The 101,604-nt window shown below is 39.7% G+C and overlaps 7 protein-coding genes across 17 annotated transcripts; 2 read left to right on the top strand and 5 right to left on the bottom strand.

Annotated features, from left to right (window-relative positions):
• The first annotated feature begins 628 nt into the window (after positions 1-628).
• Positions 629-9,760, top strand: LOC119474910 (cytosolic 5'-nucleotidase 1A-like). The gene is made up of 6 exons (XM_037747261.1): positions 629-1,125; positions 3,601-3,768; positions 3,976-4,105; positions 7,138-7,260; positions 7,372-7,556; positions 8,910-9,760. Exons 1-6 carry the CDS (start codon positions 1,009-1,011, stop codon positions 9,279-9,281), a joined length of 1,095 nt encoding a protein of 364 aa, XP_037603189.1. The 5' UTR covers positions 629-1,008; the 3' UTR covers positions 9,282-9,760.
• A 3,669-nt stretch (positions 9,761-13,429) lies between these two features.
• On the bottom strand, positions 13,430-14,469 carry LOC119474914 (interferon alpha-inducible protein 27-like protein 2A). The gene is made up of 4 exons (XM_037747270.1): positions 14,382-14,469; positions 14,179-14,208; positions 13,841-14,002; positions 13,430-13,574 (listed from the first exon to the last, which is right to left on the bottom strand). Exons 1-4 carry the CDS (start codon positions 14,389-14,391, stop codon positions 13,441-13,443), a joined length of 336 nt encoding a protein of 111 aa, XP_037603198.1. The 5' UTR covers positions 14,392-14,469; the 3' UTR covers positions 13,430-13,440.
• A 3,485-nt stretch (positions 14,470-17,954) lies between these two features.
• LOC119474916 (interferon alpha-inducible protein 27-like protein 2A) lies at positions 17,955-30,365 on the bottom strand. Of its 2 annotated transcripts, none has more exons than XM_037747272.1 (6): positions 30,266-30,365; positions 27,701-27,822; positions 27,513-27,542; positions 27,186-27,347; positions 26,183-26,286; positions 17,955-18,104 (listed from the first exon to the last, which is right to left on the bottom strand). In XM_037747272.1, exons 2-5 carry the CDS (start codon positions 27,711-27,713, stop codon positions 26,201-26,203), a joined length of 291 nt encoding a protein of 96 aa, XP_037603200.1. In that variant the 5' UTR covers positions 27,714-27,822; positions 30,266-30,365; the 3' UTR covers positions 17,955-18,104; positions 26,183-26,200. The 2 variants fall into 2 exon arrangements, with proteins under 2 accessions (XP_037603200.1, XP_037603201.1); XM_037747273.1 differs by lacking the exon at positions 30,266-30,365 and adding an exon at positions 29,417-29,527.
• On the bottom strand, positions 17,959-22,788 carry LOC119474915 (interferon alpha-inducible protein 27-like protein 2A). Its single transcript, XM_037747271.1, has 5 exons — positions 22,770-22,788; positions 19,012-19,059; positions 18,805-18,834; positions 18,468-18,629; positions 17,959-18,204 (listed from the first exon to the last, which is right to left on the bottom strand). Exons 1-5 carry the CDS (start codon positions 22,771-22,773, stop codon positions 18,116-18,118), a joined length of 333 nt encoding a protein of 110 aa, XP_037603199.1. The 5' UTR covers positions 22,774-22,788; the 3' UTR covers positions 17,959-18,115.
• A 1,696-nt stretch (positions 30,366-32,061) lies between the features above and the next one.
• On the bottom strand, positions 32,062-37,836 carry LOC119474913 (interferon alpha-inducible protein 27-like protein 2A). Of its 4 annotated transcripts, XM_037747265.1 has the most exons (8): positions 37,786-37,836; positions 35,614-35,692; positions 34,753-34,756; positions 34,050-34,099; positions 33,886-33,927; positions 33,768-33,778; positions 33,234-33,395; positions 32,062-32,619 (listed from the first exon to the last, which is right to left on the bottom strand). In XM_037747265.1, exons 2-8 carry the CDS (start codon positions 35,622-35,624, stop codon positions 32,513-32,515), a joined length of 387 nt encoding a protein of 128 aa, XP_037603193.1. In that variant the 5' UTR covers positions 35,625-35,692; positions 37,786-37,836; the 3' UTR covers positions 32,062-32,512. The 4 variants fall into 4 exon arrangements, with proteins under 4 accessions (XP_037603193.1, XP_037603195.1, XP_037603196.1 ...); XM_037747267.1 differs by lacking the exon at positions 37,786-37,836 and having other exon boundaries at positions 35,614-35,702; XM_037747268.1 differs by lacking the exons at positions 33,768-33,778; positions 37,786-37,836.
• LOC119474912 (galectin-8-like) lies at positions 35,575-46,347 on the top strand. Of its 3 annotated transcripts, none has more exons than XM_037747263.1 (8): positions 35,575-35,727; positions 36,263-36,351; positions 40,714-40,924; positions 41,028-41,147; positions 41,273-41,299; positions 43,889-43,977; positions 44,842-45,007; positions 45,108-46,347. In XM_037747263.1, the coding sequence occupies exons 1-8, from the start codon at positions 35,689-35,691 to the stop codon at positions 45,237-45,239; spliced, it is 873 nt and encodes a 290-aa protein (XP_037603191.1). In that variant the 5' UTR covers positions 35,575-35,688; the 3' UTR covers positions 45,240-46,347. The 3 variants fall into 3 exon arrangements, with proteins under 3 accessions (XP_037603191.1, XP_037603190.1, XP_037603192.1); XM_037747262.1 differs by having other exon boundaries at positions 45,090-46,347; XM_037747264.1 differs by lacking the exons at positions 35,575-35,727; positions 36,263-36,351 and adding an exon at positions 37,985-38,230 and having other exon boundaries at positions 45,090-46,347.
• A 1,008-nt stretch (positions 46,348-47,355) lies between these two features.
• On the bottom strand, positions 47,356-100,897 carry LOC119474909 (palmitoyltransferase ZDHHC14-like). 5 transcript variants are annotated; one of them, XM_037747260.1, is made up of 11 exons: positions 100,281-100,889; positions 99,335-99,636; positions 81,748-81,908; positions 66,518-66,670; positions 61,825-61,962; positions 60,235-60,283; positions 57,630-57,732; positions 56,620-56,729; positions 53,759-53,867; positions 49,186-49,208; positions 48,270-48,465 (listed from the first exon to the last, which is right to left on the bottom strand). In XM_037747260.1, the coding sequence occupies exons 2-11, from the start codon at positions 99,574-99,576 to the stop codon at positions 48,417-48,419; spliced, it is 1,137 nt and encodes a 378-aa protein (XP_037603188.1). In that variant the 5' UTR covers positions 99,577-99,636; positions 100,281-100,889; the 3' UTR covers positions 48,270-48,416. The 5 variants fall into 5 exon arrangements, with proteins under 5 accessions (XP_037603184.1, XP_037603186.1, XP_037603185.1 ...); XM_037747256.1 differs by lacking the exon at positions 49,186-49,208 and having other exon boundaries at positions 47,356-48,513; positions 100,281-100,894; XM_037747258.1 differs by lacking the exon at positions 49,186-49,208 and having other exon boundaries at positions 47,356-48,465; positions 100,281-100,891.
• Between the last annotated feature and the right edge of the window lie 707 nt (positions 100,898-101,604).

Genomic DNA, 101,604 nt, shown 5'->3' with positions numbered 1-101,604 from the left:
TCTGCATCACCAGCCTGTTTCTGATTGATGCCATATTTGGAGGGCTATATATACAGCCTGGTGTCCCCGCAGCCAATCAGATCTGGTCCCAGCCAGTCTGACTCCCTGGCCGTTGCCTGGCAACTGGGACTGCTGCTCTGTAACTCAATCCATGGAAAGATCCTGCAGGGGTTTGTATGGGAAGGGGCGAGGAGAAATGATCATTTGATGCGCAAGAGGAAGCAAATGACCCAGGAAGGACTCCATTACCCACACTGCTGAGCAGGAATATGAAACAGTAGCTAGCGTACAATTGGGAGTTTAGAGCACATGGGATAATGCAACATAATACAATAACAACCATCATCACTTTAAATGATCTATTAATGCATTGTATGAGAAAACAGTTCCATGTTGAAAGACACCCTTCTCCATCTCTCTATGAGGAGAACTGAAGCATGAATGCATTACAAGCATCATGACACAGCGACGTTCTGACACACCAGCTTGTTTTGTCCAATAGCATCAACCAGTTGTCACATACATTAAATCACATGCTCTGCTGCTATTCCAGGGAATTAAAAATTGAAAGGGTTAAAAAGGGGGAGGATGCAAAATGGCTTGAAGTCAGCAGTTTGCATGTCTAAGAGAGAGAGAGAGGTGCACACAAGAAAAGACAAGCACAGAGGAGCTGAACAAGGAACACAATGCGTATGATACTAGAGATCAGAAGAAATATCATAAATAACAGCTTTTTCTGAATCCCTGGCCATCTCTCTCTTAATCTGCTGCATCTTCACTTTCTTCCTCCTTTTAGTGCAGTGCCTCTGCAGCTGCAGAGTGATCTCATCCTCCGAGTGCACCAGGACGGAATTCAAATTTAGCATATAAGAGTGAGTAAGGACTTTGTTGCGAACTCCTGCCAAAGAGAGAGAGAGAGAGAGACAAGAGAAGAGAGAGATCAGGACACACACTGGGACTCAGTGTGGACCTGAGGGAGTTGGGACAGTTGTGAGCCGAAGAGGTAACATGAGTATAAACAACGGCCACACTCTGACCGCCAGTGGACAGGACTTGACCAGCAGTACCTGGGAAGATGCTGGGACGGTGTTGAAGCCCTCTACCCCCACCAGGAAACCTAAACCAGTGAGTATCCCTACAGCCTTCCTTATGCAGCATCCATTTACTGCTGCAGTCTCTATGAGTTCCCATGCCTTTGTATAGTGTCAGAGTTGTTGACAGCAAAGAGGAGGCTCATTGACTGTTATCAGTTGAATGCATTTCGTTGTACTTGTACTTGTACTATGTGCAATGATAATAAAGTTGAATCTAATCAGGCCATTAAATTGCCTCAGTGTTATCAGTCGCTATAAGCACCATAGAAGTGTGTCAATAGTGGCCTACTACGCCTACTACGGTGTAAAAGTGAAAGTGAAAAAAAAGCAACACATTCTAACATGTTGTAAAACTGTATGAAATGTTATGCTTTGAACACAAACAAAGTGGCTTCTTTAGGTTTAGGCAACAAAACTACAAGTTCTTTAGGTTTAGGCAACACAACCACTTAGTTTAGTTTAATAACTACAAACAACTACATGTAACCCAACTGGAGATTCATGCTGTCTTTACTACAGCGCCAGACTTCCACTTCTACTACGGTTACTAGAGGACGCTGTCGTCTTCTTTTATACCTTCTTTTGGTGATCTACCACGTAAATTGATGATAAAACATACTAGTGGGTGTAGTAGGCCCATATTGACCCACATCTATGGGGCTTATAGTGACTGATAACGCCTATTTAATAGCCTGACAACAGTCTAATTGGCTGGAATTATGAAGTTTAATTGAATCTTGTTGTCATCACTTTGGAGCTGAATTAAGTTGCTCTTACTTGCCTAACAAGACACACTTGTGTTCACTACTTGGCTGCTTATTTCACAGTGGCCAAGACTGATCTGGCCTCTCACCTTTATCAAAGTCCAGCCCTGGTACCAGCAGGAGGGTTAATACCAGGTTTACTATAGCAAGTGCAGCATTTGAAGCCGGAGTGAAAGTAAGAGAAAGTAAAGTTGAGATCGTTGGGTGAAACAGGATACAGCGGCTCAGCAAGGCTTTATTGTCTCAGTTGGAAACTGAGCAAAGCACAGAGGGCTCTTGTTTCAGATCAGGTACACGGTTCTCCATAACAGCTATCCGCTCATTTAGATTTCTTACCTGCAGAGGATGCACCAAACATACAAAAACAGACGCAACAACTACAACTTCAGGCCCTTACAGGTTGCAGGGAGTTGTCTTGGTTGGAAGTTTGGGGCATGAACTCTTTTTTTAATACTTTTCAAAAGACCACTGTGTAACATTTAGGGGGATCGATTGGCAAAAATGGAATAGAATATTAATAAGTATTTCTTATATATATATATTAGTAGTTTTCTTTAGTGTATAATCACCTGAAAATAAGAGTCATGTTTATGTTACCTAAGAAATAACTGTATATATCTCCATAGGGAACGGAGTCTGCCATGTTGCACCGTCATGTTTCTACAGTAGCCCAGAACAGACAAACCAAACACTGTTAACTTTTCCTGCTTGGGCCGGAGTCGATAACGTTACTCGCTGCGGTCACCGACACTCTCTCTCTCTTACTTCACCACTCACTTCCCTCGTACACACACACACACACTCTAAGCACTAGCTCTGCTCCAAATGACCTACGCTACTCTTACAACAACTGGCTTTAAATAAGGCCATTCGCGTTTTTTGCCACCGTAGTTGTCCTACCCGCTTGGCACACGGGAGAGGTTTCAGTTTGTTGCAACCTGCAACCTCACCGCTAGATACCTCCAGATCCTACACACTGCTCCTTTAAAGTAACATAAGATTCACCCAGCCTGAATGCCCCACATCATACAGAATCACGTAATCACACTAACTTGGAGGAAGCAAAACAATGTTGTGTGTAACCCTTTGTTCAGACTGTTGGAGTCAGGAATATCTACAATGTCCTCATCTTACCTTGACCTTCAGACACCCAGAGTCTCCTCACATAAGGCATGCCAAGTGTGAAGGACTCTGAGGCCTTTGAAAATACCAAACAGATGACAACGAACATATAATACATTTGTGATGACATTCAAATGTCTTCATGTCTAACAATTTTATGACAATGACCAAACAGTTCAAGCATCATTATATACACAGTGTGCTATATTTTCTGTTGTTGTCAGAAAGCCTCCAAAGAGTTAACAGCTGTCAGCCAGCCTGGTATGTAGGCCTGCACTATCAGAGTCTTGCAGAGTAAAGTATTTCATAACTCACTGTCACTTCTATTCTGTCACATCAGCCCACTCAGTTTACCCACCGTTGCTAACAAAGCCTTTCTACTGGGAACTGTTAGAAAAAATGGGTCTGCTGCTCAGACTATGAATAATGTACTGTGCTCCTGCAGGCAGAAAAGTTACAACTCTCAACCTAATTGGATAACAAAACTCATTCAAATAAGGCAACTGTGTTTGTGAAGATGGAGTGGATGTAAATTAATGTAAATTAAAATCAGGAATATCTACAATGTCCTCAGTGGATGTAAATTAAACGTTTCTTTTTTTTTAAATCTTATCCTCCAGCCAAATCCGGAGAATGCCATCACCATCGGCGTGTCAGCACGAGTCATCTTCAACATGGAGAAGGAGCAGCAGATCTACGAGCAGCAGGGCCTGGAAGAGTACATCAAGTATCAGGTGGAGCATGAAACGCAGCCTTTCAGCCCCGGACCTGCCTTCTCCTTTGTCAAGGTGAGAGAAACAAACATGTATACACTATATCAAACCCAATGCAGAGTGATTCCTTGGTGTTAGTGTTAGGTCGTGTCTCTGGAGGCGGTGAATGAGGAATAATAAGCATAAAAACACCAACCCACTCATACTGACACACATTTCCATCCCCACTGCAGTGATATAGCATCGTCTTTAACTCAAATCTGTGTTTGGTTGTGTTGCCAGGCTCTGGAGGCTGTGAACATTCAACTGAGGGAGCTTTACCCCGCGAGCGAGGAGCTCTTTGACGTTGTGCTCATGACCAACAACCACGCATACGTCGGCCTAAGACTCATCAATACCATCAATCATCACCGTGAGTTACTAATACACGTAGAACCTCCTATCCTTTGTCTAGTGTATATCCTCATCCAGCATCACTGGCTTGATCCTTTTAGCTTTCTCTTTAGAGCCACAATGTGTAGAAATTTGATATCATAACATGGTAAACTGCAGCCCAACAGGCAACAACAGCTGTCAGTGTGTTAGTGTGTTGACTTGACTATGACTTGCCCCAAACTGCATGTGATTATCATAAAGTGGGCGTGTCTGTAAAGGAGAGACTTTTCATTCACACATCTTGAGGTCAGAGGTCAAAAGACCCCTTTGAAAATGGACATGACAGTTATTCCTCACCTCAAATTTAGAGTAGGTTTGGAGTGTTAGACATGGTTGGTACCAAAGGATTCATTAGGTTTTCTAGTTTCATATGATGCCAGTATCTTCATACTATCTTTAAAACTGAGCCCCTTACGACCTACGTAATATTATGAGAATTAAGTCAAGGGTTTACGAGAAAAAAAGTATTATTATGAGAATAAAGTCATAGGTTTACGAGAAAAAATATATATAATATTATAAAGTTATTTCTTTTTTTTCTCGCAAAGTTATGACTTTATTCTTGTAATATTACAACTTTTTTTCTTGTAAAGTAATGACTTTATTCTTGCAATTAACATTTTTTTTTCTTGTAAAATAATGACTTTATTCTCGCAATATTCCGACTTTTTTTCTCGCAAAGTTATGACTTTATTCTCGCAATATTAAGACTTTTTTTCTTGTAAAGTTAGGACTTTATTCTCGTAATATTATGACTTTATTCTCGTAATATTGCAACTTTTTTTCTCGTAAAGTTATGACTTTATTCTCGCAATATTCTGACTTTTTTTCTTGTAAAGTAATGACTTTATTCTCGGAATATTATAACTTTTTTTATCGCAAAGTTATGACTTTATTCTGGCAATATTATGACTTTTTTTCTTGTAAAGTTATGACTTTATTCTCATAATATTACAAATTTTTTTCTCGCAACGTTACGACTTTTTTTCCCGCAAAGTTATGACTTTATTCTCGTAATATCACAACTTTTTTTCTCACAAAGTTATGACTTTATTCTCGCAATGTTATGACTTTTTTTTCTCGCAAAGTTATGACTTTATTCTCGCGATATTATGACTTTTTTTCTCATAAAGTAATGACTTTTTTCTCGTAATATTACGACTTTATTCTGGAAATCTCAGATTTTTTTCCCTCAGTGTGGCCCTAATACTCCGTAGTACATTTTAACTTGGGCCCTCACTGCATTAGACTTATATACTATATACTTAGACTATAAACTTTGTTACCTTCATCACAGTGCTCAAATGTTTTGCTGCTCCAGACAGATTTTTTTTTTTTTCTTTGCCTAAAATGGCTCTTCTGATAGTAAAGGTTGCTGACCCCTGCTATGGAGGAATGTATGTGTGTTTTTTTTTAGTATCCCTTGAACCTCTCAGGTGGAGGAGTTAATTTGTTATTAGCCAATCAGAGATGAGTATGGTGACCTACCTGGTTGGGTTCAGAGCGTTCAGAGCGAGCAACAGACCAGAGAGGAGAAGTGGGTGAAGGCTAGGAGTTAAATTATCAGCGTGTAACCCGTTAATATCGGGAGAGTGAGCCGTGTGTTGGAGCTGTTTTCATCCAGTAATTACTACTAATCCGCCATAGCCAGGTGTGGACCTCACTAAACTGTGAGGAGAGAGACTGCAGACAGAAACCCTTTTACCACCGAGTTTCTGAGTGAGTATGGACACGGAGGAATGTAATGATATGGACATTTATAGATAATAGATAGAAGGTCATTTGTGTTTGTGCTGCTGCAGTAACATACATGTGCTTAGGACCATAGATATTGATAGGGTGCTCCTAAAACCACACACCATTGGCAATCAGTATTTTATGTTGACAGTGATCAGCTGCGAATGGAAAAACAGGTAGTTATTAGGGCTGGGACGATACACTTATCTCCCAATTCGATACTATCACGATACTTGGGTGCCGATTCGATATGTATTGTGATTTTTAAGTATTGCGATTTGATATTATGATTTATTGTGATTTTTGTTAACTTTTTTTCAACACTAGACTATGGGGAAAAGTTGAATCATACACTTCTAGGGACTTTTAATTTGAAAGATATCTAAATTAATACATTAAAATGTTTGATTTTCAGTATGTACAGTATGTAGTCAGAGATGTCCTGAAGTCAAATATATCAGTCATTGTCAGGAATTATTAATAAAAAAATTTCTAGCAATCCAAAAAATGAAAGAATAGACATTTCCCTCACAAATTAGTGACATTTTCTTTTTAATTTATAAGGGACATGTAATGTTTTATACTCCTGGTGAATACAATCCAATCAATGTTATTTCCATTCATGTATTACACGTGTATACTTTCGCTAACTTCACCAATTCAGTCGCTGGCTCGCCCATCAGCTCTGTTCTCTTTATACATCCATGGTCAGATCCATTTGAATGCATTTAACATAAATGTCAGTATATGGGTGCTCTACAGTTGTAGCGTCGGCCGATTTGACCACAGAGATGAGAGTGACGGCTGGCTTGACGGCACGTTACCGCAATACGATAACGTTTCCTGTCCATGACAGCTTTAGCCATGATATCTAGCTCTGCTTTTCCTGCCAATGTTTGAAACCCAAAGTGTTTCCATACTTTACTGTATGTGTGTTTACCACGTTGGATTTAATATGTGAGGGTTCAAGTCGTATCCACGTGGGCCCTCCGCTGTTTTGTACTTCCTCGTTGAGTCAGCTGCGGTTTGTTTTAGTTGACGGATACAGAACGGCTATGATGTCACGTTACTCAGACTACAACAATAAAAGTGGTAACTTCCTTCTACCTCCGTATGGAATAATTGCGATACATAGATGAATCTTTTTTTTTTTCACCCCTAGAAGTTTTGCCCCCGCTTCTTTTCACAACATTGTGATCAGTTGATTCTTGCATAACTTCAATTTTCTGTACATCAGCTGTTCACTGATCTTTTGATTCCTCATCTCTGCAGAGTTGTTCATCGAGCGCTTCTGTATGACAGGGGGAAACAGTCCCATAGGCTACTTGAAGGCATACCACACTAACCTTTACCTGTCTGCTGATCCAGTCAAGGTTCGGGAAGCTCTGGCAGAAGGTATATTACTGAGGAACTGTAATACTACGCTAAAAAGGCACAAGTTAATGTCTCTGCTACATGCTATGTAAAGAGTATTTATGCACACCTGTTTCTCAACATTACATTCAGGTATAGCAGCAGCCACCATGTTCACCCCAGAGAAGATGACGGAAGTGTCGGAGACTCAGCTGCGTGTCGCTTTTGACGGTGATGCCGTCCTCTTCTCTGATGAGTCTGAGCGCATTTACAAGGCCCATGGACTGGACAAGTTCTTTGAGCATGAGAAGGCACACGAGAACAAGCCTCTGGACCATGTACAGTATACACATAGTGACACACTGCTATTGGAAATGTAGTGCATGTAGTACATCTAATGAAAGGATAGTTCTGGTTTGCTACAACTTAGGTTTTATTTTTGTACTTTTGACAATAATTTCTATCACTTATGATAAAATTGTACTGACAAGTCATTTCTGAGATTGGGAAACATGGATGACATCTCTTTCTTTTTTTTGGTATATAATCATTTTTATTTTTTAGACAGTGCAAGAGACACCAAACAGTGCAATACAGTACATTACCTCCCCTGGAGTGTTCTCTCTGACAGAGGTGGGGCTAGGTCACTGAGAGGACTGCACCCTCTTCCAGACCTAACCCCAAGGAGTGAGAATCTTTACTATGTGTACGCTCATGACATAAGCAGAGGATATGCAGAGGCTCCGTTACATTTACTCAAGTAACTTTTTTTGAGTAAATTGTACTTGTCAGAGTAGTTGTAATGCAGAGTACAGTTTACTCTGACTTGAGTAGATTTTCAGAGAAAATCAATACTTTTACTCTGTTACGTTTGGATGCATTCATCACGCTACTTTTATTTATTATTTTATGCATTCATGATCCGTTAAGAGGCAAGTGGTCAGCAGGTCCCAGGTCTGTTGGCGGCGTGCTGTTATCCTACCGCAGCCACGCCTACATGACGCCGATCAAAACAGCATGGCTGAAGCTACAGCTACAGGAGCAACGTTAACATTGTGGCTTTCAAACACAAACTGGTTAAACACTTGAATAGCCCTAAAAGTTATAAAATGCACTAATAGCCGGATCCGAAGTTATTTCCCTTCCTCTATTGATGTGAATGAGCCGCAGACCGAGCGCTGGGATGCGGGGTAAAGGAAAAACGCTAGTGCGCCTGCTCTATGGGCCCAATGGATGCAGAAGATCGCCGGAAGATCCGGCCATTTTATCACTCGGCAGTTGAGCCATTTTGTCTTCATGCGCCACTGAGCAACTCTCATGCTCGAACAGAGCAAGAAACAAGTGGTGGTCAGGCTGTTGAGATTATCAAAAGGACTTCATTTGAATGTAAAACTGATGTCGTTACCGCTTATTTCTTCCCCCCTCTGACTTCTGTTTGTGATGTCACCACATTTCCAGATCTCAGGAACTAACTTGGTAATTACAATGTTATTATACCAATAGGAAGGACAGTCAATCCTGTGAAAGTAGGACCAAAGTCATTATAAAGCAGCTGGTATATAGAGCACACTTTATGAACTTTGGGTTTTGGCCCAGATTCTAAGTAGATCTGAAAACGTAACGAGCCACACAAATGTAGAAACTACCAAATGGAGATTGTGGTCTTACTCTATTCCTTCTTCTTTCTGCAGGGACCGTTGAAATGTTTCCTGGAGGCTTTAGGAAAGCTGCAGAAGAAATTTTATGGCAAAGGCCAGCGCATGAACTGCCCCATCCGGACCTACTTGGTGACAGCTCGCAGCGCAGCCAGCTCTGGTACCAGAGCCCTAAAAACTCTGCGCTCATGGGGTCTGGAGATCGATGAGGCTCTCTTTATGGCAGGGGCACCCAAGGGCCCCATGCTTGAGAAGATAAGGCCACACATTTTCTTTGATGACCAGATGTTTCATGTGGAGGGGGCAGCGGAAATGGGGACAGTAGCGTGCCACGTGCCCTATGGGATAGGTCAGAGAGTTACCAAAACAGAAATTAATGACAAAAAGACTTTTTCAGAACCCGAGTAACCTGAATATCACTGTGTAGTTGCACAGGAGACTAAAAGACAATTATTTTGGGCTTTAAAACTATGAAAAAATGTCCTTGAAATGGGTTGAGAATGTAACAACACCAAGTTGATGCAATCTGTTTTGTATGTTATGTAATAGTGTGATTATAAAGCAATGTGATGTCATGATAACATTAATTTAAACAATTCTTTGATTTTCACTTGATGACATTTCAGCTCCGGGGTTTATTTTATCCATTGGTTGTTACATTAGTAGTTAATAGAGGTACAACAAGGGTTCTAATGAACCCTTTATAAACAGTGTATAAATTGTAACTGATGGCTTAATGAGAACAATGTTTGAGTTGCCAGCTTGTGAAAAATGTATTCACTGATCGGCACCAACGTGCTTCTGGAAAACCGTCCGGCACCTCAGCAGGGGGAAACGGGGAACCATCCAAGCTGTGTACAGTAAGGATGGGACACTGTTGACCTCAACTGAGGAGGTAGAAGGAGCACTTTGAGGAACTCCTGAATCTGACTAATACGCCCTCTATTGTAGAGGCAGAGCTCTGGAGGTTGATGGGGGATCATCATCAATTTCCCTGGTGGAAGTCAAACAACTCCACATTGGCAAAGCCCCGGGGATTGATGAGAGCCGTCCAGAAATTTTCCAGAAGGATTTGGGTGGAGAGGGGCTGTCTTGGATGACACGTCTCTTCAACATTGCGTGGAAGTCGGTGACAGTGCCTAAGGAGTGGCAGACCAGGGTGGTGGTTCCCCTGTTCAAGAAGGGGGACAAGAGAGTGTGTGCCAATTACAGGGGTATCACACTACTCAGCCTCCCTGGTAAAGTCTACTCCAAGGTGCTGGAAAGGAGGGTTCAGCCGATAGTGGATCCTCGGATCGAAGAGGAACAATGCGGATTCCGTCCTGGCCGTAGTACAACGGACCAACTCTTCACTGTCGCAAGGATCCTGGAGGGGGCCTGGGAGAAATGCCTATCCAGTCTGTGTTTTGTGGACTTGGAGAAGGCGTATGACAGGGTCCCCCGGGAGATACTGTAGGGGGTGCTGCGGGAGTATGGGGTGAGGGGGACACTTCTCAGGGCCATCCAATCTCTGTACGCCCAAAGCAAGAGCTGTGTTCGGGTTTTCGTCAGTAAGTCGGACTTGTTTCCGGTGGGGGTTGGCCTCCGCCAGGGCTGTGCTTTGCCACCAATCCTGTTCATGATATTCAAGGACAGGATATCGAGGCGTAGTCGGGGGGGATGGTTTGCAGTTCAGTGTGCTGAGGATCTCATCGCTGCTATTTGCAGATGATGTGGTCCTGTTGGCATCATCGGTCTGTGACCTCCAGCACTCACTCGCAGCCGAGTTTGAAGCGGCTGGGATGGGGATCAGCACCTCTATATCTGAGGCCATGGTTCTCAGCAGGAAACTGAGTACTTACCCCAAGTGAAGGAGTTCAAATACCTCGGGGTCTTGTTCACAAGTGAGGGGACTATGGAACGTGAGATTGACCGGAGAATCGGAGCAACGGGGGCGGTATTGCATTCACTTTACCGCCCTGTTTTGACGAAAAGAGAGCTAAGCCGGAAGGCAAAGCTCTCGATCTACTGGTCAATCTTCGTTCCTTCTCTCACCTATCGTCATGAGGGCTGGGTCATGACAGACAGAACTAGATCGCGGTTACAAGCGGACAAAATGTTTTTTCTCAGGAGGGTGGCTGGCGTCTCCCTTAGAGATAGGGTGAGAAGCTCAGTCATCCGTAAGGGACTCGGAGTAGAGCAGAACCAGCTGGGAGGAGACCACGGGGAAGACCCAGGACTAGGTGGAGTGATTATATCTCCACACTGGCCTGGGAACACCTCGGAATCCCCCAGTCAGAGCTGGTTAATGTGGCCCGGGAAAGGGAAGTTTGGGGTCCCCTGCTGGAGCTGCCCGACCCAGGATAAGCGGTTGAAGATGAGTGCGATGAGTGAGTGAGTGATTGGGCTATATGACCATGTACCTTGTGTGAAAGGGCTGCAGAGGATCTAGACAAAAATCCATTTATTAACCACTTATTATTGATTTACTAACATGTATAACTGCATTATTACTAAATAGAGAGGATAAACTCATAAATCTGTTCATATTGATGGCTTAGCTTATAACTGTTACATAAAGCATTAGTAAATTATTATCTAACCATTAATGAAGCGATTAGTTACAACTTATAAACCATTTATAAAGATCAACTTATTAGAAAGTGGCATTCAATGCTGTTTGTTTAAAATTTTCATTTAAAATTTTTGAAATTTACCTCACATACCAGCAACCTCCTGTATTTTCTGTATTTCTATATTTTTACCCACACACGTAAAGATCGTATAACCCTTTAGAAAGACAAAAAAGCCAATCAAAATAAATAAACATTTACAAATACTAAACAAAATTTCTTTAGATGCCAGGTTACTTAGGAAACATTAAGTGACTTAAGACTATTTTTGATCAGTCACTTTATGCAGAATCTCCATTTAGATTTATATAATTGTATCACTTTACTGCTTGTTTGTGTTTAAGAGTTTTTTTAAACGGGTGCCTTTTTCCTTACCATTGTTGTTTTTTTTCTCCCGTCAATTTTGCATGTTAGTATATGTATGTTGTACTTGTAGTTGTTTGATCAATGTATATGAATGTATTTCAAGGTTGCAAATTGGTAAAAATTTGAACATTTTACTTTATATTTACTTAATATTTTTTCTTGTTCAAGACAATAATGATACGTTTTAACATATTCAGCATTTATTGACATGCCTTGTGTGCAATTTGTATTTCTGCTACTTGTCCCTAAAGTGCCGACGGTTCGTTGTCTCCATTGTTGTTGCTGCCTGTCTGTCTTATTTAGTCATTTAGGTGTTTTGTTATTGATACTGTTGGAACTGTAAGACCAAAGTTGCTCAGATGTGGAATCTGGGTAAATCTGGGCACTCTTATGCAATCAAGTTTTTCTGTTTGAACGCTTCAAGTAAAAATGACTGAATTCAAAAAGCACTCTTTTCTGTCTTTTTTCACCCTTAAAAAGTGATTATTATTTATTGGGTTGCAGAGGTGAAAAGAGTTTCAATCTCTTACTCTTGGGCAAGAATTAGAATAAAAAGCGAGAGCTCAGACGAGTTGATGGTGGCTAAAATGATTCTTTTCTGTTCCCAGCAGGGGGAGGCAGACACCAAACAGCTGATTACCACCTCTTCAACATCATATGAAGACCAGTTAGTCATTTAACTTACTTGTGCAAATGTAATATTCTATATTGATGTCTAATGAATGCAGTATTCCTCACACAATAATTTCTGTGAATACCCCATACTATGACTTTTTTACTCTTTTTTTCAACATACTATTCTATGACTCTTTTTTTCGACATACTATACTATGAGTTTTTGTTCAACATATTATACTGAATTTTTTCGACGTACTGTACTATGAACTTTTTTCTGACATGCTATACTATGACTTTTTCTCGCCATACTAAACTATGATATTTTTTCGACATACTATGCAATGTTTTTTTTTTATTCTTTTTTTGACATACTATACTATGATTTTTTATGACATACTATAATTTGTTTTTTCGACATACTATACTATGACTCTTTTTTTCGACATACTATACTATGAGTTTTTGTTCAACATATTATACTGAATATTTGTTTTCTTTTTTAAACCAAAATGATCTTTATTCTATTGTATTGATATCAGTTGTGAAACAGAAAATGTTCCCATATATTCAGAACATCCCCCTTGGTGCTCTGTGTCATCTATAACATCTCTCCTAATTCATTGTTTATGGAGCAGTTCCACACTTTATACTTGATGACATCTGAATTTTGATTTTAGCACTGTAGTTTTGGGATTTGGGAGAGGGTTGATCATGCTCACTGATATGTGGACTGTCTTAGACCATAGAAATAATATGTATGAATTTTGAAAATGGGCGTCGTTCCCCTTTAAGCTCAGTGTTTTGTTTTTACAGCCAACAACTTATGTTGCCATAAAAAAAACAATGCTGCTTTAATTTAAAAATGAACCACTAAACACCTTTATTTGTTTACCCACTCAGTGCTTTCTGGTGGAAATTATGAGGAGTGGAAATATTTACAAACGACTCATTGAACCAGTATCTTCAACAGGTTACACCGTTTTATTGACCAAAACATTTAAATTGTCTGAGATGATTGCAGCCACTGCTTCTCCAACGCCAGCTGCAACGCCTGCTCCAACGCTGGCCGCAACTGCATTGGCAGCTGCTGTCAGACCACCTGCACCTACAGCAAGATTACACAGGTTTTATATCAGGATATGGAGCTACAGAGAAGCTGAGAAAACCTAAGAAACCCTCAAGCTAAAATAGTAAGTAAAACAGTAACATTATTTTAGCCTTCACAGTAGTGTCATTATATTCTACCTAAACAGTGCATTGTAAACCCAAAGCAACACATCTCTATTATGGCAATGTGAAATTACCATTAAGATACAACAGTTAAAACTACAAGATTAAAGTTAATTTTAAAAATCAAGTAATGGTGTTTACCTAATGCCTGCAAAACTGCCACTGTACTTCCTGCTGCTACTGCTCCTCCGTTAGCAACTGCAGCACTCGACATCATGCCAGCAGCAATGGAGCTTGCTGCTATTCCAGCTGAGGTGAAACCTATGGCCCCCAGAACAAAAGGAGCCCCGACCACCCCAGCTACTGCACATGGACATGAACACAGCAGAGGAAACTTTGTTGTTAATGATAGTGTGCTAATTTGTCAGGCCACTTTAAAATCATTTTAGCATGTAAATGGCTTTTCTACATCAATGTCTATAAAAAATAAATGGGAAAAATAAACACAGGTGATCCATAAAGGCTGTACAAAGTCTTACCTGCGCCTCCTCCCAAAGTGGCCAACGTCCCTGAAACAGAAGATGAAAACTGAAATCAATATTTAGTTTATCTGCCTTAGTCAAAAACATTTACTATGGTTACTATATTTTATTTTATAAGAAAAGCATATACTGTAAGTAAAAGTATCAGCACTTTCAAAGAGATGTATAGCTAGTATTGTCAAAGGAACAGTGATACTCACAATAATCCATCTCTTGCTGTAGTCTGTACAGATGAGTCTTGACTGTTGCTGTAGTGTGTATCAATGAGTCTTGAACTGGGCTGGGTTTTACATGCTGAGGGTTAGTTAGGTATCATTTCTTGAGCAATGAAACCGTTCAAATCTGAACAGAAGATTCCATCAAAGATTCCATTTAATCCAAATACCATGGCTAGAACACAAGAAGAAAAACAAAAGACAGACAAGCTAAACCAGTTTAGTTGTGACCCATGATGCACTTGTAGGAGGAAACCACGAACTCTACAGAGAGCTTTATTTATCCCCGAAGGGCAATTCAGTTTCTGCAGTCCACCGAGACATATACACACATTCAAACTGCACAATCATCAATGACAGAGGGAACACAGTAGGTGGCATATGGGGAGGTGCAGATCAATAAAAGTACAAGATTAAAAATATTCGCAATAAAAACAATAAATACAAGGATAATAACAAGACGAGATAAAAGAATAAAGGAATAAATAAATAATTAGAATAGAATAAAGTGCCAAGAGTATTTGCACATTGCAAATTACATTCCAAGAATGTACCTAATGCAAACACGGACAGCCATTATGTGGTTAGTGCAAAATAACTGTACATTCAAAGTAAATAAAACATTTTTGTTGTCGTTCATTCAAGATAGCGCCGTCCTGAAGGCAGTAGTGTGAACTCACTGGACAGGATTTGGTTGTGATTAATAATGTTTTTGGCCTTCTGGAGAACACGTTTCTCCCAGAGAGAGTTTAAGTTGCTCTGCTGGGCTCCGATGATTTTGGAGCAGACTTTCACAATGTTATTTAGGATATTCCTGTCCTTCATAGACAAACCGTTAAACCAGCAAATAAATGAAAAGGTTAAAAGGCTCTCAATATATGACAAGTAGACAGTACACAGGATAGATCTACACATGCCAAAGGAGTTGATTTTCCTCAGCAAATGAATTCTCTGTTGGCTTCGTTTAACAATTGACTCAGTGTTTACATGGAACTTGAGATGAGAGTCAAACACTGTGCCCAGGTACTTATAAGAGTCCTCGATGTCAACATCCTCGCCATGAATTCTACTATGAGTGGGATTAATCTTGTTTTTTTCTAAAGTCAATCACAAGTTCCTTAGTTTTTGAGACATTGAGATCAAGGAAATTTTTGTCACACCACTCGACAAAGGCAGGAAGAGTGCAGCCATGATCTGACTCTGCTCCTTCAAATCTGCATTCAGGACAAACTTTCATCTTTAAGTCGCAGAAGACATGAATGTTTTGTCCCTGGAGGTCGTGGTGGCTCTTATCAAGATCAAAGTAATAAGTAAAGTACAATATTAAGTATTTATGCTCAAGAGATCATAATAGTGTTATTCCAGCGTTAAATTATAACATTGAAACATATTTCAGAAGAAGATGTCCTCAGGGTGGAAAATACATTAGAAAAGGATCACTGTTGCCTTCAAACAGACCTCCTCTGATCATGTACAATTAAAAGAACACCAGGTACTTACTGCTGATGCAGATCACGCTGTAGATTAGTTTGTTTATCAGGATAAAATGTCTTCACCATTTATATTCATGTATACCAACAATTTATTGCTATAAAAAAGGGGGAATTTAATGAAATCTGCTCTGTGATGGCGATGGGTTCACCTGAGATGTATTTTGATACAGAGACTATTATTGAGTCTTAAACACACTGTGGGCCTGTACACTGGCAGAGTGAGGAGTGGACTATGTTGGTGAACACTGGTGCATATTGAGCTGGGCTGATCTTGTCCAAGCCAGCAGCCTTCCTCTTTTTCAGTCTCTCTCACCTCATCCTCCTGGATGTGGAGTGGAGGGGGTGGGGGACATGTTAGAGATGAGAGCAGTAAACAGGGCATTGCCTGTCAGGGAGGTCAGTGTCAGTCTATGGGAGATGAGGGCTTCTTGCAATTTCTTATTATTTGGAGTTTATTCCAGATGGTCTGGTGTCATTAGATGCAGTTTGTTGTTCCAGGTTAGTTAGGTTGCTTTCCTGATTGCAGACCTCAGTGTATATTTTGTTCTTATGTGTCATTCTGTCTCCAGTGATGAAAGCAAAGCTATTTTTCTTGTGTGTGAGTTATGTCTATATATTTTTTTCAACATACTATACTATGACTTTTTTTTTACTCTTTTTTCAACATACTTTACTATGACTGTTTTTTGACATGCTATAATATGTTTTTTTTTTTTCGATATTCTATACTATGACGTTTTTTTCAACATACTATACTATGATTTTTTTTGACATACTATACTATGACATTTTTTTATACACTAAACTATGACTTTTTTTTCTCTTTTTTCAACATACTATACTTTGACCTTTTTTGACAAACTGAATTTTTTCGACATACTGTACTATGACTTTTTTTTATTCTTTTTGCGACATACTATACTATGACGTTTTTTCAACATACTATACTATGACGTTTCTTTGGACATACTATACTATGACTTTTTTTTGACATACTATACTATGACTTCTTTTTACTCTTTTTTTCAACATACTTTACTAAGACTGTTTTTTGACATGCTATAATATGTTTTTTTTCGACATACTATACTATAATTTATGTTAAACATTTTTTGACATACCATACTATGATTCTTTTACTTTTTATGACATATTATACAATTATTTTTTTTTTGCCTTTTTTGACATACTATACTATGACCTTTTTTCAACATACTATACTATGACGTTTCTTTCGACATACCATATTATGACCTTTTTTGCCTTTTTGATATACTATAATATGTTCCTTTTTTTACTTTTTTCGACATACTATACAATGATTTTTTATTCGATATACAATACTATGACTTTTTACACTTACTATTCTATGACTTATTTTTTTTTAACTTTTTTTGACATATTATATCAATATTCTGTTACCGTAAAGCCCATATTTCACACATGAATTGTTTTCAGAAACACCTTTAATGTACTGTTTAGCTGTAAAATGAGAAAGTGTGTGACCCAGCAGCCATGTTGAGATCATCTGAGGAAATGGCAATCACAGACCACCAGCCGGAGCACAATATTTCATTTTACAGCTAAACAGTACACTACAAGATGTTTCTGACACCATTTGAGGAGAGAAATAGACATTACAGTAACAGAATATTAATTAATATTTGTTCAGCGCTCCCTAGTTTAATCGTTTGATTTGAGTTTGCGAGTGATTGACAGCTTCTTCCATTGAATGAACAGCCAATAGGAACGCTCTTTGTCTGAAATTACCTGTGATTGGCGAAAGTCAAGTCCCAAAGAGATTTGGGAGAGGGTTGTTCATGTTCACTGATATGTGGACTGTCTTAGACCATAGAAATAACATGTATGAATTTTGAAAATGGGCATAGTTCCCCTTTAAGCTCAGTGTTTTGTTTTTACAGCCGACAACTTATGTTGCCATAAAAAAAAACAATGCTATTTTAATTTAAAAATTAACCACTAAACACCTTTATTCGTTTACTCACTCAGTCCTTTCTGGTGGAAATTATGAGTGGAAATATTTACAAACGACTCACTGAACCAGTATCTTTAACAGGTTACACCGATTTATTGAACAAAACATTTAAGTTGTCTGAGATAACAAAAAGTGATGTTTAGTAAATGTCTGATGTAATTTACAATTGCGTCCTTCATTGGCAAAAGTAAAAAATGAAAAAGAAAATCGTAAATGTATCTTCATGATTTTCAGATGATGATTGCAGCCACTGCTCCTCCAACGCCTGCTCCAGCGCCGGCCACAGCTGCATTGGCAGCTGCTGTCAGACCACCTGCACCTACAGCAAGATTACACAGGTTTTATATCAGGATATGGAGCTACAGAGAAGCTGAGAAAACCTTGTCCTCAAGCTAAAAGAGTAAGTAAAACAGTAACATTATTTTAGCCTTCACAGTAGTGTCATTATATTCTACCTAAACAGTGCATTGTAAACCCAAAGCAACACATCTCTATTATGGCAATGTGAAATTACCATTAAGATACAACAGTTACAACTACAAGATTAAAGTTAATTTTAAAAATCAAGTTTATGGTGTTTACCTAATGCCTGCAAAACTGCCACTGTACTTCCTGCTGCCACTGCTCCTCCATTAGCAACTGCAGCACTCGACATCATGCCAGCAGCAACGGAGCCTGCTGCTATTCCAGCTGAGGTGAAACCTATGGCCCCCAGAACAAAAGGAGCCCCGATCACCCCAGCTACTGCACATGGACATGAACACAGCAGAGGAAACTTTGTTGTTAATGATAGTGTGCTAATTTGTCAGGCCACTTTAAAATAATTTAGCATGTAAATGGCTTTTCTACATCAATGTCTATAAAAAATAAATGGGAAAAATAAAAACAGGTGATCAATAAAGGCTGTACAAAGTCTTACCTGCACCTCCTCCCACAGCGGCCCACGTCACTGAAACAGAAGATGAAAACTGAAATCAACATTTACAGTTTATCTGCCTTAATCAAAAACATTTACTACGGTTACTATATTTTTTGTTTTATAAGAAAAGCATATACTGTAAGTAAAAGTATCAGCACTTTCAAAGAAATGTATAGCTAGTATTGTCAAAGGAACAGTGATACTCACAGAGCCCCATGTCTGGCTGTAGTGTGTACTGATGAGTGTTGAACCGGGCTGGGTTTTATATACTGAGGGTTAGGTATCATTTCTTGAGAAATGAAACTGTTCAAATCTGAACAGAAGAGGGCGACAAAGATTTCATTTAACCCAAATACCACGGCTATATTTGGAACACCAGAAGAAAAACAAAAGACAGACAAGCTAAACCAGTTTAGTTGTGACTGCTCCTTCAAATCTGCATTCAGGACAAACTTTCATCTTTATTGCTATAAAAAAGGGGGAATTTAATGAAATCTGCTCTGTGATGGTGATGGATTCACCTGAGATGGATTTTGGTACAGGGACTATTACTGAGCCTTAAACACACTGTGGGCCTGTACACTGGCAGAGTGAGGAGTGGACTATGTTGGTGAACACTGGTGTATATTGAGCTGGGCTGATCTTGTCCAAGCCAGCAGCCTTCCTCTTTTTCAGTCTCTCTCACCTCATCCTCCTGGATGTGGAGTGGAGGGGGTGGAGGACATGTTAGGGATGAGAGCAGTAAACAGGGCATTGTCTGTCAGGGAGGTCAGTGTCAGTCTATGGGAGATGAGGGCTTCTTGCAATTCTTTATAATTTGGAGTTTATTCCAGATGGTCTGGTGTCATTAGATGCAGCTTGTTGTTCCAGGTTAGTTAGGTTGCTTTCCTGATTGCAGACCTCAGTGTATATTTTGCTCTTCTGTGTCATTCTATGTCTCCAGTGATGAAAGCAAAGTTATTTTTCTTGTGTGTGAGTTATGTCTTTTGTGAACCAGGGTTTGAACCAGGGCTGTTCACACATGCACTAAATATTATCACAGTAATTGGAATCAGCCTCACAGGGTTTTACGCTGGCTCAGGGCTTAACAGTTTTTTTGTTTTATCTCGGAGGAATTTAATTTTAATCTCTTTATGTAAAAGAACATAAAGAGATTAACCAACATTTCTGTAAATGCAGCAGTGTTTTGACTTTTTGTTTTTTAGGGAAATGTCAGCAGAACTATTGGATTTAAAGCCATGACATTTGGCAAAGATATTGCAGTGGCTTTGTTAAACCCTTAACCTTTCCTCTAGTGCATCATCAGGTCATTTAATTTGTCCAATACATTGGTTTATGACCAAACACCTGCAAAACTAATGACATTTCCATTAGCCTCAGCTGTTTGTATTTAGTGCTATATAGCTAATTCTAGCATGCTATCATGCTAAACTGAAATGGTGAATATGGTAAACATTATACTTGGAAATATATATATATATTCCACCTAAACACTGCATTGTAAACCCAAAGCTACAAATCTCTATTATGACCGTGTGAAATTACCATTAAGATACAACAGTTACAACTACAAGATTAAAGTTAATTTTAAAAATCAAGTAATGGTGTTTACCTAATGCCTGCAAAACTGCCACTAGACCTCCTGCTACCACTGCTCCTCTAGCACCTCCAATGCCAGCAGGAAAGGGGCCTGCTGCTATTCCATCTGAGGGGAAACCTATGGCCCCCAGACCAAAAGGAGCCCCGACCACCCCAGCTATTGCACATGGACATGAACACAGCAGAGGAAACGTTGTTGTTAATGATAGTGTGCTAATTTGTCAGGCCACTTTAAAATAATTTAGCATGTAAATGGCTTTTCTACATCAATGTCTATAAAAAATAAAGAAAAACAAAAGACAGACAAGCTAAACCAACTCCTCAGGCATGCCCTGCGTCTTGCTCGTGCCAGGGTCAAAATGTGCACACACACAGGTTTCGAAATACAGTAAACAGAAAGTTAAACAACACATTAAACAAACAGTCTGACTGATTTCTTCATAACCACAATTTAAGTCAATAAAGACTAAATGTGGATGTTTCGCTCACCAGTTGTTGTCCCTGCTCAGCCTGCTGTAGTGTAACATTAGTCTGTTGTTTTATTCAACGATACTGAACAGAATAATACAAACAGGTAGAAAAAAGTAAGATGTGAGAGGAGCACAGGATGCTCTTTACTCTCTTGGTCCTAATTGTGCTTTAATGCACCAGGTTTTGTAGGCCTACTTTCTCTAATTTTTTTCTATTGAGCTAGATTTTAAAAAAACAACAACAAACAAACATGCAAACGGAGCGGATCAAAACGAGGCTTCTTACTGAAATATTGCAGTGACGGCTCATAGTTTCCATAGTTGTCTCTTTGCGCTGTGTGTTCGTGTTTTATTTTAACTATTAGTGAGGTGGCTGTTATATTTGTTGACAGGTTGCTCGTAATAAAGTTTCACTAGTGAACGCTTCGCATAAAATGGCGAGCGTCAGTGCTTCTGCTGAAAGTGTCAGTAATCAAGTTAATATTTTCATTTACATCCAGGACAACTGACCCGGTTCACTCGGCTCATTTTATCTAAACTAATCAGCTCAGCGTCGGCGTTAGGGGCGGGCCATGGGGATCCAGGCCCGTCCAGAAAGGTCACTGTGCCCCCTCAGCTGAATTCTCTCCTGACAAAAAACTAAACTGAAATAACAGCTAAGCTATAAGTAAAATTAAGTCATTCAGTTTGGTAATGGAAGGACTTAACACTGCAATGCAAAATAAAGCACAAGACAGTGATAGTTTTGAATTTAGGAAACAACTAGGACATGTATTTGGGCTTAAGCCAGTTAGGACCCTCCAATAGAAAACAATGTAATCAATTGATTACATTGTTTTCTATTGGAGGGTCCTAACTGGCTGCGAGCAACATGGTGCTGCACTGCAACACGGTGCTGCACAGCGCAGCATGACGTTTTGTCTGAACTTCTATCGGATACACGGTTCCTATTTTTTCCTGTCACTCATATTGAGAGGAACGGCTGATTAGTTTAGATAAAATGAGCCGAGAAAACCGGGTCAGTTGTCCTGGATGTAAATAGAATATTAACTTGATTACTGACACTTTCAGCAGAAGCATTGACGCCTGCAGTTATATGTAATAAAGTTCACTAGTGAAACTTTATTACGAGCTACCTGTCAAAAAATATAACAGCCACCTCACTAATGGTTCAAATAAAACTGAAACACACAGCGCAAAGATGCAACTATGGAAACTCTGGGAAATATGAGCCGTCACTGCAATATTTCAGTAAGAAGCCTCGTTTTGATCCGCTCCGTTTGCATGTTTTTTTTTTTTTTGTTTTTTTTTTAATCTAGCTCAATAGAAAAAAATTAGAGAAAGTAGGCCTACAAATCTGGTGCATTAAAGCACAATTAGGACCAAGAGAGTAAAGAGCATCCTGTCTTCTCTCACATCTTACTTTTTCTACCTGTTTGGATTATTCTGTTCAGTATTGTGGAATAAAACAACAGACTAATGTTACACTACAGCAGCCTGAGCAGGGACAACAACTGGTGAGTGAAACATCCACATTTAGTCTTTATTAACTTAAATTATAGTTATGAAGAAATCAGTCAGACTGTTAGATTAATGTGTTGTTCAACTTTCTGTTTACTGGATCTCGGCACACGTGTGTGTGCACATTTTGACCTTGGCACGAGCAAGACGCAGGGCGTGCCTGAGGAGTTATCTGTAGCCTCCAGTGCCTCCTCATTTCACTATAAATACCATTTAAGGTGGCAGCTGGCTGGAGAAGGTCACTAGATAACAACCTACTTGCTCTTGGCTATATCGTATGTTATTTCCAGTAAATATCAAAAATAAAACGTGTGTTTTCTGATAAAAAAAAAAAAGTACGAACGTAGGAAGATAACAAGTAGGCCTACTACTAACCCATCTTTGAGGTGGTTACGTCTTCAGCTCCAGTCTGATCTGGAGCTCACAGCTGATATGTTCCTGGTTTGTTTACATGATGTAACAGAAGTGCAGATTTAACAGATTCAGTGGACAGAGAGCGTCAGATGCGCAATGCAGCGCGATAGTCGGACGCTCGCATCCAGTTAGGACACGGTGTTAGTTTATAACCTGTTTTTCTGGACATTTAGCATGTGTATGCGTGCGTGCGCGCCTGTGCACATAAGTGGCAGTATGTATACGCCTCTCTGTCAGTTTCTTTCTTTCATGAAACATGATAATGTTAAAGATACACTTAATAAAGGCTATATGAGGTGAAAAAAATCCCCCCACCCTGTCAAAGCTGATTGCCCGTCCGCCCCTAACACTCTGGCGCCGACCCTGAATCAGCCGTTCCTCTCAATGGGAGTGACAAGAAAAAATAGGAACAAGGTGTCCGACAGAAGTTCAGACAAAACGTTGCGCCGTGTTGCTCGCGGCCAGTTAGGACACTCCAATAAAAAAACAATGTAATCAAGCCCAAATACATGTCCTAGTTGTTTCCTAAATGCAAAACTATCACTGTTTTGTGCTTTATTTTGCATTGCAATGTTTAGTCCTTCCATTACCAAACTGTATGACTTAATTTTACTTATAGCCTAGCTGTTATTTCAGTTTAGCTTTTTTGTCAGAAGAGAATTCAGCTGAGGGGGCACAGTGACCTTTTTGGACGGGCCTGGACCCCTAAGGCCCGCCCCTAACGCTGCATGTACATCGCTGTGGTGTTAATGCACAGGCTGAGCGGAGTTATTAAAAAAAAAATCCCGAATCCGGATCATGATCCAGATTGCCACCAAAATCTAATGGATTGTTCATTGTGCCACACCTCACCCCTCCAAAAAATGTCATTCAAATCCATCGCGGACTTTTGGAGTATTCCTCCAAACGGACAAACCAACAAACAAAGGTAAAAGGTAAAGAGGTAACAATTAGAAATGCTTCTCTGACACTATAATAAGTCCCATGCCACACCCATGTGAATGACATGTGCAATCAGAAATGGAATGAAAATGACTCTCCAACATCACGTTGTGTTGACTCCCCTGTAAAGACATGTGAGCCTGTTACCTTAAAGCACCACTAAATACCACAGTCTTAAACTGGGCTGGGTTTTATATACTGAGGGTTAGTTAGGTATCATTTCTTCATAAATGAATCTGTTCGAATCTGAACAGAAGAGGGTGTCACAGATTCCATTTAACCCAAATACCCAAAGTAATTAACATTTCTGAGATGGTAAGTCATGACCATGTTGGGAACACGAGGAAAAACAAAAGACAGAAACATTTAGTTGTGACTGCTCCTTCAGACCTGCATTCAGGACAAACTTTCATCTTTAAGTCACAGAAGACATGAATGTTTTGGCCCTGGAGGTCGTGGTGGCTCTTATCAAGATCAAAGTAATAAGTAAAGATACAATATTAAGTATTTATACTCAAGAGATCATAATAGTGTTATTCCAGCAGGCAGGACCTGCATCTACAGCGGGTAAAATAAGTATTGAACACGTCACCATTTTTCTCAGTAAATATATTTCCAAAGGTGCTACTGACATGAAATTTTCACCAGATGTTGGTAACAACCCAAGTAATCTATACATACAAAAACAAAACAAATAAGTTCAGAAATTAAGTTATGTGTAATAATGTGAAATGACACAGGGAAAAAGTATTGAACACGCTTACTAATATTTATTTAATACTTTGTACAAAAGCCTTTGTTGGTAACGACAGCTTCAAGACGCCTCCTGTATGGAGAAACTAGTCGTATGCATTGCTCCGGTGGGATTTTGGCCCATTCTTCCACACAAACAGTCTTCAAATCTTGAAGGTTCCGTGGGCCTCTTCTATGAACTCTGATCTTCAGTTCTTTCCATAGATTTTCAATTGGATTCAAGTTAGGTGATTGGCTTGGCCATTGTAGCAGCTTCATTTTCTTTCTCTGAAACCAATGGAGAGTTTCCTTGGCTGTGTGTTTGGGATCATTGTCTTGCTGAAATGTCCACCCTCTTTTCATCTTCATCATCCTGGTAGATGGCAGCAGTTTTTTATCAAGAATGTCTCTGTACATTTTTCCATTCATCCTTCCTTCAATTATGTGAAGTTTGCCAGTACCGTATGCTGAAAAGCAGCCCCACACCATGATGTTCCCACCTCCAAACTTCACTGTTGGTATGGTGTTTTTAAGGTGATGTGCAATGCCATTTGTCCTCCAAACATGGTGTATTATGGCATCCACAGAGTTCAATTTTGCTCTCATCTGACCAGACTATATTCTCCCAGTATTTCACAGGCTTGTCCAAATGTTGTGCAGCAAACTTTAAATGAGCTTCAACATGCTTTTTCTTCAGCAACGGAGTCTTGCGTGGTGAGCGTGCATTCAGGCCATGGCGGTTGCATTACTTATTGATTTCTTTGAAACAATTGTACCTGCTAATTACAGGTCTTTCTGAAGCTCTCTACAAGTGGTCCTTGGCTCTTGGACAACTCTTCTGATAATTATTTTCACTCCTCTGTCAGAAATCTTGCGAGGAGCACCTGGTTGTGGCCAGTTTATGGTGAAATGATTTCTTCCAGATTATGGCCCCAACAGTGCTTACTGGAACATTCAGAAGTTTAGAAATAAACTTAACCAATGTCATCAGTATGTTTTGCAACAATAAGGTTGCGAAGGTCTTGAGAGAGCTCTTTCTCTTTTACCCATCATGAGATGTTTCTTGTGTGACACCTTGGTAATGAGACACCTTTTTATAGGCCATCAGTTGGGACTGAACCAGCTGATATTAATTTGCACTGACAAGGGGCTGGATTGCTTTCTAATTACTGGTAGATTTCAGCTGTTGTCTTGGCTTTCCATGCCTTTTTGCACCTCTCTTTCTTCATGTGTTCAATACTTTTTCCCTGTGTCATTTCACATTATTACACATACCTTAATTTCGGAACTTATTTGTTTTGGTTTCTTTGTATGTATAAATTACTTGGGTTGTTACCAACATCTGGTGAAAATTGAATGTATGTCAATAGCACCTTTGGAAATATATTTACTGAGAAAAATGGTGACATGTTTAATACTTATTTTACCCACTGTACTTTGAGGATACGTCTTGACTGTTTATATTCATGTACATCAACAGTTTGTGAAAAAAAGGGAGAATTTAATGAAATCTGCAACTTAAATCAAAGCATTTCCTAATTTTTCCTCAGATGACACATTGAACTTTCACAGGTTACACAGATTTATTGCACAAACATTTTCAGTTGTCTGAAATCACAGAAGTGCTGTTTAGCAAATGAACTGATGTAATTTGCAATTGCCTCCTTAATTTGGCAGAAGTAAGAATATTGTAAATGCATCTTGTTCTTTCAAGATTTTCAGCGGAAGAAGCTAGTCAGCCATCCCACTGTTGCTCCGGTGCCTGCCACAACTCCAGTGGCAATTCCTGACAGACCAGCTGCACCTACAGCAAAATACACAGGTTTTATATCAGAGTATGGAGCTACAGAGAAGCTGAGAAAGTCTTGTTCTCAAGCTAAAGGAGTAAATGAAACAGTGGCACTATTGTCATCACAGTGTAGTAGTATCATTCAACTGTAGCCTACCTGAACACTTTATTTTGTTGAATACTGCACTAATTATCCACATAAACTTATTAATCTATATTATGACAATGCTACATTACTGTTGTTTCAGTTCCAGGTTTGCAATAGTTAGTTAGTTATTTTATTGACACAAAAAGATTTGGGTCCAAACAATATACAAAACAAAGATAAAAGATATAATATACACAATAAACCCATTAGTAGAAATAAAGAAATATTAAAAGGTAATACAATTACCCTCACAAAATCAGTCAGTCAGAAGACACTTGTTGGTGCTCCAATAACACAAGGCAAGCATGTAACATAACTATAATTCTTTTATCAGTGTCCACAAAGAGTGAGCTCAATTCAGTGGATTCATGTCCACGTTGCTCAGGTGGTGTACGACTCCACCTCCCCATTTCTACTCGCAGTCTGTGTGATGACAACCGCAACCATGTTAAGGTTATTCTCAAATGGTCTTCAATATATGATACATTACTGGTGTAAAGTGGATGAACAGATATAATGGGTTGATGGCTCGGTAGGTTTTGTATCTTGTTCCCTCTTTAGATTGTAATTCCTTAATCGTCTCCCTACTGTCACTCTCAATATGATTTTGTTTCTCCATACACTTTTGGGATTTTGTTTTTGCACTTTGAAAAGACATTAAAACCGCACATTATTCCCCTTTTAATATTGTTCTAGCAATCTAGCAGTGTCACCATTAAGATACAACAGTTAAAATCACTATGACATATCTAGTCATGGTGTTTACCTGCTGCCTGCAGAGTAGCCACCAGACCACCAGCTGCCACTCCTCCTCCGTTAGCAACTGCAGTAACCGACATCATCTTAGCACCAAGAGAGCCTGCTGCTATTCCACCTGAGCCGAAACCTGCTGCTCCCAGAGCAGCTGGGGCCAGGACCACAGCACCTACTGCACATGGACAACAACATAGTTATTTATAATGTGTGCTATTTGTTTGGCCACTTTGAGATGGATCATGCATGATATAAGATTAGCATGTAAATGGATTGTCTACATTAATGTCAGTGGGGAAAGTAAACACAGGTGATCAATAAAGGCTGTACAAAGTCTTACCTGCACCTCCTACAATGGCGGCGACGGTCTCTGAAACACAACATGAAAATCAAAATCAACATTTACAGTTCATCTGGCTTAATCAAGAACATTTGCTATGGTTACTATCATTAATACATGTTTATAAGGAAAGCAGAAGTATCAGTTCTTTCGAAGAAATGCATTATCAAAGGAACAGTGGTACTCACTAATAGGAACCATGTCTTTCACTGGTCTGACGAACTGTTCTGACCTTTGGTCTCTTGAGAAACTGGGTTAATAGAATCTGAACAAAGGAGGCGCCAGACAGTCACTTCTTCCTCTACTGAACCTAAAAGGTGTGTAATCGAAAAAAGTAAATGAAACTCAATTAATTAACATGTATTTAAGGATACGCTGTTGTTTTATTATTAATACTGCTCCAAAAACGTGCCGTGAACACACCTTAGGAGCTAAGAACAAAACTAAATAAAATATTACCATTTGTTTTTTTTTACAAGCTCTAGTAGGTTACACAATTAAATTTTTTCTTATATATTGAATTAGAAAAAAAAAAATACATTTAATTGAATTAATAAAAAAACAGGAAGTGAAACTCAATTAGTTAACATGTATTAAGGATACACTGTTGCTTTATTAAAGCGTAATTGTTTCAATTCAATTAAATTTTTTTCTTATATATTTAATTAGAAAAAAAAATTGAATTGAATTAATAAAAAAACAGGAAGTGAAACTCAATTAATTAACATGTATTTAAGGAACGCTGTTGCTTTATTAAAGTGTAATTAATTCAATTCAATTCAATTTTTTTCTTATATATTGAATTAGAAAATAAATAAATTGAATTGAATTAATAAAAAAACAGGATGTGAAACTCAATTAATTAACATGTATTTAAGGAACGATGTCGCTTTATTAAAGCGTAATTGATTCAATTTGTTCTTATATATTGAATTAGAAAAAAACAACAACAATTGAATTGAATTAATAAAAAAAATAGAAAGTCAAACTCAATTAATTAACATGTATCTAAGGATACGCTGTTGCTTTATTCCAGTGTGCCTAGAAGCACAAGGCAAAGCCTTGTGCAAAGCACACTGGTCTATAATCCGACGCGTTTATTTTCTTAATATTCTGACTTCTTCCGCCTAAAACTTCTTCCGCTACTCCTCCCGCAGCATTGCCAGCACATGTACAATAAATACATCAAAACGTGCGGAATGATTGGGAATCGTGTGCTATGACCTGACTAAGAGATTCGCGCAGCGATTTCCAAAAAAATCACGTGATAGCGCGATTATTTGCTCCATAGGAATGTATTGAAAATCGACGTGAAGAGTGCTCAAAAACACTCCTCTTTGGGGCCATACAGAGTCGCCATACTTTAACATAGAAACATTATTAAAAGTTTAAACGGGTCACAAGCCTTGGGACTTTATTTGGCCAAATGGACATTTTTTGATAGCTGCATGGTTTTCATGAAATCGCAGTTTACGTTTTGTGAAATTTTCAGACCGTTTCAGATTTTATAATGGGTGTGTATTGCGTGGGTCGTTAAGGGCTAGAGCACGTGACATCATCGCTAGAGTGCGGAAAAGCTTTGAAATCTTTTGAAAATGTTCCGAACAAATTGCTTTGTAGCCCACAATTGTCACTCTTCATAGATAATTTGTTCATCAAATTGTAGGAAATTTTGTGCCGGTCGCAGTCATGTAGCTATGGAATCAGTCGGACTTTCACATTTGGCGACACATGCCTGAACGTGAGAGCAACTCCAGGATACGCTCCATAGGCGCCCATATTAAATTTCACAGAATTTTTTGGATCAGAGAAAAAAATTACTACTTTTCAAAACTGCCGCCGAGGTCACATTTTTGACACTACAGACCCAAATGTCGCACCATTTGTTCATCAGAGACTCCTAACTGGTCTCATGAACAATCTAAGCGATAGGAGTCACGGTTTCTGTCGTAGAAGCACTTTTATGACATGTACGTCTCTGGTTAACTCCTATTATAAACTGCCCCACTGCAGCAGTGGCCAATCACCACGGCAACTTCAGATTGCTGCTAGACAGCTGATTCACATTAGCCAATCAGAGCAGGCTGACTAACAAACACACACACACTACAGTGATGACCTCACTATGGACCAGACAGTCTGAATCTGCCCCCCCCCCCTCCACACACACACACACCACCCCTAGCCCCACCCATCCCCCCAGCACCAGGCACACTGGTCAAAATTTCTTGCGAAATTTTATATTTAATAATACTGTTACAAAAACGTGCAGTGAACACACCATAGGAGCTAAGAAGAAAACTAAATAAAATATTATTTATTATTAAAATATATATATTTTTTACAAGCTCTGGTAGGTTACTACAGGTACGTGTAATTAACTTAAAATGAAATGATTAGTCACCTTTTTAACTGCAATCAACATAAAAACATCCAAATTTAAGCATGATTTTCCACATATACTGTAGCTATAGAAAACACAGTTCCACAGTGACGTAAAGCATCCCTTCAGATTGATGTTAGATGTAGCAGAGCAGAGGAATAGTAAAATAACTGTTTGTTATTATGACGCAGTTAAATTATTGCGCACTGATGAAAACAACATAGCATCCTTGTTGGCTTAAATTAAACACACACACTAAGCAAAACTACACAAATACATTCAATCACAATAGGAAACGAAAGGTTAACAAACAAACATTGTGACATTTAGTATCAGAGAGGTGGTAAATAAACAAAAAGACGAAACCCACCTTATTTTGGAGGAGACAGATTCCGGGTTCTGGGTGCGTCTTTTTTCTCTTTCCGGCATTGCACTTTCAAAATAAAAGCACTGGCCTTTACAATGTAACTAACAGGACACAAATATTGAATGAATGAAAGACTTTATTTAGAACGTAAAAATAAATAAAAACAGATACAAAATAATAACAAACAAAACAAGAGCAATAGTGTCCGAAAAGGAGTAGGTAGAAGTAAAACGTATATTTCCCTATACCCCTTTCTCACTTCTCCTCTAATAACTCATATATCATAGAATGATAATATAAAATAATATATAAACTATCCCAGATTGATTTACATCCCAAATTAAATATATGAACAGCATCCCAAGTTTATTTACAACCCACATGTCCATCCTGAGTTAAAAAGTAGATATAAACCAACCCTTAACGCAACCCTTATCACAACTCTTCCTCAACCATATACCTCCCAAAAATATATTTTTTGTATAGCTTTTTAAAGTGATTTATATTTGTGCTCCGCTTCAACCCGTCACCTAACCCATACCACAAATCCATCCCACAGACTGAAATACACATACTCTTCTTTGTTGTACGAACACAATGCTTTTTAAAATTTAATTTTCCTCTTAAATTATAACCTCTCTCCCTGTCACAAAACATTTTTTGAGTATTGCCCGGAAGTGAATTATGTCTTGCTATGAACATAATTATTGCGGTTTTAAATTTGACCAAATCCATGAATTTCATTGCATGTGACTTTAAAAACAGTGTGTTCCCTATATCCAACATTATTTACTTATTATATTTAGAAAAAGCCTACGAAATGAACGAGCAAAAAAACAACAGATTATGTAATTATGATGGACAGTACCGGGGGTTATTTATATAAGTCATGACTACTATTTGAACTTTTCTATTACTTTTTATTTTATTTTAACAAAAATATACTGCAGACCTGAAGCTATTTTGAAGATAAAATGTCTTTACAGTTGATTGCAATAAAAGTGGAGAACTGAAAGAAAACTTCAATTTTGACTCAAGATATGAGTCAAGGCATATCTAATGGCCAATTACATCATTCTTTGTGTCTCCATCTTCTCATTTAAATGATGAATGACTCTAAACTCTGTGAAAACACCTTGATGTAATACTAAACCCTTATCAAAGACAGGCAGTATTGTCCTGTTATATGAAAGATATCAGTGTGGCAGCAAAGTATGCTCAGTTTAAAGTCTCTTTATGTTGTATTTGGATGAAAATGAAAGCTCATCTTCTGTTTACAGAAAGTTAGAGACAGTCAGTCAATATCTGAATCATTTTCTGTTCAAGTTGTCAGGTGAACATATCCAATGATGAGCATCATAATAGACATGGCTGCAGTGGCCTATTAATAACTGCATTTATAATAAAGGTCATATTAATAACATTTTTAGGTAGACAAATCATTTAAAACATTTTAGAAAGGTGCCGAATAAAGTATTGCTTTTCCTAATAAAAGAAATATCATGATTGTGAATTAATGATTTAAAAAATTTGGCATGTCCAAAATTAATGTTTTGTTTATCTCTGTGGAAGATATCTGACATTTGGTTCCCACTTCTAACAAAGTGTGACATCTAGTGGCTGAATGAATTCAAAAGCACCTTTAAATCTAACTTCACAAAAACAGAAACAGAGCAGACTGCAATATCTTAACAACTATTGGATGGATTTCCATTAATCGTTGTATGAATATTCATGTTCCCTAGCCTACTGACTTTGGTGATCTCCTGACTTTTCCTAGCGACACAACAAGGACAACATTTCTCTTCATTACACTTTAATGGCCACACGATCAGTCAGTTGAATTTGTTTTCATGCATTCAGTCTGAAGAAAACACTCAGTATACAGTGTCGGCAGCACAACATACACAATAAATAATCACAATAGTACTAGACAGTCAAGAGCTGACTATATTACAATGCAAGGATTAGAAATTAAGAGGTTGTAATTGTTGGTGTATAAGGAGAAGAGCCAGTGTGAGGCACCAGTGCTGAGGGTTAAAGGGCCTCAACCCAATGTCTCCTTTCCCTAGGGAAGCTCCAGATCCAGTGGCATATGCAGGAGCTATGTCCATGTCCATAAATATATTGAAAAGTGTGATATGATTTATGATGTTGGAGGCAGAAAACAAAAACATTTCAGTTGTCAGAGATGACAAAAGCGTTGTTGAGCAAGTGAGCTGATTTGCAAAAGCAAAAAATATCGTGCATTTATCTTTGTTTATCTTTTTTTCCACGGATGACGCTGACCAGCCATCCCACTACCGCTCCAGTGCCTGTTACAACTGCAGTGGCAGCTCCTGACAGACCAGCTGCACCTACAACAAGATTACACAGGTTTTATATCAGAATATGGAGCTACAGAGAAGCTGAGAAAGTCTTCTTCTCAAGCTAAACAGTAAATGAAACAGTGGCCCTATTGTCATCACAGTGCAGTTGTATATCATTAAATTATAGCCTATATAAAGGCAATCCAAACTTGCCTTGAGGCTCCCGGTGTGATGCATGCAGTTAGACGCACTTAGGATTGCAGTAATATAGTAATGGTAAAGGGGAAACACGGGAAAAAAGGGGAGTAACTCTAGGCAAAGCTCCATATTGGATTTGTCATAGTTAAATATAATTATAAACTAATTTACTACTTACTAAAACACAAATAATTTAATAAACTGAATAACTAATTCTGAAATAAAGTATTTGGCTCCTACAGCCTACCTAAACACTTTGTTTTGTTGAATACTGCACTAGTTATCCACATAAGATTATTAACATCTACTGTGCCACACTTGTGGGACTTTATGTTGTTGCACTTTGAAAAGACATTAACACAGCACATGATCCCCCTTTTAATATTGTTCCAGCAGTGATCATGTCACCATTAAGATACCACAAGATTAAAGGATTATTTCAAAAATCAAATAATGTTGTTTACCTGCTGCCTGCAGAGTAGCCACCAGACCTCCAGCTACCACTCCTCCTCCGTTAGCAACTGCAGCAGTCGACATCATGCCAGCAGCATAGGAGCCTGCTGCTATTCCAGCTGAGGTGAAACCTATGGCCCCCAGAACTATAGGAACCCCGACAGCAGCCACTACTGCACATGGATGAATACAACAACAACACCATCAACACCAACACCAACACCATCAACAACAACAACAACAACAACATCATCATCATCAATAACAACAACAACAACAACACCATCATCATCATCAACAACAACAACAACACCAACATCATCATCATCATCAACAACAACACCAACATCATCATCATCAACAATAACAACATCATCAACAACAACACCACCAACAACATCATCATCATCATCATCAACAACAACAACACCACCACCAACATCATCATCATCAATAACAACAACAACACCAACACCACCACCATCATCATCATCATCATCATCAACAACAACAACAACACAGCAGAGGAAACTTTGTATGCTTACTTGTCAGGCCACTTTAAAATGGACAATGCATAATAGCGTTAATCATGTAAATGGCTGTTCTACATTAAAGATTTTATAAAGTAAACATTGGTGCTATAAAGGCTTTCCAAAGTCTTACTTGCTCCTGCGCCTGCTCCTACTCCAATGGCGACAGCTGTCTCTGAAACACAAAATAAAAACCCAAATCAATATTTACAGTTCATCTGGTGTAATCAAAGACATTCACTATGGTTATTATTATTATTTTACATAAGGAAAACGTATAAATCCAGTGATACTCACTCGGATCCATGTTTTTTTTCTTGTTTGACGAGCCTGAAACTGCTGGGTTCCTGAGAAACGAAACTTTGTATGAATTTGAACACCAGATGGCGTCCTTTTATAGTTTCCTCACACTTAATTAACCCTGGATGTATAAAGAGAGATACATCCAGTGGCGGCCGGTCAATAGAGGGCGCTAGACAGCCACACACAAAAAAAAACATTACTACTACTAATAATAATAATAAATTATACAAATTGTAAATATGTGTGTGTTTGAAATATGGAATGCACCCAGTAATATGTGTAAAATATGACAGAAAATCATCCGTGCCAAATATATGGTTTTCCTGCACGTCCCCTGACTCTCCTCTGGTTTTTTTTCCCCTAAAATTTGTCTAACTATAATTATTATTATTTATAATTATTCTAACTATACTTATTATTATTTATAATTATTCTAACTATAATTATCACCTTTAATCTGTGTCATACAGAAATATAAATTAATTACTGATATAATTATCCTTATCCTTAACACCTGTATTTAAACAGAACAGACCATACCATTTTCTGTGCAATATCCTTGATGCAATATACACCTCAAGTGCAACTACCTTTGTTTACATTTATTTATTTATTACATCTACCCTACCTGTTTTACAATTGCAATTACCTCTGTTAACATTACATCTATTTTTATATTTTATTCTTCTAGTGTAACACTTCTGTTTATATTTATTTATTCTACTAGGTATCTACTTTACCTGTTTTTATTTGCTTTATAACTGTGTGTGTGTGTGTGTGTGTGTGTGTGTGTGTTTTACCTGTTGTATGTTTTATCTGCCTCGTTTAGTCTTGTCAAGTATTTCTTTTAAAGCACTGACCAGAAGTGGTAACTGTGAATCTCGATGTATTTAATACAATGACAATAAAGCTTTCTATTCTATTCTATTAAGATAACAGTCATATAGTTTCACCTGTTGTCGCGTGGACAGCATATTTCATATTTGTCTAACTATGATTATTTATAATTATTCTAACGATAATTATTACCTTTAATCTGTGTCATGCAGAAATATAAATGAATTACTGATATAATTATCCTTAACACCTGTATTTATTAAACAGAACAGACCATTATGATAAAAGTCATATAGTTTCACCAGTTGAACAGCATATTTCATATTTTTCTAACTATAATTATTATTATTTATAATTATTCTAACTATAATTATTACCTTTAATCTATGTCATACAGAAATATAAATTAATTACTGATATAATTATCCTTAACACCTGTATTTATTAAACAGAACACACCATTATGATGATAAAAGTCATATAATTTCACCAGTTGAACAGCATATTTCCCCTAAAACAAGATTAAAGAATTCATAATATGTTGCCTTTGCTGCAGATGAAATAAAGGTGTAATAATATTGAACAGTTCATGGGCCTCCGTTGTTGTTCAGCAGACCTGATCACATGGTATGATCTGCGCATGCGTGCTGTGTTAAAGGGTCTTGATGGAGAGAAGATGCCCACTGCCATCCTCTCCGTGTAGTGCAGGAGAGACACTAACCGGTCACACATCTACCGCAGACTCTGTTGTCTCTCAGCGCGGCTGCATGTTGTAGTCTGACACACAACAAGCTCGATGTCTGTGGCAAATGCGAAACACACTGTCCTGAATCCGGTAAGAGGCTTATTATTATTATCCAACATCAGCCCTCTGGTGCCATCATGGAATGATCAATAGACCTATAATATGCTATGTGCAGCAGCAGCAGCAGCAGCTGTCTATAAACCTGCACACTGAGATCTCAGACGGTCAGTGTAGGCCTGTGTTGTAGCTAGAGGCGTTTCACTATTAGCTCCTTGTTTCAGGCAGCATACATGTGTTCAAGTGCAGGTGTGTCCAGTGCTATGATCTGCTCCCTCTACAGTCTTTCAAAGCACAGCTCAAGACCCACCTCTTTTCTTTGGCTTTTTTGAATGTGCTTGAATTGTGATTACTAATTGGCCTTTTTTTTAATGCTCATTATAACAGTCTTTTTTACTCATGGATTTTCTTATCTTGGTCTCTGTCTGTGGATTTGTGAGATTTTGTTGTCTGCTCTGTTGACCTGTTTTTTATTCTGCACTATGTCTGTAAAGCACTTTTGTCAGCTCATGTTTTAAATGTGCTGTAGAAATAAATTTGACTTAACTTGACTAACTCTCCACCTCAGGTGATCCCATACACAGGGCCCATACCTGGAGGCCTGCACCCTGGGGAGATCATCATCATCCAGGGCACAGTGCCCCCAGATGCTGACAGGTAAGAGAGAAATATACAGAAGAAGAGCCACCTTTCTCTCTATTTGGGGGATATCTCTAATATTTGATTGGTAAAGGCAAAGCACGTGATAATTTAATCTGGAAAAAACTTGTAAACTCTGTTGTGTCTTGTTCAATGTTCCCCAAACTTTTTTAAACCATGGCACTCCTTTTTGGTGATTTTCTTTTTTTGTGGCACCCCCGTACCTCCCACAGAACACATACACACAGGCTAATTGTAATCCATGTATTTAATTTAACAAACTCCTAAAACAAATAAAACCGATATAATAATATCAAGATAGATAGATAAATAGATAGATAGATAGTAACTTTATTGATCCCGAGGGAAATTCAAGTTTCCAGCATCACAGTTCCATAGTGCAAAAACATGTTAGTAAAAAGGCCGGAAAAAAGTTAGTAGTACAAAGTACAAAAAAAATATACCAGATATAAAAATACAAGGAGATGAAGAAAACTGTTAAAAGTGAATATAGTGCAGGGTAACAACTGTGATACAGGACTATTAAAAAAGTGAATATAGTGCAGAAGAGACTGTTAAAAATGAATATAGTGCAGGGTAACTCCAGTAGCTTAGTCTATGAAAGTGCACTGTGTGCATTATTATCTGGGGTTATATGAACTGAAAATGTATAAATCTATTTTCAATCATGCCATAAAGAAAGTCAGCTGAACTAGATTATTTTTCCATGCAGTTTTGCAGATAGATATTTCAAATAAAGGACCAGTGTGTAACGATCTACTGGCATAAATGGAGTATAATATTAATAAGTATGTTTTCTTTAGTGTATTCTGAAACTAAGAATCGTTGTTTCGTTAGCCGGCCACCATGTTTCTTACAGTAGCACAGAACAGACAAACCACTGTTAACTTTTTCCTGCTCGGACTGGAGTTGATAACGTTGCTCGCTCCCGAGTTAACCCCCGCCGCTTTACTCAGCCGCCAGGAAACACGGGAAACCTCTGTTGATCTTGAGGAGCTGCAGAATTTAATTTTGCACAAACTGCAACCTCCACTGTTCATTCACTAGATATTCTCACAGCCTAACTAACTCTGTCTTCTGCTCCACTAGCTCACTTGTTCGTTCACACGGATTTACCGCCGCTCTCTCTTGCTTCACCACTCACTTCCCACGTACACCCACACTCTAAACACTGGTGCTATTCTCCAATTGACCAATTTATCCAACCGACCCGCAATGATTTATAAGAGTGTAAGTGTAAGAAGTTACACAAACAGTACCTTTTTAAAGTCAGCCTTTGTTTGATTGTTGTGAGAGAGCTGGAAAGCATCTCCCTCACTCAAGGTGAAAAGAAAACGCTCACATGCAAAGTGTAAAGTTTGACATTGACAACACAATTTAATACAGGAAGTGATTATGCTTATGTTGTGCTTTTATTTTGGTAAATCATACTTATCACTCTCTCTGAGGTCCACTTCCTGGAGGCATGTTTTGTGGGAATCATTTTAGCCACAGGTCTCCAGCTGCCATAAATGACCTCGTTAGGCCAAACCAAGTGGCAGGGAGGAGAGAGGGGTGTGGGTAGTTGGGTTTCTTTGAGTTGGAATTGTTTGATATTCCTTTAGTTTATTATGCTTTGTAGTTAGCCTGTATTGGAGTATAGTCATGTGTATTTTGTATATATTAATATTGTGATCGTTTATTTGTAAATACAATCTATTTGGGGAGTGTACAGGTGCCCTTTATTGTTGGGAGGGTCCATTGGTAGTGAGGCCAGCTGGAAATGGAGTCTAATTGTCAGAGCAAGGTGGGGGTCAGGTTGAATGCTTCTTCAGCCACCAGAGTCTGCTTTACCTGTGAAAACCTGCTTCATTGTCCAGCTGCCTGTTTGCCATGGGTGAGGTTGTGAAATTCTTTTGTCACTCGCTGCAAATCACCAGTAAAAAAAAAACAAAAAACAAAACTGAACGCTGTAAAAATCTGTCTGACTCATCGGCTCATTTCTCAACCACGTCATACACCTGCATCCTGCCTGGTTACCACACTTAAAAACCTTACATTTGTGCTTTACTATTGTCTAATAAAGAATACAGCAATAGAGAAGCTTTACATTTTAGATCTAAAAGGACACTCAAACGGACCTCAGAGTTTGCGGATAAAGCTGGGGAAACATTAAAGGTTTAATATGCAAGAATTTGTGACCAAAGCACTGACAGATTAATTCAGGTTTTGCATCAAGGTAATAATGATTTCTGATTGTATGTTGCAGGTGAAAACTGACTGAATATGGCCACCGGCCACCAGAAAATCAAAGTGCCAGTGGCTCTGCAGCATATTTTGTCAGAAAACCGACAAAGGTCTGCGTCATAAGTCCTAGACGTACGATTCTTCCTCTTCAGCAGAGTCACTGGCACTTTGATTTTCTTTTGCAAGGATGCCATCTTCATAGTGAAGATGCTGCAACACTTTCTGAGGTAGTAGATTGCCAGAATCTAACCCTCAGGAATGTCTTTTGCCAGTTCCAAAACTGGTGCATGATTTCCTATCTGAGCTGCCCTGAGCAGAGTTCGACAGGAGTCAACACTTCATGGTGAAACCAGTTTACCTGTATTATCAGAACAGCATGCAACATGCACTCCACCTGTGGTCGCTTTGGTAGTGGGTTGTTACTTGCTTGCTTCATCAGTTGCCATATTCAGTCAGTTTTCACCTGCAACGTACAATCAGAAATCATCATTACTTTGATGCAAAACCTGAATTAATCTGTCGGTACTTCACATTGACGGCAGCAGAGAGTTACAACCTAAAAGCAAAACTAACATTGATAAAGGGTCAAACTCATCTCAACTGATCTTAACTAAATAAACTAATGATCTTAACATGTACATTAACAATATATTGAGGGTAAAATTAGCACTTTATATCTTTACTGAACAGAAATAAAACAAGTCACTGAAATTGAAGAACAAGCATGAATAAATGCAAGAATATGTATGAAATACATGCCTATGGGGACATACATCAATTTTGTAAACTAAGCATTGTATTAATTAACAGCAGATATGTTGAATGTTATCTTTGTAAATGTATAGTGGAAGTTGCAGTTTGTGCAGAAATAAATGCTGCAGCTCCTCAAGACCAACAGAGGTTTACTGTGTCTTGTTTCCGAGCGACTGAGTGGAGTGACGGCGGGGGTTAACTCAAAAGCTATTAATGTTATCAACTTAACACAGTGGTTTGTCCGTTCTGGGCTACTGTAGAAAAATGGTGGCCGGCTCTGTGAAGAGGACCTGCTCCGTATGTAGATTTATGGCTCATTCTAAGTATCAAATACACAACGATTCGTATTTTCAGGTGGTTTTATACTAGAGTAAACATACTTATTTATATTATATTCCATTTCTGCCATTAGATCCCCCTAAATGTTACACACTGTTCCTTTTAAATTAATCAGCAACTATTTTGTTAATAGATAAATCGGTTTGAGTAATTAAAAAAAGAAATGCAGTCAAAATTCTCTGATTCCAGTTTCCTAAATGTAAATATTTTTTGGTTTCTTTAATGCTTTATGCCAGTACACTGAATATCTTTGAGTTGTGGGCAAGATATTATTGGTGCCTTCAAATGGGGTTGTGTTTACAGTGTTCATGAGAAGAGTCCATATGAACTCCCCCTCTTTTGGTATTCACGACATCATAAGTGGAAAGTTTCTGAAAGCTCAGAGTTCACGACTTGTGACGTGTTTGTTGATGTCAGAAATGGTGGAGGCCTTGGAAGTTAATTTTTCAGCGCATAATAAATTAATATATTGTAATTTTAGTTGTATATTTTTATTTGTAATTTTATAATGTTTGAGGAAAATGTTGATACTCCCGACCTCATCTTTTTCCTCTCATTATGCCTTTGCACTTACTGCATTATGTTACCCCCTTGCTAGCTTGCTAAATTGTTAGCCTCTGTGGCTTCTAGACACCGACGGTAACGTTAATATTGCCGTTGCTTAGCAGCGGTGTTCTCACGACTTATCCACTTGAACGCCAAGTATATTGTGTGAATGACTTCCCATGTTGTAAACACAAATTCACAAGTTTCCTTTGAAGGCACCATGTATCTTGGGCTTTGGGAAACACTGATTGTCATTGTTCGACTATTTTCTGACATTTTATAGATCAAACAACTAATCGATTAATCAAGAAAATAATCTACAGATTAATCGACAATGAAAATAAGCGTTAGTTGCAGCCCTACCTCTATACAAGGACCTGCCTTTGTTGATATGGTACTTAAGAGGTGCAAACTCCCCAACCCTTTGACATGAAGTGAACTCGGAAGCCCGCTTTGCCTTGTTAATAATCCAGCCTCTGTGTGCAACCTCTGCAGGTTTCAGATCGACCTGTCGAGCGGCTGCAGCACCAAGCCGCGCTCTGACGTCGCTCTCCACTTCAGCCCTCGCTTCAAAGGCTCGCCCAGTGTGGTGTGTAACTCCCTGCTACAGGAGAGCTGGGGCAAAGAGGAAACGCTCCATCAGCTGCCCTACAAACGTGGAGCCCCCTTCGAGACCATCATCCTGGTGCACGGAGACGTCTTCAAGGTCAGTGAACCCATGCTGTTAAGGCTGAATCGATGTGTTACCTAAAAAAAGTAATTTGATTAATAGAAAATTAGGATACTCAAATACTTGTCTTCACCCACAGGTGGCAGTAAATGGCACTCACCTGCTGGAATACAAGCACAAAATCCCACTAAACAAGGTCGACACATTTTCTATTTCTGGGAAAGTCAAAGTGCACGCTGTTGGCTACATCCCAAACTCAGTAAGTACATTGTCATCACTCGTTTGCTTTATTTTGTCCTCACAAGTTGGTCAGATGTGTTTCTATTATAGATCTGATTAATCATATCTAAATGTGTTCTAAATCATTTCTTTTCTGTCTTTCAGGCAATATATTCAGAATCAGGTGACTTGGTGAGTTTTTCATTTTGCGTCATCTTACATAAAACCTCTGTGCCTAAATGTGCCCAGTATCTTGTGATGCCGTGAAAACTGATACACATTTCCTAAATGACTCCTTCGTTTGCGCACCGTAGACTCTGTTCAATTCATTATGCAGCCCTCAGACTTTTAAAAGGAAATTCTGGTTTATTAAAATATTTTTTGACATCTGGGAACACCCCGACATCACTACATCAAAGTCCCCCGGGTCCAAGAAATGTGAGCCCTCAGGCAGTCAGACAGGCTGTAAACAAGGCAGTTTAGATTATCTAAATCATTTTATCTGGAGGTAAACCCAAAGCGAAAGCACCCAAAATGTTGGTAATAATCTTGTTTCTTTACTTCTTCTTAACGATGATGCTGCCTTCCCAGATCTTAGCAATTAACTTGATGAGTACAGTGTCATTATTACCGTTAGGAAGGATGGCCAAACTATGAAAATAACACTAAAGTTGTAATAAATTGGAATTATCCTTTAACTAATAATCCACAATTTTCACACCACTAAATACAGTATTTCGCTTTTCCCATATACAAAATATAACACTTAAACCTGTACTCGTGCAAGCTTTTGTATTTTTTACCTTCATGTGGCGGCCTACTCTTTCCCTATTGTAGCATTTTACACTTGCAGAAGCATCAATAAATAGTTTGGAATAAGTAGAAAAGGGTTATAGGTAGCATGTTGAGCAATGCAAAAAATAGCTTCCTGTGGACAGGTGTTGTTAATTTGTGTTTCACTACAAACACAACTGTATGTTACAGTTCTAATGCTACTGTGATGTCCATATCAAATAAAATGAACTAATAGGGCTGTCAAAAGTTAACGCGATAATAATGAGTTAACACAAAATCGTTTTAACGCCACTAATTTCTTTAATGCATTAACGCAATCAATCTTTCCGAGGTTGTAGCGGGCTCAGTTTTAAAGCTAGAGTGAAGATACTGGCATCATATGAAACTAGAAACCTAAGGAATCCATCGGTACCAACCATGTCATACTAGCTTGTCGTAAAGAAGGCTAAATAACACTCCAAACTCACACTAAATCTTGGAGAGGAAAAACTGTCATTGCCATTTTCAAAGGGGTCCCTTGACCTCTGACCTCAAGATATGTGAATGAAAATGGGTTCTGTGGGTACCCACGAGTCTCCCCTTTACAGACATGCCCACTTTATGATAATCACATGCAGTTTGGGGTAAGTCATAGTCAAGTTTATGCTAAATGCAGTACCTGTGAGGGTTTCTGGACAATATTTGTCGTTGTTAATTGATTTCCAATAATAAATATATGCATATGTTTGCATAAATCCAGCACATTTGCCCACTCCCATGTTGATAAGAGTATTAAATTCTTGACAAATCTCCCTTTACGGTACATTTTGAACAGATAAAAAATGTGTGATTAATCGCGATTAAATATTTGTATCTATTGACAGCCCTACTAACTAACTAACTAACTAACTGGCACTGAGCACAAAAACACCAAACCAATAACTACTTAAGATGTGAACACTGAATGACTTTTTTGATTGGATTCACTTCTCACATCCATTTACTAGGGGTGTAACTTGATTAATCGATTAGTTATTTGGTCTATAAAATGTCAAAAAATTGTGAAAAATGTCGTTCAGTGTTTCCTGAAGACCTAGATGACGTCCTCAAATATCTGGTTTTGTCCACAACTCAAAGATATTCAGTTTACTGTCATAGAGGAGTAAAGAAACCAGAAAATATTCACATTTTAAAAGCTGGAATCGGAGAAGTTTCACTTTGTTTTCTTAAAAAATGACTTAATCGATTATCAAAATAGTTGGCGATTAATTTAATAGTTGACAACTAATAGATTAATCATTGCAGCTCTACGAATAAGCTTCAGCTAGATGTCCTATTTACATTATATCTGCTGCATTGCTTCTGTTTGTCTGTGTTGTCCCTGTTATATAAACTAACAAATTAATAAAATAACAAATTAATAAAATAATCAAAAATGTTGCCAAAATAAGAGTGTTGTTGATTATTCAAAATAAAGATTTTCAAGAGGGCTCAGTGTCAGAGAAAATTAACCGCAAACTAATTTTTCAGGAAAAAAATGCCAAATATTTGCTGGTTCCAGCTTCTCAAATGTGATGATTTACTGCTTTATATACTGCTGGTGTATGATGGTCAACTGGATGTCTTTGGAGTTTGGACTTTGATGAAGTAGGGCTTAATATAGCCTACTGCAATTTGCAAATCGCAGAAGGCGCAATATTTGTTAAAGGCAAAATGTGTGTCAAAATATCATTTTAAGTTGCTGCAGAGATGTCCCGGCCTACACATCATATTCTAAAGACTAAAGAAAACATCTTTGTTTGGTACAGAATCACAATTATATATGTTTTTCAAAATTGTGCAGCCCTACAAATAAGGCATTTCAAGATGTCACCTTGGACGGTGGGAAATTATACTGGGCATTTTTCACTATTTTTATAGTGAAAAATGCTGAGAAAATAATGTGCAGATTTATTGATATTAAATCTAATCGTATAAAATGTATCAACAGTCGTTCTCTCATTCCAGAGCCTCCCTTACAAAGGCAGTGTACTCAAAGGACTGAGCCCCGGGCAGCACATCACAATCAAAGGACAGGTCAGCATGTACCCTCACAGGTAAAGTGATAACTGATTAACCCCTTACCATTCTGCCTGCTCTTTTAAAGGGGTAAGGGGGATGTTCAGGTGAAGATAAATAGTCAACTGTAGATGTCACATAGAAGTGATGTATATCATCTGAAAGCTGGGAACCTGATTAATTTGAGATGCAGCTCAGCACTGTGTCAAGTTGTTCTAGTCATTAATAAGAAATAAATATTAATTAATCAATTAAATAAATTATGAAAGTGTATAAGAGCTTAGAACTTTATGATATAAGTCTGTGATGGTCATTCCCATGCTCTATAATGTTTAATAAATTGTTGCAGCAATTTTGGATTTGGTGCTAAATTTAACCGTTTTTGTTTTTTTTACCACAAGAATTGATAAAAAGGATCAATAATCCCTCCAAAAAAACACATTAAGACACAAAGACCTTGACTGCTCAGAAACCCCCTTATTGTCAATATATCTAGGACAGCAATACATCCTCCGAATGATCCAGGTCTTTAGTTTGTAAAGTTTGATGAGGCTGTTATTATCCTAGAGGTCACAACAGGTTATTTTATACTTTCCAAAACTTGTCTCACTACAATGAAATGGCTACTATTGGGATTAACATCATCACACATGAATACAGTTGGGATCTTTGGATCCACAAGAGTCTCAGTTTTACAGTGATACCCAATTTATGTAGTATGCAGAAATAACAAATTTATACTGCATTCAAAAAACTGCATGTCGGAGTTTTAAGGGGCTAAATTTACCTTGACATAACAAATAAAAGCAATCTGATGTGCATGTGTTTGAACTATTAATGTAAATTTCCCTCTGGTAACAGCAACATTTCCAAAGTACCTTTTTAATCCACGTTTCTTCCAGTTTTACAGTGAACCTCCGCAACAGCCGGACAGAGAACATCGCTCTCCATCTGAACCCTCGCATGAAGTCCGGTGCGTTCATCAGGAACTCGTACCTGAGTGAATCCTGGGGTCAGGAGGAGCGGGAGCTGCCCTTCTTTCCCTTCTCGTCAGGGGAGTACTTTGAGGTATGAAGCGCCTGCAACTTCCAAGGTTTATTTCGAAGGGGCTTCTGCTGTCTGCTGCCACTGTATTGTTTTGTTTTGTCAGATTCTCATCCTCTGTCAGCCTCATCAGTTCAAGCTGGCAGTGAACGGCTCCCACTTGTTTGAGTTCAGACATCGGGTGCAGGACCTGAGCAGCATTGACCAGCTGGAGATCATGGGAGACCTGGAGCTCGACGACGTGAAACTGTGGTGAGTCGGGACTCTAGACTCTCACTGAAGCCAGCGTTACAGACACTGTTGTGTTCTGGTTATCGATGCTAAATTAGCTTAGACCCAGGCGATGGATGCTGAAAACGGCAAATCCTGTGCTGACTCCAGGTCAGGTTAGTCCTGCAGCAACCACAGGTCACCGATTTAAGCTAGTCTAGCATTTTGGTGGCCAAGGACCACGGACAGGCCCTACCATGGAGCATCTATGGTCCATGTTTCCAGCCCTGGCTTGACGACTGATGCATGAGAGTTAGCTGTGCTGGAGCATCAGGCTGTGAGCCACCATGACTGTTTACAGCTACAAGTTAGGTTTGCCTTGGTTCATTTCATATACTGTCTGTAGTGCATCTCTGCTGTGATATGCCCTTAGTGCACTGTAAAATCAAAACAGGAAATATGTGTAAATGTTAATAAGCACTTGGCTTTGTTTAAAAGCCAAATACAGCAAATACAGACAATGAATGAAATTGAGAAGCTCTATTCTTTTGGAGCAAGGCCCAATAAAGGCTAATTTATTGTACAGCTAATTTAAAAAGCTTTGAAACATTTTTCATCATTATTAAATAATTAGTATTCTTTTTTTACAAAATAATTTATCGGCTATTTTCTTTTAATTTTAATTAAATAGGACGTGCCTATTGAGGGCATGCCCATTTGTATTTGTTTAATTTTTTATTTCGTCTGCTATGAAGGTTGTAATCCTCAGGATTCTTTAACATGATGGCGTCCCATGCACTTGACAGCTAAATCAACTTAACATGTAATGGTGCAGCAGAACTCAAGCACAGTGCAGTTACAGGGTCAGTTTAAAATATAACTATTTCAATAACCTAACAAATGACATGTTGCAATCTTTATGCAAGCTGTAGAATATAGTAGAGTCCTGCATCTGTGACCATCTCTTGTTTCACTGCTGCAAAGAGCAACGCTCCAAAATGAAAAGGAAAAAAATATTTCTTTTCCAATGTCAATGTTTTTTTGCATTGTCTGTTGTAATTGTTGTAAAATATGTATGAAAAAAAAAATCTTCCCTATGTATCATAAATGATTTAATAACAAATAAACGTGTTACTATTATCATTCCAGTTAAACCTGCATTAATTTATATGATTGGCCACTAGGGGGCAGTGTAACCGGCTGTGAACAAAACACTTTTTCACATTAACCTTGATAGAGTGAACCTGTTAGCAAAAAGTGTCTTATTTACATATTCAGCAGATCCAAAGCAACATTAGCATTCACCTGGAGTCATGTCAGTGTCTACCAAATAAATGTAAGACTAGTCTTCACTCTCCTTTTTAGATCTTTTGGGGGTCTTTAGCTAAATGCTCCACTTTCTGCTCCAGCTAACTTTGCTTCGACAAGCGTCTGGTGCTGGTCAAGTAGTAAAAAATTATTTTGAAAATATTTTGTTTTGACTAAAAACAGCTGCACCTGGAAACAAGATTGATGAGAGCAAACGGGGTTAAATAAAACGGTACAGTTACAGGCTGGAAAAATCCAAAACAGATCAAAACCAACTCAATCTCTTCAACTTCTTCACTAGAACAACCCCTTCACATTACATGTACTCATTTAATCGATTTTATGATAAGAATAGTGGTTACTGCAGCTCAAAGTTGCATTAGTCTGATAGTTTTGTTCGGTAAAATGTAGTCTAATAAAAAATAATAAGAATAATAATTTAACTGCAGTACTTCGGCTCAACCACAAGGTGGCAGAAGATAATTAAATGTTGATGAACTGTCTTTTACAACCTAGTAACCTTCACCAACCACTGGCAGTTCTTTAAGGCACCCACAATAACTTTCAACTGTAAACTGAGCCCTTGTTTTAGTCTGTACATCTCTCTTACCTGGACTTCTGTCGGGATGAATGGGAGACCGAAAACTCTACAGAAAGTCTTAACCTTGTTTGAACATCCATAAATGTTTAGCAACATTCATCTGACATGCTTGTTTTTAAATCTGTCTTATTTACGCCTAACGACCACAGGCATCAGTCACAAGATGAACTTTAAAGGAAATGGCATTACCACATGACTCTCACATTAGCACACATTATTATGCCTTCTAAACTTCAATATTTATGCAAAAGTATCTGATAAAAAGTTGGTGTTTTATTAATATCCACAGGAAATATAATAATTTGTAATAACCATGGTACAGTACAACAGTCTCTTGTTTTTTTTAACATAGAAAAAGCCAGATGATATGCAACATGACATCAACCATTGCACTGCTGAGAATGTCCAAGAAAAAAAAAAGGCAAAGACACTGTCCAATCAGCAACAGGCAAATAGGCTAAAGTTTGTTTTACAAAAAAAAACTGTCAGACCCGTGATCCACTGACAGAAATTCATCATTTTGACCAAAAATGTCATGTGCTGTCAAAACATGTCTTAATTTTTTTGCTTGACATGGCTCACAGACATACGTCACTTTGAAAAAGAAACTCCCCCTGTCCGGTTTCCAGGAGCTGATGGAATATGCTTCCCTTGGAGTCAAAATAAAAAAAGCAAAGCATATGTTGTCATCCAGACCGTCACACTGGAAAACATCTCTCCCTGTTCCAGCAGCGGGGTTTGGCAAGACATTGGCTGAGGACAACTGGTTTCACTTCGGGTTCAGTTAAATTCCAGTTTCTAGCAGCTGAATTTAAACCACAGCCATTTTCCAGTTCTCAAGTCCTTCTGAGGAGAGAAAGGAAAACTTATTCGTGGTGAGAGCGAGCTGGTCCAAACATGGCACAGGAGAGTTTCATGGGTTGGATGCAGGTTTTCAGGAGGAAGGAGGGGGGTATGTATCCCGTCGTCAGACAGAGCTGAGCTTTACCAATCCTCTGACAGAGTCCTCGTGTAGTGAGTCCTGGCTGGCTGGGTTGTAGAAGCCCGCCTGCATAGTGTGGCTGTGACCCAGGGGGCTGCCGCAGGGAAGCATACCTGGCGGCGAGGGCACTTCCTCTGGGGTGAGAAAGTGATGGTGGGCCACCGGCTCCTGGAGGGGGTGGCTGTGGTTGTGTGTGTGGCCGTGTCCGTGGATTGGCAGCATGTCTGTGGCCTCGTGGCAGCTGAGGCTGGGGGTGGACGTCGGAGGGGTGGGCTGGCCGAGGGGGAGCGAGGTGCGGCCGGGGAGGGAGCCCCCGTTTTCAGGGGAGGCCGTCAGGATGACTGGCTCGCTGCTTTGCTGCTGGAGGAGGGGTGTGGCGGCGGCCTGCAAAACGAATTTGGTGCTCTGAATGCACTGGTCTTGGACACACTGAGAGAAAGCAGCAGAAAGCAGGAGAATATGGGAGGGGATGTGAAAGTCAGAGAGATAGATAAGATGCCGGAGGTGAAGGACGGAAATAGAAAAACAGTGAGGCAGTGGTGAAAATTAGATGGATGAGGAAAAAAGAAACCACAACCCGGGATCAAAGAACAGAATATGTGGAAAGACAACATAGGAGGGGGTAGGTGATTGGATAAAGGAGAGAAAAAGACAGAAAATAAGATGTTAGTACCCTTGTTAGAATGCAGAGCCACACCAAGAACCTGCACCAGCTCGTGCATCAGTAAACCAGTAAAAACAGAGCTGGGGTCAGTAGACAGAGTTGAAAACACAGCCTCATGACCTATTGATCTCTACTGCCTCGCTTTAGTGGAAATCACACGTCTAAAACTGGAGCAGAGTAACTGGGTTAGGACACGGCGAGCCATCAATACCACACATTAGCTACAGGGAGATTAGCTTTAACCCGGTGCGCCCTTTATCACCACAGAGCAATCATGTACATTAGAGACCAGTTACAGATGAAAGATCACTAGTTGTGCAGGAGTTTAAAAAGCCACACAAACAAAAAGGATGCCTCCTTCCATTCCACACCACTCCACTCCCAAAGTCTGACTGACAAGAAATTTCAAGCACAAAGATTTGTCCCGGACGTCTCACCTTTCTGTCTCAATCTCACTGACCTAAAAAGAGCAGATTACAGATGTAATATGAACAGAAGTTGAGCTACCTTTGACAGCAGAAGAGATGTGTTTCTAAGTATTATCAATCCTCTTATCAGATGCACATGCTCTCGACTTATCACCTTTATGAGTTGGCCTCTCTCCAGGTGGGTGAGAAGACTAAGGGTTATTGGACTGAAATGACACGGGAACCTCGCTCACGGCCACGTTAGCGCAGAGCTACATCATCGGCGGTGTGTTGGACCGAGGATAAAATGGAGAGGGGGTAAAATAAAGGGATACAGCGCTTTGTCCTTTTCTTTCTACTTCCAGGCCCACTCATGTTTTATAAACAGTCACAGCTAGTCTGACTCAGCACTGTCCATCCCCCACGGCAGACAGACACGCACACGCAGGACTACAAGGGACAATATGTACATAGACTGCTGATGGACTAACCTTGGATAGCAGACAGCAAGTGAAGCAGCACAGGCCATGTTTTGGTTGGCTAACACACGTGGCTAGGATAAGAGGTTTTTTTTATCTTACATTTACATCTTATACCTCATGCTGTACACAGTTCAGTCATAAAATGACTGAACTGTGTACAGCAGTCAACATGACATGGCAAGATTAGATCGCTCTAGTAGAGGAGAGCAATTTTGAAAGAAAAATAATAGGGCTGTCAAAGTTAACGCGATAATGCAAATTCGTTTTAACGCCACTAATTTCTTTAACGCAACTTATTACAATATTTTACTTGAAACCATGCTTGATTAATCCATTCGATACATAGAAAAACAACTATTTTGATAATTAATCAAGACAAAAAATGCCAAACAGCTACTCAATGTTGATGCTTTTTTTGTATCATGTGAATATCTTTAGGTTTGGGAGGGTCGGTTGGACAAAACAAGTAATTTGAAGACACCACATTGGGCTCTGGGAACCTTTTCCACTATTTTCTCACATGTTACAGATTAAATAATGAACTGACAATGAAAATAATGATTAGTTGCAGTCGGACTTTCCCGTAAGTTTGTGCAAGATTGCCCATTTAATTTAGATTTTCCAAGATTGCATACTGGTGAGGGGATGCTTCAATTTACCATGCAGCCACTAGTTTAATTCAATAAGTGTAAGGTCATGAGGAGGAAGAACACGTCCTTGTTCAGATAAAATGAAAAATGTCCCAAAGCTGACATCATTTGTGTTCAATCTCTGAACGCGTCTCGAGATGAAGATGGGAGATTCCGGCCGTCTGTGTTATTCCTGACAACACATCGCTGTCTGCTGTGACGGATAACGAGTTGTCCATATGGCTGACACTTAGGTGGTACATTTGGTTGAACTGGCTTGAACTGTCTGTTCATTATTTCATCTTTAATAAACCGACTACACTGGGTCTGAATGTTGATATCCAGCTGTTATGTGAACCAAGAAACGTTTGGCACCGTCATTCATGCAGCTAACGGAAGTAAGAGGGTGTGGTGAAACTGAAAAACGAAGCTGTGGGCTGTCAGTCCCTCATCAGTCACTGTGTAATTATCAACAAGGAAATGGTGGTTGATCAAGTTGTACTCTGTGCATCGTACAAAAATAGCTCACAAAAGGAAAAAGACCAGCGACAGAGGAAGAAGGAAAGGAAGGAAGATGAGGCCAAAACAGTTCACCCAAATTATAACAAAACATATTTTCTCATGAGCTTACAGTAATATCTACCCATGCAGATATTGCTGGTTGTATTTATAATGGAAATTAAAGCTCACGGCATATTACATTTATGCTATAAAACAGAGGAAAGCTAGGCATTCTGACATTTGAGAAGCTGTAACCAGAGAACATCTACCATTTTTTGTGTTATATTTTCAAATCTGGGTGAACTGACCCTTTAACTGGAGGCGATGATGACTGCTGTCAATCAAATTGCCCCCCCCCCCCCCCCCCCCCCAAGCCAAATCCCAAATGGAGGTTTTACATTATCGAGGTTACACTGTTACCATGGCAACTGCTTGCAAGGCTTCTACATACCAGGCCGTCTTTTTAAGATGCATCACAGACAAAAGTACCTCACAAAGAAACGGGGCTTTCATCGCCCAAATGCAAATGCAACCTCAATTCATTAACCAACACAATACTGCAGAAACACAATCCTAATGTGGGACAGTCAACAATATAATTGGAGGTACAAACGCGTGCTGTGTTTACTCAGTACTTAACGTCTCCACACCAGATTTTCAATCAATTTCTAGTTAAAAAAGGGAAAAGACCACTGTAAAAAAAATCAACTGTATTTCTTCTCTGTCATCTTTAGGCGTAGAAATGTTAATCCATGCCCAACTTATTTAATGTGACATGTCCTGAGTTGACGTCAAGAGATTCTAAGATAAAAATGTCCGACCTACTGTACTGCGTTATCCGCAATCAGTGTAACATTACATTAACTGGCTAAATTAAATGCAACAAATTACTGAATCAAGTACAAAACATTTGTATTTTATAATTTGCTTCGCTGCCGTCTCTTTATATCTCTCACACACACACACACACACACACACACACACACACACACTTCATGTACATTCACACACTTTCTCCAAATAGCACCCACCCACACACCTCTGTAGTAAACAGACAAAAGGGATGGGAGACTTTTACTCATCGTGGTTTGAACGATTTAACTAAACCAAGCCAGCAGCCTCTCGAGTGACATGAGTGGTCCAGCCCTGATGTGTTACCAAGGTAACATGTTAACAAATAGATATTAAGTAAACAGCTGACTCTATCAGTGGGCAGATAAATGGCAAGCAGCCAGCGAAATAGGACAACTCTGACCGCTACATTAAACACATGCCAGTTATTTCTGAATGTGCTAACGTACAGGAATGTTCCTTTGGCTCTCAGCCCCATTACAAGTAGTCCACACATTTAGGACCTGGAGACAGATGACCTTCATGTTCGACGTCTCAATGAGAACTGACAGGATGAGGTCGCGTATGGGTGAGAACAACGAGATGACTGTGGCGCTGAGGGATGGGCACCAGGGAAAGACGTTTAGTAGCTGTGTGTGAATAGGCCTTAAATCTAATGTGTGAGGTTAACGGCTAAACTGAACAACAGAGGACTTGTTGCTTCTATTCAGGCACCAGAGGGAAACTGGTCAGTGAGGTCAGAACAATGTCCTCTTCTCAACACCAGCTATTCTCTCCAAGACTGCGAGGAGATATCTGTTTACTGTCTGTGGTGTACTTTCACTTTGTTAGTTGTACACAATGGTGCATTATGTGTTATCGCTCTCTGATTCCTGCTCATTGTTTTTCTTGGGCCCACTGCAACAATTGGATTATCAGCATGATGTGGAAAGCCTTAATCTTACACACAGTATTCTGACTGATAAACTGTAAGACAGGAGAATGACTAAATCATACAGTGCCATGCTACCTCAGCACAGACACACACACTTCCTTGCTACTGCTGACCTAATTTACAGACGACACGGTGCGACACATGCAAAATTGAAAACATCACTGACTCACTCTTTGCAATCCAGAGAAATTTCATCAGTTTCATCAGTGAGATGAGATAGATTAACTGGGTTTGCTTTCCAAGGTCTGGATAAAGAGACCAGTCCCTAGGCCAGTCCTTAAACCAATAGCAAATGTTTGCCATTACAATCAGAATTAATCGGAGACAAAATAATATGATGCACAGTGCCTGCTGTTTGGATTCCTCAAACTGACATGGGGCTAAATTAATCTGCCTCGATTTGTGACAGTTGATTTTCTGTTTCTGGCAAAGACAACAGCTAGAGATCCACTCTGTCAGACAGGCTGCAGTGAAAGGTGCTTTGTCTCTGTGAGTCATGCTGACCAAGGCCTGGCCCAGTAGGAGTCACAGTATGGCCTGGGTGAGTAGTGCAGCCAAGGAACTAAGGACCGGTGAATTCAAACAACTCTCAAAATGTTCCTTAACGTTATAATCCTTCTGTACTACATGAAATCAAACCCCCTTTTTTTCCAGCAATAGAAATTTCTAAATATTTACCTTCTGTAATTATTTCTCTATATAGTAGTTTTCATTGTTAGTGTTAGTCCACCATTCTCATGCAGGATTCCAATTATTGACTGACTTCTTTATTAAAACAACATGAGTTTGCTTAGCTGCACTTGTAAACAGATACATCTGTTGCTCTTCTGTTGTATTCCTGACAAAGTAGCTGCTCTGGGAGTGTTTCCTCTAGTATTAAACCACACTTGCTGTTACCACCAGGAACCACAGGTGTCGCCAAATCAACCAGGACTGAAATCTTCAGGATTTTAACTAAACTAAGCTTCTGAGAATAGAGGAGAGGAGAGCCAAATCTAAAAGTATCCAGTCCCTTTAATCAATGACTATTCTATTCCTAAAACTTCATCCATCAGGCGACCTTCCCACTTCTGGTCTCTAAGCAGACTGAACAACTATGAGCAACCAGACCACTCGTGACAACTCAAGTCTGCTTTTTTACTTCTGCGAAGTTATCAAGCTGATAGTAGTATCTTGGAGATTAGAGAGTCAGGTCAGTGTCTTACCATGTGGCTCTGCTGGGACTGGGTGGCGCCATACATAGTGATGCCATTGGTTGGTGGTGGCGCCAGCTGCGGCGTGTCTGATTGGACGAAGCCCCGTGTGTCAATGAGGCTAGTCAGAGAGAAACAAAGAAGCAAGAAAAGCATTGTTTGTGAGCATTCATTCACAAATATTAGCAAACCGAATGGCATTACCCAGTTACAGATTTACTACAGTAGAGCAGTGTAACCTATACATTCTTTGGAGAGCTGAAAGCCTTAAAGCACAGATGTAGAAATGAAACGGACAAGACATCTAACTGATTGCAACAGAAGGTTAATATTGTCTAAAGCCAGGTTGACTCAATGTTAGGTGGGAATGATTAGCAAGAGTGCAAATGAGCAGACCGCTTGTGAGAGGTGGTCTCGGACCGTTTCCAAGCAAACCGAAACACAGGCTGCCTGTACCTGGACTTCTGCAGAGGTTTGATGTTTGCTTGACATCTGGGCCGAAGAGAACATGCAGAATATGCTAAATAAAGTCCACAAAAATAGTGACATTTATAAAGTCGTTGGAGGTAAACTGCAGAAGGGATTCGTGCGCACAGTAGATCAGAGTCGAGTCAAAATGAAAAACTTTGACAACAATATATCAAAGGTCGCAATTCCCTGCATAGAAGTGGGAGCTCTCGAGGCGAAAAAGAGAAAATTCACTCCTTTGTACATGTACTCAGCAACTTATTTTTTATTTGGTCCTCTTTAATTAGTGCACTATAAAACCAAACCAGACTAAATAGAAAACAAACCAAAAGTACCAATTTCACTCTGATTCGGGCTAGCCAAAGAGACTGGTTGTCGATGTGTGCTGTATTATTGTGTACAAGCCTCGACTCAAATCGTCCACTCACACACACACACACATTCGCACAAACATATGAAATCCCAACTTGGGAATAAATCACAGAGGTCCTGCAGTGGAACACTGGAGTGAATCATAGTTTCTGTCACATCGTTAATGCGGCAGAACTCTGACACAGCTGCTTAGGCAACGACCAGCTGAACTCTTGGTATGCGTATGCACGTGTGTGGTCATGGGCCAGATGTATGTGATAATGGCTATTTATCAGCCAGATAAAGGTTTATCTGACACAGAGCAGTATCTACCACACACACACACACACACATATATGAAGAGCCAGCTGAGGTGTTAAAGAGTGCGAGCAGGGTAATCATTTAACAGAAAAAGTGTGTTGACAGCGTGTTCCAGTGGGACTGAGCTGGATCCAGGTGGAAATGGTTTGCTAAAATCACACAAAGAGACAAAGTCTGGGAACCTACAGCAGGCGGCTTGCGTTGCTGCTAGTAATGAATACCGGAACGTCTGCAAATGCGGCTGGGAGGAAATGAGCATAAAAACATGTATGCATTAGAAAGTATGAGTCACGGTTTCAGCAGGTAATGAAATGCAAGAGGCTTTTGTCTCTGTGTGCGAGAGGCAGCGTTGCTTGCATAGTCCGAGGCGAAACATTCCTGTCTTACTGGTAGACCCGGCTGTGCGGTGCCAGCCACAAACACACACATGCCCAGATGGTAGCCACCTGTGCACTGAGGATTCTCCTTTGCCACCCACTGGAATCATTACTGGTGACTTATGGTTTGTGATGGCCAGAGCACAGCACAGCCAGACACACTGAATGAACATTGCCAAAAGCCTCCATCGCTGCTCTTCTTAAACTTTGTGTGTCTCTGTGTCTACATACTTGAGTAGTAACTTGAGAAGGTACTAGGGGTGGGGGTGGGGAGGATCAATACAGCATAGTATCGCAATATTTTGAGTAGCAATATTATAATGATACACGGACGTCATGTATCGATCTTTTATTATATAAACAATTAATATTGCAAATACAAATTAAAGTTTTTGGTAACAATTGATTTCAAATAGTCAAAACAAAGATGGAGACATCGGAGAGAGAAATCTAAAATGCGCCGTGTTTACATCAAACATCTGGACTTATTTCGGATTTTTTAACAAGGAAGGGAAGAAAGATATGGATATGACTGGTGATTCCCACCCCTAGAAGTTACTGTATGCATGTGCTTAACTAGAGAGTGTTGTGCTTGTACTCTTTAATGAGTGCAAGTCAAAGGCAAAGGCTGCAAGTTCCAAAGGCTAAGAGATGTTTGTGACGTCTTTGACTGCGTCACTGTGAGAGTTGCTTCTACAAAGTGGGTACGGTGGTCAGTAAAGATAAGAGCAGATAGTAGGTATCTCCGTGTCCAGTGGGTAAGCATGAACACAGTTCAAACCATGACGAAAGAAAAAAAAGAGCAGTTTCAGTCGCAGGAATCGAGAACTGCGGTTTCACGGGTGAGTAATGAGAATTGTTGGTCGAAATGCTTAAGTGAAAGAAGCTGGGAGGGAATGTACAATGTGTACTGACATTTACAGTCACATGGACACGAGAATGTAGCTGTGACAGTTGGCCTGTATTTTTGTTAAATCACATGAACGGCAAAAGTGTGAAATCTAATATATCAGGCCAACTTTGATCTTGGATTTGGTTAAGATGGGCTTGAAATCCTTTCCACTCTTGCAGCATCATAGTAGCTATGTATAGAGAAAAGGCTGCAGGCAGGCTCGTTTCAAAGCAGCTCCTCACATCAAAAGCAGTCTTGACTAACGGTTCTATTTCGGCCTTTGGACAAAACACAAAATTACAATGAGGGAAGTAAATAACAGGTGCTGTGACCTATTGCAGTGAAGGTGACAAATTACTGAATGGGTTTTTTCAGAGCAGTGAATGATAGGGCTTATATGTCATCATATGGACATCTGGGAGTGCATAAATCACCTCGTAAAAATACATTCATACACGTCATACCTGGGTGGCAGGGGTCCACACAGTGCTGCACAGCAGTTGGTGAATATATTGCCATGGCTGTAGGGGTTATAGTTGTCCTTCCCTCTTTTAGAAGACCATGACCCTTTTATCTGGAAGAGACCACACAACATAGATAAATATCTCAAGTTTCACTGGGAGAAAAATCTGTGTAACACAGAGATTATGTTTGTGTATTGTGTCTAGTCTAGGGCTAAAAATGTCTATGGTGCATACGCAGATCCAACCCATGACCTTCGCGTTATTAGCACCACTCTCTAGCTGGCCACAACGACACATGACTCACTCTCTTGTCTGTTTGCCTTTAGTATCTGTCTGGCAAGATTCTTAATGCCAGAGTTGTTAAGTGAAAAATAATATAAACACAAGAAATTACAAAACAATATATACTTGAATTAAAAGCCTTGTGACTACTTAAAACTACAAAAAAAAAGAATATAAAAATATGTTTTTTTCTCTGTTATTATGCAGGAAAAATCTGACATTTGGCTATTTTTTCCTGAATTCCAACAATTAATCAGTTGTGAAAACATTTCATGGTTTCTTTTGCTTTTATCACACAATATGTGTCAGGAAAACGTTATAGTTGCAGCTTTAAAGAACACCACACCTACCAACAACTGTGACTAACAAAGAATTAGGGCTGCCCGTCGATTAGTCGACTAATCGGTCGTTTTGGTCTTAGTCGACTAATATTTCTTTAATCGATTAGTCATTTTTATGCTTTTACTTTGATCGAGTACAGCCCTACAAAGAATACTACTACTACTTCTAATCATCACAGGAAAAGTAATTTATACTAATCTGTAAATAAAGCACATATTTCAAATGACTGACTATGAAAAAAATCCACAGATATAGTGTGTGTAGCAGATATAGAAAAATTACATGACTTATTAGCAATGCTTCATGCTGTACTCATCATTTTTTGTAGTGTATATTTTAAGGAGCAGTATATGTGGCATGATGTGTGATGTCTATTTCTTACTCACGTCTTCATTGGTGGTCTGGTTGGAGCTGATCAGGTAGGTGTGGAAGCCTGAGAGGCCCACTATGGACCAGACCGAGAAGAAACACACCACCACCTCAAGCACAGTGACACAGTCAAGGAATAATTGTTTCACTAACTGTACGAATGGATTAAATAAAAACTGTGGCAGACAGAAAATAATGTGGAAGCCCATACACACAAAGACACACACACACATGATAAATAGAGCCATATGGAGCCAGCATGGACAAAATAGAGGATGAGTTCTAACAGCTAGCATATTGACCTACAGCCTCGGGGCTGTCCTGCTCTTGCCAATAGTTCCTAGTTACCAGTTCATTTGGCTGGGACTGCAGAACGCTGATAATTTTCTCTGCTCCACATAAGGCAGAAAAACACAGACCCTGTCCAAGTTGCCTTTATGAAAAAAGGAAAAAGTGGCCCTTAACTGCATTTTAGGATACAGTCTCTAAAAGAATATCTTATTCATAAAGACCTACAAACAGTGGTTGCGTTAGACTTTCCCAAAATGGTGGACAGGGTTGTACAAATTCCGTCATAATCTATTATTAACCATCATTTTCATTTATTTAATGACAATAATACATAGGCCTATTTTAAAGGCAGAGTCTGTGATTCTAATCCGATACAGTTTTTGTTGAATTCAGCGATTATCTCCTTACGGTGTGCTAACTGTCCGTTCTGTGTGTGTGTGTGTGTCGTAAAAAATCCAGTGTTCCATAGCCCTATCTTTTTTCAATAATTTAGAGTATTGGTCTGAAGACTGACTCACAGCAGCAGTGCTCGCTATGTGCGTCGCTGTGTTTGTGTTTAATAATAAATATATATAATAAGTTTATAGATTATGCATGGAGAGAAAAGATGAACAGAGACACGACACCGACTGTGTTGTCTCTTTGAATGAAGATGAATGGTTTTTTTTCGTAGTCTTTGCCTCGGACGGACGACTTCTCGTGGCCGATTTCATTTTGTTCTGAAGGCTAAACCCGCGCTCTGAGACTGGAATTACCAGATTCTCTGTGTGATTCCCCCGATCCTGCATGAACTCGCTTCACCGGGAGGAAATCCCGCAGCATGCGATCCTTCTGCACCAGCGGCCACCCAAATGGTCACACACACGCTCCAAGGCCTCCTCCAGTTCATCAAAATGACGGACAGCTTTCAGATTGTTAAAAAAATTCAGTCAATGACAGAAAATATTCGGTTAATGCGACCTCTGCCTATAAATACCCAGAAACTAAAAATTAGTATAGATAAGTCCCTGTGGGCATATTGGTAGGACAATATATTATTACATAGTCAAAGACCAGGAGTCAGTCTGTGAAACTGTACTGTAAAAATCAACTAAATACCCTCACTCTCACCCCTTTCTCTCTCTTAACCTCCCTCTTCTTTTTCTCTCTTCCCAATCTCTTCCTCCTTCGCAAGAACAAAACATGTCATTATTCACCTCGAACAAAGCACTGCTGCGATACTATCGACTGCAATTCCCCTTTATTAAAGTCCTGTAGGACACAGGCCGTTATCAGCTTGGCTTGGCACACATTTCTCCGCCAGAGGAACAGTTATCTCACTCAGCCATAGAGAGAAGGGCAGAGAGAGAGAGAGAGAGAGGGACAGTGTCATAGCCCTGAGCTCTCAACTTGATATGTGGCTTAGAAATAGCGTTGGGTATCATTTCGATTTGATCAGTTTAGATTCTCCAAACTTGCTCATTGATTTTGGTTATTATAGGATCCTAGTTCAGACTCTTGTATTATTTAAAGAGAATCAGAGAAGAATCCAAAATAAACTAAAAAGCATCTCCATCTTCAGCAGATTTAGGTTGTCCTTAATAGTCAAAAGGTTAAAAGGTGAAGTACAGTTCCCTCTCTACTCATAAATAATGTGTTGGGGAGGTGACAATAAATTTGAAGTCTGACATTAGGTGACTGCTTCCGACCTTTACTGCCTGGATTTACAGCTAAAAACTAAGGTCAAACAGTGTGAAGCCAAACTTTACTGCGGTGTCAAAATAAAGCGTTTGCCTTGCTTGAACTTACCACAGTCCACATGATTATCACTGATGTTGTGCTGAGACAATAAGCTGACTTACAGGGTATTTTGTAACAGCTGTAGCTTAAGATGTCTCGCACACACTTGGCATCCATCACACAGGCCGACATACCCGCGCTCATATCAAATCCCACTCGCACGACATCTCTGTAGAGGGAGTGGGGGGCAAGTTAGAGCCAGATGAAATCAGAGACGGTCTGAATCAATCGACAGAGACAGATTGAGGAGCTGTCTTGCGTGATGTGTTACCCTGATGGAACAGAACTAATCAGACGCACACCAGTTATGCAAGTACTCCAACTGCAGAAAATGGCAGCACGATTGATGGGAATGCTTTGAAAAGGCATGTTAAGCAAATTAATTCTGACCTACAGAATGACCTGTATAGGCCCTCGCTGGGCTAGTTAGTCTTGTTACTATGGACAGAGAAGTATAGAGAGAAAATCATAGCAGCAAAAATCAGACAATCACACTTAACAGACACTTATTCCACAGTAAATGCCAAAAGGCCAATTTCAGTGAAAGGATATCTGGCAGGACTTTCTTTAAGTGCGTTGAGAAACCCGCTTCGATGGGAGCCTGTGAACAGAGAAAGACGGAGTTCCCATTAGACCACCATACAATTGTGTTCGCCATTAAATACACACCATCTCACACAATATCAGCATTAAACAACATTAAATGTGGGAACTTGTATCAGATATTGGGTACCACTACACACTCTGGAGCCATTAACTTGCTGCAGACCCATTCTTGGTTAAAGTTTAAGTGTCAACAAGATGGACTGAGCTGGGCAGCGTGTGCCCACTTAAATTGGCTTTCCAATTTAACTTCCATGTGTGGTAAGAGGACAGAGCCAGAAGCAAGAGCAAAAAAAATAAGTGAAGGCCAGTTATATGTGGCTGTTAGAGATGCACCAATTGCAATTTTCTTGGTCGATTCCGATTTTCTTTTTTAAAACTATTGTTCACAGCATACACAAACATTTTTGTGACTTTTCTTTAATGGAAAATTCAATTGTATGTTCATTAAGGGTGTTGCGATACACCGGTATTGATGTTTAACGTGATATTTAAAAAATGAAATATTGATTATCATGTTAATAATACACAGATATACACATGATAATATTGTGTAAATAATCCAGCGCCTCTTAAATCATTTCAGTGCCTTTCCATTCTCGCTTTTTGTACAGTTGTGGTTACAGACTCTCTCTCCACTTCCCTATACTCGTATTTTTAGCATTATGTTTTCTTCAAATGTTCTAAAGATATTGCGATAATATTGTGAATTCTTTTGGCCACGATAATCGTGTAGTGAAAATCTGATTGTGACAGCCCTAATGTTCATACATATCAGAGAAGAAGCATCTCTAGTGGCTGTAGGTCGGATATATCTCCGTGGCTCTACTCAGCCAGACTGATCATTTATATTATCTTTTAACTGCATCCATGAAAAATTGGGTTAACAAAAAAACTAGTGGGTTGAGAGATTTTTTACAAAACGAAAGAAATACTGTGATTTTATCACTTAAATTTATCACTGGAGGACTGCAACTACCTTTGATTTAAAGCGTTGACAAGCAGGTTTTCCCCACAGCTGAACTGTACATCTACTGTACGCTTACAAGATGAACAGATTATCAAGTCACTGTGATGTTCTCTAACTTGGTCTGAGCCCCAATGGAAGAAAACCCTACAATACGAAGAATTCAAAGTGCTGTGATGCATTTTTTTTGGCCAAATCTGACAGCACTTTCACTGAACACAGCATGGTTACATTCAGAGAAAAGAGAACAAAAGAATTAGTCAGCAATACAATTTTCTAGCAGCTAATCTTTGCCCATAATTCTTTTCTAGTGCAACATTGATCCACTGACTGTCATTTATGCATACACACACACAAACACACACACTGATGGGGAGCCCAACAGTCCACCGCCTGCTCCCAGCTGGAAAGATGGTATTAAGCCAGAATGCTGCAGCTTTTCACAACGCCCACTTACAACCTGCTGGCTCCAAACACACCAAGAACACAGCCAGGAGGAGTGTGTGTGCGTGTGTGCGTGTGTGTACCATGCCTGAGCACATGTCCTTTTCCCCCTCCCCTCAGCTACTTACGTAAAATGATGTGTGTGATGACGAAGGAGAAGATGAAGATGGTAAGGAAGGAGAGCGAGAGGATGAACATGTAGAAGAAACGGTAGTTCCTCCTTCCCACGCAGTTCCCCACCCAGGGACAGTGGTGGTCGAAACGCTCTGCATGGACAGAGAGGGAGAGTAAGAAAAGTTTATTTTGGATAGAAGAACTCACACAAGTCACAGTGATATTTCTCCTGTCTGAAGTATTTGTCATCTACATCTGCTCTTGTAAAAAACCCTGCCAGAAACCGCATTATGTACACATGGCTTAGAAATGTGGTTTCTCCAGAAGACGTCTATGTTTACTCAGTCAACACTCAATTAGTGACACCAATAACCAGGTTACTTCAGCGCATGTAAACACAAACTATGAGTCTGGAGCTGTGGGAAATTAGGGGAAATGGGAAGTGTCCCTCTGGGTCTTAGAATGAAAATATACACATTTTTCACATAGCGCACTGGTTATTTATATAAACTAGCTAATAAAAGTTACAGGCCAAACATGACTGTGTATGGCTGAAAAAGCTCCCTCTGTCACTGTGGGTCTGTGCAAGGTTGAGACGCTGAAAGAAGCACTTTGCAGGATGCCTCCAGTAAAACCTCAATTTAGGAATATTTGACGACGTTTGAGGAATTGCAAATGAAGACAAAAGAGAGGAAGTAAAGTAAAAGTACATGGAAGGAACCCAGCCGTAAGACAGGAACGACTGGGGTTTAACAATATGTTAATACTGACGCAAGCCCGTCAGCCACCTTGGTTAAAAACTTCTTTCATTTAAATATCTGTGTTGTTTAAGTGAATAAAATGTCTGGGATTCAGAAATACTTGCTGGAATGTACTCAAAACACAGTCTGAACTACTTCAGTAAATGTAATGTAAAATGCTTTCAGATGAAAATTAGTCAGTGGTATCTTAATCAATGAAACTGTGCTCCGGCATACTTATCTTTTCACTGATTGCTCCAAGAGTTGAGGGCTTGTTGATAGCGTGGTTATTCAATCAGTCCTAACTCCACAATCCTATCTTTGAGGGTGGACTCCTGGCTGTGCACGGTGGTAGCTACTTAACTAATTAATCAGAGCCATTATTTGTTTAGTGAAGTGAAATGACCTGCTTTTGTCTTCATTAATCAATGCCTGGTTAAAGTGTGTCTGGGAAACGCAGCCTCTAGTCAGACAGGATGAAAGGGGACGAGCACTGCTAGTCAAATCTCATTATCACAGCCTTTGCACTCTGGTCGTTAATTTTAAGTGACCAACAATGCCAGAAGAGGAGAAGTGAGACTTTTGATGTTCTTCTGCATGTGTTTCTACACTCCTATTCTCCGTGTGTCAATGTAAGGATGTTTTGTGAGAATGTGTGAAGAACGAGCTTCCACTGATATACAATAAACAGAAGAATAAAATCACTCTAAACAATGACAGAAGCATATTTGCTCTTTCAAAGTTTCAGATTATCTTTCAACCAAGATCAGGAGGAGGTAGAGGTAGTAGAAACAACTGCTAATAGATACCAGACGCGGGAGCTGATTGGTAAGTAGCATCACCCTTTCAATGATGGCTTTAAAGTAAAACCAAAAGCTTGCAACAGCAACACTGACAGTTTCATAATGCTCTAATATATTCATTTATGTGCCAATGTATTTTATGGTTTACTTACATTACATAATTTCTCCAAGGGTGTCATTAAATTTTCATCTAATGTCCTTTAATTAAGCAAATCAGGGGGGGGAAAGCAGAAGCAGACAGACCTAAAATCACTCTAAAAATCAATCACAAAATCTCTGCCCACACATGAACAAGCACCAATATTTATAAACACTTAGGGCTGCAAATGGTCGGATAATTTCCAAGGGAAATTAAGCTAGGGAATTTTAGAATGTTTGCACAATTTCAAATATGAAAAAAATCATATCTTTTAATGGTGAGCTTATTTCGGGGAGTTGTTCACTTTAAACCCTAAGTTTGCACACAGCCCACATTGCCTGCTCAAATGTTCAGTACCTTTCCCCATCAGTTAACTTGCTAGCTAGTAACGTTAACTCACCACATGGCGAGTTTCACTGAGAATATATTTGAAAAATTAATTAATTAATTTTGCATATTTATGGATTATCTCTGCTGATGATATAATAAAAGTTTGTTCCTATCTGCATATGACATGGTAAATACAGCCTGAGGAATAACCCCTATATTTCCATTTTATACACCTTAACTATTCCTAGAATTTTGCAACCCTACTGTGTGAACACTACAACTGGATGTAAACACAATTACACCATGTTAGACATCAGTACAGAATATACTGTGAAGGAAAAAAGAGGAGGACAGAGGGCAAAGCGAAGCGGTCTGTGTGTGTATCATAATTCTGCGCTCTTATAAGCTCCTTCTATCACTCCCACGGGGATAACCCTCTTAAAAAAGGAAGTGACTCTACCATATTCCTATCCTGCACTTCCACAAGGGAGGCCCTATCCATTCTGGCTGCTAACTTATTTAAGAGCTTGTTAGCCCCCTGGCGTTTACAGCACCAGAGGTAGACACGCAGAGACAGAGAAGTCGAGAGACAAGGGAAGGACGGGTAACGCTTTTTCACTGCCAGTTTGATCCGCATTTCCAGTTTAAGAGCAAGTGCCAATATAATTTGTTACTAATACCGATCATTACTGACTAAAAACATGCTAGGGTTATTTAAAAAAAAAAAAAAAAATAGATTTCCCTTGCTCTACAGTGTTTGAAAAATGCCAGAAAACACATCTTATATGTGAATGTTGGCCCTTTCTCCTGCATATGACCTAATTCCCTATGCCGTTATTTATACAGTTTATCTCTGAAGCTTCATAATGAACCATGACCTGATTCCAGATTTCATTTTGGGGTTATAAAGCCATGTTGGGTGGCGACCTGGAGCTTTGAGAGCAGAGGGGAAAGTAGTTCTTATGAAAGAGACACCAGTTACAACTGACATTAATCACTCCCACCCCATGGACAGTCCAACTATGTGTCTGTTTCATTCTTCATTTCCCTCCCATCTGTGGCTCACAATTATGATCCAAACATACTCTTTAATCCTTATACTAGGGCTGTGCATTGTCAATAATCTGGCAATACGATACATATCATGATACAGGGGTTACAATTCAATATATTGTGATATATTGGGATAGCAAGGAAGCAAGGCGATATATTGAGATATTTTTAAATCTAATTTTAGGAAAACTGTCATAGTATAAAGAACACACCACCATCAAATCTGAGTAAAAAAAAGTTTACTTTTTTTATGCAATCAGATCTGCATTTGCATTTATCACAGTCCCTGTAACATCCAACATCATAGCACTACTTTGAGGGGGCGCTTATCTTTGCAAATTAAATTAAGTATTGACTGCGTTCTTTGCATGTGAACTATTGTTTAAAAATGTATACTGTGTTTTTGAGAATCAACACAGTATCACAAAACATAATATTGAGTTACTCGATATTTCTGATATTTTCTAACACCCTTACCTTATACACAAAGATTTGGATTTAGAAGATCACACTGCTCTGTGTCCATGTTTGGTCTGAAACAGTATTTAAAGCATCTTGTGATTGTACTGCTCATTTACTTTATCCCATTTTTTTTTTTTAAGGCACGATATCTACTTTAAATTACATTTTAATCAAAAAGTGAGCTTCACCAGTTTCATTTTGGAATTTAACAATCCACTTAAAATGTGCACAAAATCCACCTTTGTGGAAATAGCGTATTTGTGAAAATGACTTCCCTCCCAGCTGCCAGTCTGTTTTCCTTCCTGCCAGCGTGCATCATTCGCATCTGATTACCACCTCCTCATTTTTGTTCACTGTCTTTACTACTTCGTCATCTTTGTCTCCCAGGTTTTCAGTCAGCCCCACTTCTGACAAGGAAACAGACATTCAAAGAAGGCGTCATCTCTGATGAGTGAGCAGCACAAAAACCCAGATGAGAAAGATACAGACACACAGGTCTCTGCATCTCTGTATCTTTTAGTAACTGTCTAGCTGTGTTCTTTGCTTTGTCTCCAGAGACGGAGTATGTGGCTGTGAAGAGCAGCAAAACTAAAACATGATGCTGCTGTTTTCTTTCTGTTGTTCTCATTGAAATTTTCCTCCCTCTCCTCTTTGTGAATGTGGATGCCTCGAAGCATATGTACTGTATATTCCCTGTGGATATGCATCGTAAACTAAACATTTATCTTGGCTTGTATTGATGCATTTTTCGCTAAATCAGGTTATACGACTTGTGTGTGCTAAAATGTGTTTGTGTATACGGGTTTGTATATATGTGGGTTTGTGGGTTTATATGTGGGTGGGGGGTGGAGAGGTATATATGTCAGCATTTGTATCAACCCCAAGTTTGTTCTTAAGAGAAATAACATAACAAATGTGATTTTCTCAGATAGACTTAAGTGAGGCAGCAGTTGATCGGTTTATCAGATCTATATTGGCCTTTTATTAAAATACATAAGCACATATATGAAGTGGTAACCAAAATCACAACTTGGATAGAGGATGGTTTGGTGATGGTCTTGACTGTTTGTGTTAATTACACTAATTTCTCCAAATGAATGTGGTAAAAATTAGGACTGCCAACAAAAACATATCAGCCAAACATACAAACTCTCAGCCAGAGATTATCATTTTCACTCACCCACACAGTTGTCACAGAGGCTGCAGTGGGAGGCACGTGGCGGTCTGAAGATCTTGCAGGTGAAGCAATACTTCAGCTTTACTGTCTGGCCATTGATGACTACCTCCTTGGTCCTGGGAGGAGGCCTGTAGCCTGTGCTGCCGTTAGCCACGTCTTGGGGAGATCAAAGAGAGAAAAACAAGAGAGAAACATAAGAATCAAAGTGAAAACCCGTACTACTGCACAGCGTTTTCTCCCAGTTTCACTCAAGCACTAATGGACTCTCACATACAGCACTATAGTGTGCATGGAGAATTTATGATGCAGGTGTGTTAGGAATATTCCAGTGACAAAAAATATTACTTGTTTATTTGTCAAACCTCTGGAAAGGACGTAAAGACTAAAATACAATAAGAGCCAGGAGGATAGGCTACAGTACGAAATAAAACGTGTCCACCATACAGGGAAATTACTGTACCACAATCTGAATGACATGCAGCCCAAACAACAGAGAGCAGCACACTATATGAAGGCTACAGGTTACTAATGGCTAGAAAATGTACATTTGTAATGCAGTCTCACTAGAAAAAAAGGTCATGCTGCCTTCAAAACATAATCTACAAAGAATTTAATGCTTGAATCATTATTTGTTTAGCATAATGAAATGGTATTTATAAAATCAGCCACTTGAAGCACTATTAAAAAGTATAGATAACACATTTCTTTATTTGTAAGCTGAGCCAGTAGAATCCACTAGACTTTACTGTCTAGGAGCAATGTGTTAAGATTGTCTGGTTTAATTTGACTGTTGAATCTTAACAAGGCTAGTATGGTGAAGAGAAATCTTTACTGAGCTGCAATTATCTTTAGCTGTGATAAAGGTATATGTCATGATATTGGCAGCTTAAAAGGCTTGAACGTGGACAACCCACACAGCTCATTATATTTAATTAGCCCCACCATTTTAGCTCTTTTGTATGAGCTACACAGATTCAGTGTGCTACTGATAAAACACTACCACCCCCTAAAACAAGCATCCCTGTCTTTTCTGAATAACCTGAAGTCAGCTGCTACGGTGACTAAACTTGTAACCTAGTTCAGGTAAGATGAACAAGCCTGGAATTCGACATGCACTTAACACCACGATCCTCAGACTATAAATACAAAAAAAGAAAATGGTAGTAAAATGCTCTGAATGGCTTTTGGTGGAGTAAGACAGCAGTGATGACAGGCTAAACGGTAAGGATGAGCGCAATGATAGTGATTTTCGAGCCATAAAAAGGTAGAGCCTGCATCCTATTATTGCTCAGCTGGCTTTGAGCGCTCTCACGCACCCTGAGAGTAGGAGATAGTGTGTGTAGGAAGATCATTTTGAGATCATTTACACGTAGCATTGCTAACAGAGTGTTTGTGTGTTAGTGGGGATTGGGGGGGTTGTATAGGGACTAGGGTTTGTGTGGGTGTTTGACATTTCTAAAGGAGAGCAGAGGAAATGCAGCCAGTGAGTTCTGTTGTATTGAATTTGTCTCTATTGTGATCGATGCCTACAGAGCGCTCTGCACTCTCTTCCGTACTCCCTCTGTTCCTCTGCCCTCTCAGCAGACTCCACTGAGGGAGACAACAAATGAGGGGAGTGTGTGAACAATTTGGAGCATAATACAGCTACCACAGTGAAGTCCCTTTGTTTAGGTAGTCACAGTGCAGAAACATTTCTGGTAATATTAGCTCCTGTCAGTTGACATAAAGAGCTATGATAACCAAGTGCAGGTTCCTTCTGAAGCATTAGAGGAAACCTCTTTGAAGAGTATTCAGAGATCTCTGAAATAATGCTGACAGGTAGGTAAAAAATACATAATGATGCGTTTAAGTCATATCATGCAGACAAAAATAATTCACGTCAGCCTCCTACTTGTAATCTTAATTTGGAGACATTGGGAATTTTTAACTATATTTCCCACTTGACAAACAGCTACACTAAGTGTCCAAAAAGCTGTGGCAAAATTGCTGAAAAGAAGCTGCCATTGCCAGTTAACCCTAACTTAAATCCAATATAAACACAAGTATCTGTTATATATGTGTTTTTACTTGTTAATAAACAATTATTATTATTATCAAAGAGTAAAAATATTTAATTTAGGCTTAATTTAAATTTGTTTGGCGTGACTACGAGACCAGCAACAGGGGTAAGCATCTTGGAATAATGCATGAAATATTTAAAATTGGAATAATGTTTTTTCCAATTTTCCCATTCTGCCGACATTGGATGAATGCAGTATAGGGCAATATTATCAGTTCAGTAGAGGGCAGATATTTGGCACCAATCACCTCAGTAGAGACTAGCAGACCAAAAGCCCCTTTGTCCTCATCAAACTACTATAGCCTCAACTCATCTCTTTACAAAAATAATTGTAATCAATACTAAAGGAGAATCACTCGTGCCTGTATTAGTGTAGAATAAAATACTTCCAAAATTGTAGAAAATGGACAACATGAGGTCAAAGCCAGAGATTTTATTTTTCAACTAGTATAGTGCTCTTCTGACCTGTCCAGGGTGTACCCTGCCTTCGCCCAATATGAGCTGGGATCGGCTCTAGCTCCCCCTCACGACCCCAAATAGGATACGCAGTTACAGATAATGGATGGATAGTGTTCTTTTACAGTCTCTACCTGTCTCATACTGAAATTCAGTATATCTATTCAGTAACAGAATAGAAATTCAGTAGAATGAAAGATGCAACACAACTTCTTACAGCCCAGCCTTAAATACCTGACTGTAAAATACCTGTATTTCTGTCCACTATCCTGTAAATCAACTGTGGTCACAACTTAAGTACACTTCGACCAGCCCATCAAGATTCACCATACTTGTTCACAGATGCCTGCAGCAATGTAATAGGTGAGGGTGGGGGGTGTAAAAGTAGCTTTTCTGCTGAACAAAGCCATTTGTACACTGCCATCGAAAGCTTAGTCTTACATCAGTGTCTAGTGGGAGATCCCTCAGAGAGACAGGCCAGACTTGAGAGCTTGAAGCGAGAAAATAAGGACAGGTAGAATAGGAAGTGATGTAACAGAACACATACGCGCACACACGCACACACACACACACAATCTGTACCCACTCACACCCTCATACACAAAGCTAAATGAGGATTCAATGTCAGCCAAACTGTGCTAGGCGTTGCCTGTTGAGGCATAAAGGGAAACTAATTGCTATCCTGCTGTGTATGTGTAAGAGAGAAAACTGGGACCTTTACCTTCACAGATGGAAAAGTGTACTAGAATACAATGATGATGGCTAACATACAGAAGAACTGACCTCAACCTGCCTGCTGAGATGTAGGACTAAAACCAGAGGGGTACAAGCTAAGTCTGTTCAGTCAAGCAGCGATGTCAAGGTCTTGCACATAACAGCTGACTAGACAAAAAAACGGTTTCAAACACACTATGAAAAGTGTGAATTATCAATCCTAAAATGAAAGATCTTAAACATATTTCAGATAACATACAGGATTTTCCCAATTAAGAAGATTAAAAAGAAAGACTAGCTCTTTCTAAATGCAAAAAGACTGTGGTTCAGTTCTGTAAGTTTTACAGCACACATTATTTGATGCTGGTGTTAAAAGAGTGGGTTTCACAAACCATTTAAATGGAACATAAGCCCACGTGATGTCTCTTGAAAAGCCACAGTGGAAAGTTGAAGGTGAGTTGTTTTGTGCTGTGTTGGATGGTTTGCAGGCACACAAGCTATCAATGATTGAATCCCATACTGCAGTCTCCAATACAGGTACAAAAGGTCTCATAAGATATTACTTTTGATGAATAAATTTAAAATGTGACAATGCGGTGCTGCTTAAGTTTCACTTACACTGCAATAGAGGGGAACAATAAACTGTTTCACAATCTGGAATCCATGCACAATTATAACAGACCACATCTATTTTGTTTGAATGAAAATGCTTTTTAAAAACAAGGAAATTAACCCTGTTTAAATATCAGTCCAGAAGAGTAGAACAATCCCTCCAGAGCAAAAAAGCTACTGCAATCCTCAACTCACAAACATCATATTTTCTCATATACAGATGGCTACAATGATTTTACTCACTGTTTTAAATGACAGATATATGGCCACAACATGCTGAGGTGTTCTTTTTTATTTAACGGAGTACTGCTATCTTCGTATTTGAATGGATTAAAGCAAACAGTATTATTTCAGGGACAATTCGAGTAGTGGTAATGCTGGATCAGCTGCTACTTCCAATAAATCTCACATCCAACTTTTTATACATGTTACCCCAGAAACTACCTTTTGGCTTTATTTCTTTATACCTGTGCTATTAATCTCCCTCTGGTCTTGCTTAGTGTGGTTCTAAATGCCAAAATAATAGTAATTCCTAGCCTGTTTAAGCCATGAAATAGGAAAACCTTTATACCACTCCAATTTATATTGATATCACTCCAATTTTTCAAAACAATTACTAAATAAGGATTAGCTGATGGAGGCTTTTCAATGGTTTACCAACTAAATAAGCAGCTTTTATGTGGTGAGTATTTAGTCTAACTGCAGAGCCTAACACTAGATTACCTAGAAAAATCAATGTTCCACAACAGCTTATATCTCTTCACTGATAAATCTATGGTATGTGGATAATCATCAAAAGTGCTTTTAAACAACAGATTAAGAACAGCAGAGAGAAAGTGTGAGATATGCAGAGCAGTGCAGCAATTATAATACTTGCAAAGATGCCTTATATCTACTTTAATATTATGTGTGCATTGTCCTGCTGTAAAGAACTGGTAAATAACCGTATGTGAGAAGAATGTCCTACACAAGCATAGGACAATTTTGTCTGCCAGTATTTTGTTTACATGTACGGTACATCAAATCTGTTTTAAAAATGAAAACACCACTCTGAGGTTTGTGCAGGTTGAACCGGGATATTGACTTTATCGAGTGAAATTAACATGATTACATTTCAGGAAATTAGTGAAGTTGAGTAACTTTCAACTAGTGCATCTTAAGTGACTTTAGCTTAGGAAATTTCTCTGCAGTGAATTTCCAGAGCCAAAGTGTTTTGCTATCTGACCTTGCTCTGAAGCAAGCCAAGAACAGTAACACCTGTCACAGAGCTAAAACAGCAGAGTGAATCTTTTTCAAGTTAAAGCTATTCAAAAACTACTTGTGGAGCAATGTGGCACAGGAAAAAACTGAATGGGCAGACCTGAACCTATACTGCTGGGACTTTGGGTTGGTTGCTGTGCCAACCTGTTTTTAATTTGGTTTGCTGCTGAGCATCATTTTTTATTTAAACCTTGGCCAATAAAATCCAACACAGGGATACATGGAGCAGTCTGTCTGCGGCGCACCGTAACCAGCAGCCACCACCGACTTTGAGGGCAAATAAAAGAACCTAAACACAACACAATGTCCTCCGCTTCAGATTTTGTCACTTTGGGCTGAACTGACAAAGGCCTTGGACATGACCATGAGGGATCAGTTCAATAGTCCGGATACAGAGATGTGACGTCTGTCTGAGTGAAGGATGGATGATGTGAAGTGAGGGCATGGTGAGGTGTTGGAAATAGGGGTGTAGGAAAATATGAATACACTTGAGTATCGCGATATTATGGTTGTGATACTGCATTGATTCTCAAAAACACTATTGATTTAATTTATCTTTGATAGTTTACATGCAAAGATTTGTGGCAGACAGTGGCTCAGATTGCGCAAAAAGTAGTGCTATGATGTTGGATGTTACAGGGCCAGATTCTTGCCAATACACAGCCCAAATTGACGAGGCCAGAATATGTCGGCAGAGTGCAGAGAAGCACAACACAGCAAGAAACAGATAATTAATAGAAAATTATTACTACGGGTATTATTGGTTATGTGGTAGTGTCTTTACTATGACCTAATCGGATCCTTGGACGACAGCATACACCGTTCGCTTTCCTGCATGCATATATATTTTATGTTATTGAAGTGCATTAAGATAGAAGGTGTGTGTGTGCAGGATGGCTTAGTGCAGGCATAATAGATGGGGCAAGAGAGAATGAATGATCAGCATATTGGGTCAATCCAGGCCAGTGTAATTACTCCTCCACAACAAGTTTGTTTTTCATTGTCTCCAATAAAACAGCTCTACAGTGACAGCTCTATATTCCTATTCCTCTATCACTGCCACCTGCAGCTCCATCATCCACTGACGATCATTTCTTTATCTATGTCTTTTTCATGTCCATGTCACTGTACGCCTGGGGATGAGCCAAGAACAAAGGTAGATTGAGAGAAAAGAATAGAAGACAAATATATTTTGCCTACGGCACCTTAAAGAGTGCAAAATGACTCTTAACAGCACACATGATCAAAATGACATAAAGGGTAGATTGTAGGAGAAGCTTTACGTTGTAGGGTGCGTGGATAAACCTGTGACTATGTTACATAACCATGTCCTGGATGTTGGGGGTTTTGCAAGCAGATGCTAAACAAAGAAAGCTTCTCTTGAGCAAGGATATCAAAGATACAGTTTCCTACTGGGATAAACACAAGCAACACCTGACACTGGCACTTTTTAATTACCCATGGGGAATTAAAAACAACTGGTAAAATACCGGGAGACACTGCATCTTCTGCATCTGTCCATCACTCTGCTCATTGTTATTTAGCCATCTACACTCTCTCATCCTCTCCTCCAAGCAGTTTTTCTCCATCTGTGTCATGTTGAACTCTGTTAAACTCTTCCTCCCTTGCCGGCATGCCCCCTTTGTCAGTCATAATAAGAGAGGATAGGCTGAGGTCCATGTAATTCACAAATGTAGAAGTTGAGATGTCAAGTGGCTTAGTAATAGAGCCTCTTTCCACTGGCTGCCCACCTGTTACTTATTATTCAGCCAATAACAATGAAGTCAAACATGAATGTGACCTAGGGTGGATGGCTACACCGAGAGGGGAGAGGATGGAGGAAGAGAGTCGAGGTAGCAATTTACGTACCAGCATGAATTATGATCGGACTGTCATTCAAAACAAGGTATTAATTCATTCTTTACTGCAACAGGACGAACATCTCAGCACTATGTCAAACAGACGTACATTACATCGTCGTGGCAAGGGCACAAGGGGCTTTAATATGAGTTAAAGAGACTGTGCTTCTTATAGACCCCGTCACTATGAGCGACCACATCTTGGAGTCACTGGAGCATTCTGGCTGATATATTTCCCTTTTTTAATTTCTAGAGTTGGAGGCCAACAGGAGGTCAGAATCAATACAGGCCCGTGGACTGCACTATCTCTGATGATAAATTCAAATTGGTGCCAGCTCTTTGATGTTTAGTGGCATGTAACAGTGCAGTGGTCAGCATTTAAGGGATACAAATGCCAAGATGGAAATAAGTAGCCACCTCTAACATCTCGTGATGTTCAAGACACGGCTCATAATGAAAAGAGCCTTAGTTTTATCTCACATTTGCCTCCAGCCGAAGCAAAAGTCAGCGCCACAAGCAGATCTATAAGTCCAACAAGCATGTTCGCAGTATCGCTAAAGAGAGAGGAAGCTGCATCTAATGTGATAAGCTACAATGGCTTGAGCGGGTTTTTCTCTCTGGTGATGGGCTGTGTATTTGAGTTTGGCATCTGCATTAAGTTTCTGGCAAGGACACTGAAAAAAGCAGCCCCAACAAAACATTTCACAACAAATAAAAGTGATAAACACAAAGTAATTAAAACAGGGTGCAAGTTAGAGAATTAAGTGGGTTTAATGAATTGCTTTGCCGTAAAACAAAGTAAGAAAATTTGATCACAAAAAGAAAGAAAAATCTTATGTGATCAGTAGATGTAGACCGATAAATCAGTTTGGGCGATTAATCTGCGACGCTAGTACGTTTTACAAACTATCATTATTGGCGGAACTGGGCTCTGATAGTGGCTGATGGCTGCACAGCCGCAACCAGTCACGCGGGGATTTTACATCATCATTTCCACGGGGGGAGAAAAAACGTATCTTTCGAATATATAACACTATCAGCTCTTCTCCAGGGAGGAAAAGATATCATTCACTGTTACTTTAACTTGCTTACTGTACAAATTTGGCGTTCTCTCTTCCAAATAATCCAGACATGTAACCATCCATTCATGAAATTACATTGCACACTTAAGTATCCTCCTTACCCCGGGACATTAATGGTTTGTAAGAGTGGCATTTAACAATGTATGAGATGCACAACAGAAGTAATCCTGGCCCGTCCTTGAGAACAGAACAGTACGTTGCCCATTGAATATAAACAGAACATTTTCCAATGACGTTATCTACCAAATCACACGAATTATTAAATTCAGAGTGACAAAAAACTGATTTATTAAAAACAGCGAATGCAAAAGTAGCCGACTAGGCGGCCTAATTAATTAATCGGCTAACGGATTTTTCCTGCTCCAAACTATTGTTATTATATCGTCCTTTAAGAATTCGGTCGACCTCTATTGATTAGACAACCCCTGGTTAAAACCTAATATGTTTGGTTTGTAACTTGTAACTGAAAATTTAGATGAGTCCATTGCCTGGGTAACTCTTTCATTTTTCGGATTCAAGAGAAGTTTATTTCTTGTAGCAGTGAAATTATCTAATTTGTGTTAGTTACGGAAATACCAAACAAGAAGTCCAAAACTACAATATGAAAATATGATTTTCAGCTCACTTCATTGCGTCTGGGTAACTCTTGAAAAACTAACTCCAAAACATGAATGTCCATTACCCAGAATGTAGTTCTTGTCAACAGACAAGTCTGATAAGTGCACAACCCTGGTACCTCCACAATGCATCTGTTGTTTGTCGGTTTGTCAGTCCGCCATCGTCTATGAAATATATATGAAATGAAAAATCAAAAGAGGCTAAATGATGGTGACAGAGTGCAAGAAGGCTGAACTAAGTTTGAAAAATCACATCTAAATTCCCAATATCAGCACTATATAATGATTCCAATAGCGGTCTTTACACTTCCACGAGGATATTTAATGCCAAACATTTACAGAGTATCATCACATCACTCAGCAAAGTGTCTGGCATTTGTCCTCTCAGCGAGGCTCAAGCTTTGTACAAGCAGCACACTTGCTCAATTTTCAGTTTGTTATGACAATATACACTTGAGTGGATAAAGTCAGGGTTCACTACCAACGCTGGTGGGGTGCCAACCACAAAGCACAAGAACAAAGCGGTGGGTTGCACTCCTAGCCCCAAGGCAAAATTTCATCCCACACATACTACATGGATATTCTTGGCCTAACTTAGCATACATGGGCTTCTCTTCAGATATACCCATAGATACATATATATAAAAAAAGGAAAAAGATATTTAAAAAAAAATAATGCACTTCAGAGCACTTAAGTCCCCATCTTCAAACACCCATATTGACTGCTCCTTCAGTCATGAAAAGCCTAAATGTCATTGCAGCCTCTACTGATGTGCCCATCCTTCCTCCGGCAGCTTAAGCCTTCCAAAATCTATTTCCTCTGCTGGCCCTGAGTCTGCCTGGCAGCTTTGGAAAGACAGCGTGGCTGCCCTGACATTCACCAGCTAGCATGGACCATATTAGGTGGAAGGAAGGAAACGGACAGCTATGACCATCTCTCACTCTGATTAATGCTTCACAGAGTCTTTTGGATTTGGCATGTGGTAGCTGAACTGATGCCAGCCTGTCTAGTCCTGACATATTGGGCAGGCAGGCAGACATGCAGAGACATCAAACGCGGCACACTGAAGAGAAATCAGCTCGTCTCCATCTCAAGCAGAGATAAACAACAAGCTGGGCTACCTTTCCTGGCCCCACACTCTTTCCCCCAGCCCTTTATAGGTAAACTGTAGAGTGACAAGATACTGAGGGGCGAATTCAGAAAAGAATGGATTGCTGCTGCTGATAGAACCATGAATTGCACATCACTTGTACCCGCTATCTAGCCCGTCTCATGGTCCGATTCACAAAAGATATTGCACTAATGTTATTACAGAGAAAAAAACAATTTGCCCTTCTTTTTGGAAAGAGAGGGAAGCAATAATTTATTTATTCGTTTATATAATAACCTTATTTTTCCTTCATTTTATTCTTATTTTTTTCCTCATAGATTTCCATAAATGACATGTGGGGGGAGCTTTTATTCATTTATTTTCATGACAAAAATGTCATTGCATCCTGTCACTGCATCCCAAAATAAATGAGTTTCAGCGCAGCATGACGATGACGACTTCGCCATGATCATGAAATGTGCTTCAATTACCACCAACTATCTTAAGTTAGTTGTGAATTGGACTGTTTTTGCAATGAGGCCCAATTGCATAGAAAGGGGACAATTTTGTGCCAAATATATGCATATCACCTAATTAAAATATAGTGAAAATAGCACAGGAGCACCACGACGCTATTTGCTTGGCAGGGCAGTTACATAGCATCGCACCGGAAAAAGGGCAAAAATAAGTGTCCATCCGGGTGTCATTTTTCCAACACTGCTGATCGGAGCTAGAGCCGATAAATACCTGTGACTACTGCAGTGTCATTTGTCCCAGAAATGAATGATTATTGTGACCTTTCCCACTGAAGGCAAAAGCCAGATGTTAGTGGGTGTTAGTGGGTTTTTGTCTAGTGAGAAAGGGGCACTTTACACTGTTTCTTTTTGTCTTATTTGTGCAGGTTTAGCGGCCGCAAAAGCCGCACATTCCCTTTGTGAATTCGCCCCTGAGAATGAGGATGACACATACAGTATTATGTTTCATGATGCAAACATGCCATCTTTGATTTTGTTTGGGGTAGGCTATACTTCAGACCACCCACTCTTACCGCCTTTTCACAGACATTTGGCAGACTGCAGAGATGTCTGCTCACAATGAGGACAGCGGAGGCCTAGCTATTAGCTTTCCCTCCTAAAGTACAGAGAGAGACATTGATGTCTCATAGTGTACAGATATTATGCCCCCCACTGTTTAGTCAACAGATCAATAGGAGCGGTGTCGAACTTGAGCCATGTAGCACTTTGACTTGAAAACATCATCATCTATTCATGAGGCTGCTGGTGAACTACAAAACTTCTTGGGCTATTGGAGGCTGAAGTAGGATTTTTGTTTTAATTAAAACAGCTACATGCATACATAGAATACATACGCACAAGATGGATGTAAAATATAATTTAGAGTGTAATAAATAGGTAGTTTGTCATTTGCAACACTCAATAAATGTTGGTTATACCCTCTAACTGATCAAGATTTTGTATGGAATTTTTTATTGGAGATAAATGTGTGACAGTTATGTAAATGGAGTGAGCAAAGTGCTGTATATCAAATTGTAAATCAAAAAAGCTGCAACCGAGCATATGGGAAACAAAGCCTTAAGTGGTAAAGAGCCATTACATTATGCACTGACATGTGAAAGTGTTACCATAAGAGCAAGCATGTACAAACACACGTACACAAAATGAATAAATAACTTAAAATATTAGTATAGTATAAACTATTCTGCAATACCAAAATGCATTTTCATCACCGCTTCAAGACAAACTGGCAAAGAGAAAACACAAGTGATAAAAAAGAGTGAAGAAGGGAGACATAGAAAGAGAGGCATATGTGTTTTCTCCTAGAGGACATTGTGAGGCTGGTTGGGCTTGAGATGGGCTTGGATGATGAGGTTAAGAGCTAACAGATGTGCTACTAATGTCTTGCATGACAAGCTGCCACGCCACGGCTAGAACCAAACAGCGCTGCACTGCACTGCACAGGTCTGGACTAAAGAAAGTGGTTTTAATAGAAAGACAGAGCAACGGGTGTAAGTAAAGACACTACACTATAAAGACAGACAGAAATAAAGAGAAAACAGGAAGAAAGAGCAAGAGTGCAATAAGCAACTCTATGAATAAATTGTGTTTCTAACTTTTTATTAGCTGTGGGAAAACACAGCGACCTTTACCAGTAGCTTAAATCTAACATTCCTAGCTGAAGCATACAAGCCACCTGAAGTATTTATGTTTGTGTGTGTATAAAATGCTCATGCTATTACAAGCCAGGCTCTCTCAAACGGAAGATAATGGGACCCATAATGGCACCAACACTAAAGCAGTCTATTAGTCTACTAGCAGCCATGGGATTGGATGTGGATCTTTCTGGGAAAGACTACAGATACCTACGGGCATCGCAACTACAAGCTATTATACAATTGAAACAAGCTTAACCTCATTAATCTAAACATCCATCTCTAAACCTTTTCTTGGACTTGTTTAACATCTGTCTGAATGCATGTGTTGGAGATGCCTTGGACTCCATTGTAAAGCTGTGTCAGTAAACACATATCTCAGCAATTAAGCTGGTGAGAAAAACGTTACGTTAACCGACTGGGTTATGACAGCAAAAGCTACAAAAATAGGAAACATGTTGTAAAACAACAACAGAATTTTCCTTTAGGAAAAGCCTAATCTGTTCTATTATTTCACCACCTGCAAAGACACCGATTCAGCTACAGGCAACCAACAACAACATGACAACAATCCTTTGTCTGCGAACAAGAGATTCAAGCTTAGAAACAATTGCAATTCCAATTGCTACGCTTGGAAATGAACACAGCACAAAAGCCAATTGGGATGAAATGATGGTAGAAAGGGGGGGGACAGAGTGCGGTATTTAGGTCAACATTGTTCATATTTTCAGCCTTTAATTTGTTTATCCTCTGAAAAAAATGCTTGCCAATATAGCATGGCATGGTACTTTTGCACAGTGCTGTTTCAGCCCGCTGCTCCAAGCTCTCTGTACTTTAGCTTCCCTCCAAAAGCTTTTAAGTCTCCTAATGAGATTAATTAAGCCAGTCCAGAGTTTGTTTAATGAGGCCCCAGTGGCCCGAAGCATGGAAAAGAACCATCGCTGGCAAATAGAAGCTTCACATTCCAAATAAAAAAGGACCAAAACTTTGAAGGGGGTTTTAGAAAGAGGGTTTAAAAAGTTAAACCTTTGAGTCAAGTGGTGATAATCCATTTAGCTACAGGGCAGCAGACTGACTGGCAATTCAGTCCCACAACTTACTAAAATGACATTATTTCCAGTGTAAAGTCTGAAGTGCCCTTGAGTATCTCCTCACCTCCTCTCAAAGAGGCCTAATGTAGCGGACTACACTCTGACCAAAGTATCGCACAACTTCTATCATTGCTGATGGTTGCATTTATGTAGTGGCCTCATACAAATTCTGAACAGGTAAATTATTTTTCATTGCTTTCATATTGTCTTTCCCAACATTTTCTTTGATAAATGAAATTAAAAAGCACTACTTCAATAGCTCTAATTGAAATAAAAAACAAAACAAATGTGTAATACTTCACCAATAACTATGATATTGAATGCAACACATGTCCATTAACCAGGGATGGAAACACGGGTATGGTAAAAAAAAAAGAGACAGCTAGCGAAAGTCGGGGAAAAATTTGCCCGTGTCATATACCCATGTGACTTAGGCTATATGCTTGAATAAATTGGAAATTCTAAAGGATATAGATTAGCCACCCAGTGGGAAACAGCAGCCAGCAACGGGGGTCCGACGGCATTCTCCCCTGGAGATAAGGTTTTGGCTTTAAAAGCCCAAAATTTGGTTCCTCTGACACATTTCAATGCCACTATTCCATCATATACTGTACATTGATCTTAATTATTGCATATTTTAATGAGTTTGCCTGCCTGATTACAAACATGTAGTGATTTTTGTGAAGGAGAATAAAGCTTCTTGTGCATTTTAGCCCACACAGTCTGTAAATAGCTCTTAATATTTAAAACCACAACTATTCCTGACTGATCAGAACTTTTGTAATTAAGAATCATTAGATCTTATTTAATATTTATTTATTTATTGACATCTTCACAGTAAGGTTTATCAAGAGATGCCGCAATGATGGTTTGTGTATTGTTTTACTAGAAACATGAATGCACTCTTATTCGGTGAAAATAAAGAAGGTTATTTTAAGGGGGAACACGTTTTTCATCCCATGTTTTATCTAGCCTATGTATTGGATTTAAATTAATTTATAAAATAAACATGTGCCAAAAATAACTAAAACAACAAAAACATGTGAATCACTTAACTCAAATCACATCTAAAACTTCTAAAAGCGCAATGTAAATAAAGATAATTAATTAATTTTTTCATTCATTACGCCCATAAACATGGCGTATATGGAAATGCAGCGCTTTCAGTGGACTTTTTAATGCTTACTGAGCAATCGTCACGTTACTGCCACCCAAACTGACGTGAAAAAAAGCAGCATTTGCCGAAAAGAGAGTTGTTTGCATCCCTATATCCTTGAGATATCTCAAATATAATGAAAATTGTAGAGAAAGAAGCCTTCAGTGGCCATTTGACAACTTCTCATTCTCAATTTTTTACTAGTTACTAGTGGTACTACTACTAGAAATCGCACTGGTAATAAAACAGCTACATCCGAACAGGGGCTGCATCCAGATACTGGGTTTCTTGCATTAATGCATTTAATTTAAAATTAATTACTGATTCCTCTATATACTGTATGATGTAATGAATTGTGAACAGAGAGGCAACTATGAATCTCATGAACCGACTGCATCCACATCACAAACTGTTGCCTCAGCTGTTTCTGACTCGTGGTGAGCTACCGTCAGTGCTGTGATGCTGGTAATTCAGTTACACCGGATCAAATGGTTCCTAATGCACCAACAGTTTTACCTTTCACATCACAAATTAGATTCAGATGAAATTTACGAGTCAGGTCGTACATCAGACGGGGACTCTACGAGGAGGTGGAGCGAAATAAACAGATCAAAAGCTATTTGGTTCGAAGCAGCACCAATACTTCACCTCAGCCTAAACGCAGAGTGCCAGTAAAGTCAGTGAAAGCTTGATCCTCAATTCTTTGCCTACACAGACAAACTCCAGACACATCAGCAAGATAATCTGGCACTCTTTAAAGGAGGTTGTAAAGGCACACAGTAGCTCCCGTGGATCAGTACCATGCAGAGAGGCCTACTCAAAGACAAATACAGTATCTAAGATAAAAGGTAACCATGGACTCAGACAGGGAGGAAGAGCCTGGAGATATAAAATACAATAACTGATAATAGTGGGTAAAAGAATAAAGAGGGGCGCTCAGAGAATACAGAAATAGTGAGAAGAGAAGTCAGGAGAAGCACAAAAACGCAGAAGCAAAGAAATAAAACCTCAATAAAGAGTTTTCATGCCATTTTTCATATCTAAAATAACTGAATTAGAGTCTTACCTATTTGCCTCTCCAGGTCTGCTGCTTCATCTGGCGTAGCCCTGGGCAGCACCCCTGGGTCGCTGAAGCTGGTTCTGAGGAGGGTCCCCAATACAAACATAAACAGCACACCTCCTATGACTGGGATGACTGGGGTCAACTGCAGCGCCAGGAACGGACAACTGGTAGGACAGGAAGAGATAAAGAGAAATAAGCAAATAGCAGACAAGAGACACAGGGTTCTTTCTGAACAGTAATTCTTAGCTAAGTCGTAAAAACCTGAAAGTTCAAATAGCCAGAGTCTTGAGGATTACTGGACAAACATCGGCTGATGTCCCGAGGGGCATGTGTCTGTCTGCTCAAATAAAACCTGCTCTTCTTAGCATAAATATTTGTACACAGCAAGCCTGTGCAAAACACTGAACTACTTGTAGTAGAAACAAGCCATGAAGTTTAGGGAGATTTAATACATGTGACTCGACAGTAAGTGGATATACAGATGGGCACACACATGAGGGTCAGTCCCCTGCGTTGTAATCTGTTCTATTGAGATAATTTAGCATAATCCCATTAAACGTCCAACGGCGCAGGTGGTTATTACTGTAATCACATTTAGTCCCACAGAGGTGGGGCACAGGCTGCCGCATCCCATTTCATTTGTTAGTCTCTGGTCCGTTGGATTGAGTTTGGGGTCTCAAAAGAGGTGCCATTCCACACAAGGGAAACTAAATGAACATGCGGTAACCATCTGTTTTCAGGGATGCTGTTGAGGAATGCAAAATAGGACTGCGAGTTGAGCCAAGGTTCAGTGTTTACAAAAAGGCTCTTGTTTATCTACTCATCTGTTGAAATAAAGTGACACATGCAAACCGGTTGGGTTAATGATGATAGGGTTGGATATTAACTTTTTTGTCCAACTGTCACCGTGACTGGCGGATTCCAAATTTTAACACTCAATAGGTTACCATTGTTTTTTTGGCTGGTGAGTGAAGCAATTCTAGCATGTGGCTGGTGCTAATATTCAACACAATCTTTAAGTACTGATTCTTTTTTCTGAAAATACATCTGTATTTAATACTTTTGTCAAGTGACTTTCATTAGAATAGACTTTAGAGCAAATGTTAAAAAAAAAAAAAATGAATACTTTACATTGGACCAAGTGTCTCCTTTTAGTGCAGGTATAGGTGATTAGTTATTGGAATGTACTGTAATGTATTACTGACTCTTGCAGGAAAAGCACCATTTGTTTTGTGAGGAGGCTGAATTACATTGAATGATGGAGGAAAAGATGGAGCTGGTTGGTGGATAGATATTACCGCCATTCACTAAGTGCATTAGACTGCACTACATGATTGAGTGCCATTTAAAAGTCAGAGAAACGATGACTACAGATCATAAATGAACTGAGGATGCTTAAAGCGACACTGATAGCTATAATAAAGCGACAAGGGGTCAACCATTGTGGTTACCCTGTTATATTCAACCACATTTCATAACTAATGTTACAGGAATGCTGCACTAAAGCTTTTATCATTTTTTACCAAAATGGCACACTGTGCAGACCCTCTTTAAATGTATCAAGGCAGTATGAGTTTCAAGTAATATGTATGATAGGTTGCTGATAGACATATCACTATCCCACTATCTAACCAGCCTTCAGATGGGAACACCTTGGGGGGGTAGTTACATCCGCTGGTCTATGCCAACAGCTGTTATTCTGATAAACCAAGCCAAACTATATTTAGGCTCGCCATGTTGGGTTCCATCAATGATAACGGATGAGGAGGTTGTAAAAAAAAAAAAAAAAATGGACCTGGAGCATTTACTTAGATTTGCTGATGTCTGCTAATTGGGGTTCTAGCATATGCACACGTTCCCCGCGTTCACCTGAACTGCTGGAGATGGCTGCCCTTCAGGCAGGCGAAAAGGTCAGCCAACATATGAGAACCAAGCAAAGAACACAGAGGCTTACGAATGTATTAGTGCACTTTTGAAAATGTGCAAGTTTCTTATTTTATAAACACAAGTGGCTGGCATTATGTCATATTCTCAGGTGCTGAGATACAGTACAGTATACCGTCCTTGTAAGCTAAATAAGCCATTTCACTATTTTTTATTAAAATAAAAACTCAGACACATACAATACTTCTGCTGTTTTGAAGAATGTTTAAGCTGTGACAGTGACAGACACACTGTGTACAACTAGTGCCATTAGCCCATCTGAGTGGACACCGGCCAGTCCTGCTGCTTCTCTACATCTGGAGTGAGACTGAACTAAGCAAAAAAACACTGTGTTGTCTGGGACATCAGCAGGAGTCTGCAGGCAGGACAACAGTGAGCGGCACAAACATATTTCCAGTTTAAAAACTCGCCTGGAGGTTCCCAAGATCATTGTACTGGACACTGACTGTGTCAATGTACAATATACACAACTCGTGTTAGACACTTGCTAACAGGGCGTCCATTTTATAGCCCTCAGTGACTTGTGACTCTTCCCCAGCCTCAGTCTTCAGAGCTGGATGGATGGAGACACATCATCCAGCACTGTGTCCTGAGATTGTAATTTAATACAGGGCATATTCCCATCTCTAGCTGAGGCAGTGCTACTGTACAGACCATCATTCTGCTTATGATCTTCCAAATGTGGCTGTCATTGTTTTATATAGTAAGTGCCTAATTAGTCTATATTATCTCATATTATTACATTTGCATGTCACTATTGCAACAGTAATGTTTTGGAAATGTAGATTACAAAAACGAGAAACTATTAGGCTTTAGGGATCTTCAACAGATGTGTTCAATACTGCTTGTTAACAGAAGGCATTTCCCTCCACCTTGATTCACGCACTCGACCACAATATTAAAAACTAGACAACAGAAGTGTGCATCACATCGCACAATTATCTCCTCATAATAGGCTTGCAATTAACTTTGGCTACTCTCTCTGTATTGTAAAGAGCAACGGTCACAACTGAGATATACTGAGACGAAGAGTTGGTGAAAACAAAACGACTGAGCAAATTGTATCTTCTTGCTCTACAGCCTGAGAAAGAACAAAACGTATGTTTTCAGAAAGACCAGTTCTACCAGAAAGAAAACAAATGACAAGAGAATGCCAGCAGATTTCTGAACATTTAGGCAGCGCTGAGAGGACAATTCCTTAAGAAATGCTGGAAGGAGATGACTACTCCAGTCATGCAGGGAAAGAACTCAGTTCTTTGTTTCCTGTCTGGAGGGTTAAGTGCATGAAAAATGCATCATCACATAGCAAACACAACCCACAATGCTGTTGGCTATTAGTTAAACAATAATATCCACATTAAAGTTTGTAGGATTCCCCCCTCTTTACATGTATTTTGATGTCATGATTGTGATGATTTATTTTTATTTGTGCAAAGTTCCTGCAGGCAAAAAATATCTGGATCTACACCAGGAAAATCTCGGGACATTAAACAATCAACATCTATAGCACAAGCATGTTTGTTTTTCTATGTCAATACTAAGAATTATTACTTTTTTTATTGTTGTATTTATTCAAATAAATTATAAAGAGCTGACAGCAGAGTAGCCAGATTCACTTTACAAATTCATGAAACATTTTAAATAAGTAATGATGACAAAAAAAAAAAAGGAAAATCAAGGAAACTTTGGTGGAGCTTTTATAAAAAAAACAGCAGAACCACATGTGTAAACATTTAAGAACAAGTGACAATAAAAACAACACAATGAAACAATCACTGTGTACAAGTCTGCAGATTAACACTGGAAGGGCAAAGTTTAGGGGGGAGGGGGAAAAAATTGATACAGCATAGTATCGCAGTATTTTGCGTGGCAATATTCAATCAATACACGGATGTCAAGTATCAATCTTTTATTACATAATTTATTAACCTTTTAACAATCCGACGGACAACCAGCTGCTATTCTGTCTTTCAGAGGTTGTAGCAGGCTCAGTCTTAAAGCTAGAGTGAAGATAAAAACCTAAAGGAATATGTGAATCATAACCTCAAGATATGTGAATGAAAACTCTGAGATGAACAGCAGAGTGAAAACTGTATCTTATTAGATAAAATAGATGTTGACAAACTGCATAATTTAAAGTTGAAAAAAAGGTAATAAATCGCAATATACCGCAATAAATCTTATCGCAATACTCAGCATATCGCGAAATGTTTAAAAATGCAATAAGACTGTATTATGATTTAAGTATTATGATATCGTATCGTGGGGCCTCTGGTGATTCCCACCCCTAGTATAGTCCGAAGCTTGGCGCTGTCCGTCTGCATCTGCCCGAGAAAAGCAGAAAATTTCAAAGTCTGATGTCATTACCCAGCATCTATTCATCTGTACCCATTCAATCTGTCCTCTATTTTGTCTGACTGGTTACACATCACATTAATGAATTCACCAATTAGAGGTGCTAATGGGAAATCACTGTAGTTGTAAAAAGCTTGGCAGAACTTGAGTGAGTGTGCTACATCTGTAACAATTAAACCGAAGCCATGATTTGAATGGTTTTGAAGTAATCCCCCGCTGATATGCCAAATATATGCAAAGGTCGTTTAGAGCTACAAATCCACTGAATTGTATGAATGACACATGAAAAAAAAAAACATATTTCAAAACTTGTCATCTGGCAAGTGGTGATGGAGATGGCTGAGAGAGCAGCACAAACCACTGCCTCCATCCTCAGCTGTGTCTCAATGTGTCGGACATCAGGAACATAATGAAAAGGCAGTCATGTGTGATAGAAAGTGACAGGTCGGTAGAAATGGACAGAGATTAAACACTGAAGCCATTAGGGAGGGAGAATAGATGCGACATGAAGCCTACCTCTTCTATAAACATGGATCAATAGACATACGTGGACGAGCTGCAGGTAGGCAACATCTCGCCTGCTTTAAGATCCGCCTGAAGACAATGTCCCGGGAATCAATTTTATCAGCCACTGAACATGAGCGGTGAAGACAACGAGCAATTTCAGCAACCCTCTTTTCTTTTAAGGAGAAGAGTGGATATCGATAAGGAAGTGGACATTGACAAAGTCACATCTTCATTTTTCCTTTTTATACCAAATCTTATATTTAACTGGGACTTTAGGGGCTTTGTTGCCATGGAGATGGAACAGTATCCAATATCAGACATGGTAAATTTCGAAAGGGAATGTGGTTACCCTGGAAACAGCCACATGAGTGAGCTTGGTGCCTCCAAGGAAGAAAAAAAAGAAACAAAGACATTCAACAAGATAGAGACAGCATGATGACATTCATCACAATCCTTCTAAATGTTTCAACAAACAATCTGGTTGACAAGGAAGGAGACTGAATTATTGTTGGATTTGATCCAGAAAATGTGCCAAGCATGACATTGTCATTGGGTGCTGACGACAGAAGTAATCTGACGTGAGGAATAAGGTGAGGGATGTCTTTATATGTTCTATTGGTCTTGGCATAGTTGTACATTTCTTAGTTTTCCATCTTTAGGACAGTAACTACGTAGGCTAGGACATGGGATTGGACGTACTCTACCCTCAACACATGTATCAAGCCTAAACACACTTGTATCAAAGAGTATAGAAGCAAAGAGGTGAAACTCCGGTGCTTTTTTGACATAGCCATTAGATGGCGCTGCGGTAGTGCTTCTGCCATTTTGGACTGAAAACGCCAAAAAGGAATCAACTTCCCAGTACGAACACCTAAATAGCCCTCATTTAAATTATCCTAAAAGTTGTATGATTAACTATTAGCTGAAATCCAGAGTTATTTTCCTCGGCATAATGAATGTGCATCAGACACACGAGACTGCACTTCTCTGCATGCTCATATGACATATCCAGTTCTGCCAACTTCCTGCTAGCTGTAATAATGGATATAGTGGCTATAATAAATCACTTTTATTATCTTATAACACACCCATGGGCTGTATACTGTAAGCCTGTTCTGTGGTGGATGTATTAACGTCTCTGTTCCCAAACAACAGCTTTCGCCCAGTAGCTAGTAGCGCTAGTAGCACAACATAAACAGAATTTAATGTAGTTGTAGGCTATTTACTAACACGCAGGGCAAAAGCACAGGACACAACCTCTTATACAGCCATGGTCTGTGGTCTATTGTACATCTTAATAAATAAATAAGTAAGTAAGTAAATAGTTATAATAGTATGCATATTTATAATATTTGTATTGTTCAACACATGCCATTTCGGTAGAGACATCAAAATTATGACAATAGAATAGAAATAATTTTGTTTTACTTTTTTACGGCACTTTGTAGGCGGACGTTTTACTGGCGTCCGGTAGTCGCTTTCAGTCCAAAGCGCTGACATTGCAATAGAATGAACAATTGACTTTCACCTCTTAGCAATATATACGTTCTTTGTTTATATAGCAAACATAAGTAGGAGTCAACCCAGCTCATCTGGCCTAAAGTTGTAAATATAAGCTATGGATGACTGTAGAGATTAGGGTCTATACTCAATAAAGCAACAAAACAGAAATCTAGGCTCTTCACACTAACACACGGTACCCTAAGCAGCCAATGTACAGATTACAGAGAACTCTAGGCAGGCAGCTCTACCATTGGTTACCGTGGGATAAAGTTAACCAAACATTTAGAATGGAAAATACCAAAAATAAACTCATCTTGGAGTGATTGTCAAAACTCTTTCCAGATCATTGAAATCCCTGGAGCAACAGGCCAACAAAAATAGCCTTGTTAGTCAATCAAAGCTGAAGCTGCGTCTATGATAGCTGGTTTGGAGCAAGTCAAGTGTAAGGACATCGACTGTAAAGCCAAGGTCTGAGATAACTGCTCTTTGATAGCTTGATAATTACTCACCAAAAGGTGCACATTTATAAAAGTGACTGTCAAGGACGGTGTGATTTATTGACTGCTGAAGGCAGCGCAATAAAACTGTGATAGCTAATTCCTAGGGCAAACCCCATAATGATATATGGCTAACGCATCGGCAAGAGATATTAAGACATGTCACTGTAGAGCAAAGAGTAGCATAATGCACAATGACTAATGGACTTTAATCAGAGGATGGTTACAAGCATTCAGGCAGCAATAGACAGCAGGACACATTATGCTGACCTAAGCAAAACCTAATGTTTGCTTCGTATTTAAATAAGAAAGGCTCATTGCTTCATTGTTTCACTCCACTGGAGGATGACGCTATTGGAGCCAGAAGCACTTGGTACGAACACACACATGAGCATGATGCACAGAAAAGTTAGCAGGTCAGATTATGTAATAAAATACTGGTTTTGGTTTGAATCCCATGGCCAAATTAAAGCATTTGAGGGACAAAGGTTGACACAGTCTCCATCTTGTCACCTAGATGTACAGCTACTTTGAATTGTCTTCTGCTGGGCAATCAAAGGATATTTCAATGCAAAATTACTTTCATTAATGAATAAATGACCTAATTTTAGAGGTATATTATTACATACAAAGAAATGTAGCAATTAAAAATATGAGAAAATATCCCCATCAATCTGGTGCACTTAGAGAGCAAAATTAAGAGGCTAGATAAACAATTTTGTGCTCTAATAAACAACTTAATCATAAACACATTGGTTATATAGATATGAAGAGTGATGACATGACAAAAAGTCACACCCAAAAAGCACGGTTAATGAGATGGGCTCCGTGTTTCAAGACTGGTCAGGTGGGTTATCAACATCGCCACAGACCCCTGACGCATTAAGTACAGTCCGCCACGATGATTCTCCGGGAGCCGCGTCCCTCCTCGCAGGGAAGCACTGAGGTCCAGGCGAAGGTTGCTGTAAAGCTCACAGCCGGAGCCACGAGCAACCTTCACCCGGGCCCTTTCCAAGCCGACCTACTACAGCCGGTGCGCACATGGAGGGAATGCGCCCAGCAAGGTCCAGCCAGCACCGAGGAGAGAATCCTCCCACACCGAGTGGCTGTCTCTGACTTGCCGAATTGAATCCCCAGGCACACGCGGACCTCACCCGTTGAGAAGTGTAAAAATATATACGGTTCATTATGAAACTATGGCGGGCCTACCGAGACTGTAGGTAATTAATGGGAAACACTGGATTAGTCATGGAAAATGAGAACCCTGGGAGTGTTCCTTTTGTATCAAGCAGCAAAAAAGTTGTAGCCTATTGTGACATGTTAATTTGCTGACATTGCACGTCCTGCAATGGGACTATTGCACATGCATACATCGCAATGTCGATGCTGAAATGATATATCGTGCAGCCATGTGGCCATCCAATCATCTCATCCAGACCGAATGAAATAATAGGAAAGGCTTATTACAGGCGTGCAGAAGCCACAGATACCAGATTTTCTTTTTCTCTTTTTTGTTAGAGCATTTGATTTATTGATTGCTGTCGGGATGTAAAGAGAATTTCAACAAATGTAACAAAAAAAATGCTTCTAAAATAAATTGCCTTACTCTACCTTTAACTTTTAGAGTACCTCGACTTTTTAATGCGTCTGGTTCCTTGAGTTCTTCTCTCCAAGACTAACTTCCATTTTTAGAAGTGACGAAGATTACTGAAGACTACATTAATCCATTGTTTCCTGCAATGTGACAGCTGTCAGCTGTGTGTGAATAATGCTTTGAAGACCTGTCAACTGTCAAATGATCTTACAATAAGGAGGCCAATTCCTATGATTTGCCTTCACATTTACATGTCAAGTAAACTTTGACCAAATCTACCAAATAGAGAGACAAAGACTAAACCCAATAGCCAATTTAAAACAGCAACATATCTAATGTTTTAAAAGTAGAAAAAGGTAAACCAACTTAAACTTAAAACAAGTTCAATCCATGCATAATCCAATAAAATCATTACATAGGAGCTTAACTCTCTCCAGACAAACACAACACTTTGCTATTTTAGTAAACCCAAAGGTCAAGGGTCACAGACAGTTTAGAGATGCTAACTTAGACTCAAGTTGCCTTCCTCTCTGCCATGGCCAACTCTTAAACATTAAGCTTCACTCTGAGCAGGAATCATTACAGTTCGCCAATAGGAAAAGGAGGAGAATATGAATTGAACTGAACATAAAAGCTGCTAGTACCATCACCCTGCTAAATTCTAGTAGTATAGTTCCTTTTCAGCAAATGTCCTCTGTGTGGGACATTATTTCCACAGTATACCAAAGGTAATCTTTCAACCTCAATAGGGTCTCCCGAGGTTTCCCTACTCATTTGCTTCCCAAAGGGTGCACTAATCTCAACAGTAATCCAATCCAGATTACAGTTATCACATTTCCCACTAAATCCTCTTATGATGCCAACCAGTTTTTAAAAACTCAGCTGGAGAAGTTAAGCTTGAGGGACTTTCATCTCCGCTTGATGTAACCATGTGAAGCTCACAGCACTGTTCACTGGCTGTCCTCTCAGTGTCACCTGGGATAAACTGCACCCCCGTTTGCCTTCTTCCTTCAGCCATACAGCTTCGAAGGCAATCAATATCCTGGGATCTGCAGAAAAAGGTCTGTCAAACGTAGATCATCCATCCTACAACATGCACAGCATCTGGGCCTGCAATTCTCCTCAGTGCTTGCTTGAGAAGACATCTAATATTACTCAACAGTGATGCAGTACCAAATACGTGAATGTGTTTAAAATGTGCTTAACGTCGTGTTAAAAATGCATTTGAAGCACTTGGCTTTGTGGCCTTTCGCTCTCAAGTCTCATTACTCATCTGGGCTACATGGATACAAGGCTTTGTCAGCTTTGCCTTTTATTACATTTTGATTGCTTTTGATGGCAGGCAAGGGCAGGACATGAACCTCCTTCTAGCTGTAGGCCAAGTCATTTGTCAATGAAACAACTGAACATGACACGCTTTTGCAAACGGTTACATTTTTGCCCAGACTACTCAATGGAATCATGATTTCCTGCCACCTTTTGGACAGATGTCCCTAGTGCGCAGCCTCAGAGGACTGCGGTGATCAAGTATGCAAAATTAAGAACTTTCCAAATCCGTTAGCATAACCTTCCAACATGTGCCATGCACTCAATTACTCCTGGCACGGGGAGTGGATGTGGTAGAGCAGGAAAGCTGTGTGACAAACAGAGGGTGCGGGGTCGATTGAGGGCTCGGAGCTAGTCGGGGAGAGGAATCGCACTACAAAAAAACAAACAGCTGGGCATGATTCCTGGTTTCAATGAGCCTAGGTGACAGATCTGCCTCTTGATCCTACAACAAAACAGACAGCGGCAATAAAGTCTCTGACAGAAAGTCCTGCGAGGAATTAAAGTCACATTCACTTTTAAAATGACCTAGATCTAGCTAGCTGATATTTATACAAGCTTAAACAGTCAAGTACGGCATGTCCACCCAGCATTTTATGCCCTTATGTCATGCTTGCGTGTGAACATGTTTATTTCTTTTATTCAGTTAAGTGTAAGCCAGGGAGACTAAATCTGGAATGGCACACTACTCTAAATTCTTATTTGATAGCTTGGCCTGAGAGGAATGCTTTTCTTGTCTCGGGAAACCATGTCTACCATGGGTGTGACTGTTCAAATTATGTGGACAAAGACTCTTTCGCAACAGTTTGACTTATGACACTCAAAAAGCAGCAAACACATTTACTATTCTTGTAGAGCACTGTGCAGAACTAACATTGTACAACAAAGAAAGAGTCACCATTTCACTGATTTCATTGCATTCAATTTGCCCAAAGATGGCATGCTTTTTGAGAGGTTTTGAGAGCTATTGTATTCACTGAGTGAAGCACAAGAAATACAATGCCTGGGGTATTCATAAAATAGGGTTTTCTTACATGGGGTCATTGGGTTTTCTTTCTATTTACAAGAGATGAACGAAGACCACTTCTAAGGAACTTGACCTCTGCCTACTTGTTCATTTAGAGTGCTCTGAAGAGGCCACTTTATTAAACCTGTGGACAAACATGACTATGACAGCTTAAAAGGGGATTTGTACCATTACAATATCTGAGCAGGTTTCTTTTCAACAAAGCATCTGAGCTACCTCGACTATAGACAGCATCTTGTGGGATTATCTACATGACAATAATTAACCCAGAACAAATACTCTTGTGCATAAGACCCTTAGTCTTTGTTAATGTACAGTCTATAACAGTCCATACTCCATAGTGAAAAAAATCCAGCTGCTATTATGCTTTCTTCATACCCATCCTTTACTGTGAAAGTTTAATCACTCTTTCAAAAACTGCTGAGCTTTTAGTGGATCTAAATGCATACTTAAAAAGAGGTTTATGAAGGGGGCACACATTCACGCAACCTTTCTCTCTATCCTGTCAAAATCATAATTAATACAAATGCAGATTGGGATTAGGCAGGTGCAAAGTGGGTGTAACCAGAGAGCAAGAACCTAACTACACCCCATCATTACAGAGGCTTCACTTGTAAAACAACTACATAGTCATCAAAACACCAGAAACACTGTCTACATTTCAAGTGGATTGCTCAATTTCCATGTTAAGTCAATGTAAGTTTGCAAGTAGGAACCCGTCTGTCGTCTTTATAAGCTGAAACCATGTGATGGCATTCATGACAGGATCACTGTAGTAAAGCACCTGCCAAAGTCGGTCACATTTTTCTTATTCAAACCAGGATTTCTGCCAATCAATCTTTCCCAACAGCCAAAAAGTGGGCTAGACAGCATCCCATACATCTGCTTTCTTTGTAATTATTCTGGCCAAGAATGGCTGACTGTGCAGTGGCATTTCAAAACATTTGATGCAACTGCTGCAATAAACTGCAGTAATATTTAAAAACTTCCAGCAAACAGAAAAAAAGCTGATTGTTTAAAGAACTTGACAAGCACAAACATTATCTCCAATTGTTTTAGAGCTGAGGTTTTATTTTGGTAGGTAAATGTGACTGGTTCCTGAGCATTCAGTCAAAGAACCCCCCCACCCCAAAATAACCATCAGACACTACCAGGCTGCTTTACTGAAGGACATAAATTAGATGTGACTAAACATGCAGGACACTTAAATCAAAGCCTAACCTATTCTTGTATCACTGAGATGGGCTGTAGCCTACATATGCCTATATCAAGTAGATGTGCTGCCCTGTTCTCCTGACAACAGACTTTAGTTTCAGTGGTTTTATGCGCATTTCTACATGGTAAGTAAACAAGTGAACTGTATGTGCAATCTCATTACTGTAAGATAAAAATGTTTCAGTTCAGTTTTGCAAGAAATGATACTGCAAGAAAGGTTAAGATTCCTCTTTTACCAGATAAAGAGCTGCAGGCCACAAGCGCAGTTTGGGTGAACTTGAACATCCAACTTGTCATCAAGGTAACAATTACCCTTTACAGTACACTTCCTGTTGTAATGAAACAGTCAGTCAACAGTCCATGGTTACTTACAGTACACAGGGACCAGTTATCCCAAATGTATGGAAATTAGATTAGATCTTAATTTAAGCAAAACATTTTAGAGGCTGTGTGGATTCTCTGCTTAACAAAAAAGATATCATTATAGTAATTAATTTCCTGTTGATCGACTATCAATGAAACAAGTAGCAGGTTGTCCACTAACAATAGGGTTGGTGGCTTGATCCCCAGCTCCTCTTGTTCATATATCTAAGTGTTCTTGGGCAAGACATTGAACCACAAATTGCGACCAATGGTCAGGCCAGCACCTAACTCAATCTCGCTGCCATCAGTGTGTGAATGGGTGAATAAGAGTGAATGAACTATATTATATCTCATTTCATTTCAGCACGAGAAAAAGGGTCCTTCAATAATCAACACACATGTAGCCGCTATTCACTGCTTAGTGTCACAGCCTAGTCCTGATGACTAGCGCATTACATCTTATGGTTTTGTCCACTTCAAATACAACTGAATCCAAAGTGCTAGGCCTTCTCTCTCTGCCCAAAACTGTGGTTCTTGAGATCAATTTTTACATCAAACAAGACAGCACAACAGAACACCACTTCAAACATCTGCGTGAGTGAACTTTTACGAGGCATAAGGGAGAGAAGGCAACATGTGCAACAACAGCACACATGGACGTCTGTCTAGGGGGAGCCGGCATCAGAATAATAAACAGACCAAAGTCTGCCGGTCACTAACAGAGTTTATTGTGCATGGCTGAGCACCCCTCAGACAGACAAAGAAAACAAGCTGAAGGAAATATGGAGATGTAGAAAGACCTCTGGTAAATGTGCATGTCTCCATCCCTAAACACTCGCCATCTGTTGACTCCTTCTGGACTCCACGAATCAGAACACCATCTTTAAACAGAGTTGGACCAGGTGTCATCATACCACAGCCAAATTTAATATACCATATTAAGACACAGAGACAGAAGAAGCCCTTACAAACCAAATGAGGAGCTGTTCTTCAATATGCTGACAACTGGCGAGTGGGGTTAGAAAAACACATCTAATCGAAACGCATTACGGTTAATGACAACAGAAGCCAATGTGCAGGTCTGCTGACTATCGCCCTGTCCGATAAATGTCTCCTTTCAGCTGATGGGAGTAGTAGGGTGGGTTGGGAGACAGTGAGAGAGAGGAAAACTAGGAGGACTCGGTCGGCCTTGGGGCATGAACAGCTGAACAGGGAGGACAGTGCTAAACTGAAAAGTGGCGTTGTGGTTGCATGGTGTTCCTGAAAATGTCCCCTGTAGTCACAACAAACAGAGGACAGTACACTGGGCCCAGCTCCATTGACTGGCCACAACGTAGGAAATGAAGCTATCTGAGGGGGGAGAGGTATCATCAGGAAGCATCTGGCATCCTCCATGAGGGCGCTGGGGAACATCCAGGTTTAAATAGACACTTCAGTACCTCCCATTTCAATATTTTTATCAACTGTTCCATAGTAAAGAGGGTTGGAGGTTCTATCCTGCGATGCCCTCTGTCTAGCAGTTTGCCCTTTGGTCATGGGTTATGTCTGTATCTCTGCTGAGGTGACAATGCATTGAAAGATGAAGTGGTCCAGAGGTCACTGCTGATAGATGGGTAGCCTTGTGTCTGTGAAGGATATCACACGCGGGGCATACAAAAGGGAAAACTGGCAGAGGTTTGGAAAAGGATATACAAGAAAGATCCCAATGTGACATCTTTAAAGATCTTGTTTAGTCAGACAAACAGTCCAAAAGATATTCAATTTACTAATTTACAGAAATAAGCAGCACATCTTCACATTGGAGAAGCTGAAACCGAAGAATGTTTTTGTTTTATAAGTAAAACCATTAACCAATTATCAAAATGATAATTAGAGCTGCAATTAAACAATAAGTTGTCAACTATTAAATTAATCGCCAACTATTTGATAATTGATTAATCAGTTTGAGTCATTTTTTAAGAAAAAAAAAAAGTCTAAATTCTCTGATTCCAGCTTCTTAAATGTGAATATTTTCTGGTTTCTTTGCTCCTCTATGACAGTAAACTGAATATCTTTGAGTTGTGTACAAAACAAGACATTTGAGGACGTCATCTAGGGCTTTGGGAAACACTGATCGACATTTTTCACCCTTTTCTGCATTTAATAATACCAAACAATCGATTAATCGAGAAAATAAATGACAGATCATCGACAATGAAAACAATCGTTACTTGCAGCCCTAATTATGATTATTTTTTTGTCAATTTTTCTGAATGGATTGATTAAACGACTAATTTTTTAAGCAATTCCTAACATATCTCTCAAATAAAATTACATCATAGTAAGTCCTTTTAAAATGTTCTAAATCATGAGGACAATGTTTTGCACACAAACATCACATAAAGTCACAATTTTGTTTGTAACAGTGCTTGTGTGCATATTATTCACTGTCTTTTGATTTACTCCTAGATCATTAAGCGGGGGCTATCTTTACAGTCCAGATACTGAACAGCAGCCATCAACCACAGCACATATTTTGCCTATTAAGCTTTCTGTGGCTGTGCAGCACTTTAGCCTGATAAAGACTGTCCGATTGAGCTACAAATCTCATGATGGAGCAGGATTCTTATCTAGTATAGATGGGGTTTCTAAGATGATAGATGACAGAGTGATTACTCGGGTCTAATGAGGAGAGAGACAATGCACTCTCTCTCTCTCTTGGGATACAGCGCTCAGGTCAGCGTCCGTGTCTACATGCTGTATCATGCACTTCAGTCACAGTGGGCCAATCTAGGACATCCAGGATGAGGTGAAGGTGAAGGGTTGGATGAGATGAGACAGTGAGGACAAGTACATTATGTCTGTTGATTACAGGTTGTTTCTACCAGTGGAGACAGAGGGCTCCTTTGGGGATAGTGTTGCTGTGATTAAAGGAGTGCAAGTGGCACACATAAGCGGACTAACACAGTGTAGTCTACTCCATAAGTCATAGGTGACTGATTTGATACAGATGAGAAACAAAAAGTGTAAGGTAACCCTCTATTAAGTCATCATGTTGTCACTATAAAGATCATATTATGCGAAATATACATAAAGTCCCACTTTGGTTAAGTTAATGTTTGCCAACAGTGGTTTGAATACGAGCCCTGTAGCTGGAGGGTGCTCTCTAATAACTTCAAGGCCAGCATGCCAAAACAACAATGGTAAATATCTAACAGAAGGGTGCCTGCCCCTTTTATGAGAGGCATGCATCATGCAAGGGCAAGTAAACCATAAGCAAATTAAAAGGAAATCCACACCACAGAGTAGTTTCCATCAGCAACAGCCCCTAGCAAGACACACTGCCTTTATTAAAGATACTTTATATATTAATATATTATAGGGCTGCAAAATTAATCGAATAATAATCGCCAGTTGAGTTCCCACAATTAAATGAAGATGATCGACTGCGATGTTAATGTTTGAGTTGAGTTGAGTTTCTCATATAAAAACTCTCCTGCATATCAAATCATCCATCCATCCATTCATCCATTATCTGCGCTTATCTCATTCAAGGTCGCGGGGGGCTGGAGCCAATCCCAGCTGACATTGGGCGAAGACAGGGTACACCCTGGACAGGTCGCCAGACTATCACAGGGCTGACACATAGAGACAGACAACCATTCAGGCTCACATTCACACCTACGGGCAACTTAAGAGTCAACAATTAACCTAACCTGCATGTCTTTCGACTGTGGGAGGAAACCGGAGAACTCGGAGAAAACCCACACTATCACCCGAGAGACATATCAAATCAAGCGCTTCCTTAACTAACAGCCAGCCAGCGATCCAGATGTTCCAGATCCAGAGTAGAGGAGTAATAACAGAGATTAGACGGGCAAAATTAAAATGCTCTAAATTCAGGTGAAGAAAAACCTTATTTTGAGTCTTATTTTGATGCAAAGATTTGTTAATTAGCAGGAATTTAGCACAATATAAACGTGAACGCAGTGCTCTGTTGAGTTCATTTTGGGGTAAAAAGTTTTGGTACAATTTTATTTTGCTTCTAGGAGATGCACTGTGAATAAGGACCAGTCTTACTTTGATGCAAAGATTTGTACATTAGGCAAGGAATGTCGCACAACATTGTGATTTAATCGTAATCTCAATATTGATCAAAATAATCGTGATTATCATTTTGGCCAAAATTGTATTCTATCTTAAAGGGACTGTTTGTAACTTCTTACACGTATAAATCACCCGAGTGTGGCTACGCTGTTCAGAAAAGACTCCAACACAAACTACACGGAAGCACCAAAACCTCATAGTTATATCTAGTGAAGCCCGTCTTGCAAAACAGTGTTGGCCGCGGTCGGAGGACGTGGGGGAGACCGTAGCTTTGGTCTCCAGGGCCGGAGTCTCTTTGTGCAGAAATAACTGCTGCAGCTCCTCCAGTCCAACAGAGGTTTCCGTGTCTTGTGAAGTGACGGGGCTTCGCAGCGAGAAACGTTATCGTCTCCGACCGGGTGCCGGTGTCTCCCTCCAACCGCGGTCGGGAGACTGAAGCAGGAAAAGCCAACACTAGGATCAGCAGTGATTCATGGAGAGACCTCCGTCTGGTCAGCTAACATTACTGCCAAGCAGGTATAATATAGAGTGATATTGTGGTTTTAGCTGACGTGTGTCGCCTCACTGTTTTGAGCGATGCTCGTTCATGTCTATTTAGAGCGAGCACAAGCCCGACGCTTACTTTCGTTGACTTAACGGCCACAGGTGTCGCTGTTAACAAGCATTTCTGAATCTTACAAACAGTCCCTTTAATTAGCAGGAATGTAGCACAATATAAACGTGAACGCAGTGCTCTGTTGAGTCCATTTTGGGTAAAAAGTTTTGGTACAATTTCATTTTGCTTCTAGGAGATGCACTGTGAATAAGGACCAGTCTTACTTTGACGTAAAGATTTGTACATTAGGCAGGAATGTCGCACAACATTGTGATTTAATCGCAATATTGATCAAAATAATCGTGATTATCATTTTGGCCAAAATGGTATTATATCTTAAAACAGAGAAGTCTGTGCCTAATCTCCCAACCAGTTTGTCCTGACATCTCCCTGAGCCCTGAGGAGATCACAGTAAAACACACCCACTCCAGAGTGATGTGCAGTGACATAACTGACCTATATCTAAACTTTTTTCTCAGACAGCTGAGCCCATGAAAATGAAAAATCCCTAATCCACAATGTGCACATGTAAATAAATAGCAGATGGGGAGCACACAAAGAGACTGAACAATACTTACTCAAAGGTGAAGAAAAGTCCACAAGTCACTAAGATGAGTATCAGGGTGAGGTAGAACACCCCAGTCTGCTTGGCCATCATAATCCTCCCATTGCAGTAAAACTTATTCCGACCAGGGAAGGACTCCCACTTCCTCCTCTTTGGGGTCCTTTTCTTGTAGGGGGTCTCCATTGGTGTGGAGCTGCGAGTGCTTATCTGGCTGTACTCGCACTCTCTCATGGACTCAGACACCCCGAGATGCATCAAGTGCTGATTCAATGCGCCACAGCTGAGTTTGAGTAAATCCCGGGGCAGATGTTGCCTCTGTGGGAGAGAAGAGAGAATAAAACCAGCTCAGTTTACAGGCTAACATCACAACTTTTCATATGAATGTGGGTGGGAAAGAAAAGTTGGTGAAAAGTACAAACACACACTTCCTGTTATTAATATAGCTAACACTCAAGACTACATCTTTAAAGACACATGTAGCCTCCAGTGTAGTGGGCAAAGCTACACATTAAGTCAGTACACAGCAAGTGTAGCTGCTCTAACGTTACCTAACGTGGTAAATAACTTCACATACCGTAGCATAACGTTGATAGCGCCATTGTTAGCAACTACAACCTGGTTACTCGATGTTTAAAGTGATGCTAAAGGCTAACACGGCTAGCAAGTTGATGGAAATGATGGTTAAGTTGGTTGTTTAGCACCAACTTTACAATTAAAGGCTAGCTCACTTTCACTCCACATTAACTACTTTGACTTAGCTCTTTATACTCTTCTTTACACTCAGGAGGAAGCTTTAATTTAAGGTGTTTAATGTGCTCTTCATGCTGTCAAACATACAACATTACAGACCACCACCACATGGCTAACACACATCAACGGCTGTTGAAGCGACCGTTGAAACCGTTGTGAAGCGGCCGTTTGAAACGGCTGCGAAGCGACGGTTGGAGCGGTTGCCTTACCGTTGGATAGTACTGGTGGTCGTCGTCGTCGTCGTGCTGGGGTGTTGTCACGTAGCTACTAGTCCTCTTGGTTACCCGGGTTTGTTACGAGCCGACGACAAGGCGAAGAACACCATTTTTAAAAGTTTAAGGGGTAAAAAAATATAGTTTGTAATGGGCAAATCGCCGGGTGAAGAAGTTCGTTTTAAAAAAAGGGGATATCCAGAGAAAAGGGGTCCTTCTTTAGACGAGCTCCAGCTCCAGCATCCTGACTGGCTGGTCGCTCAGCTCAGACACTACGAGTCTTTGCGCACAACGCGAGCCGAGCAGGACCTTTTTACAGCCATAATGTCCGAAGAATAATCAGCAGAAACCTTCACCAGAAGTTGCAGCATTCCCCCCAAGAAGAAGAAGAAGAAGCGTGGAGGAGGCAGGTCAGTCGACAGCCCTCTCCTCTCACATTGTGTCCCTCTCTCTCCCCCTCCACACACACACTCACACACACAGACACACAGTGCTGCTGCCACCCTCGCAAACAACAAACATCAACATGGGAGCAGAGCAGAGAGAGAGGAGGAGAGCAGCCTGCTCCTCCCCCTCCACCCAGGCTGAAGTCACTACTGAGGAGGTGCAAAGAGGAGGACGGGCTGTTAAAAGGGGTTCCCAAAGCGTGGTCCAGGGACCTCCAGGGGTCTGTTAGGAAGGGAGGGGGTCCCTACTAGCAGGGGCGGGTCAAGGGGTGTCCAGGGGTGGCACTGGGGTGGCACTTCCAGTTAAAGGGTCTTATTGATACAATTTTTATTTTTACAAATAATACACCCACAGAGCCTTTATAAAGGTGCCGAATGACAGATTGAGCCAGGTTAAATCTTTAATCTTTTCTTTAATCTTTTTTTCTTTATTACCATGAATGTGGGTACTGTCATTTATTTTGAGTCGATTCCAATACACTGCCCTGGTAGAGTAAATACTCACTAACACACCAACAAATTCACCATTTACTCCTGTCTTTTTAAAATTATTTTTATTAAAGGGACTGTTTGTAAGAATCAGAAATGCTTGTTAACAGCGACATCTGTCAACGAAAGTCAGCGTTGGGCTGGCGCTTGCTTGCTCTACATAGACGTGAACGAGCCTCCCGACCAGAGGGAACAGGGGAGACACCAGAGTTTTGGTCGTCGGAGACGATAATGTTCCTCGCTGTGGAGCTCCGTCACTTCACAAGACACGGGAAACCTATGTTGGTCTGGAGGAGCTGCAGCATTTATTTCTGCACAAATGTCCACTGTACATTTACTAGATATTGTCAGAGCTACAAACTCTCCTGCAGTGTGGAGTGTGCGCG

This window comes from Sebastes umbrosus, chromosome 16, assembly GCF_015220745.1.
Source record: "Sebastes umbrosus isolate fSebUmb1 chromosome 16, fSebUmb1.pri, whole genome shotgun sequence".
Taxonomy (NCBI): domain Eukaryota; kingdom Metazoa; phylum Chordata; class Actinopteri; order Perciformes; family Sebastidae; genus Sebastes; species Sebastes umbrosus.
This window is presented reverse-complemented; position numbering and strand designations above follow the sequence as displayed.

What these genes read in the sequence shown, in the direction of transcription:
- LOC119474910 (XM_037747261.1), top strand. Translation starts at nt 1,009, where the DNA reads ATGAGTATAAACAACGGCCACACTCTGACCGCCAGTGGACAGGACTTG. An exon ending in CAATACCATCAATCATCACC is followed by an intron (nt 4,106 to 7,137) that starts GTGAGTTACTAA and finishes TCATCTCTGCAG; the next exon opens with AGTTGTTCATCGAGCGCTTC. An exon ending in TCGGGAAGCTCTGGCAGAAG is followed by an intron (nt 7,261 to 7,371) that starts GTATATTACTGA and finishes CATTACATTCAG; the next exon opens with GTATAGCAGCAGCCACCATG.
- LOC119474914 (XM_037747270.1), bottom strand. An exon ending in CACTTTGGGAGGAGGCGCAG is followed by an intron (nt 14,003 to 14,178) that starts GTAAGACTTTGT and finishes GTCCATGTGCAG; the next exon opens with TAGCTGGGGTGGTCGGGGCT. An exon ending in GGCAGTTTTGCAGGCATTAG is followed by an intron (nt 13,575 to 13,840) that starts GTAAACACCATT and finishes ATCTTGCTGTAG; the next exon opens with GTGCAGGTGGTCTGACAGCA.
- LOC119474915 (XM_037747271.1), bottom strand. An exon ending in CGCTGTGGGAGGAGGTGCAG is followed by an intron (nt 18,630 to 18,804) that starts GTAAGACTTTGT and finishes GTCCATGTGCAG; the next exon opens with TAGCTGGGGTGATCGGGGCT. An exon ending in GGCAGTTTTGCAGGCATTAG is followed by an intron (nt 18,205 to 18,467) that starts GTAAACACCATA and finishes ATCTTGCTGTAG; the next exon opens with GTGCAGGTGGTCTGACAGCA.
- LOC119474916 (XM_037747272.1), bottom strand. An exon ending in CGCCATTGTAGGAGGTGCAG is followed by an intron (nt 27,348 to 27,512) that starts GTAAGACTTTGT and finishes GTCCATGTGCAG; the next exon opens with TAGGTGCTGTGGTCCTGGCC. An exon ending in GGCTACTCTGCAGGCAGCAG is followed by an intron (nt 26,287 to 27,185) that starts GTAAACACCATG and finishes ATTTTGCTGTAG; the next exon opens with GTGCAGCTGGTCTGTCAGGA.
- LOC119474913 (XM_037747265.1), bottom strand. An exon ending in GAAAAAAAACATGGATCCGA is followed by an intron (nt 33,928 to 34,049) that starts GTGAGTATCACT and finishes TTTGTGTTTCAG; the next exon opens with AGACAGCTGTCGCCATTGGA. An exon ending in GGCTACTCTGCAGGCAGCAG is followed by an intron (nt 32,620 to 33,233) that starts GTAAACAACATT and finishes ATCTTGTTGTAG; the next exon opens with GTGCAGCTGGTCTGTCAGGA.
- LOC119474912 (XM_037747262.1), top strand. Translation starts at nt 35,689, where the DNA reads ATGTCTGTGGCAAATGCGAAACACACTGTCCTGAATCCG. An exon ending in TTGGCTACATCCCAAACTCA is followed by an intron (nt 41,148 to 41,272) that starts GTAAGTACATTG and finishes TCTGTCTTTCAG; the next exon opens with GCAATATATTCAGAATCAGG. An exon ending in ATTCAGAATCAGGTGACTTG is followed by an intron (nt 41,300 to 43,888) that starts GTGAGTTTTTCA and finishes CTCTCATTCCAG; the next exon opens with AGCCTCCCTTACAAAGGCAG.
- LOC119474909 (XM_037747256.1), bottom strand. Translation starts at nt 99,576, where the DNA reads ATGCATCTCGGGGTGTCTGAGTCCATGAGAGAGTGCGAGTACAGCCAG. An exon ending in GGACTTTTCTTCACCTTTGA is followed by an intron (nt 81,909 to 99,334) that starts GTAAGTATTGTT and finishes CTGTCCTACCAG; the next exon opens with TTGTCCGTTCCTGGCGCTGC. An exon ending in TGTGGACCCCTGCCACCCAG is followed by an intron (nt 53,868 to 56,619) that starts GTATGACGTGTA and finishes CTCTCTGACTAG; the next exon opens with CCTCATTGACACACGGGGCT.